This window comes from Rutilus rutilus (assembly GCF_951802725.1).
Source record: "Rutilus rutilus genome assembly, chromosome: 9".
Taxonomy (NCBI): domain Eukaryota; kingdom Metazoa; phylum Chordata; class Actinopteri; order Cypriniformes; family Leuciscidae; genus Rutilus; species Rutilus rutilus.
The window spans coordinates 21,743,696-21,887,874 of record NC_140223.1 but is presented as its reverse complement, the minus strand read 5'-3'; the positions used below and the strand labels follow the sequence as shown (position 1 = coordinate 21,887,874).

General features: G+C 38.3%; 2 protein-coding genes and 1 long non-coding RNA gene across 11 annotated transcripts; 2 read left to right on the top strand and 1 right to left on the bottom strand.

Moving 5' to 3' along the window:
• The first annotated feature begins 2,494 nt into the window (after positions 1–2,494).
• lhx1a (LIM homeobox 1a) lies at positions 2,495–10,721 on the top strand. Of its 4 annotated transcripts, none has more exons than XM_084419051.1 (6): positions 2,495–3,039; positions 3,147–3,388; positions 4,667–4,890; positions 5,618–5,862; positions 7,621–7,786; positions 8,981–10,362. In XM_084419051.1, the coding sequence occupies exons 2-6, from the start codon at positions 3,219–3,221 to the stop codon at positions 9,358–9,360; spliced, it is 1,185 nt and encodes a 394-aa protein (XP_084275177.1). In that variant the 5' UTR covers positions 2,495–3,039; positions 3,147–3,218; the 3' UTR covers positions 9,361–10,362. The 4 variants fall into 4 exon arrangements, with proteins under 4 accessions (XP_084275177.1, XP_084275175.1, XP_084275174.1 ...); XM_084419049.1 differs by having other exon boundaries at positions 5,585–5,862; XM_084419048.1 differs by having other exon boundaries at positions 2,495–3,388; positions 5,585–5,862; positions 8,981–10,721.
• Positions 10,722–37,616: 26,895 nt separating this feature from the next.
• Positions 37,617–111,488, bottom strand: LOC311296996. 2 transcript variants are annotated; one of them, XR_014628728.1, is made up of 3 exons: positions 111,289–111,488; positions 109,875–110,005; positions 37,617–37,901 (listed from the first exon to the last, which is right to left on the bottom strand). It is a non-coding gene; the product is annotated as an uncharacterized lncRNA (long non-coding RNA). The 2 variants fall into 2 exon arrangements; XR_014628729.1 differs by lacking the exon at positions 37,617–37,901 and adding an exon at positions 59,263–59,399.
• A 516-nt stretch (positions 111,489–112,004) lies between these two features.
• On the top strand, positions 112,005–142,917 carry LOC311297024 (Fanconi anemia group J protein homolog). Of its 5 annotated transcripts, none has more exons than XM_084419089.1 (20): positions 112,005–112,073; positions 112,509–112,635; positions 112,815–112,926; positions 113,462–113,653; positions 115,929–116,071; positions 116,163–116,318; positions 120,591–120,893; positions 122,968–123,189; positions 124,347–124,546; positions 124,771–124,903; positions 124,988–125,142; positions 127,052–127,220; positions 127,337–127,477; positions 127,981–128,142; positions 134,918–135,089; positions 135,163–135,284; positions 139,799–139,911; positions 140,012–140,094; positions 140,392–140,670; positions 141,962–142,917. In XM_084419089.1, the coding sequence occupies exons 2-20, from the start codon at positions 112,543–112,545 to the stop codon at positions 142,738–142,740; spliced, it is 3,729 nt and encodes a 1,242-aa protein (XP_084275215.1). In that variant the 5' UTR covers positions 112,005–112,073; positions 112,509–112,542; the 3' UTR covers positions 142,741–142,917. The 5 variants fall into 5 exon arrangements, with proteins under 5 accessions (XP_084275215.1, XP_084275214.1, XP_084275216.1 ...); XM_084419088.1 differs by having other exon boundaries at positions 112,016–112,168; XM_084419090.1 differs by having other exon boundaries at positions 112,022–112,109.
• The last annotated feature ends 1,262 nt before the right edge of the window (positions 142,918–144,179 follow it).

Below are 144,179 nucleotides of genomic sequence, written 5' to 3'. Positions count from 1 at the left end.
AATCCCTCTCGATGAACGGGTGCAATTACTAAAATAGCAACATGATGAACGAATGAGGGTAAAATTTTAGGTTATTTTAAATCATACGAATTCCAAAGAATTTTTTTTTTTTTTTAGTTCAGTCAAATTATTTGCTAATGATTTTTAACTGTTAACATATAATGCCATAATGATAATCAGTGCTAGAAAAGTATTATTATTATTACCGTATTATTATTAGGCTATTATTATTATTAAGTTACAAGTTTTAGCCTCTCAGGGGTGGTGTGGCGCAATGGATAAGACAAATGCCTTTGGTGTGAGAGACCCGGGTTCGAATCCACTGTGAGACACCAATGTGTCCCTGAGCAAGACACTTAACCCCTAGTTGCTCCAGAGGCGTGCGACCTCTGACATATATATAGCAATTGTAAGTCGCTTTGGATAAAAGCGTCAGCTAAATGAATAAATGTAAATGTAAATGTAATAAAGTGATAATGTATTATACACTAAAATATAGCCGAAATAAAGTGAAATATGACGAAAAGAATATACGAAATTGTTTAAATGTTGTTGCACACATAGTAAATAGTTTTATTCCGTTTCTCTCTATATTCTATATTGAAGACGAAATAACCAGTGGATTGGCATGCCTTCGAAAGAGTGAGAAATGTTTAAATGAGACTAGTTCAAATGAGAGAAAGGGGAGGAGTGGTGGCCGCATAGGCGACTGCAAAAGATGGAGTGTGTTCATCTTTTATCTGTTATTCGTTGTGAAACAACACATGTCATCCAAGGGTCCCACAGTCAAAGAGGAGCACTCCCTAGACGCTCATCGGCAGCTGTTTTTGTGTGTTGTGTAAGGCCTTTTGCTGCCATAGAGTGGACCAGCTCCACTATTCCGTTTTACATGAGAAATGGCCCATATGCACAAAGTTGCGTGGTATTGGTTCCAGATTCCAGACTGGAACGATTGCACAATATACGCGGAGAGAATGTAAATAGCTGAGATTGTGAGGTTGAGGGGCGTGATGTGTGTAAGCAGGAATGACAGAGCCTTTATATGGTGGTGAATTGTGTCAGTGTCACACATGAAGGCAAATATACCAGAGGTTCGAAATAAGATTAGGATTCGGAACGTGTGCTTTAATGATATTGAATTATTACATAGATACAAATGTTTGCTGTGAAAATTTCAGGTTAAGGTTAATGTGCATACAGCAAAAACTAAACATTTCATATTAGAAAATAATTCGTGTACAGAAAAAAATCGCCATAATTACATATTACACACTGAGCATATTTTAATGATTATAAAACACTAAAAAAATAACCTTCAAGGGTTATCGAGAGAATTATTGTCCATCAATAAGGAAACAAGCATGGAACCCATACAATCTGAAATGGTTCTAAATTCATTAGCCCTTTACCCTAATTGTTATTTACAATGAAATGTAACTATTAGCTAGGCTACATACACGGTGTATATTGCTTAAAATCAGAAGAACGGACTTAACAGATCCAACATAACACCATAAGGTGTTTGGGCCATTAGAGGCTGCTGAGGTGATCTAACATCCTGTAAAGTTTAGAGCCCTCACGTCTTTCACTTTCTCTCTTTTAACAAAGGACCAAAGGAGGATTAAGTGTCTTTTCGTTGATTGAATGACGTTGTCAAATTGTCTTCGTAAAATTCTTTAAACGGAGTAGGCTATAAAGAATAGCTTTAAAAAGCTGAGTATTATTCTATCTTACTGTCTTGGGATATATTATGGTTATAAATTTGATTTAGTGTCAGTGAATGGGGAAATGAACTCTTTTTGACATTATCACATAGTTCTCGCCCAAGACATATATGATTTTATAAAACAAAGTAGCCTACGTTATTATTTTATGGCATACTTCATGAAGGTTTCTGAAAACATTCTGTTGTCTTAATAGTTACATATTGGATACATTAAAAAAATACATATAAATCATTTCATGCTTGCGCTGTTATTCAATAGGCTATACAACGAAGAAAGAAAGAAACAATGCATATTCCAGAATAAGCATCCTTGCGCTACATTTCTTTTTAATAAATAAACAACGCAGTCACACTCAGTTACACAACAGTTTTCACAGCATGACGCATCTCCAATAACTTAACGCACTGACACATCTACATATGCTATACATCAACAATGCGTAAATTATCAGATATGTACCTTATCAAACGCTTCTCTTGTCCCTCGGCTCCACCAGAATAGACGATTATTGGAAAATGACGAGAAAAAGTCAAAAGACTTTCAAATAGCAAGGTCTGTTTTCTGACTCCCCACATTAACTAAGATATGACAGTTTCTGGGATTTTTGACAATTGGTGTCCTCTGTTCCCTATAAATAGCGCAGAGTGTGCCGGTAAAGCGGTGAGGGGATAGCTAATGGTTACTTGAACGGCAAGCCGCTGATTGGCCTCGGCCCGGAGTGACGTCAGGAGGCTGTGAATAAGGCTGGCTCGTGTGCTTTCAGGAACATGCAGAACACCGGAGGCTGTTCGGGGATCGTCATCAGTCCTGCAACGAGATGTCACGCGCATTCTGTTCACACTAGCATCTTTCACATCTCCTGTCTTACCGAGGAAAACAGCACACGTTACAGAGGGAGACGCACTTTTCAAACGCGTTTGGTCATTGCATCTTTCAGAGGGACGTATACAGTGGATACGTGGACATGGTAAAGTGCACTCTAGTGTCTCTGGGCTCGCGTGTCTCCTGTGCTGAAGACCGGTTGCATTAGATGCTTGCTTATGAAAGACTTGAATGAACATCATCACCAATGCTTCACCTTGTTGACAACGGCGACTTGCTTTTTCCGCAATGATGTCCATGTCTTTGTAGCCAACGAACAGTTGGTGTTTTGAAAGATTTCTCTATGCTGGCTTCATTTGTGCATCTCAGAATTTGGGAAGGAAGAGGATGAGAAATAATGACTGACAACTGAAGCACTACCTCATGAGAAGATCCTCTTTTATCATCTTGATTTTGGACCGCTACAGGTCCATCCCCATACACAAAAGTGGTGAATATATTTAAAACGTCTTGATCTTTTCCTTTCAAACCTGTTCGCCAAGACTGATTTGGAGCATCCTTCAGCGTTACACCCCTTTCCCTCCTCTCTTTTGAAAGGGGAAAACAGGAGCAGCAGACCCTCAGGTTGTGGACACCACGGCAGTAACTGTGGGAGCGCATCCAAAGACGATGGTCCACTGTGCGGGCTGCGAGAGGCCTATATTAGACAGGTTTCTCCTCAATGTTCTGGACAGAGCATGGCACATCAAGTGCGTTCAATGCTGCGAGTGCAAATGTAACCTAACAGAGAAATGCTTCTCTCGAGAAGGAAAACTCTATTGCAAAAACGACTTCTTTAGGTAAGTTCCTTGGCGTGAGTTCGACCTCATCAACAATTTTTTTTTTTTTTTTTTTTTTTTTTTTCTGCTGTGGATCTATGTCTGTGATACATGGGAATATAATAGTTTATTTAATACGATGAGCTTCAGGGACACTGGTATAATTGTCTACAAAGTTTTAACTCCAATATACATATATAAACGGTTGGTTTGCAGCTATGGTTAAAAATTTACCGTTTATGGGTTATACATAAATGAAACCAAAAGACAACCAAATATTTAAAATGGCACAGTTAAGTTTTAAAAGAGGTTTCACACATTTGGGAAGTAGCCTTTTCTCAATCACTCAAACATTTACAGTGCTACTTAAATTCGATGAAAACTGATCTGTAATAAACTTAAATTCAAAATGCTGTTAAAGCTATACACAATTTTGCATGATTTCATTAGAATTAGGACTTACATTCACACTAACATGAAGTGTGACCCTAAGTACTGTCAACAAGCCCGACTTGTTTGATTATTTGATTAGGACGTCCATTAATTAAATGCTTGTTAATTTGAATTGTTATGCAAAATGGCGAGCAGATACACTAATAGTCTGTGTACTCGTCCGCAGCAAGGGTTTTAAGGAAATCACACTTTGTTTACAACGAATGGCAGCCAGGGAAGCCGCAGGGATCAATGCTTTGCCAGGGTAGTTGAAAGTGTAACGCGGCCCAGTGGCCCCGCGTGTGTCTGCAGTGCTTCGAGTTAAGATGTGATAAGTGGATTTGAATAATAAACGACTTTGAGATGGAAACCCTCAGACAATGTAATCACAGACTCAGAATCAACAATCTGTACAGATAACCACAATACACATTATTGGTCACAACAATGAAGTGGTGAGTATTTACTGCAATGGTGTTTGTATTGGAAGAATGTACATGTCTTTGTTACGGGTGATTATTAATTATGTTTTAATGCACTTTAAAACACATGCAAAATAAATCTAAATTCAAAGTATATTTTTAGGTGTACTAATACATTTCTAAATATATATATTTTTTATTTTGCGTTAACATTGCATAAACAATAACAACTGAACAAATAATTATTGTGAAATGTATATTATTCCCAAAATAACAGTGATGCTAATAAGACATTTACGACCACACATTTTATATACACTCAAATATATACGATGCTATTACATGACCCTGCTCTGGACAAAGGCTATTATAACATCCTTTCATATTTATCTGCTATTTTACCGTGGTATAGTGACCGTTTTTTTCTTGGTCTGTCCATTTGCAGGCGCTTTGGAACAAAATGCGCGGGTTGTGCTCAGGGGATCTCGCCGAATGACTTGGTCCGGAGGGCACGGAGCAAAGTCTTTCATCTGAACTGCTTCACATGCATGATGTGTAACAAGCAGCTATCAACGGGGGAGGAATTGTATATCATAGACGAAAATAAATTTGTCTGTAAAGAAGATTATTTAAGCAGCTCGAACGGAAAAGACGCCAATCTCCTTTCAGGTGAGTAAAATTAATTAGGTAAAATGATAACTAGGAATATATACATATATACATATATATATATATATATATATATATATATATATCATTGTACGCGTCCGTGTTTTTTTGCCCCATATTATTTCGCTATATCAATAATACTGAACATTTAGATTAAAGATTAATAAGATATCTTTTGATGAAAACATGAACATTTTTACAGACTGAACTCTCTTGAAGTCCGTTCAATATGTCTCACAAAAGCGAATTATTGTATTTTTCTATATTCTTAAATAATAATAATAATAATAATAATAAAATCTTCAGACGGTGTCGTGCATAGCAAATTTTGAAAAGCATCGAATTTTTTTTCTTCCAATTTCAATGTGAAATGAAGTGCAGATTTTGCTGCATTAATTGTGTGGCCTATTGCAGAGGAACAGCTGGACAGTTTATTTTCTAATAATCTTTTACAGTAAACTAGTGCATTGTGACAGTTCTGTCAGCTCTAAATACCAGTATTTCTTTGTTCTTTCTTTTTTTATTCATTTCTTCTTTTGTTTTATTGAATTTTGCGTTTCTTTCTTTTTTTCTTTGGGTTTATTTATTTATTTTACATTCCATTATTTAGTGTATAACACTTCTCTGGTCTCCATGCCTAATTCTGAGGTTTTTATTTCGACTCCTTGTCTCCGACGTCCCTTTCCACATTCAGTTACAGCTTGCAGTGACCCTAGTTTATCGCCAGATTCGCAAGACCAGCTACAGGACGATGTCAAGGATGCGGAAAGCGCAAACTTATCGGACAAAGAAACGGGTAACAATGAAAATGATGACCAGAACCTCGGAGGCAAACGGAGAGGACCGCGTACCACGATTAAAGCAAAGCAGTTGGAGACACTGAAAGCGGCATTCGCGGCGACCCCCAAACCAACCAGACACATCAGGGAGCAACTGGCGCAGGAGACGGGGCTCAACATGCGAGTTATTCAGGTAAACTTAAACACCATTACATACACTAACAAACTGTGTTTATTGGTAGCATATAATTGCTACGCTTGCTGTTAGTAATTTTGACGACAAGCACGATTAGATAGGCCTACAAATACTGTTTCCTGACGAGAATTTATAGTGTGTGATTCTTAGGCATATTGTGGTACAAATGTCTCTTCCTGGATGAAATAGAGAAAAGCACACGCGAGCCTTCACTGTGCCTCCTTTCCAATCCTTGAGGCAAGACCATTTGAATTGAAATGAGGACACTTTTTTGCTGGCACCTGTAAATATTTGGAAGTAACATTTATATGGTTAGCCTTTTATACTTGACTCGAGAGATGGAGAGGCACGCCAGCTGGCATCAGACTGGTGAGAACGATGGGAGTCTTGGCAATGCAGCGCCATCACGTTTTGCGACCACATTTAGACATGCTGTGACGGTTCTCAGTCAAGTGGAAACGCAGAAATCTGTCTCTGTGTCTGTCAAAGTACCTCATACTAGGTGGTGTTCTGTGAGAAATTGAGAATCGATCTTTGCTTTTTTTTTTGTCGAGTGAACGGGCGGAACAATGAGAGTCGCGCAGTGCATTGGCGAATGTGCGCCCTCATTTACGCACGCTATATGGGATTTGTCAGCATCGTTTTAAAGATCCTCATCTTGGTCATTTTGTTCAGCGTGAGAGATCCGATAAGAACACAGATAAAGCATCATCATCGTTAAAAGCCCCGTAATAGATTGGTGCTGCGGGGATAATGCCTTAAAATGAGACTGAACATAAGATCAAGTGCAGGGAAGGGGTTGAGATTAATAGAGTAGCGAGGTTGGATATTTAAGACCGTCAGAGTAAACTATAATTAGCAAAAGGAATTCAAGGGTGGATATATAGATTACGAAATAATAACTGCATAGAGCCGGTTAATATATCGGTAACCACCCTCCTATTAAGTATTAATTAGAGATTTGAAGTCCCCGCTGCTGCCCCCTCAGTCGGAGTAAATGGAGGGTTAAAAGATCATTAAAGTGAGGTTAGATCCGACTCTCTAACAGTGACGATAATTACGAGTAATCTTGTCACTACAATACGAATGTATTCCGTCACTTCACAGGCCTACCTCAGTAGACTGTGAAAACGCTGCTCTGACCCAATAAAAATAGTAAACGTGACATGTAAACATTAGGCCATAGTGCCAGACTGTTAGGTTTGCACATCTTGTAGGGCATCTTGTGTTAGTTTGCATTGCACTCACAGTAAAATAATAATAATACAAATAAATACAAAAGTTTAAAAATGCTTTAAATGTTTAAGTCAAAACGGTGCCAAATGTACAGCCAGCAGGTATTTGCATTTAGACCACTTAGAATTAGGCCTACTTTACTAATAAAAAAAATCGAATTGACCCTCTGAAAGCTCGTAAAATCAACAAAAATAAATGTTGTTATAATGCTGACAGCATTTAAACAGTGCAGATCACAAAATGTATCAGTCGCACACATTTACGCAAATATGGTTAACCTATAATGTTTTTATTTTGGTAGGTGATAATATATTTTATTTTTCTTCATAGTTTATGTTTGCCCATGTATTTATATAACTAGGCGTACTGAACGTAATGAACTACTACACTAGTTCTGCAATTATTTCGTGAAGCTGCATACACATACAATGCACACCGTTGGTTTTTACCACTGCAATTAATTATTGTAACCGATTTTAGCACGTTTAGCACATTTTAAAAATATTTCCAATTTTCTAGGTATGGTTTCAGAACCGGCGGTCTAAAGAGCGGCGCATGAAACAGCTGAGCGCGCTCGGCGCGAGGAGACACGCGTTCTTCCGGAGTCCGAGAAGAATGCGAACGCTCGTGGACAGACTCGAGCCTGGAGAATTAATTCCAAACGGCCCGTTTTCATACTATGGAGGTAAGATATAATCTATATAAAACGTTTGTCTGAAATATGTATTTCTTTATCGCGTTGGTTTCGCATCAGAGGTGAAAATGGTAGAGTTACGCGACAATGACACGTGTTTTATCTATTAGTTTGTGTTTTCAGTTGAAATAGTCTGCAAATATTTTTTTTTAGTTTTGTAAGTAGACTGGGCTTCCTAAACATATATCTACTGGCAATTTTTTTCCTGTTGTCAATGTGTTTGAAATGCTTTGATATTGTGGAAAGAGTTGTTTGATATTTGTTGTGTTGCTTTTTACTTTACTTTTAATCCACAATGGCGTCTTTGTTCCAACGATATACATGTGTCGATTTTATTCAGTCTAGTTTATTTTTATATCACTTTATATTTGACCTAAGTTTAAGTGTGTTACTATATATATATATTTATTGCAAAAGTTCGATTACACAAATCTGTATTTTCAGTATCAGTGGTTTTGAATGTTGATTATAAAAAAAGTTTTTAAACACTTAAATTAGTATACATTTTTTTTTTTTGTTATTCCTACTAAAATCCTAATATATTTCTGCTGTAGCTGCTGTTGGGTAAACAAATAAAATCAAAATTTATGACAGTCAGTTTCTTTAAAGGCACATACACGATGACACTTTCCCTGAGAAACATAAACTGAAGTAGAAACTGTGATAACTATAGCCCCAGTTTCCCCCTATATATTTTTTTATTATAATTTACTGGGTTCTCCTCCATATCGTTAGCCTCATAGCATAATTGCCTAAGTCATATTTCAATGTTTTTGGAAAACAAGACAAGTTTTGCAGCAGTGGTAGGACAGTAAAGTTAGGCAGATATCACAATTTGGCCAAAAAATGACTTAGGCAATTATGCTATGAGGCTAACGATATGCATAAAACAAAGCAGTTATTGTTATATATACACACTATCATATCAATAACAGCTTGTTTTATAAGTTTTCAGCTGTTCAGAAAGGCGAAGCCTTCCTCATTGTAATTAGCAAAGCTTTGTTCTCCCCACCCAGCTACATTTGTGATTTCAGTGTAACATGTTCTGTGACTAATGTGGCGTATTGAGATTTATTCCAAAGAATGACACACTACATACTCTCAGAATTTTTAAACAAGGAGTTTCCGCCTGCTCTTTGTTTCCAAATCTAAAGCGAAATTCTTTTATCCTTCGTGTATCTACAGATTATCAGAGCGAGTACTACGGCCCGGGAGGGAATTACGACTTCTTTCCCCAAGGCCCTCCATCTTCACAGGCCCAGACTCCTGTAGACCTCCCCTTCGTTCCATCGTCAGGACCCACCGGTACCCCGCTAGGGGGCATGGACCATCCTATCCCCGGCCACCATCCGTCCAGTGAAGTACAGCGCTTTTCAGATATCATGTCTCACCACCCAGGGGACTCACCCAGTCCAGAGCCAGGGATACCTGGGCCCCTGCACAGCATGTCCTCAGATGTTTTTGGACCTAGTCCATCCTTTACATCCCTCTCCCTCAACGGCACCGGATACAGCAACCACCTCTCCCACCCTCCATCAGAAATGAACGAGGGCACGGTCTGGTAGCTCCTGTGAACGGACATTTCAGCAGAGAGAAATTATGATGAACAGAGGAGGGAGGGAGGGAACAGGGACACTGGCCGCACATTCTGGTTATCATTTTTGTCTTTTTCCCCCTTTTTTTCCATGTCATAAATGTGGTGGGACAGCTCACAGAGAGAGCAGCAGAGGGCAGCATGGGCATTGACATTTACCTTCTTGAACTCATTGTGTTGATGTTCCGTTTCCTTCTTTCTTTCTTTATCCCAAGTCCGAACTCAAGAAGAGAAAGAAAGTATACTGTTGACCAGGTCGCTGTATGAACTCCCAGCACAGCAGCGTCCCTCCAGAAGCTCAATACGTACCACCGGTTAAATCGCCGCTCTAAAACAGCGATAGCGACACATTAACAGCGTCAGCTACCGTCAAAGACTTGTCAGCTTTACAGAGAAACACCCAAGGCGGCTGATCTAACGCTAACCTGCAATGTTGACTCTAGGAAAGATCTAAGCCGTCAGACTAATTTATTTATTTGAAAACTCCTCAGACCTCCTTGCCTTCCAAGGCTCTGCCATACTGACACTTAAACAACCTTTTCGACACTAAATATGTTTCTGAAGGCCAGGGAGAAAAAGCTTTTTTTTTCTCTTTCCGGGCATATCCTGTTTTTGTTCCCCAAGAATTCCACCAAATCTGAAGAAGTTAGCCTTCAAAAGGCAAAATGTTAAAATGTGTATGGATGGTGAACCCTTTATTTAATGGAAGAGAACTTGAAATGTCGATAAATGAAGTCTACCTTCTAAAATTATTTTAACAAGGGTCTGAAAGGGACATAGAACAGTCAACTGTTTACGTAATATATTTAATTCAGGAGTTAAAAGTATCAACCATGATTTAGAACCTCTTGATCCAGAAAAAAATGTTCCAAGCAACCAACCAAACTTTTGTATTGATTTTATTTATATTGTATGATGGAAGTTTGCTGGGGTTGTGGTTCACTGTGCTAGTTTGTACAAAATGTTGTTTACAAAAAAAAAAAGAAAAAAACTGGAAAAAAAAAAAACAAGTAGACAGTTGCCAAATAAAAACATAGCACAAATACTGTAAAAGTGCTTTGCACCATTATCTGCAGTGTTGAAACAAAGTGTAAGTGTTTAAAAAACAATAAGAAGTATTGACTTCTTAATTTTTTTAGTCTGCTGAAAAAAACATTCATAAATTGTTAATATAACATACTTAGACCTACAAGTTTTATTTTTGTGTCTTTAAAGGAAAATCCAAACTATTGAAATTGATGGTCAAATGTGCAGCAAGCAGCTGCTACTTTCTTTAAATATCAAATTCTCATGGTATGTCTTTTATTGTTCTAATAAACCTAAGCTTACGTGACCTCCAGTGCATATTAGACCATTCACTGTATAAATACGACATGTTGACAAATTTGTGAGTTTTTAATAAAATTAGAAAATATGAAATTCGGATGATAGGTGCTTTTCCTTGGACTAGCTGAGATTATAAGCATCTAAACACAGGCGCTTTCTGCTTTCTGAGAAATATGGCTTCTGAAGAATATTCCCCAACTGTAATCTCTCAGGATGAACACGACATGGTGGAGGACATCACATAACCCTCACAAGGCTGTCTTGACTGCAATATGTAAAACAAATCCTCGTGTAAAGATGTCCTTTCATGATACGGCTTTTCACAATACTAACAAAGCATCATTTACTCAGCGATCAAATCAGCTAAATCAAATGTTTTAAAATGATGTCCTATGATTATGGGTGTTCTCCCCTTTTCACTTTGAGGTAAATGGAAAGTCAAAACTGTTTTATACAGTAGCACCTAATTCACATTGTCATACAAGTGAATTTTTGATACGATATTTTGTATATCTTCATCATAAATTCACCATCTCTTTCCTTTTTATCTTGGCTGTGCAAGAAAACCTTTTTTTTTAAACATTTTCAGTATCTACTATGGGGCCAGATGACAAAGAATCATAACTTTCACAGCGCATAAGAAGCGCAACTCTTTCTCTTCTAAAACGTTGTGAAAATCTTAAAAGATGACATAGACATTGCAACACCTTGGCATCCGAGACAATAGATATATGGAGAAACAAGTTGAGAAGAGACAACCTCATCACTGAACTCATCTCATTCCACATCTCAGTTCATAGATAGGGGAAAAACAAAAGAGTCAGATGAGATTCAGTTGATTTGACTCTCTGTGGGGAGCGTATGTGGGAGGAATCCTTCACAGGTACAGAGGCCAGGAAGACGGCATCAAATTGAGCTTGCTATCTGGGGGAAAAGCCTTTATCTCATTGCAGTGTGTGGTTTTAGTGTGAAGGAGCCCAGCGGTGCCCCTGCTGCACCCAGCACATAATCCACTATGAATTAATCATGGTCCTGAGAGTTAAACAGGCCTGCGGGCCCTCCTGAGCCCTGGGCTTAACCACACCGCTGACTCCATGCTCTGTCACCCGGGAGGCCAAAGCTCTTTAAATTCAAATCTCATATTGATTGAACATCGACTATTGGTCCGGCCTGACCTTGTCGACACATTAAATATAAATGTTTGAAACGCGTTTTTAAATGCCGTTTTTTAAATCTAGAGAGCACTGATTTGAATACAGACATGCATCCCACTAATGTCAAAGTTTTGATGTGGTGGTCAGTTGGAAGTGATGGGGTTTATGTAACTTAATACACACAGGATGTGTATTCCATGCATAGTTTATTAACTGAGGGATTTCTCTCTCTGTTGTTGTTATTGATCCCAAAGCTTATCAACACTTACACTGCATTTTAAACATGTCTTGTAAAAAGGAGAGATGTTTAAAAAAACAAAACATCTATTTCAATCATTCAGCTCTCTAATGTGCATAGCACAAATCCAATGACATACAATGGACATTTTAGCTGATTTTCATTCTGGCAAAGACATCTGAAGAAAAAACAGTGTGACCGTCCATCTGTAGCCACGATTTTTCGAATTGCATGTACCTATACATATATAATTCACTGCAGTTTCCATCCGATAGCACTAGTAGGAGTAAAGCGCCAACAATTTCTTAAATTTCTTTTTCACACAGATTACAGGGGCAGATTATCGATTGATTTCTCAGTACAGAGAATCGGTTCAAGAGACTAAAGGTATGTTTGGGGGTTTCTTTGGTTGAGTCCACTTTAAGATACAGTATATTGACTGATTTAATGATTTTGCTTTGTATCAGAAAGATAGATGTTATAGATGACATGTCAAGAATTCAAATGCTAGATTTCCAAATCTGGTCATACAGTTTAAGAATTTATGTTATTAAGTAATAATGAATAGTGAATATTTAAAACGCTATATGGACATATGAGTTCGCTATACAAAGAATTTAGAATCGATGTAGATGTTGTTATTCTACAATCAAACAAACAATGACATAATGTGTAAACCGTTTCGTTTAAAGTGTTTATTATTGCTTATCAGACAAAAACAAGACAGAATTTTAAAGATAGTAATCAAAATGCAGAATAAATCAGGCATCTTTTTGCCCTTTTGCGATATGATTTTTCCATATCAAATGAGTGAGGAAAGATAAACACTAATGAGATTACAAAGATTTTATAATTTGAGTGTGTCGTAGTGTGGCAAATCATATTTGTAAGGCTATACTATGCTGGTCCTGTTAAGTTATACTGCACACATAATTAATTATATTTTCTATTTAACCCTGAATCTATTTTCATGAGGAAAGTTTGTACATCCAATGCCGTCACTTTTACAGCGTGATTGGTCAGGCCTCACAATCAAGATCTCATTAAATCTAGCTATAAATCAAGTTTCAAAATAAATATTTTGATTTCAGTGTGACAACCCATTGGGTCTATAATATTACAAACTTAAATCCTGATGATATGGAGAGACAAAATCAGCAAACCTTACTATTCAATAATGACTAAGTCGCTACTTGATTTTTCGAACTGTTTTTGCATTACTCATCAAACGTGATGAGTTCAATTCTCGATAATGAGAAATTGCTCAGCTAATTGTTGATCAGCTCATTAATAGATCGATAAATGTTAATGATTACTTGTTTGATGGCTGATCACAATAACACCAAATTCCAGATATGCTCTAGTGCTGCATATGTAAATTTCTTTAAGCAGAATTAGTCAGATGTATGCAAAAAGTCATTGAAAGGGTCTTAGAAATGGGCAGAAGTCACCCTAAACAAATGTGTCCTTTTCTCTGGAAAACCACCAGCATGAATATTTTGTCACATTTTTAAACATTCATTCCAATTAAAGCGGCCTTGTGCGAGTGCAGCCATGCGGCGCTGTTATTCAATTCCATTAAAATGAATGAACCAGTGGCATGCAACCATGCAGTTAACAGGAATTAAAACTACAGGCAAGATGACAGATTACAGAGGAAATTGAGTGGTGTACGCAGAATGTGCGTGGCTTTGTTGTTGTATTTTACCTGTGTGTGGTAGGAAATGTGCATGCATGCATATCCGCTCAGATCCATACAGTCCAGTTGCACCTCATATAGACAAATGGCATTTTACGGCTGTTAATATATATGTGAAGGTAAAGTAAAACATGAATGTGTAAAATCACTTACAATGCTGAATATTTACAGTAGATGCATGTCCAAGCAATGCAGACTAAAAAGCCATCCACACGTTTCACCTCGGCTCTGACTGAACGTCCCGTAGACTGAGTAGCCATGCAATTAATTAAAAACAAAAGCTGGAAACAATTAATCAGCTTGGAATCCCCTCTTCTTTATAGACCTTATTATGAGGATGACTGGATAAGAGAGATCTATGAAATGTAATTTATGAACACTGAGGCTGCAGAAGTTTTACTCAAACGATCCCTTTTTTTTTTTTTGCAGAGCTATACTAAGGAAAACTCCCAAAGCAATGGGAGAAAGAGATTCGACAGCCATTGCTGAACTATTCATGCCTCAAGCTCTTCTGTCGGCGTGTGCTACCCAAGGTCACCACACAATGGCACTGTCCACACCTCTGTTCAGAGAACAATACACCGCTCGTAAACAAAGTACATTTTAAAATCTCAGCAACTGCATCTAGGAAAGATTGAATAAAACTGAGACAGTTTTCTACTGCATGTGTGATAATCATCACCCTGAATTTACAGGGAAATAGTGTTGTTTTGAATACCCGTGTTTGTTTATTTCAATTACAGACATTAGGCGAGAGATGGGCCACTCCAGCCTGTCATCATATAGACTCATGTGCCATTATTTGTGCTCTGATTAGCTCCAAGTGGCCGAGGAGAGCTCTGTGAGAAGCACTTGGATGCTTCTATTGGTCTGTAGGGGAACAACATGGTCTTGATTTGTGTTTCAAGCAGGGGAAAGGGCTGCGTTTAAAAGGATAATGTCAGGCAGGCTTTCATTTTACTGCCTTTTCACCTCTGTGTCAAAAACAAACACGTTTTTCTGTCTGCATGATGTGGTGCCATCACACAGCCATTCAGTCTTTGCCTCGTGTTAGATCCAGACCTTGACACGAGAGCAACTGTTTAAATGCTACTTCTGTTGCATTATTGTCCTCAGTCAGGCATTCTTCGTGCCTTTACTTCGTCAATATGGCAACTAGAGGAAAAAATGAAATGTCAGGCAAAGCAAATGGCGAGCTCAGAGACCACAGCGAAGACTGATACAAACATATCTGACAAACACATTTGAATTGTAACTATGTTCTGTGAGATAACAGTAATGGGCTTTCATGGCAATGTGTGTGGGGACTGTAATTTATAATCATCTAATGATATTTATACAAGATGTTTTTTGGTGTGGAGCAACAAAACGCTTTGTTTTACACTGAACAAAGCATAAATCAAAGTGCAGCTGAGAATCAACGGTTTGTCATCAACCTGGCTGTGGAAAGGCGCATATTCATTTTTGTGAAAGAAATTAATACTTTTATACAGCAAGGATGCATTAAATTGATCGAAAGTGACAGTAAAGGCATGCAACAAAATATTTTTATTTCAAATAAATGCTGTTCTTTTGAACTTTCTATTCATCAAAATAAAAACGTATTATGGTTTCCACAGAAATATTAAGAAGCTCAACTGTTATCAACATTGATAATAATAAGAAATGTTTCTTGAGAACAGAATCGGCATATTAGACTGACTTCTGAAGGATCATGTGACACTGAAGACTGAAGTAATTTGCCATCACAGGAATATATTACATTTTAAAATAGAAAATAGTTGTTTCAAATTCCACAATATTATTGTTGTTACCGTATTTTGATCAAATAAATGTAGCATTGATGAGCAATAAGAGACTTCTTTCAAACACATTTTCCCACACTTTTCCTTATATATGACCCTGGACCACAAAACCAGTCACATGGGTCACTTTTTTGAAATTGAGATTCATACATCAACTGAAAACTGAAAAAATAAGCTTTCCATTGATGTATGGTTTGTTAGGATAGGACAATATTTGGCCGAGATACAAATATTTGACCATCTGGAATCTGAGGGTGCAAAAAAATCTAAAGTTTGAGAAAATCGCCTTTACAGTTGTCCAATAATGTTTGCGACTGTGCTGCGTTCACTCACAAAAATGAATGTTTTATATATTTACGATAGGAAATTTACAAAATATTTTCATGGATCATGATTTACTTAATATTCTAATGATTTTTGGCATAAAAGAAAAATCGATAATTCTGACCCATACAATGTATTGTTGGCTATTGCCACAAATATACCATTGCGACTTATGACTGGTTTTGTGATCCAGGGTCACATATGACTTTTTGTTCTATAATACGTAGCTGAATAAATAAAAAATGGACAGAAAATAGGTTAGGTGTCACGGTCAAGATTTGAGTTAGCATTAGTTGTGGTAAAAATATATATCATGAATGGTTTATTATATGCTAAATGCAATTTATACCAAAAATTTTTTTTTTTATATATATATATATATCATAATGGCAAACAAATACCATAATGTCATTTTTTAATAGGATAGGATAGGATTTGGGATTTTATGCTCTGTTTGGTGTGGATGTAAATACAAAATACACCTTTACATAGGACATGTCTATGAAAGCATGGACAGCACATGCTCTTTCACCTCAGATAAATCATGATTGATTAGCATCTGGATTCTAGCAGATTTTACCACAGTCTCTCTCTCACTTTTGCATTAATAAAACACTGTTTTAGTATGTTGTGGCAGCAGAGGCTGTGTCCTAAAGCAGCCAGTTCTGGTTGATGATTTACAGCAAAATTGCTTGTAAATTGAAGAAGAAACTGTTTTGCAGACCTGGCAGCTTTCAAGCCCTGCTACCATTTGTCACCCAGCATTTCCTTTTGTGTATAGCACAGGAATTAATTAGCTGGTGCTGCCGGAAAAGTTTACGGCCATTATTTATGGGAGATGAAATGTCTTGGACAGAAGCCTCTCTCTGGCCCTCTATTTTTTTCCCCCTGCATTGTGGTTGTTTTTAAACTTTTGTCTCACAACATCAATTTAGATTTTGTCAGCTGTAGGTTTTCTCTGACAGGTTCATGCTGGTGTGTCCATAAAAGTGACTCAGTGATTACTGCTGCACGGTGACTTAAAATACTGACACACACCGGTATGTAATGCCGTACGCTGTAAACACACAAGCGGCAGCCCGTTCATCTGGACTCACACTGAATATGTTAGAGAATTTGGTTACACTTTATTTTAAGGTGTCATTGCTACAATGTAATTATACATTAAAGTACTGAGTAATAATAATTAACAACATATACTATAGGGTTAGGATTAGGATTTGGTTAAGAGTTAGTTGCATGTAATTATGCATAATTTACTGTTATTACTATGGTAAGTATGTAACAAGGACACTGTAAAATAAAGTGTTACCAAGAATTTCACTCTATTCTACACCATTTCATTTCCCAGCTATTTTCCTTATCAAAATCAGTTAGAAGCACATTAACTTTGTGTGTCGTATGTAAACTTCACATTTTTATCACATTTAGCAATATTCCCCAATATTAGGCATCTATAGGAAATATTTCATTTCCAGATGGCGTAATCTTACATTAGTTGAGCCAGTTGCGGATTCACTGAGCCCAGAACTTGAATGACAGTCAGGCAATGGGCACAGCGAATGTATACCCACATTTCCACATCTTTATGTCATTTATCACAAGACTAGTTTACAATTAAATCTCTATCCTAACTGTAGCATTCACGCGGGCCTTTCGTCTCATGCCAAGGAGCGTAATGTCAGGATTTCTATTGTGGCGGTGGATGTGATAATCTGCTCTTTTTTCTCCAAAGCGTCCCCCTTGTGGTGCGGCACGGAGCCCGCAGCATTCCCGATAATCACTCATGCCTCTTTGTAATCAATGCCCACAGAAATAGGATTCCTTTGGCCGATGGCAATTAATAAATTTGTGTCCTTTTTTAACACTAGTGAGCTGAGCTTGAAATTACCAGTGACTGGCTTCTTCTCATTTGCATATTTATTGCAGCGCGGAAAAAAATTCCGGGGAATGATTGATGTGGAGCCTGCCTACTGAATCCCAAACAGCATATTATTATGGGGAGGGGGGGGGGATGCCAGCGTACAGTTGATTAAAGTTGAAGACGGTGGGATCGCTTGCCGACACTTTTTTTCCCTTCCTTTTTGTTTCCCCTCCCATTTCTTCATATCTTCAGAGATGGCGGGCGTAAGAATTAAAAGCATATTTTAATGGATGTTGACAAGAAGTGAACTAACAAAAGCCCAAGCAAAGGATTTGCTTGAAAAGATTCAATCAAACATGTTTGCTGGGATTAATTGTGGGTGGAGGCGGAAGATGGTGGGCTCTGTGTTGGGCTTGAATGAGGTTGATTGTTTCTGGGGTCACCTGCGCCGAATTCCTCTGTCATTTTGAGTGATAATTTGGAAATGTCCTATGATTGTAGCTAAAGAGCTAAACCCCTTCGTCGCACCACCCCCTTTCTCATCTCCATCCTATTGAAAAAGCTCTGTTTGTGTGGAGGTGAATGGTAGAGTTAAAACAGGCCCTTCCTATTCTAATTGGACGACTGTATCTAAATGAATTCATACATCCAGGGCTTTTGTAAAAGGTTTCTTTGTATATGATAATTTGTGACCTGCTTCATCATTTTAAGTCGTTTTGACTCAGTTTTCTGCAATGAATAAAAGTCTCGTCTCCAAACCATTGTCGAGATAAATCATAGCCCACAATAAATGGAGGCTATTGTAAAAAGTTGAAAATGGTCTCTAAATAACAATATATTAAAGTTTCCAGCAATGTTCTTCTCCAAAGTTCTTATTTCTAGCAAACTAACCAGTTTTAGACACTGAATGAGGGATTAGACATTTACTGTTCTTTCAACATTACCATGATGTTCATTCATGTTTATTTCGTGCTATAACTAGCTAACGAACGAGTTACAGACACTGAATGACTTTCCTGAGGTAAATGAAAACGTCGGATGACAAGCTGTTTCACTGACGTCTTTCCACAGTTAAACACTGATTGTGTGATTACATGAAGGATTATACATTTCATTAAGTTGTACTGTGTCTTTCAACATACCTTCTAATGTTCATTTCGTGTTTATTTCATGCTATAACCAGCAGTAAAGCGGAACAGATGATCGACTATAGCGATCTGTCACACCACATTAAAAAGCACCAAAACGACATTCTTTCTTGATTTTCAAAACATTGACAATGTGGATTTTGATCATTTAAAAATTACACAAAACAAATTTTTTCTTTTTTTTCTCTTTGCAATAATCGACTCATTGCGGCATCCGTCTCGCAATGATAGCGCACGTCACATTTGTGTGGTAACTTGATGAAGTCTATTGTGAGTGCTCAGAGAATCAGGTCTGCTGGCCACGTGCTGAAGGAGCTCTCTTCACCCATAAAACTTCCTCAGAAGTGTGCAGCAAAGTCGGATTTGTGCCGGTGAGTGCGTGCACAGCAAATTGGCAGCTACATCAAATTATTCCCGCATTAAGACCCGCTCGCCGTAATCCACTGCAGGGCCCTGCCGCCCCTCCCCCAACTTGTAACTTTTGTCAACGTAAACTGCAGATTTCATGCTCTGCCATTAATCTGTCGGATTATGGGTGCAGTTCAGGAGGACTTATATTTTAATGAATTCCTTTCCTAGCTTAACTAGAGGGGGGTGGAGTTTGAGAGGGAAAGGGGCCCCGGTTGGACACAGGTTGGCTCCTCATCCTTCAAAAAAAACCCCAATCGCATGTGTATATGTGTGAGTGTGCTCACACATGTGTACGCCTGCATCTGTGTGAGTGCCCCCCACTGTCGGCCCCCTCTCAGCATCTGGAGTGCTGTCACGCAGGGAGACGGCGAAGCACTCCATGGTGCTGACACCTCCTCACACATAGACGACAATCCTCCGCGCCACAATAAATTGAATGTCTCGAGGAGCAGCATTTGTAAAACAAGACAAATAAAGAATTATTGTTACACGGACTCTTCACCCCCTTCCCTTCAGATGCGCCTGTGCATATCTGCACTCCATTTCTGTTTGTTGCCTCCTTGCTTTCGCCATCCATCTAAGTATCTCTCTATCTCTCTCCCCATACTGTGCCTCTCTATCTGCACGCTGTCACAGTTTGCTGTAGTCTCTGTCGCTGTCTGCCGCTATCTGTGCAGCAAGCCTGCCCTGCCCCATCCCTCCTCCCCTTCCCTAACTGCTGTCCTGGTCTGTCACTGTATGGCCAAAATGAATTAGGCACAAGCCTGAGAGATGCGTACGTGGGAAAACGGCCTATCTTGCTGCCTGTGGTTAAATCATTCATTATGCTGTTACCAAATTCTCATTTTCTTCTAGCCAAACACTGGGTTTTTGTTCACACATTAGTTACAGGAAATGGATCTACTGAATCCCAAACAGCACATTAAAGTGCAGTCACACTAGACTTTGAGGAAACACAAGCGCACATGCTTGTATCAAATCAAATATCTACGAATTTGTAAAGAAAAAGATGTTTGACAGAGATTTAACTCTTCACTCAATACAAACAATACAAACAGATTTTTATATTTTGCAGTGTTGCAGGAAACTGGTGAAAACTGTATGATTTGATTGATATAAGATATTATATGATATGATATGATATAACAAATTATAAAAAAAGAATATAAATTATAAAAGAAAAATCATTTTCAAAATTTCTATATTTTTGTTAATAACTTAATAATGTTAAACTACGCACATATATTATTAAGTAAGCACAAACTTTTATTTTGGATGCGATTAATCGTTGCCCAGCCTTAAAAAAAAAAAAAACATTCTGAACATTATTAATAGTAATTTGTTATGCATTAAAAACAGCAAAAAGCTTGACATCAAATCTTGTCAGCAATATTCTTTGAGGGCTTATTTCACATGCTTAATATCACAAGGACTACTGGAGAGAAAAGAAAAAAGAAAAAAGAAAAACCAAAAGGAATTTGCACAGTACATTTTTCCTTGGGATAATTTTGGAATTTATGTTGTTTTATGTTTCGGCTCTGATTCCAACATCAAAAACACCTAGACTCCTCCTGGATTAAAAAAGCTACAGTGGGCTCCAGTCTTAGACGAAATATACCCATTTTCTTCTCCGCCAAGCAACGCTGTGGAACTCCACTGCCCAAGCATTTGACACCCGCTGCTTGACGCCCAAATCAACACGGCAAGATATACGGCTGGAGGCCAGTGCAAATTTGCATGGAACATCTCTGACTACTTAATTCTGCTTTGATCTCCGTTTCCTGAAGAGGGGATTGTCTGCTCTACTGTGTGGAAACACTTTTGTGTGAGTCAGTGTGCTGTACATCATTCACCCTATGAAGAATCCCAGGCTTTGCCTCTTTTCAGTCACTCTGTTTCCTCCCTCTGTTGCTCTCTTTCACTCGCTTTTCTGCCTCTCACTTTCTCACTCTTTGACTCCAGCGAGCTTTAATGCCTTTTCTTCAAGGACAAGCATCTACTGCACATCATCTGAATAAGACTTTGAGTCAGCATGCCCTCCTGGGGCTTAAGTCCAGCCAAATGCCCCTGAGGCCTGTTTTAACACCAGGCTACTTTTGTCAATAAATATTAATATTGGAACCAAGTACATACAGTCCTCCAGCCACATTCATTGAGCTCCTTTCTCGCTGTGACTGTGGGAAAAGGCAGTGGCATGGCAATGTCATTTTGTGGCTGTGACAACAACATTCTCTGCATGACGTGTATGTAGAATATATTTAAAGTATTGCTAACATTAAAATGCCATCATTATAGACAGTAAAATGAAAAATAAATAAAAATACAACAGCATAGTCATAGTTTGTAGCATTGGAAAGTCTGGCTCATTTTGCTGAATCAATTCATGTGAATTGTTTGTTTCAAATAGTCAGAAAACGATTGAACAGTCATTGAAAAATTTTGCTAGAGGCGTTTTGCACGTTCTACTTTTTTAATTAAAAAGTTAAAATGTTTATATTTATCATAATGTTTCCAGTTCATAATATTATATTTATCATAATGTTTTCAGTTTTCATGTTTATATCAGTTAGGGGTTTTGATGTAATTTGTGTAAATTCACGTTTCCAATTTGGTTTGGCATCACATAGCTAACAATAAAAACTATGACTGTAGGAAATGTGTTAAAACCAATAACAACTGTGCACCTGCATTCACAGGTCCATACACTGTTAATTGACAGTAGAATTTATCATGATTGAATCAGCTGATTCTAATAAAAAGCTTGAGAGTTCGATTCAGTCCAATTTAAAAAACAGGTTCAAATCCATTAAGGAACCAATCCTTCACCAATGAGAAATTGCATTGCTCAAAAAGGCTTTAATGGATACAATGCACCCATTTAGATGATGGTTTTGATGCTGATACTGAGTAGGTTACTGAAGAACAAAAACTACTTTAAAAAGATTCAAAACGGATTATGGATAAATGGAAGATAGCACATACATATTTTGTATGTAATAATAATTTTGGAACAAGCTGGAATGGTGCCTGGAACATATGAAAATGCACACAGGCAGTGTAGGGCAAAGAAAAGCATCAGTGATAATGCAAAACACACAGAGCAGGCACAGATGACACATTACATGGAGAATCAGCAGCTAGCCAGTAAGCAAGTGCAGCCAGTTAGCGTCCCTCTCAACCGAGACACACCTGAGACAGAGATGCCTCACTGTTCAGCAAGCTGTGGCTGCTGTCCCGGGTCCTGTTTCAGTCTGCTCTCTGAGCCAGATTCATTACCACTTGCAGCCGGGGTATTAAGATATGGCTGCATTAACAAAGTTGTCCGGTATCTTAATTGAATCTATCCCTGCTGCACAGCATCTGGATTATGTTTACCTGAAATATAAGCAGCTCGGCACTGGAACATGTGCCTGCTGATAAAACACTGGGTTATTCGTTCCAATCCTAATCCTAACTATAATTTGGTCCCGCTAAATGTATCAGCTCGGCGTAAGCTGCCGATTCGTTTCAGACTGGAAGTATTTGCAGGTAGGTTAATATATTACAAGCTTTGATTTCTTCTTTCCATCCTGAGTATGGATGTAGATTATTTTCTTCCCACAGACAGAGCAGGTGCTAAAAGACTATATCCAAGGTCTACAAAGGCAGGTCTACAAGGTCTACAAAGGCAACATTGTACTGTCTAGGATGTGTAGGAGATACATTCTGAACACAAACACACTTAATAGTGTAAGCAATTTACAATTTATATAATGTCTTTGTGCACAGGGACAATTTTCAGCAATTCAACTCATCGAGCTGAGCTGTTACTGTTATGCTGCTTAGATCTGGATATAAGCACCTTGCTCAAGGGCATAGCCCCCCAGGATCTGTACCTATCACCCCTCAAACCAGACCTTTGAGCTGAAGCTGGACTGGGGTGAATGTTCAGGTGCTATTCAAGATGGGGAGGGGGTCTACATGAAAGATGACTTTGTGGTGGTTGGGTGTATGGGCTCAGGGCACTGCAATTTTGTCCTTCACGGGGTGACATACCCTCGCTCAAGATATCTTGTGGAGGGTGGTGCTTATTTCCTATCGGTTGAAGGCTGACGGCTAGTCATGTATTAGGGATTGAACCAAATATGCTATTGTGTGTGTGTGTGTGTGTGTGTGTGTGGGTCTACCTGCTGTGCCACCACTCTTGAGAACATTTCAGTCAGCAAGTCCTCATGTGTGTCATAAATCATTCCTCAGCAGCCAAGGACACAGTCCTCGTGTCACAAACACACACATATGCACCATTGGTTTCTTTCGTTTTGATATTGTGCTGGAATATTTTGATCCCCTAAAACCAATGGTTTTCAATAGTTGGAATATACTTCTAACTGTCGGTAGATAAAACAATATAAAATCCAATGATTAGAAACACCATATTTTAAAATCATGATGAAATATATATGAAAATATATATGAAAAAAATATATATGAAAAAAGAAAAAATGACCCACACATTATAACACATTTGATAACTCCTTGCTGTCACTCAATGCTCCCTCTCTGTCACTTCCTGTCCCTCTGCTTCTAAGCCAAGTTCAGACAGGCACAGGAATGTCTACGTGTGTGTATCTGTGTGATTGAGTGTGTGTGCGCGTGCGGAGTTGCTCAACGGACATGTTCGCTCGGTGCTAGCAGCCTTGCGGTTCTCTCTCTCTCCCTTTGCCCCGGTTCCCCGGGAACAGATGCCAGGAGTGTGGCATGCGTGTGTGCTGGGGGAGTGGGTTAATTGGGGTAGTAGTGGGGGTTAATTTCAATTAAAATTTCAACTAATGGAGGTCAGGCAAGTGTCTGCAAACACCTGATTAAAACAAATGGTCCTGCCAGTCAAAACTTTATCTTGGTCACCCCCCGGCGGAGCGTCCCAGCAAGGTGGATGCAGGAGGAAGAGATGACTAATGTCGAACGAACGGGGGGGGGGGGCACTTGTTAGCGTAGCATCTGCTGGAAGCAACTCCGAAAAAGAGAATGAGAGCGATAATGTGTGTGTGTGTAAGAGGAAGAGATGAGTTTGCAGGGGGGACATGCTTTCATCCCTATCTGATCGTAGGCTTGCTGTGCTGACTGCTGCCGCCATGCTTCTCCATGCGTGCCACAGCAGCTCCTAACATCTGGCAGGGCCCTGGAGGTGTGCACCCGGCCCGGCACCCCGCCGATGCTAAATATGGCGCAGGGTTAACACAGAGCTCCCTAATCACTTAGCCACTGTCTGCCATCTCTGCCACCACTGCTTCTTACTCAACTACAGACATCTGTGGCGCCGCCAGCCATTCTCTTACTCTCTTTTACTGCGTCTTCGTTCTGTACACTTGCACATTTGGCTGTGGTGGGTTAGACGTGTTGTGTTCAAAGTTTGGTGCAATGTCTGAAAAGTAAAACTATGCCCTTGGTTGTTAATACATAAGTTCATAATAAGAGTTAATTTATGCTTTTATTCAAAAATACATTTTAAAATGATTGATTTAAGCATGTTTTTCATTTCATTATTTTTGACTATTTTTTCTAAATATGTTAGGGTGATACAACTGTTCTAATACCGTAATGCCCCATTTAAAAAATTAAAGCCTTGAAAAGAAAATGTTATAATTGTAAAAAATGTTATATTGTAAACTGTATAATATTTAAATAATCTGTCAATATTAGTTAATAAAAATAATTAAATTGTTAATTCATGTTACTTTACAGCGCATTAACTAATGTTAGCAAATACAACTCTTAATTTTAAAAATGTTGAATTCAACTTTAAGACAAACAAATGCTGTAGAAAGCTTGTTCATTCATGTTAACTAATGGTTAACTATCCAAAGCAACTTTCAGATGTAAAAAAAAAAAAAGGTATATGCAATTGGTAACGTGTGGGAATGCAAAGGTTATCTGTGAACATCTAGACTTTTTTTGTGAATATGAAAACGTCTTGGGTTTCTTTTATGCAAATGTCACTTCAAAGGCTCCGTAGTCTGATGCGAGTCGGGTGGTAAATGCAATTAGCAAAAACACAGCCAAAAGAGATATGCGGCATTATTTCAGGCTGACGCATTAACTGCGAGTCGCTGCCATGTGCGTGTACATGTGTGCAGGTGTACTTCCACGTCCCTGCGCTCATGTGTGGCGTGAGCTGAGCTGTGGTCCCTGCAGAGAGCAGCGAGCCGGGCTCCGTGAGAAACCAGAGCTTTATTGTGCTTGGCCCCAGGCAACCCTGTTTACCAAGCCTGCCACACGTCAGCTTTACAATGGCGCAGATGTGTGTAGCAGCGGATTTGGAGCTTGTATTTAGCTGCCAGGAGTGACGGTGATGAAGTAGCAGTGATAAACTGATAGATTGGCTGCCACTGAAATTTTGGGAATGGGTCAGATAAACATGGCAGAGGAAAAGCTCTCTGTGTTCTGGTGATAATAAACTTGTCGTTCTACGGGTGCATTAGATTCCAGACCTGAAGAAATTACAAGGGAAAGAGAGGTAGAGGCTGAGAGACAGCAAGAAAAAAAAAAACAGTAGCCGTTGAAAAAGCAAGAGGGTGAGATAGAGAAAAAGAGAGAGAATGGAATATAGTCTCTGCTTGGAATTACAGCGGCCTGCCAACACTAGGTTTTAAGGGTAGCCCCGCAGACTGATGGGATTTCAGATTGTTGGCTCACAAATCATTAGCTGTTGTCACTGTATAGTGTAGATATGTTTGAGAAACTCTCTCACCTTCAAAATATACGGCAGGGTAGAGGAAGTCTGCGGTCCACAGTCGGCTATGAAACAGCTTCATGGTCTAAATTACCATTCCCTAAGAAAAAAGAAACACAAATATCTATTTCTCTGTTTTTCTTGGGTATTAGCCACATTGTATTCTCATTTCAGCATTATTTTGTCAAGATTGGATATTCATCACTGAATGAGTAGTAAACCGCTAATGCTTTAGACGAGAGCAAGAATCCTCCCTAATCTCCGTACGCCTGCATTTCCGATGGCGCGTTCGGTAAGAATAAACAGAAGTGTTTGTTCACACCTTCCTCTCCTCAGAGAACTCCCTAAACAAAAGTGAGAACAGAACCAGAGATATCGGCTTCACCCCCTCCGCCCACTTCCCGCCTCTACCCAGCTGCACCGCAGGCTAAACACCCAAAGATAGTAGAACTAATCCAGGCTGGAAGAGGTCGCGGAGCTGGTTATGCATTTGAGGAGAGAGAAAGGAGATGATTTGTTTGAAAGCAGCTCTATATTTGAAAAAAAAAAAGAACTGTGTTAACATCCTTATCTGCCCATCAGGCTGTTAATCTATGATATCAGGGCTCTGATAGGGAAGGGAAGTGCTTCCTGAATCTTTCCATTGGCTGTGTACGAGCAGATTTCTCTAATTCCAAGCTTTTGATTCTTCTCGATTCTGAATCATTTCAATTATAATGTTCATTTTAGAACATTACAAAAATATTTAAGGTATAGGTCACCATAACAATGAAAATTCAGTCATTATATACTCACTCTAGTGATGTTATAATGACGTATGACCTTTTTCAGGCCTCAAAAGGAGACTTTTTTTTTTTTTCTGCTCACGCTTGTCTATATGATGGCAGTGAATAGTGAATAGGTTTTGTACAAATAAACCAAAATTGAACTTATTTAGCGAAAAATCCTGACATTTACCGTTACCGTTCACTTCGGTTTGCCCAGGAAAAGCACATAAGCGCACCATTTCGAGAAATCAAGATTAATAAAATGCAACATGAAACAACGCCCAGAACTGCATAGTTGACAGCCAAAAACTGCTCTGTGAACATTAAATTGCATGTGAAAACTTTGCACTGTTGATTCACTAAAAATAATTTATTTAAAAGAATCATTTGTTCATATATCGGACTATATGGACTATTCACTAAAAAGAACTGGTTTAAAAGAGTAATTTGTTAGTGAATCAGGCTACACTGGTCATGTGCAGTTCGTGAGGACAACTCAATAGAAAGGTATTTTCTTGTAGGAAACACTACCACTAAGTAAAAAAATCGATATAGGGATTTTAAGAATATAGATTGTTCAAATGAATATCTTGATTAATTGGAAAGTCGACATTTACCTGACGAGTTGCATCCTATGCCCGAGTCTGAGACTGGCCACAAAGGCTTGACATTAATTTGACAAATACAAGCAATATTTCAGTTCAGTGTATTAAAATGCATTTCATTCAGCTCAACAGATTATAATCATCTAGGTAGGGGAATGACAGAATGGGAAAACAGTTTATTACAAACCACGCTGTACAGTCAGTCACACATGCGATGGAGAGAAAATGAAGTTGTTCATTTATTAGGAGCACCAGATAAACACGAGCCGCTAACACTTTATGTACGTTTAATTAAAGGGTAAGCATTGCCACTCAAGGTGAGAAAGAACATTTAAATTCTTTTCCCACAAGCAAGAATTGCTCTTTTAATTTCCCCATCTGAAAGGTCACAGGCAGTGTTCTTGTTTTCCTCCTTAATTGATTCTTAGAATGCATCGCAGTGAATGATGAAGAGTTCAGCAGCTGTGAATCAGGCCCCTTTACCACAAAGGTAAAAGTTGAACGAATCACTAATTGCTGTTACGCAGTTGGCTACCTTATGAATAATGTCATTTTGTGGGGGCTCTGTGACGTTCCATTTGTATGGGAACACGCTTTTATCTTATTTAAGGCTTGGTCACATAAATATCTCTACCTAGCCTTTTAGCAACACTGTTTGTGCTGTTAGCAACACTGTTTGTGCACATTGCATCCGCAATCAAGGGCTGCTATTTTGCCACAAAGTCTGCAATTATTTGTCATTAATTTCTTGATCACACACAGATATGACGTGATGACACAACGATTATGTAAAAAATTATTGGCTTCTATTACTAAGTTTTAAGGCTAACTTAGGCACAATTAGAAGTTAACAGAACATGTATCCTACAACACAGTGGCATTTCTGAAATAATCATTGTTTTGAATGAATAGGTTAAGCAAATCATTCAATCAATCGGGTGAGCAAAGGAAAGATGCAAGGAAAGAAAATAAGGACGGAGGAATCGTAGTAAATCATTTGTATCTTGGAATATTCTTGATCCCTCAAGAGACACTTAAAATTGTCATCTGCGTTCAAGGGATCTGTCTTTATGTTGTTGAACTTATTTAAGAAATTCATAATAAATATAATTAAGCAAGATGTTGAAATATGGGAGATATTTATGGTTTATTTAAACTGCAAAGGTAAAACAAATAAAAATTATTGCGACATGTAGGGGGAGGAGAATTCATATGTGCATCGGGTTTTTCGATAAGAAAGACTTCTGCATAGGATCCACCTGTATATCCTCGCTCACAGCTCCTCTGGAAGCTTCCTCACTCCATGTTCCTCGCCTCCTCGCGGTGCAGTTAAAGGATTGAGATGTCCTTCAAGATAGCTAACTTTGATTGGTTTCCGATTCACAGGCTGGAGGATGGAGGAACGAGGAAGCCTAAATTTAAATATTGAGAAGCACCCTGTTATTTCCCTAAATGAATCAATGGCTGCGTCTGAAAACTGAAAAATGCTGCCTCCGCAGGCAGGATACGGAGGTAGGAAGGTAACAAGGCACGTTCGAATCCAATGATCGTGTCACATCCTGTCTCCTGAGATACCTTCATCTGAGCTGATCATAGATGGATCCTTCGCTGCCTTTGATATCCCACAATCTTGTGCGTTCCATTCCCTGACTGTTGAGCTAAAAAATAAAGATGGCGTCTGAAATTTGAGGTTGGTGGTCAGTTTGTGTGTAAAGTGTACATTTTGAACAACCCATTTTTTTATGACATTTCTAGCGAGAAGTTAGTATTGTAGTAATTAAATATTCAACTGGTTGTCACCAAAGCTCTCTCTGTTTTGTTATCGATCATTAAATTGTTACGCTGCCTCAGAAATCTGTCTGAAATCAGTTTCATGAGGTATCTTCATGCATAAACGCTGCCTGCTGAGTCACTGCCTAACAGGGCAACGAGGCAACAAGTCAGCTGCCTAGGTTTTCGGAAGCAGCCAGTGTGTTTGAACAAATAGTGTAAGTGAATGAATTAATGAATTAAGGACTCACTTGTTGCCACCTACTGGTGTAACCATGTAACTGGCAGAAAGAGTCACTGAAAACTTTTCTTTTTTTTTAAAGTAAAGACAAGTGGATTGAGTAAAAACAGTAAAAAATTCCAGTGCTGAACTGTATATCAGCATTGCCAATCAAATTCAAGAACCATGGGAACGCCATGGGGACGAGCCCTCATGGAATCCGGTGTATGCACGTGTACAAACACGCCATTCAATGGCCGATGATAACATTGCAAGGTGTGCCCCAGCATATAAGAATGGCGTCATCAGGCCGTGCAATGTAGCTTCTTGTTCCCTTCTCAGGAAACCGGGGTTACATATGTAACCGGTCCTACTCAACCCACTCCGAGCGGGATTTGAACCTTAGTCTCCAGCATGGAAGGCGGGCACGCTAACAAAGCCGCTACAGACCACAGCTGCTAGCATCAGTTGCCAGAGCGCCTCTTGAGAGTCAGCTGGGAGCGGATTTAGTCATCGCAATGAATGCACCCTGCAGCCCCCTTGAGGGCTGACTGTGCATGCTCCGCTCCCAGACAGATAACACAGCTCGTGACCATCACCAGGCGTTAAAGAAACAAGGCCATGGAGGAACACAGTATTTGAACTGTCTGCTCACCATATTCTGCTTAGCTTCTATCCTTTCTTTACACACACAGCAAACAAACAAGTGGCTTCCTGAAGACAAAGAAGCTGATGATGTGTTCTCAGGTGCCCTTCTTATACACTGGGGAGCACCTTGCAACGTCATCACACTGCGTCAGCCATTGAATGGCGGGTTTGTACATGTGCCTCAGCCACTGGGTTCCGCAAGGGCGCGTCCCCATAGCGTCAGCAGCTGAAACAGCAAAGAAGTTCCCTCTAAAGGGAACCGAAAGTGTCCTTGAAGTTTTCCAATACAACTTCACTGACCCAGTTAACAATGTTACTATATGCATTTAAGTGTAATATAGCACAGAAAAAAGTCAATTGTTTTCTGTCAAGAATGAATACTGTCCATAATTCCCTTTTTTTAAATCTCAACCAGAAACTTCTACGGCAGCTACAGTGTAAACTCCCCCTACACTCAAGACTGAATTCGGCTGCACTTCCTGACCAGAGCTGCATGAAGGATAACGGCCGGCGAGAAAGGGATTAATACCGTTCATCAGGCGTTCCACCTGCCCCTCTCTTCCATTGACCCATTCCTCAGCCTTCCATCACTTATCAGATCACCATTCCTCAGTGCTGTCAGTGCTCTGTCACCACCTCGGTCCACAGTAATTTTTTATACCACAAAAGATGTCTCTCTATATACTGTACGCTCATTGCTCTAACCCCTCCCTTCCCAGAGTGGACATGCATGTTGATATCTAGCCATTAACTCAGTGCGCAACTTAGTGGACTCCACAAAATCACCTTAGCGGCAAATGGATTGTTTTTGTTCTTGAGGATTTCTGCCACTGTTATACCTTCCAGGTGAATAATACTTATATGTAATAAAAATAAATATGAGATAATGACCTATCACAACCAGTGCATGTTTCCTATTCACTTATTTTGTTTATTTCTGGGTATGAAAAAGTTCTACAAGAGAGGAAATAATCCAAATCAAAACAGACCTTGTATATAGACGATCTGATTTCGCCAAGAGCCACTGCATTTAGATGAACCTACAAGAACACTGTAAGTGGAGTGCAGAGAGGGAACGGTGTCTCTTCATCTGTTACAAAGGGGTTTTGTCTAGATGAGTCTCTTGTGGTATGTCTCTATTTCTTCACTTTGGCATCTTATCTAATGAAAAAATAAATACAACAACTTGTACAAGCCTAAAATCAATGTTGTTGTTAATGAAACCTATCACAATTGTTTTGTTAACTGAAATAAAGTTGAAAAAAAATAAAATATTAGAATGTTAGAAAACTTTTTATTAGATAAATATGAAATATTGCCTTGGCAACTAACTGAAATAAAATAAGTATTATATTTGAAAACACACATAAAGCACATACAGTAACAAAATGACTAAACAAAAAGCTCATTTAAAATATCAACAAATACTAGTATATAAATAATACTAAAATAACACTACTTGGTTTGCTTCTTAGACCCGCTATACCAGCTAAACCAGTTTGGCCATGCTGTGAGATCATAGACCAATTTATACCAGCTATAAGAATAGCAAATTGTGCAAATAGAGCAATTGAGCATATAGTGTTTGTGTTTTTCATTAGAGTTACCAGGGCCATAGCATCTATAGATATTGAAGAGTTTTCATTTATCGATTCTTTGAATTTTATGCATTTGTTTCAAAGGGCTCTTAATTAGATGAGTCTCTTTCCTTTTGGAATCTGTTTCTTTAACCTGGCATTTTCCCTAAAAGGTTTGTTAGTCTTATACTGGTTAGGTTGAGCTGGTTTTTCAGGTTTAAGACACATTTTGCACAATACCACTGGAGACTAGCTAACTAGCTGAAGACCAGCCTGTTCGGGCTACGAAACTACTTGGACCAGCTCAAATGAGCAAAGTCCAGAACAACATCTTAGGCTGTTTCAAAACATGCTTTTTGTCAGCATGGCTATCACAGTTGTACCCAAGAAACAGAAAGGAAGTGCTCAGATTAGTGGTCAAACATTATGGTATTTTCAGTGACAGATTCTTAAAATGTTCTCACTTGTGGTTCTATAGTTACCATACTTGAAGCATTAGCTGTCCACGGGGATGTTTTATAACAAACATGATCTACAGAATTCCAATTAGCCCTGTAATATATTCATAAATCATAGCTGTTGGCATGGCTTTTAATTCACTTTGATTAATAATGACATGTGGTGGAGATAGGCAGCAGTGTTTTGAGGTCTCCTTTTGTCTTGGGTGGCTCAGATGATTTCCAGGGAAATCATACAGGAGGATATGAGGGTATCACGCTAATGGATATGGTTCTCTGAGCATACTTAAAGACAAACACATGCACCTGCACACACATGCACTGCTTTGCTGAACACCTGGACCTCCTCACAAGACAGTCACTTGCTCCACATTCCTCCTTCAGCTATGATACTCTAAAGCTACTAAATTTGTATTTCATGCTATTCAACCAAACAACAGATACATATTTGCTGCTTTAATGGAGGCTTTTGAGTGGACGGCTCCACAAAACAGGAAATTCTTTTGTTCAAACAAGCACCACTCATCAGTCTTTTAGAAAACAGTGCCAGATGTGGTATCATCCCACTCTATCATATAAAGGATCCGTCACGAGCAGTGTGCATTTATGAAGAGAAAACGGGGAAATGCAGTGAGTGTTTTTCACAGAGTGAAGCATAAAGCTTGCTAGTGGTGACAACATAAAACGGACATAAATATTTTTCTCCACCTGATAATCCAACAAGATAATAGTCCATTTCATGCATTGACGTCAATCCACTTAGTTGGAGGTTTATTGATGGAGCTGCACAAGTTTTCTTCCACCACAAAAGTGGACAACTTGACGAGTCACCTTAAACAGAATGATATGATTAGACTCGATCATTGATGTTATATTCACTAGTTCACACTTACAAATAAGTCAGATAGAATAAATGCGTATTTGGCGTGCTGTCCGAGGAGAGGGCTCCGGGCTCGGTATTCGTCCCGAACCCAGAGTACTCCCCCCGTATTCCTGGCTGTAAAGATTGAGCCAAGAGTGAGGAGTCGGGGTGGTGGAGGGATGCTGGAAAACTGTCAAGGAATATTAGGTGAGTTGACAGAGTGGATATATATATACTTCTTGTCATGCTGATTAGGGTAGACATAATTGTTTGATGACGAGTAGATTGGATTGATTATTTGAACGTGCTCCTCCCGAACTTTGTTTATAAAACATCATTTGTAGGGACAAATCTTTTGCACTCTGTGTGAATGCTGATGGCTGATGCTTAAAAAAATTATACCTGATACAGATTGCATATTTATTCTAACATGAATGATGATGAGTCCATCCTACATCCTACAGTCACATCAAACTTTCATTGTTTTATTTTTTATGTCCACTGAACATTTGATGAACGATGCATTTTCAATGTTTCATCCTCTGAAAGATTGACAGGTGCACAACAGTACAACATTTTAAACAGCCTGTACTTACTTTTATCTAGTGTTTCTCAAATGTTCTATTCGTTCCATTTACAGATCAGTAAGGCTCAGGTACCCTTTCATTGACACCCAACTGGATAATTAACTGTATACTGGATTTAAAATAGTATTATCATTAATCAAGCAAACTGTTGCAGGAATCAACCTCTTTCCAGTTTATATAAAGTATATGCACATATATTTTGCTATGAATGTTATCCATATAAATTGATACAGCTGTTTTGCCTTAAAAACAGATTATATTAAATAAACTTTTACATTATTTGGGCTATCAATACATTAAAAAAATGTTTTTTGTAGCATTAAAACAAACAATGACATTTATTATGATTAATTATTTTAATGTACTGCCAGCCCAAATCTTTTTAATTTTTACAATTTGTTAAGTACCCCTTGATGTAAATACAGAATGATGTACACATGGGAAACCTTTCAAATCCATGGATATTTCCCTTTGCATGAAATGTTCTTCTAGGAAAAAGGCTATGTGGACAATAAAAAGGTCAGTTTTCTCATTCAATGTCCCTTATTGTACTAAAATTTTTATTTTATTTTTAATACCTTTCACTGTAAGGTTCTTTTGAAGTTCCACAATGACTCTTCTATAGCTTTTCTGTGAAAACCTTATAGAAACACTGCCTTATAGCCTTGATTTTGTTCTTGTCAAATGAAATACGTAATCTATTCTGACTAAGGTCTATAGTGCAACTACAGCTAAAATAGAAATCATTTTTGCAAGCTTCCTGACAGTGGAAGCAGTTAAGAGAGTCTGTTACATCTATGCTTTGAACAGAGGACAATGAAGCAGAGGTCTAGGACAGAAAAGTCTTGACTTCAAGATGGTGGGCCACACAAAACAAAGGGGAATGGTTTCAAATGGCTGAGTGATTGATTGAAGTGGGCAAGGGACATTGGTGGCACACAGTGCCCAGTGCCATGGCAGTAGAGATGGAGTATTGCTCCCACTGCCTGTGCCCTCTCAGCCAGGCATCTGCTGAGAACAGCACTGACAGGAAATCAACTTCTCTCACACTGCCAGAGCCACTGTGACTTACCACAGTGCCTCTTAGAGCCAAAAGATATTTTACACTAGTGGGAAAAAAAGAAGTAGTAGTAGTAGTAAAAAAAGGTAACATCGTATTTTTTTGGATAAGATTCACATTTGATATATAAAAAAGTAAAACAACCAAGAATTAAAAAAAGTTATATATTTTATGTTTATAAAATAAAAAGTCAAATCTTTAAAGTCACCATGAAATCAAAATTGACAATTCCAATTTTTTTTATGGAATATTGCAGTATTGCAATAGGCCTATTTCTATTTATTATGTGTAGCCTACATCTTTTTTTTTTTTTTTTTTTTTTCTCTCTTGTCATCTTTGATCAAAATAACTGAATGACTTGCAGTTCAGTAAGTGAATCAGATGACTTAAAGGTGCATTGCGCGAGAGTCTGAGTTTTCGCAGAACTACGCCCCCTCTGGCGGCAAGCGAAACTGCAACCAGAGGTGTGCACGCTCACGGACCACACGCACACGCACGCTTGCACGAGCTCGAGCTGGTCATAACCCAAGGAGCATCAGCCGCACAAATCTTTTGTTTACAATCATAATGTCTTCAGAGGTAATAAAGTTTTAAATCTGCAAGTAATTTAAAATATGTGAAAGGAAAGGCAATTGAGTAAATAACACACTTATGTGTGAGGGAAAAAATGGGGGTAGTAGAAAACTTCGTTTTTTATTCCCATCTATCTCCATGTTGAACTGTGTTATGTGTTTACTGTATCCACTTATGACTATTATTATGGAAACACGTTCATGAACAATATAAGTTATAACTTTGTAAAAGCTCAAAATTGTAATCATGATACCATACCATACACAGTCGGTCAACAAAGTACACCCAAATGTCTCAAGGTAATAAACAATCAAGTGGCACTATGACGTTACCATAAAAGCCAAACAGGCTAATCCGCCGAAGATTTGCGGGGGTTTAGCCTGTTTTATTGATCAGCTAAGTAGCATATTCCAATAGCAATACATCGTAATTAAGCAGTAATTTGCTCAAAATTTGTGTCTAAGTATCTAACTTATATATCAGCATTTTATATCACAATCATTCTGAACCTGATCACTGACAATGGTAAGTTAGTAAAACCTATTCCGATTGTACATTTATCTAGCTTACGCTAAAGCATTACACATTTTATGGATCGTCATTTATTGTCATTATTGGCCGTATCAGACATTAGAGAATGGGATATATCTTACCTTTTTATCAAGAAAAAAGCCAACTGAGGATCCCGTTTGAGCCCTAGAGCAGACCGGAGATCTCTCCATTTGTTGAAAGCCTTCCCTATGTTTACTCTCGTCTTACCCCGACGCCTGTCTGACTCCAATTTGGACCTTTTGGTTGCACTAGACAAAAGTTCTCTTTTTTTTTTTATCTTACGTGGAGTTTGCGTTGGTGTTTGAAATGAACTACAAGCCGGTCTCTTAGAATCCATTTTCTACGGAGAATGGCGGCGTCGGCGCATACACAATCACAAACCTGCCAGACATATGAGCGTGCCGTGAACGCGCATGACGTCACGCCCAGTCTCAGATTCCGACCCGAATCCCTCTTATTTATTTTACTGTACAGGATTATAGAGGCAATCGCAGTGATCAGAGAAGGGCTCAGTCAGCCCATCAGGCAATTGTTTAAGCATGTATGGGTTAGAAAACGGGTATTTTTAACATGAAAAGTTGCGCAATGCACCTTTAAGAAACTGCTCAAACGGATTAAAAGTGTTTGTGATTCTCTAAAAAGAACTGGCTCGCGAGAGACTTTGGCCAGGGAACTGGACTTTACTGGTCACATGGCATGCTTTTGATTCAGTAATACAAAAACTGGTTCATTTAAGTAATTAGCTTGATAATTAGACTTCACAGGTTGCATGGCATTATTCTGAATTTTGATACACAAACAAAAAAAACGTGTTTATTTGAGTCTTTAGCTTAAGAGTCTGGATTTACTGGTTGTCCTGTATACAGTTGATTAACTAAAAAAACGGCTTATATGAATCATAATAGCTCAAGAATCAGTTTTCACTAGTTGCTCTGTATTCGATTCACTAAAAAGAACTGGCTCATAAGAGTCATTTGCTGATAAATCAGACATCATTAGTCGTGCTGTATGTTTCACACTAAATAGTAATATTTTATTCAGAATATTTTATTCAGAATATTTTAGAACGCATATGCGTGAAAAGTTACAGGAAATTAATGTCATGAAAATTATTTATGTGGCTGCAACCCAACATAATTATCCAGTATCATTATATATCAATCTACTATTATTACAATCACTGTAACATGGTACTGCCACCTCTAATGCAAAAGTTGTTAAAGGCAAAGTTTGGAAGTACGCTAGACAAAAAACAGAAACACACACACACACACACACACACACACACAAAAAGAGCAACAGACGCATGCACTGATAACAATCTCCCTCTATTATGATCTAAGAGATACCGAGCAATATAAATATGAAGCAGAAACAATGCGCCCTGACCTAAAAGATCTTAATCACTGTTTGCGTGAACAAATGTGAGATTTCAGCGTCAATGTGTTTGAAGAGCTAAACTGGAAGGCGATAACCCACGTTCAGCATGCAGGGAGGGTGCGAAGTGCTCGCTAACCTCCCTCACTGATCCATGCACAAGGTTAACCTCATCTGCATACGATCAATACACTACAGTAATAATTGTGATCTATTGCGTAAATATTGCAGCGGTCATTGAACTGTCTGAGTAAGAGCCGGAGCGGGTGACCTGCGGGGTAGCAGCTGGAACCTCTCAGCACATCTCAATGGGAGGCGGCATGGAGAATGACACGGCCTACTGGCTCTATGAATGCTAATGTCCAGCCAGGGGACAGGGGACGAGGACACCCAGAGGAGCCTGTGGGATTGCACGGCGAGGAGGTGATGTTCCACCTGGTTGCCACATGCATACACAAACACGCACACACATAGATGCTCATGCATGAAATACCTCTATCATAGCTCCTCTTTTCTGAACGTGTCAGATATTTGACAGATAGCACTCTCCGTGTTGTGTGCCTCTAGTTGCTCTGGGATCTGAGGACAAGATACAGGAAGAGATTGGGGATGTGAGGATGCCAGTGCTGTGGCCCGAAGGAACATGTCAGTGGGAAAGAAGCCCTAAGTCTATCCGTTTGTCTCTCTTCTTCCTTCACTCTTTCTCTCTCCTCTTTGATGTGGCCCTCCCCGTCTCCTTCCTCCAGCTCTGTATTCAGGGGTGGCGGTATGGGGCACTCTGTTGGAATAAGAATGCATGAATTATTTGATAATCAGAGTTTATTGTAATCCTTGACCCTGGCCCTGCATTTCAAACAGGGATTGAGGATTAGACGCATGCTGGCTGGTCCTGACAGCCTGACTCCTGTCTCCTCAGGGCAGCTCTCCTGTGTGTGTGTGTGTGTGTGTGTGTGTGTGTGTGTGTGTGTGTGTGTGTGTGTGTGTGTGTGTGTGTGTGTGTGTGTGTGTGTGTGTGTGTGTGTGTTGGCAGGTCTCTTCTACTTTGAAGTAGCTGACCATAGCACACTCTGTATTAAAGAGGAAAAACACTGGGCGTCATGAGCTTTTTCATGTCACATATCATATACTGTATGTCTTTCAAATGTTCACATATGAAAGACATATATGCAACCCCAGGGGGGTAACCCCGTTTTCCTGGAGAAATTCCCTCCATTGGCCTTTATCAATCATTACCTTCTAATAATAATCCCCATGCTTTCACATGCTCCTCACCAATAGCTGGTGTTGTGAGCGCACTGGTGCTCTGTGGCTGCTGTCACATCATACAAGTGGATGTTGCTCACGGGTGATGGGTGAGGAGAGACCCCCTGATATGATTGTAAAGGTGTACAGTACAGTAAAGCGCTATATAAATGCCTCATTTCATTTCATATACTGAACACACTGTTTCCATGTGATTTTACAGCCTTCTCAACGTGCATGAATAATCCAAGTTCAAAGCTACTTTTATGGATAAAACAGGATTCTTGAGGTAAATGTCATGACACTAGAGAACTGCATCACTGAATTTAAGACAGTGGCCATAACCTTAAGACGTAACCTTAGGATATATTTAATAAATTAATAGTTAAAAAATATAAGATGAGGAGGTGATCTGTGCTTTATTTTATTATACAATCAATTCTAAGGTGATTATTTTATACATACATATACAGATAAAGTGTAATGCTGGATTATTATCTCCCTGTAAAATAAATAAATAAATACAAACATACAAAAAAATCCCAAAACCACAAATATCATCAATAATATGTTATATTATATATGTATTATAAAGAGTATTATGACATTAATTAAAAAAAAAACACATAACCTTAAGATATATTTCTTATATCTACTGTATCTTCTCATCTTGTGAACCAGTTTAGCTAGCAGTAGCTATACAGTATGTCATATAACAAGGAACAAAACTTTGTTGATAAACCACATTAAACCATAAGCTGTTTTTCTGGTTTTATTTGGTGTCCTAGTCTGGTCTGTTAGTTGTTTTAGAGGGATTTGTGGCCAGTCCCCCAGCTAAATTAGCTGTGCAGAGACATGTCCAGGCTAAGCAAACAAGCTTAGGCTGGTTTAAGTGTTGTTGTTTTTCCTCCTGCAGAGTAACTCACCATCATGTTGCTAGGATGCTGTGGGTGGTTGCCAGAGTGTTGCTATGCAGTTGCTAAGGTGCTTGAGTGATTTCTATGGCACTGATATGGGATTTAGGTGTGTTTTAGGGGCTGGATAAATGTCCTATAGGAAAATATATGGGATTTTTTCTTACCAAAGTTTTATCGCCGCTAAGCTAAAAAGTGAGTTTGATTGTGTAGGGGTAAAAATAGCACACTTCACCTCAAGACATGGGATAAGGTGAAAAAAGCACTGTTTTCGTGCATGTGTGTAAAGATGGAAAAAAAAAGAAAGAAAAAAAAGAGAGAGAGAGACGAGAACCTACTATAGAAGTGAAAAGTGGCAGTGAAAGAGGGCTGAAGAGGGTTTGTACTTGTATTGGAGAATTACAGAGAGCTGTACTAGCCATCGGCAGCTGAGCTGCAGTCTGTGCAGGGTCACTGGGCTCTGGGTGTTATTTAAACCTCAGGCCTGAGAAAGCTGAATAGGCCTGAAAGCCCTTCATCTGACCTCTACTGTGCACACTGTGAGCCAGAGACAACAGAGCAAAAAACAAAGACAGAGGGATGGAGAGAAAGAGAGAGAGATCAAGGGAGACATGCAAGGGAGAGGAAAGCAAAGGCACCTAGAAGAATACCAAGGTCTTGGGAGTTAGCATGCTATTGTAGTTCAAACATCTATGTATTTGATTCAAACCTAAAAATGTGGGCCACAAAACCTGAGCAGTGCAGCTATATCAGTGTAACACTACCAAATAAATAAATAAATAAATAGACGATAAAAGTAATTTTATTAGTTCATGTTATTTCAATAAAAGAAGTGTTTAAGAACAGCATTAGAGAATAATTTGTCTCTCTCCTCCTTTCTCTCTCTGTCCATTTGTCTGACATTAATGACTTAAATTATGAAATTCCAGTGACTGTTTTCATTTCCTATAACAACGTCACAGCAGGAGTTTAGTGAAACTCACTCATAAAAACAAATGAGTGTGAAAAGAGCCTTTAAGGCACGCTGGTGTTAATGAGAGCGGCTGAAATATACTCTAACACGTAGAATGAATGTTATATCTATTAACACAAACCATTTACAGGTTCTTTTATTTTTTGAGAACCCCATGGCCATGCGGTATAGGATACTCACATACCCACAAAAGGACCAGGGTTTACAATGCATCAAAAGATTCAGGCGATGACAAAAGCTAAATATTTTCAGTGTTTCTCATTGTCAGTGCATTCATTTGTATGGACAAAATCAATAATTCGAAATTAAAAGATAAGGAGGTGATTTGTGTGCTCTTTTATAAGGCAATCATTTCCAAGAAGCCGTTTTCTAAACATAAGTAAAAAGATAGATAATAATCCTAAACAAACCAAACAAAACAAACAAAGAAAAGAAGAAACACAAATGTCATCAATAATAATCTCTGCTTTATGAAGGGCATTAACGACACTGTCAGCTAATTCATGCAACTATATAGAAAAAGTCTTTGTTTTAATGTTTTAGATTGTCCTTCCAAATGCATCAATAACTTAAATACACAAAAATGCAAAAAACTCTGTTACAAAAAATCTATATATTATAATATTATTTAATGCATGTATGCATACATGCATGTAAATAATAATAAATTATTAAGACATAAAAATTATATATATATATATATATATATAGTGTGTGTGTGTGTGTGTGTGTGTGTGTGTGTGTGTCTAATATATGCATCTTATATTTGCCTGATATTCACAAACATTTGTTTACATTTACAATATGACAGTAATGGTGGAGTTGTGAGAGCACATGTGTGCAACACTGCCATCTAGTGTCCTAATAACAGAGCATTTTTGTTCAAATGCACTTCAATGAGCCTTAACAACCCTTGCACTTTTAATTAGCCATACAATACACGTCACAGAGAAAGTTTGAGTCTGAGTTTGTTCACAAACATGACTAAATGTGTAGATACTGTAAGTGCAAGCAGTCTCATTTTAGTGTGACATTCATAAGGACAGGTGGTTACCTCTACACAACTATACCATATAAAGAACTGATATGGTGGCCATTTAGTTTAAAATTTCCATGGGCAAACTGCAGGTGAGGGATGTCAAGCCCACTGAGACGACTGAGGTCCAGTGGATTAAAGCAGTGCCACAACATGAACCACTGACCCGGGCTCAGACGGCCAAATGAAGCCGCCTCTGGAATCTGTGAAGCTGCGGCCATTAGGCAGAATGCTCAGAAAGTTTTAATTAAATGCTCTGTGGACTTTCAACTGACCCAACATCCCAGCACTTTGCTGCTACCTGCGGTGTGTGTGTGTACGAGCGAGTGTGTGTATGCTGGGTTAATTAGAGAGAATGGCCAGGCTGCTGATCTTTGACTTGTGACTAATACTGAGCAAAGAGAGAGAGAGTTAATGGGATTTGGTGGAGGGTCCAGAACGAGGATGTGTCAGCGTGAACCCACAGTCTCGAGACAGCCAAACTATGAACATGGACCTTTTTTTTTTACAATCAGAGTGTACATGTCCACTATGAATCAAGGCTTCAAATGATTTGTTAAGAGTAAAACTGACTGAAGACACAATGTCGGTAGTATATGTAAATTAACAATGTTTACTCTCTCTTTTTACCTAGACTAATAAATTTGAGCTTCTTTGTCAGAAAACCTTTTGACAGATCCAGGCTTAGCCTGAAAACTACAGATTCTACTTCCCCACCCAGTGGCAGTCAGATCGACAGAGGGTTATCAACAGAACTGTTATTGTAAGGGTAGGTTTATCATTGAAAATTGTTGTCCTATGTCTACTCTTTACTCCCAATATTATATTCCTGCAATACCAGAGGCTGTGGCTTCAGGACCCTAGTTTTTGCGACAGCGCCACCTAGCTAATTCTACGCCAACAGAGGAGACTTGATGCAAAGACTAGACCCATGGAAATGATTCATTTTTATTATCTTTCAACCTTATTTTTAACGTAAGAACAAGGCTTTCAGTGTCAGCAGTTTCCAGTTAGTATATATGGCTCTGGAAAAAATTAAGAGACCACTGCAAAATTATCAGTTCTCTTGTTTTACTATTTATAGGTATGTGTTCGGGTAAAATGAACCTTTTTGTTTTATTCTATAAACTACTGACAACATTTCTCATTTGTTGTCTCATTTTCTCATTGTCATTTAGAGCATTTATTTGCAGAAAACGACAACTGGTCAAAATAACAAACAAAATGCAGTATTGTCAGACCTCGAATAATGGAAAGAAAATAAGTTCATATTCATTTTTAAACACCACAAAACTAATGCTTAAACTTAGGAAGAGTTCAGAAATCAATATTTGGTGGAATAACCCTGATTTTCAATCACAGCTTTCATGCGTCTTGGCATGCTCTCCACCAGTCTTTCACATTGATGTTGGGTGACTATGCCACTCCTGGTGCAAAAATTCAAGCAGCTCGGCTTTGTTTGATGGCTTGTGACCATCCATCTTCCTCTTGATCACATTCCAGAGGTTTTCAATGGGGTTCAGGTCTGGAGATTGAGCTGGCCATGACAGGGTCTTGATCTGGTGGTCCTTCATCCACACCTTGATTGACCTGGCTGTGTGGCATGGAGCGCTGTCCTGCTGGAAAAAAAACAATCCTCAGAGTTGGGGAACATTGTCAGAGCAGAAGGAAGCAAGTGTTCTTCCAGGACAACCTTGTACGTGGCTTGATTCATGCGTCCTTCACAATGACAAATCTGCCCGATTCCAGCCTTGCTGAAGCACTCCCAGATCATCACCGACCCTCCACCAAATTTCACAGTGGGTGCGAGACACTGTGGCTTGTAGGCCTCTCCATGTCTCCTTCTAACCATTAGACAACCAGGTGTTGGACAAAGCAAAAAATTGGACTCATCAGAGAAGATGACCTTTCTCCAGTTCTCTACAGTCTCTACGGTCTTTTGCAAACCTCAGCCTGGCTCTTCTTTGTCTCTCATTGATGAAGGGCTTTTTTCTAGCTTTGCACGACTTCAGCCCTGCCCCAAGGAGCCTGTTTCAAACCGTCCTCGCCGTGCACTTCACCCCAGCTGCCGTTTGCCATTCTTTTTGTAGGTCACTTGATGTCATCCTACGGTTGTTAAGTGACATTCGAATGAGTTTGCGGTCATCCCGGTCAGTGGAGAGTCGTTTTCGCCCTCTGCCCGTCTGTAGCTTTGTTGTCCCCAATGTTTGCTGCTTGACCTTGTTCTTATGAACCGCCATCTTTGAAATTTTAAGGATGGAAGCAACCCAATGCTCACTGTATCCCTCTGCCAGTAAAACCAGAATTGAACCCTTCTTTTCCTCACTCAAAACTTTCTCTTTCAACTCTTTTGGCATGGTCAATAGTTATTTTTGGATTCCAATTACTTTTGAGATACTACTAGCACTGTTTTTGCCATCCAGCTGGTCCTATTGCAAGAGGATAGTGCTGAACACAGCAGTGGTTTTTATACTTTTCCTCATTAAATAAGATTTGGTTCAGGTGATCACTTAATGCCTGTGTTGGAATTCAACAGACACTGGAATGGAATTTCTGCCATACATGTAGAGAAGCTGATTTAAGAAAAATTTGCAGTGGTCTCTTAATTTTTTCCAGGGCTGAAAACAGTTCATTTTGCTGCTGGATGTTGTAAACTGGTATTTGTTTTCAAATGATCTTAATCTATTAATGTACTAATAAACACACCAGTTTGGTTAATTTACCATTTACCGCACTTTGTTAAGTGCATCACATCAGACGTGAAGAGTCACGCTGTGCTCCGGCTAATAAATTGAAGTCTAGCACATACACAGAAAATAGTCTTTCTTTCTTTCTAAAAAACAAAAAACAAACCAGAATCAAGTTGCTCATTTGAAACAAATAAGGATAAATATTTGAGGTTACCAAAGAGGATGTTTAGGGGTAGGTTATGACAATATAAATGTGTACAATTAAACAACTAAATCATTCCTGAAAAAGAATAATAAAAATACAGAAATGAATAGTAAGTGCTTTAAAATAGTATAAATGCTAATACATACAAAAAACTAGGGTCCTAAAAATGCAGTCCTGAGGCCTCTGGGATTGCAGGAATACCCTACTCCGTTAAACAGCATTATGGTAAAAAATGGAACGCTAACTCACTCCCGCTAAATGTTTACTCTTTGAATTCTTGCACCCGGGAACAATACAAGTCGACATAATGGCTAAAATTTAGCTAAGAAGTATTTCCTACTAAGGAAATGCGGTATTTGAATCTGGTAAGCGTATCGATAGCAGACTGGGTGGGAGTGGCCTTGGACTGCAACTTGCCCAGTGCACTGAAGTTTTCCTATACCTATTTGGCAAAAGGGAAGACAACAGCATTTTTTTCTCTGTTTTCTACTGTATAGGCAGTCAAGTTTTATTGAAAGCCGATATTGCCAGCGGTGAAGTACCCATTTAATGATTTTTCTGCAGTCACTATAGTTGAGGATAGCTTTAACAATAGGCCAGCATGCATGTTCTGCCATAAATTAAAGCTACTGATATTATGAATAGTCATCAACAGTGGAAGACATGAGGAAAGCGAAATCAAGCTGTTCTTTACAGTTTTCAGTGTATTATCTTAAATACAGACACAATCACACAGAACACTGTTTCTGTGTAAGAGACAACAATCAGATCGTAGACGAAAAAGAAATGCTATGATTTACACCATAATATAGTGTATTCTTATACCGTATGTATCTTCCCTGATGATCACAGACATCTTAATGTACTGCTACTCCAAAAATGCTCCATGTTCAATTCATTTTTATTTTAAATTAGCCAATTCAACACAATTCTTGAACATTCTGTTACAATTTCAGCAAATGTTGAGAGTAAATGTTACATTTGGCATGTTTTTGAAAAAGGCGACTGTTTTTTCATGTTGGGATTTCGAAGGTTGTCTCTTTCTTCCATTCAGTATCAAAATAACGATATTTTGTGTTCTGCAGAAGAGAGAAAGTCATACAGGTTTGGAACAAAATGAGGGCGATTAAACGATGACAGAATTTTAATTTTCTTTAAGAAACCACAAAATTCACCCCTGAATGCTGATTAAAATAACTTTCTGTATGGCAGGAAGAGTAGAAGTATTTAGAAACAAACATGACTCCCTGTGAAATGATGTGCTGCCGGGTCCTGACGATGCCCTATCTGAATCCCTATTTCCCCGCTTTTATCATGGCCTGACACTTGTGCAGCTTGGGTAATCAGAGAGCCCGTCCGCCATAAAGGAAGCCTGCATTCTAATCTCAACTGTTGCATATCTAATACTAATTAGAATCCTGCAACTGGGTCACTGCCATTGTTTTTCAAGTACTGTCAAGTCGAGGGAAACATATGAAACTGAAATGATACCCTGCATGGCGGAGGCGCATGATTGAATCCTCTCTCCACCACTGATGTGCTCTCATCCATCCTATTAAAATATTCAATCTGCTGTCCCTCATTCTGAAGGGTTGAGCTGGGAAGGGCAGCTGCCAAAAAGCCCTCTCTCTCTCTCTCTCTCAATAGTTCACAACTGCACCAGTGTTCATGGCAGAACCCCACTCTAAAAATCAGGGTGCTTTTCCTGTCATCTCGGGTCTGATTTTAATTAACGATTCAATCCGTACACAGACAGATTTGATTCCTCATGTTTGTTTATGCACTTTTGCAGCCTATCTCTCCCAGGGCAATCAGATTACAGATTAAGGGGGGGATAGTTTTTTTCTTCCCAGGTCCTATCAGCAAACATGCACGCAAATATACAAAAAAAGTTAAAGTTAGTTTTGAGAAAAGCATTTTTTCTTTGCAAATGCCATGCACTTAGTTTGATATTTTGTATCTAGTGCAGTTTCAGAAATCTTGAAGTGTGATTTAACTGTCTAAATACTTTTTTGAGGCCACTGTATGCCTCTGTTGCCATGATATATAAAAGTATAGGCCTATAAGCTGCGGATTACGTAGTGACAAGCCAATATGATATTAATGTTTGTTCAATCAGAGTGCACTGATCTGATGTTGGCGATTTAAAGCTGACTGCAAAACTCTTTAATAAGGTCTCTGATGAGCAGGAGTTATGATGGGACTTCTTGGCCAATTTGCCCACAAATTGAGGGGGACCAGCAGCCAGTGACTGTAATGACATATAATGTGATGTCTCCCTAAAATGTCAGATTTATATAAGAGCATTATATATCAAGATCACGCTTGGTTTAAGTGAGGCATTCTCAGATATTTTCCATTTGTTTACTATATTTTAGTTTTGGGGTCAGTGAGATTATTTAATGTTTTTGAGAGAGGTTTCTTATACTCACCAAGGCTGTATTTATTTGATAAAAAATACAGTGACAGCAGTAACATTTTGAAACTGTTTCATATTTTAATATGGAAATATTTGTATTCCTGTGATGCAAAACTGAATTTTCAGCATCATTACTTCAGTCTTCAGTGTCACATGATCCTTCAGAAATCATTCTGCTGATTTGCCTCTCAAGAAACATGTCTTATTATAATAAATATGTAATATTTTGTTATATTTTATACATCCTTTGATTAATAGAAAGTTCAAAAGAACAGCATTTTATAATAGAAATATAATTTTTTTAAATATTATTAACGTCTTTACTGTCGCTTTTGATCACTTCCATCCTAGCTGAATAAAAGCATCTTACAAATAAATCTTACTGACCCCAAACTTTTGAGCAGTATTACAATTTTGCACAATGCTTTAACTGTTTACACACATAATAATTTGCTTCATTACTTTTTACTTAAGTAAATTATTAATAATAATAATAATAATAAATTAATTATAAAGTATTATTAAAGTAAAATAAATAAAGTACAGCATATTACTACGAAAAATAGAAATGATAATAAAATGGTCAGCACTTTGTAACAACATGTCTGATATAAACAAATGAAAAAGATGGATCTAAATGTCCACTTTCAAACCATCATTACTATTATTGAATTTCTTTTAAACTACAATAACAAACAAGAAATTGCACAAAAGACACCGTGACCACACACACTTTTTTTTAAGTCTATCTCAGCATGGCCTCTGTTCTTCTCAACACTGAAAATGGTATTTGGAGACAAACAACTTCATTCTGCTGTGCGTCTGTAATTAGCTGTGGAATTAGCGGCACTGACGTGCCTCCGTAGATCAGCAGGGCCCTCCAGGGAGGCTGCCGGGACCGAGCAAGCCGCATTTCCAATTATTGTGTTGAATTGCTAATTTAGTTATTGTGCCTCCCGTAATTGTGATGGGTATTGGGTGTGCGATTCAATTTGTTTTAAATATTTGTGGGCTGGCGGATTGGTAATAGAGCTGACCTATCTAGCAGCCCAGTATAAAAGTAAGAGAGGAAAAACAAAGGGAAGAGACTACAAAGATATTCTCCCTCTCCCCTTCTCGCTCTCATTCTCTCTTTTTCCCCTCTCTCATCGTCTTAGTTTGATCTGCCTCATCCCTCTTAAGACCGTTGAAGTTAAAAAGCTTGAAATTTAGAAAATAGTACTTTGATCAGCTGTAGGAGGGAAGCATCAGGCATTAGAGGACAGAACATTGAGGGCTCTGGTTTGAAGATAAGCAGGGAATGCCTGGCTCCCTAAATATTGCGGCATGCAGGAGCTTTTTGTGTGAAGCGTGTGGAGGTACAGGCAGTGCCCAGGCAGGATTAGGCGAGAGGTTTATGCAGCTCTCGGGATGCGAGCTCCTGATATACCATGTCACTGCCATGCTCTCATTTCAGAGTCTTTGCCACAACCTGTATGGCATATTAAATTACAGGGTGAAAAAAATCTGCCATAGCACTCAGATAATGATAATGATGCTAAAGTGACAACAAATGCAAATTCGGAGATATAATTATTATTTACATATAATGACAAAACTCCACTAAATTAGTGACAGAGATACAGGTTGATGAAAAGAAAAATATAGAAGTGCCCATGCATTAAATATCACAGCAGTCTATCCACTTTACACTGTTTACTTTCAACTGGATTCTCTCTAATAAGCACACAGAACCAAATCAGTGACTTACTTATATTTAAAAAAATGGGAAAACAACGCACATACCAACACATCTTTACTGATATTCCATAGACTCCATACACATAGACTATTTTTTATATACAGCAGTAACTTACACCCTAACCATAACAGAAAACTCTCTAAACTTTATTCACTTTTTTAATACACTTTTTTATCAATAAGCACATCCCCAAAAGGATGTCACACACACAGTCCACATTATGTTAAATATATCTTCAAAGACTGTGATTTTCTTCCTAAAATAAACCATGTAAATCTGACAAGTTTGTTTTGAAATAGTTTTGAAAAATAGCTTACACGAGTCTCATTGATTATTTAATGCATTATATGTTACAGAAAATATATGCAAGTTGTCATCTATGTCATTCAATGTCTAGATAAAGATAAACTGTCAATAACGGTTTTAGGTTAACATTTTTATATATGCACGAGGGAAATTGTATTTTTTTTAAAGTTGCTGTTCCATAGTCTCAAAATTAATTTGAGGTCAGAAAGGCTGATACATATTTACACATGACAATTAAAAAAAGTTTTAGATAGCAAAGTTTAGTATGCCACACTGCAGGTGCAGATTGACTTGGTCATGTAACCCACCCATGAACGCATAATACAAGTAAAAAGCACAATGGATTCTTATACCTTAATAAACTAATCCCAGTTAATACATACTAACTATACAAATAAAGCCACACACAAGAACAAGACACTACAAACAAGAAACTATAAAATGATAAAAACATGACTGATAGCATTAATATAGTATGCATAACAGCAGAAGCAAACTAATGCATGCCAGACAGTACTTCACAGCACCTCATTTGGAGGGCAAAAAAGAAGGTCTTCTTGACCTCGCACTGAATTAGCATTATCTGATTCAGTTATGTTACAGCACTATAGCAGATTTAACCATCTGTGAAATATCTGTAAGCAGATTAGTGAACAAGTGTACTACATCTCAGGTGAGTGTGCTAAGATTCCAGTGACCAGCATCAATAATAATGTTCTCAGCTACAGTCGACATGAAGCGGAAGTTGAAATCGTGTTTTTTTCCCCCTATTGTAAAGTATATATGAGTAAAATTGAAAAAGAAAAAAAATGTGGGGCGGGATTTGATTTTGTCCATCGGGAATTAATTGGATCATTGTGGTTTCCTATTGGTCAAAGTAAACATGTCATCAGAGAAGAGATGTTGCTGCACGAGGGAGGGGAAATTATTTTGATTAAAGATTACGAGGCATATGAATAAAAAATAAAATAAAAAAAGATAAATACTACAATATTCTATTTAAAAAAAGATTTGTCAATAGATTTCGTTTTGATTTAAGAGTTTGTTTAAGAGACACGGCATAATTAAAGCACAAAAAAGACAACAAAGATAAAGGGATACAAAGATAAAGGGATACAAAAAACTGCAGTGTGACTGACTGCAAAATTGATAAACTGATCATAGCTGCAAGTTGAAGTTCTAGGTTGATTCTTGTTTCGTGGTTAATATTTGTGATATTGTCAGTTTTGGTTAAATAATGTGTCAAATTATGACGTAAACATTGTTTGCGTGCACCATTTCTGACACTGTATTCAATGGTTAAACAGAAAAATACACATTTGGAGGTGAAACTGAAGTACAAAACATTATGTAAAATTGGTCCAGCACAGCACATCCAATGCATTTAATTCGGCCGCTATTTTCTTTTATTGTGATGTGCACATTTAAACAAACCACAAAATGTGTTTGTGGAAGGGCAATTTTGTCTCATCTGGGTCCACCAATTGGTATATTTGAACATGTGCAAATGTGTTTTGTGTGCATGTTTATTGAATGAGGGTGAGTGGGGAGGTGAGAGGGGTCTGTGTGTGTGATTTCAGCCTTTCATGTCTGTTTTGCAGGATGTGTGTACAGTTGTCCAGTTTTGACCCCAGGGTCATTTTGAAAGGCTTTGCCCTGAATGAGGCCTCTTAAGTTCCTCTCTTTGCTTTGATAGCTCTCATCACTGCTCACACGCGTACGCAAACACTCAGGCTCGCTCTGAAGCGCGCATGCAACAGCTATTTACACCTGCCGCGTTTGATCATCAATTAAGTACTCCTTCTGAAGATGTTTGAATCCTCCCGAACGCTTCAACCCCCAGTCCACAACCCCTGATCAATCTACTGCACTTATTGATGTCTAGATTGCTAACGGCACTCTGAAAGCTGAGCACTTTCTGATAGATGTGAAATCCAATCGTTTCTATCTCGTCCATCTGCACAGTTTGGTCAGCGGAGCAAGTTGATGATAAACTTTCTAGTCCATGATATTCCTTCAACACTGCTAGCCAAAGTTACTCATGAATGTCAGACTGATAATGAGGTTCTATGTGAAATGCTTTGTATTATTTGTATCAGTTATAACACAACTGTAATTGTTAAAGAAACAGTTCACCCAAATATTCTGTCATAATATACTTTCCCTCATGTCGACATACATTTACAGTATGTCTGTTCCTCAGATAAAGCTATCATAAGGCTTTAGAATACTTAGAAAATACAGTTGTGAATCACTCATGTGGAATTTTATGATACCTTATTGTGCTTTGTATCCATTTTAAGGGTCGAAAAGCTTTTTTTTTCCACAGAAGAAAAGTTCCACAGTTTTTCCTACTGTTTGGAAAAACATGATGAAGATAAAAGGATAAGTTAATGTCCATTTAACTTTTTAACTAAACTTTTAAATCTTGTATTACTTTAAAAATGGGTATGATTGTTATTTGGTTGTCAAACTAAATTGGATTCAATACAATTAACAAAAAATCATGATATAAACAATAACAAATTAATCTGGTAAAAACAGTAAACCTTTAATACTATGTGGCCATAGGATTTTGTCCATGAGAAGCTGGAAGGTAGCGGGAGCCCCAAATAACCTGAACGGAAGAGTAATAAATTGGTGTAATCCAAACTGCATTGTGAATTTTCTTTGGATATTGGTGATAAGGGGATCAAGTCAATAACCATTTTTCAAATCCAGTGTCGAATAAAAGTGAGCCGAACCTAACCGAACAAGCAGCTCGTCAACTCGAGGCGTTGGATAAACAGCATTCACCTTCTTGTAATCTACACAGAATCGGAATGAGCCATCTGTTTTGGGTACATCCGGATTATAAGGTACGGCGAACAGACAGGGGAGGTGCATGTCAACTTTATCACCTCAACCTCCTAAAACGCTGGAATGAAGTGACACCGGTTGAGACAGTGATGGCTGTTTCGGTAGAGGATGATCTCAGAGCCGCTATCCCAGTCAGTTCGCTCGCGCTGGTACCCGAGGGAGATCACCTCTCCAGCGCAGCTCATCGATGTAGCCAAGTTGCGAACAGATTTTGCAGATGTGTTCTTGTCCCATATCGAAATGGTCCCAGGGGTGGTGGCAGGTAGCTAAAGGATAATCCACCACATCACCATCCACACACCGCCCCTTAACCTTGTGGCTTGTATCCAATGCCCCTTGTTGCATCATGCTTTGATGAATGGAGGTTTGGTTATAGCCTGAATCCACCAAAGCCTAATATGTACCCTCCTTAATACGCAGAGGTATTTGATCCTGCCAGGCTTGATCGAGGGCAGCCCCTGGGGAATCGGGGACCCGGATCAAAGTTTCCATCTCCATGACTGGACACCTGTCCTGGAAATGACCTGGGTACTCGGATCTTCGGCGCCCTCCACCACTTCGTGTCCCATGTCTGGGCCACAGGGCTGGAGAGAGAGACATTAGGAAGGGGCTAGGGGCCAGCAGGATGGCCAGTTTCAGCTACGTTGGGTGGTGGCACTTGACCCACTCGGCCATCCAGCACTGCAGCTGTACGATGAACTGCTCCAGCACCACCAGGTTGATCACTTTTCCTTGAAGTTGTAGGTCTGTGTTTATCAGCGCTGTGTAAGATGGTGGGGACTGCGTCTGGGGGCGACCTCCAGGCCAAGCAAGCTCAGAATAACCCGCCGGTCCCCCTCCTGCGCCTGGACCAACAGACGGAAACGACCCTCCTGTTCCAGTCTGAAGTCCATGAGCGCTTGGTGTTGTGTTTGATGAAGACCGGCAAGTGACTTGACCAGCTCCGCAAGTGGCGTTGGTTGTGCGGGCTGCACGGCGGCGTGCCAACTCTACATCGCGGGTTTCGGGAACCACTGTAAGCAGGTTCAAAATAAAAGGACAAGGAAGTCAGGTCAGCGAGTTACTTTCAGCTCTTTATTTCTCTCTCCAGAAATCATATACAGGCACTTCAGCGAACTTCACAACAAAACGGTAAATCATATCATCCCAGGTCTGCGGGCCACTTACACTTACACTTGTCTCTTCGCGAGTTACTGGAATTAGAGACAGGTGCTAGTCATCATGCACTTGACCTACTTCTCAGCGCTCATCTCCGTGCTCGCCCTACCGTTGTAGACTCTGCTTTACCACGCCCCTCTCGCCACAATATGACAATCAAAACTGTATTTAACTTTTTTTTTATTTTACTTTTTTTTATTCAGAAACTGTGAATATTATATTATTTTAATAATTTTATATTATTTGTAAAAAAAATGTAAACATTTTAAAATGAAGTGTGGAAAAACACTTTTTCTGCATGTTTTCCTTAAGCACAAACAGTAGAGCATGGCGCTTTTTTGGATAAAAGCATCTGCCAAATGCATAAATGTAATACCCTCAGAAGGTAGTTGAGAAAATGACAAAATATATGAATTTTTTTTTTTTTTTTGGTATGCAGCTGCCTTTAACCATGAAAGTATGCAGGCCAAATTTACCCACAAACATCATAATCTTATTAGAAATTTTGTATGTGCATTCCATCAGTGTTGACATTTTCTAGGCATTATCATCACCCTAAAATGAGAAAAATTCACAAAATTTGAAGGAGAACAGGGACCTTCATATAGCCTGGCTCCGCCCTCCTACGTACTTCCACTCAATTTCATTTTCCTTCAGTAACTCCGTCTGGGATTGTGGTGTATTCTTTGGTTTTCTCCGATCAATTTTTAACCGGTCCAATCAGCGAACAGAGGGAGTGGCTGAGAACGATGACGTTGAGATTGTGCACTAGTTTGAGTTGACATACGTCACGACCAAACGTTAGCAATTGGTTATGGCAGATCCAGAGTGACTCTGGTCAGATCCTATAGTTTTAAACCCTAACAGAGTACCCGCCTACAAGGAAGTTAACGCTTGTCAATGGAGAGAGGCCAGACTCTCTGTACAAATGAAATATACGAGAGTCTGGTAGAACCAGGCTAACCTTCATATGGAAGTTGTCTTTATTTTTATTTTGTGTTTTTTGTCAAATTTGACGGCAGTTGACCATGTAGAGGCTCACATGCAATAAAGCTCCACAGAATCGGAAAACCACCTATACACAAATTATAGACATCTTTCCACTTGTTTATTAAATATTTTGGCCAATTTTATTGAGCTTTCAGGTACTTTTGTTCATCTTCGGAACACAAATGAAGATCTTTTTGATGAAATCTGAGAGCTTTCTGTACTCTCCATTGACAGCTACGCAACTACCACTTTGATCCTTTTTATAAAGAGATCGTAAAACTAATCCTTAAGAATTGAGCAGTTTAGTCAAAATTTCTGAAGAGACACAATCGCTTTATATGATGAACAGATTGAATTTAGGCTTTTATTCACATAAAAACATTCATCAGCTCACACATCATTTGTGGTAAACGGAAGGTCAAGCATGTTTGCTTGACGTGTGAGAACCAATGAGGTTCATTCTCGTGTTACGCAGCACAATTGAGCTTCCGCATAAGGTTTGTTCTTGCGTCCAGCAGATTCCGTTGAGCTTCTGTTAATATCTGATCAGTGTTTAAATGTGAATAAAAGCCTAAATTTAATCTGTCCATCATATAAAGTGACCAAGTCTCTTGAGAAAATTTGGACTAAACCACTCAATTCATATTGATTAGTTTACAATCTCTTTATAAACTTTTTGAAGCGTCAAACTGGTAGTTGAGTGGCTGTCTACGGAGAGTACAGAAAGCTCTCAGATTTCATCAAAAAGATCGTCATCTGTGTTCCGCAAATTAACGAAAGTCTTACGGGTTTGGAACGACATAAGGGTAAGTAATTAATTTCAGAATTGTCATTTTTGAAATTTGCACAAGGGTAAACTATCCCTTTAAAGAGGCAGATGATAAAACTACAACCATGTGTTTATTATAAACAGAATGATATTGTGCATTGGTGTGGACGGTAATATAGCTATCATTATAATTATATTCATAGTTATCGTTCTGGTGTGAACAGGCCTTATTAATTCCATGAGAATAAATTAGGAGAGTCTCTACCAACTCCTGACCTGAAGTTCTTCCTTACCCCTGAGCATAAAAAAAAATAAAAAAAAAGTTCAATGTGTGAGATGCAAAGCGAGATGGAAACCAAAATTAGATGAAGATTTGAGTCTGGGAAGCACCTGACCAGACAGAAACTATTGAATACACATAGACAGTAATATCTCCAAAACTCCATCCTTACTGGACCTGAAATTTTTTCTCCAGATCCACACTGGACATGCTTGGGCATGCTACCCTTCAGCTCCAGCCAGGCCACGCATGAAACTGCTTTCATTAAGAACCCCTCTGTCTCTTCACACACACATATTCACACACACGTCTGAACACGCCTCTCAGCCGCAGCCCACCCCCCCTCCCCCTGTGTGTCCATCATTAATCTACAGATGATTGATGACTGGCATTGAAGAGAGAACAAGCTGTGAAGGAGTGAACGCATGAACGCCTCCTTCTCTCCCCGCCCCCCTCCTTTATGATTTCAAACTTCCTTATAATTCATCGCCTCCTCTTTTTTTTTCTTTTTCTCACCTTTACTTTCCTTACAAACTAAATTGCGGTTGATAGGAACGCAGCTGCTTAGATGAGGAATCCTGAGGGACACCAAGAGGGAAAGAGAGGCTGGAACGGACGGCCGCCGCAGCACACGGGTGACACAAAATGAAATCAATTTGAAAAGCACTCGGGTAATTGGTTTCTAAACAGAATTCTGTCATGACCGTCTGCTACCTGTTTCTATTTGGCACCCAAGTGAAAATAACTCCCGGTACAGAGATGACAATAAAATCACCTTGTTCATAATTCCTCGGTCCTTTCCCCAATCAGCCGTCTCATACAACCGCACCGGGGGGGGGGGCTGTGATTTGCATGTCTACATACGCACCCACATACACACTGACATCCACAGAAACAAACAAACACTCATGTGCTTACTTGCTTACAATCAAAAGGATCAAAACACATAAGCCCTCATGTTCTGTAGAAATCAATTTTCTTGGGGTCACAGAAAACAAAAACAAACTAATATTTTGCCCATATCTTAATGTTCCTTTGACTTCAAAATAAAAACAAAATCTAGTATGCAGATAAAATAACTGAAAAACAAACTAAATGATTTTTTTTACTGCAAAACCATTTTTTTTTTAAATAAATAACAATGGCCACAAATTATATGGTATATATTATAATACTTGAAATCTTTACAACCCGCCTATATTAAACATGAAATAAACATGATAATTCCACTAAATAGTAATAATATTAGACTGTGCTAAGAAATGCAATTCTGTTAAACACCTTTAAATGGTACTAGTTAGCATATTAAGCCATAAAAAACTAAATGTAAAACTAAAATTTGAAATTTGAAAAATAAGCTAAAACTAACAAACATTGAGTGATCAAAAGATCAATTTAGTCAAATAAATCAACATAAAACTATAAAATAAAAACTATAACTATAACTATAACAATACTGGTTTGGACTCACAAATTAAAAATATTGATTTATTGTATTTAATAATAACCACTGGGACTGTACTTCCAGTGTGTTCAGCATTTTTTTTAAATTCACACTTCAAATTTTTAAAACACGATGTAACATTTTTAAATGGTAAATTTATGAATCGTGCTATCAAGAAAAAAATAGGTTTATAGTCATTTCTCATACAATTAAGAAACATCAAGTATCAATAGTACATTTTTTTTTATTCTTTAAAGCGATGTGGGTTCTCTCAGACCTCAAACTAGTCACATACAAACTGAAAGGTGTATCAGACCCGGTTTGGGATTTTTAACAGCCCAGCAGTGAAAGGGTGCAAAAAGTGTGAAATCATTAAATTTTCATAATTTTGTGGATTTCCTATGAGTCATAAGAATTTATTAATATTCAGTTTGCAGTTATTATATTTTTTTCAAAGCCCATTTTCAGTGGTCCAATTTCATTAAACACATTTTTGAAAGCCTATCACTGATACACAGTATATGCTTGATGTCTGTGTCATTTTATTAAACCCAATCTGCAGAACGCTACATCTTTGTGTACGGCAACATTCGCTGACACACACCAACACACAGACACATGTGAACGTGTGACAACGCAGACACGCACAGATACACACATCCCTCCCGCGCCTCCCGCTGGCGCACGGGGCACCTGGTGAGGAGCAGGTTAATGAAGCAGACGGGTTATAGAAGAAATGCAAAAAAAAAAAATGTCCATATCAAAAAGTCAACAAGTTCCACAGCCACCAAACGCCACACCGATGCCTTTTTGACTCGCTGTGATAGAGAAATGCATATGCATGAGGTAAGCAACTTTTGATCCCAAACAAAGTAAAGCTCTGGCTTATGAAGATTGTGAGAGCGTTAATGACTTCTTCGTTTTAAGCCCGTATAAGAAAGGCAGATTCCCCATGCTTGTAGTCCATGAGAATATTTAATACCGTTATTAATCATTTTTAATCCGTTTGCTTTTAATTAAGAAACAGCATGTTGCTGTCCTATCAGCGCGTGCCAGGGTGCAGATTAATTGTAGCTTAAGATAGCTTGCCGTGATTGGTGTAATGTATTAGCTAACAAGACGCCGGCTTCTAAAGATACTTGTACACTACCTTGGGAACTTGGCTCCACTCCAGGGCTTCTCTCTCTCTCTCTCTCTCTCTCCCTTTTTCCCCATTCTCCCCTCCTCCCCTCATATCTCCTTTCTAGCGCGGCTCCCATTTGAGGCGAGTCTGGAGTGCTGGGGACGCTTCTATCATCTCAGCATGCTGCTTTATTTGTGCTTTCATTACCACGCTGCCAGTCACCGCTCCCAAAGTGAGAGCTGGTACCAAGGAAAAGGAGATTTTTTGCTGACAGAAATGTGGGGTGGACCTGGTCAGGTTGGGTTCTGCCCTACAGGGGCCCCCGGGGTGGGACACCAAGGGGGATGAGCAGTCGGAGTTCATCTGAGGTGTCAAATCCATCAGTCATTCATCTACACCTCCATAGGGGGTGGGGCTACAGATCTGCAGCCTTAGGGCATGGTGTTAGGGGCAGGCGGGCATCAGCATCTGAAGCCTGCTGGAGTTGTGATGCTCCAAGACAGATGGGATAAGGTGCCTTGGGCAGAGCAGACTCTCAGGGAGAAGAGAAGTGTATTTATATGGGGCTAAGAGGCAACTGCTTACTCTTAGTGTAATTTGAAAGTGATGGTTTAATGCACACATTAATTAATCAAGAGCTTTTAAGGAATGTCATTTACACTTATGAGAATGTTTTACATTTCCGGGAGGAATTTACAGTATACTGCAGGTATGGTATACTGTAAAGACAGTAAAGGATGGTATAATTATTCCACAATACCAAAATATAGCAATATTTAGAATATGATATTGCTTTCATAACAGTTCAATAAACAAGAAGTAAATACTGAGTAACTAACATTTTACATACAACATTGCTATTGAGTTTGCCTGCTTTTGCTACATCAAACAAAATCAAAGTAGGATCAAATGTTGTACGTCTCCGAGCAACAAACAGTAGTGTTCCTGGATGAATCTGCGTTTTTAAACGAATCACTTAAGTAAAGGATTCAATGACTCACTATTAAAGACTTTTCTCATTTCAAAGACTGTGCCCTTGGAGGTCACATTTGTTGGCTGTCATTGAGGTTGTCTCATTAAAAGAAGCCATTATAAAATGTATTCCTCACGAGCCGTAAATTTATATTTACATTTTATATTTATGCATTTGACAGACGCTTTTACCCAAAGCGACTTACATTGCATTTCAAAGCATTACAGTTCTTGCTTGCCCTGGGAATCGAACCCATGACCTTGGCGTTGCAAGCGCCAACGCTCTACTGTTTGAGACAGGAAAGCTGATGAAATTATTGTACTTTCTTTCTTACTTCTGGAATGTAATGGATACTTTTCTGAAATGAGGCAGACTCAATGACATATGCATCTGACAACTGTAATCTCCAGAAGATGCATTAAAATGAGACAGCATTCTTTAAATATAAAATCATGTTTGTTGATATTGTGATTTTTGTTTGATATCTGTACATGCCTTGTTGATAACACATACTAAAAAGTAAGAGCAATAGCAATCACTCAGTTTGCCACACTAGCATTGCAAAAATCCCACCTCTAATAATTTAAAGATTATATATTTTATATACTATCATGTACAATATTGTCACAAGGTAGATTGCAAGTTATGTTCAAACGTAAGAGTCAAGCTTAGATTATTTTCCCCATGTAATAAAGTGACCCAGTTGTGTTTTGTAACACTTAAACACTGGTTGGAAGAAAATGAATTAAAAGTATATAAAAGTCTAAGGTCCCAATTAAAGGAAACACTGATCATTCTAATGTTGAGATGAGATGCACAATAATCCCACAATGCAGCACAAAGTTTTGTTTTTACAGTCATTTGTTATGATAGAAAATGTATCTAGCATGCTTTGACCTTAAGATAAAATTCTAAGCTGTAAGCTACTATTAATTGCTGGCAGTATTTTACAGTGAATACAGTTGGTATCTATAAGCAAGTCTGTTTATGTAACACTTGCATCGTCCTCATTCCCACCTCCTTGCAGTTCAGCAATGGTGTTTTCATGCCAACCTCTTCTCTGGAACGTATTCAGGTCAATCTGTGTCGCTCCTACTTCTTACTCCTCCAAAAAAAGACGAGTGCAAAGCAGATTTAATGCTCCTTTAAGATGACTGAGGGAGCAAAGAAGAAAAAAAAAAAAACCATCAGAGCAGTTTCTTCCTGCATGCAGACACAGAAAACCATAACCAGATGAACATAACACACTTGGATATCCAAAAGCTAAAGTTTGAGTCCAGTCAGGTTCAAGCCTCTCTGATAAACAGCAGTACAACAACCTTGCTTGCCCAGACGTCCATTTACATTCAAAATTACCCATCTATAGGCCGGTCTCTAGCGAGATCTCTATTGCTTTGGGCAGGCGATGTATCCTTATCACTCTGATCAATCAGAGAGTAAAAGGGCTCGATGAGCGCAGACAGAAGGGGGGTCTGTAATTTGGTATATGAATGAATAAATAGATGGATATTTCCAGCGCTAATCTCTCAGATGACTAAAATACTTCTCTCGTCTGAAGAAGCCCATTGTGTGTGATGAGAGTTTGATTGGATGTCTCCCCTGGGGTGCGCTCTCCATTAGCTAAGGTGATATAACAGGTAATCAGGAGATAATTAAAAGGCTTCACTAGTGTGCACGCGGTTGGGAGGTTCAGAGTTTGCCGGGGAGCAAGAATTGCATGATGCGCTCTCAGTGACAGGTCCTGAACCATGGTCTAGAGAGAAAAAAACACCCCTTACAGGCTATTTACCAGCTTCTTAAGTTTTTAACTGAGAATTTTAAGCTATATGCTTCATGCATACAATCTCAGATAAATACACCCACTAAAGGTACTGAACTTAGTGAGCTAAAGTCATGATCAACTAATAGTATGTGATATTCCTTCCTAGCACAGGAGAGTGGAGAGAAGACCAGGGTTGGGCAAAATTTAAAACTAAACTTGATTTGAATGGAATGACATCATCCATTCAACTATCCATCTATTTAAACCTTCGAACTTCAAAGCCTTTTCCCCCCAAAAAATGTAAACAAGGATTAAAGGCAACATTCAAAAACGTTGTTTTTCTAGTTAAAAAATTGTTAGATAAATTGATTCATTTTATTCTATTCCCTTACATTCAAATTGCAATTCTGCATTAAATTGCAATTTAACCTGAAATCAAATTCAGAAATTGAATTGGAATTTAAGTTATTCTCAAACAATTCTAAATCGAGAACACATCATGAAAGCGTCAAGGGATCACAGTCAGACAGAAACAGGCACAATTATCATATCTGATGCACAGGACATAAGCTAAGAGGCTGTTCGATATGACGAGAGATTTATACAGACATGGGCATACAGTGTGTGATCATGACCTGATCACTCCAATGATGGTTCATCAGATGAGTCTGAACCGAACGAGCTCGTCTGCCTGCTCAGTAAGCGATCAAGAAGATTTTTACAAATATGTCAATGTCTATTTTCTGCTCAGTTTACAACGTCTCAGCTGTAAAGATTGCCTGCGCTTCTCAAGAGGCACAAGAACACACACTTAATGAGAGCGAGAAGGAGCAGGAAACGCAGGGTGAACATTTGTATTTTTGTGTGTAGGGTCAGGTTTTACATATATTGTGTTGACCAAATGTCCCCAAAAAGAAAGTAAAACCTAAATTCCCCTACTGTACAGTGTGGAGAGCAGTAAAACGTTATCATAAGGAAAATATCTTAAACAAAGTAAAAAAAAAAAAAATCTAATTGCAATCTAAAAATGTGAACAGGATTCTGGATTAGGGAACAGAAAATATTTGTATTGCAGTATACAAAAAATTGTTCAATAAAAACAAGTAAATGAAAAGTCCCCATGATGTATAGTCAGGGGAAACAAGATACATTTGGGAACATATCTAAATAAATATATATAAAAATGATTTGATACAAAATCAGTGTATTGTTAAGAACCCTAAAGGTGTTGAGATGCCTCGTCAGCACTGCTATGTAGGCTAACCCATGTTCGTCCAACCAAACACTCCCCTTGGGTTTGTGGCATGTTAGATACTTAAATGCCCTTTAAGTATCTAATCGGCTCAGTAATTACTTAAATGACCTCAGGCCTGAGGATCACTTGAAATAATTATGAATTAGGAGGCAGGAAGAGGGCCCTTCATTGGGGAGATCTTCTAGTTAGAGGCAGTCCTTCACGTGGCCCCACTGGGGCTCAGAGGAGCAGCCATACTGTCACACAAAACTCTGCTCTCTCTCTCTCTTTCTGTGGGTTAGTTTGGTTAAGATACAGTGTCTATGAGCTGTGATTTAAGGTATGGACTAGGGCTGCACAATATATCGAAATTATCGAAATATCGAAAATGTATATATCGCGATATGCATATCGGAACAGCTTGCAATGACTGGGGTCATGAATAAAAGACGAAGAGAAAATCACTCACTGCTCTTGGCTGAATAACTTTTGTAGCTTTAATAAGAATCAGTATATATTTATTTCATACAATGAAGACTAAGCAGTGTTTGATTTTTACATTTGATTATTCAGTTTCTGTTGTTAAATAAACCTAATGTAGGCCTTCCTGAATGCCTACACTGATGTTAAAATAACACTTCTTATGTTACATTAAAACACTGCTGTTCACTTTCAGAAGTTGTAGGGATGTTTTCTTGTCACAAAAAGAATGTGAAACATGTAGGTTTATATAATTTAAAATATATTTTATTTTACACACTTTAAGCATTATCATATCGCGTATCAAATATCGCATTATTTAATGAGTTATCGCATATATCGCATTTTTCTTCAATGTCGTGCAGCCCTAATATGGACACTACACACATGATTCAGACAGTGTGCATACTGAAATCAGGCATTAGTGAGATAGGGGGTGAGGAAAAAGAAGGGGAAAGAGAAAAAGTGTACTATCAGTAACAGCGTGCGTGTATGTTTGCTATCAGCACTGGTGTCGATGAGGCCGTCTCGCTGTTATGCGAAGCAGGCTGTCAGCTCCCAGAATCCCTGGCCCATCAGCTGTGAGATTGATCTCTGTCAAAAGCAATCCGTCAGCCCGCACACAGTCCGTCGTACACACAGGCCTGACAGCAGATGCCTATTTTCAGCAGAGAATAAAATCAATTGCTGGAGAATGAAGAGCATAATCAGCCGCTGATTGATCTGCGGACGACGAGATTGACACGTTTCCCCAGGGAAGGACCTCTAAAGGGTTACAGACACCACATGGAGGAGATGAGCCAGTTCAAGCCATATACACACACATACACAAAGATTCTCACACACTATACTCAGAGACGCACACACAAATATATATATATATATATATATATATATGAACAGATAACTAAGTCAAATTACTGTTTTGAAGACAATTTAAAATAAATAAAAACTACTTCTAGTGGTTTACTTCTACATGACATTTATTCAAATTGTATTAAATTTTAAAAAGTAATAAAATAAATAAAAAGTTTATTTTCAGAAGTTTTATTTTTTTTTACTTTCAAAATAAAAGTTCCTGGTATAGTTGATTATAATACATCAGCACCTGCTATAGTTTATATAACAATTTCCATAATCTTTTCTTTAAAATTCTGCTTTCAGTTCTACGATATTGCATTTGACCTCCACAACTACCACCGTTTGGGTCCCTGATCCAATCAAATCCAGATGTTTCACTCAGAAATATTACATTACAGATGTTAAATGTGTAACTATAAGATCTCAGTTGTTAACATTAGCTAACATGAACTACTAGCAATAAGCAATTTTACAGCATTTATTAATCTTTGTTAATTATTGTTGGTAAAAAAATACAATTGTTCATGTTTGTTCACAGTGCATTAACTTGTTAACAGATGCATCTTTTGATTTTAAAAATTGATCAGTAAATGTTGCAATTAACATTAAGATTAATAGATGCTGCAGAAATACTGTGTATTGTATAAACTAGTTAACTAATGGTAACAAATGAAACCTTATTGTAAAGTATTACAAATGCAACCTTTGCAAATATATTCAGAACATTCCTTATAAAAAAAAAATAATACTTCAGTTTTTTTTGCAATTACAGAATACAAAAGCAAACTATTGTTATTTACCGAGGACAAAAACACACAGTGAAAAAATGACCTGCCATTAACACAAAAAACTGGTATCCTCACCAGCACTTCTCGGTTTGGCTCTCAGTGGCATGCGGAGCATCGCTAAACTAATCTAAATAAGTCGTGGCGTGTCCATTTAAAGACCTTTGCTTGCCTCTGGGTGTGTGGTTACCGGTGGACTGTTTGTGTGCATCCATGTGTGTATGTGTCTTTGCAATGATAGGGTTTGTTGGGGTAGATGCTAGCGGGATGCTGTTGGAGATGGGAGGGTTAACCTGGTGAGGCCCTCTCTAATGAGTAAGCATTCAGCGGCCGGGGCAAGATAAATGGAGCCGAGGCTCTTCTGCAGCAGTCAGCAGGAACCAGGCCCTGCGGCTTGTTTGTAGCAAATGGAGTGCGCAAAATATCAAAGGCCAGCGATCCAGAAGACGCCCTGGTTTGACAAATTTTAAATTAGCCAGAAAGAGTTGGGGAGGGTTGTAAGAGAGAGAAAACGAGGGAGAAAGGAGAGATGGAGGTAAATGGAGAGAGGAAGAAAAGGGTCCAAATTATGCAATCCTTTGTGTTGCACGACACAAGTGAAATCTATACTCTCTCTGCCTCCCCCCATCCCAACCCCGTGTTTTTCCTCTTCTATCTTTTGTAATTGTCTGCTATTATCGCCATTATGAAAACTGTTATTATTCCGACTGCCTAGATACAAGAATTGCTGTGGGTGGCGACGGGACTCTGGGATCACTGGATGTTTACTCCTTCAACTGCTCGGGAAAACATGAACCCTTTTCAGCAGTCCGACAACACGGCCCTTTAGAAAGTGGAAGAAAATGGCAAAGGGAGGGAGTTTTGACCATCCTCGCTGCTGGTGCCTTCTTCTTTCACTGCGAGAAGCCTCGGCCTCACGTAGTCTGTCATAGCATTCATTACCAGAGTTGCTGCTGGCGTAGTCGCTTTCAAGAGATTAAAGCAAACAGAAATTTTCAGTAACGACGGAGCCCAGTGTGGAAACGGTAATGACTGTAGCAAAGTGTCTGCCCTGGAGCCTCTCTCTTCCTCACACACATGCAGCTCAAATCTTGAACATTTTACACACAATTTCTCTCGCAGTCCAACCGCTCGAACCACTCACATTAACCCTTTCAAAACCGTATTTTTCCTCTACCAGGAATGGCCTGACGGACATCTTGAAATTCTAGACCAGGGTTGTTGTTTTTTTACTTTTTGATGCCAAGGATGCCCAAATACTTGCATGGGACCTTAATAAATGTTTCCATGTATACAGACTAATTTATACCTGTGTTAGAAAAAATAAAGTGTGAAGACAAAATATTGTTTCTAAAATCAAATAATTACAATTTAAATTGACATTACATAAAGGCGAACAAAGTTCAAATGATATCTGGAAAGTATACTCACAAGTCATGATTAATCTCATGACCAGTCTAGAAATTATGATGATACAATAATAAATATATAGCTTTGTTTCATAATTGTTGATTATAAACAGCTGAGAGCCTATATATATGTATCATTCGACATTGAATAGTATTAATAAAAAAGTCAGTGTAATGATTTCAAGCAAATTAATCTATAATTATGTTTTTATAATAAATGTTTTTTTAACTTTAGATTCTTGAGTCCTGAAAAAAAATATATCACAGTTTCCAAACCAATATTTAGCAGCACAATAGACTTCATTCTTCATAATAATAAGAAATGTTTCTTGAGTACCAAATCAGCATATTAGAATGATTTCTGAAGGATCATGTGAAGACTGGAGTAATCGTAATGAAAATTAATCTTTGCTGAATATGTTAAAATAGAAAACAATTATTTTAAGTTGTATTAACATTTCACAATATTAGTTTTACTGTATTCTTGATCTTACTGTGTAATGACTTAAACGTGAATTATTATACTTGTAATATTTATCTAGTTATGCTTACTAGAGTATTATAATGTTAGCTTAGCAACATTCTAATGCCAAACTTCTCTGCTCCTGTGTGTGCTTGGCGTGATTTAAACGATTTACTGATGTAGAGTGTTCCAAATCAGTCACTTACGAGGTTAAAAATGAGCAATGCTGCTTGTGTAGGTTTTGGAACAGAGCTTACTCTTTCTATAAATACTTTTAGTCAGACAATGGGAGAGGAAGTCAATGCACCATGACGCTGTGAGCAGAGCACCTGTGCAGCGGTTGAGCAGGAACGCTCACTTTAAAGCACTTGCAGCGGCGCCATGCAGGGACCCGGGTGTTCATTTCCACTGCATTTCATGCATGACTTCTCCTCTGTTTGGGTCACAGGCCGAGGCAACCCTCACAAATAACACCATGCCAAAACAACACAGCAATCTGCTCCTCTACACGGCTAATCTGATTCTGCATTCTGCCAAATAACGTAATAAGATGGAAGTAAAGTCAACACAAGACAGGACACATTGCATCTAAATTGCACACTCTTTTTTTTGCGTGTTTGTTTTTCCCCTTATTTTCTTTTTTTAAGGCTTATTTCCTTTTACCCTCTCTTCTTATGGACTAAATTAGCGCTCCGAGCCAGCCTGGTAAAGAGTTTTCTTTTACTAATGTCAATTTACAGGCTAGCAAGAGCTGCGTCTAATCTTTTCCTACTCATTACACACAATTTCCAAGTCGTTTGGCCGACACAGCGATTGGCTCCTCATGGTGTGTGCAGTGAGGGGTGCTGTGATTGTTTATTATTTATTTACCCCACACCTCCCCTCCCCACTTTCACAAGCCCCCCAATACAATTTTCTATGAATAATCAAACAGCGCCAGAGAAACCAGATCTTGTAGTCTGTTCTGTCTTCATGCAAATACCCACACAGCGCACAAAACACACACACAAACAGAATGCAGCGTGGCTTTGGTACACTTGCAAGCGCACACACACACACACACACACACACACACAAAGTGCACCTGCATTCACAGAGCGCAAACATGCTACAACCAAACACAAACAATTCAGCGCTGCATCATAAAGCACAAATACGCACTTTAGGATGCAGGTCATGCGTGCTTGCACTCATAAAATAACACTGCAAAACACGTGCACACATACAGTGGCATGAAAAATATTGCGATATAAAAATAAATCAAAAATAAAATATATCAAAACGAGTGGCATCTGCAAACAAATTATGCCTTTTCATACTCATTTTAAGGAATAAAATGTATTATTTATGATGTATTTGAGACAGTTCCATGACATGAACTCTCACTCTGCTGGTTATTTGCACTGCACTACGAGGGCCGTGACCCTGCAGACAGCCACATTCCCAGTATGCAACAGTTCCTACCTTCATTCTGTCTTTTCTACACAACGGGGAGACCCGGCAGCCCGTGACTATCAAAAGCCGCACAGGACAAACAAAATTAATTAAACAGTGGCATGTTTGACACCTAGCTGTCTCCGTTTAAAAAGCCATTAAAGCGTGATCTGACACGCTGTCTCAAAAAACACGCACTCACACACAATTTCTTTCTCTTCCCGTGCGGTCGTCACACGACTGTCCAAAACACATAAGAAGTAAAGGGGAGAGAAAAAGAAAACAGGAGCGAGAAATATTTCCATGAATATGGTTCACAGTTTTTTGCACATTTTATGTGGTGTGGTATAATTTTTATTTTATTTGTTATTTTATTAATGTTTTATATTGATGGTTTTTGTACATTTCATTTTTGATGTTTAATTTAATTTTTATTTAATTTTGAGTGACAGCTTCATTTAGGACAAATCTACAATAATGTTGCTTGCAACACTGTTTAGCTAATTGTTATGTTTTATGCTAGAAAATGACAAGCCTAATGTGAAGTAGAAAATAAAATCACTTGCATAATATTTACCGTGACACACACACACTTTTAGACACTTTTAGGCCTTATTTTGACCATATCATGGAAAGCGTAATTTATGTATAACGTTTAACAAACAAAGACTGCTGGAGATGGTCTAAGTTCCTGTTTACACCTGGTATTAAGATGTGTTTTAGTAGATTGGATCACAAGTAGACGAGGGAGACACATTCCCATTTTGTGGCTGTTCGAACCACATGAGCATCTACACTACAAAAGCAATCCAGTCAAATGCGTTTTCGACTACCTATGGAAGTGGTTGATAATGGACAAGCTCAAAACGTTTTAGACCCTGTTTACACCTGTATTTAGGGTGAGCCACTTGTGATCGGATTGAAGAAAACGCTTCTTAATACCAGGTGTAAACAGGACCTAAGACTGCTAAAGTCCTTTGAGTGTGATCATTACAGTGATGCAAAGTGGCAGTGCATTACAAAGGGTTGGGTTAAGGTTAGCGTGGCCCCAACAAGTGGCAACCTCCCTGTCTCTCTCTTGAAACCAACACAGAAGTGAATTAAACGGCAATTCATCAACTGGCCACTTGAGGCTGGCTGCAAAAGTGAGTCAAATCCGCATCTCCCCCATGTTGAAATGCCCAACTTTACAGCAGAAAAAAACATGTTTACAGCCTGGTGCAAAAAGTGGCTTTGGTCTATATAGTTAATTTTGCCCTTCATGTCAACTGTGAGGGGGGTGAATTTTTTTATAACTCATCCGTTTAAATTATATTAAGCCTTAAATTTCCACATAATTAAGGGTGTGTCCACTTTTGAGTGACAGGTGGATTCCCGCTGCTGTGGTCATTAGTCATCATTAGCCGTTTGTCTGCTGTCTGTTAGCCATCACGTTACCTCAGCTCATTGTCTAACTGTAAAAATAAATAAATTCGGGAGTGACGCGCTGCCAAGATGGCGACGGTCGGCTACGCCCACTTTAGGCTTCAAAAACGGTCTTCAGAAACCTACGGGTGACGTCACAGACACTACGTCCATATTTTTTCACAGTCTATGGGCCCCAGCAGCCAGGTTAGCCGGGTCAGCTGAGACTGATGACAGAGGCGTCAACAGATCTGGTCTCCATGGCAACCGCATCATGGAGAATTTCAGCAAACCTTAAGATGATGAACAAATGACAGTATGATTAGCTCCATTCCAAAATCCAATGAGCTGCCTGCATAGGAAACACTTCAAGGCGCCATTAGGTGCAGTTCTTATGCAGAGGGTGTTCATAATTATACCACATTTGGGCCAGATTCACAGGTAGCATTGCGTTTATCTTTCACAGAAAAGGTTATCCCAAAATGCACAACAACAAGTGAGAGAAATGTTGATTATGAATCTGAAATTATTCACTACCATTCAAAAGTTTGGGGTATGCACTTTCAGAAACTGAAACTGAAACCATTTTAAATGAAACAACAAATACTTTTGTCTATGACTTCTAAGTTGAAATACAATTGTCTTTGTTTTTCTGTTCTCACAAAAAAAAAGAGACAGAGTCCACCTGTTATAGGTTGGCTACCTTACACCAACCCCCCCCCCCCCCCCCCCCCCCCCCCCCCCCCCCCCCCCCCCCCAAAAAAAAACCTTCATTACCTCAACCAATTCTGAGGGCTATTCAGAGCATTGGAGTAATTGTTGTTTTTTTCATTAAAAGGAAATGAGTATCCGGAGATTAAATGAAATTGGCTCATCAAGACCAGTGAAGTGTTTGTGCTGAGCCAGGACAGTGTCTATGTATGTGTACATGACACACACACACACACACACACCCAAACACACATATCCCATACAGGACTAAATTGTCCCTGTTGCTATAACTGCAGGCTTTCCCTTCTGCTATTATGGCAGAACATTGGAAAAGAAACTGTCTGGGAGAGAAAGAAATAGATTATGGGATAAAGGGGAAAAAATGGATAGACAGGAGATGAAGAAAATGAAAGAGAGGAAAATTCTAAAACGAGGGTTATGATGAGTCTGCAATCCATTCAGCTGGACTGCGGGTAAAAAAAATAGAAGTGTGGGACGAGTAGAAAATACATAGAGAGAAAGAGGAAGAGAGGCGAGGGGACATGAGGACATTGAGGGCCTAGTTTGTGCAGTCCAGGCCAGCGGTCTGAAACAGCAGAGGGGAGGAAGGTCACTGGTGTCCAAGTGAGGGGTTCTGGGGCAGATGAGGTGGTGTCAGGGGACAGTGTTATGGCGCTGGAGTGGGAGACCCAGCTTTACAGGGTCATTTCAGCTGTGGCTGTAAGTGTTTGGTGTTTAGGCTAAAGAAAGTGAAGAGAGAAGTATATAGCCTTGATTGCCTTCATCACGAGTCTTTTAATGAGTGCAGCCATTCATCTCTGTAAAAGAGAAATATATTTTTAGTCCTTTATATTATTCATTTTTAGTAACTATGATCATACTCTATCCACCCTAGACAATTTCCAATTGTTTGTTGATGAACTATGTGTGAAATATACAGACTGTGAATTTCAGACTATACAAATACATTTGGGTTTTGGGTTGGCACGATTTGTTAAGCTTTTGAAAGAAGTCTCTTAAGCTCACCAAGGCTGCATTTATTTGATCAAAATACAGCAATGTGTTAAAAACTGTTGTGGAAACCATGATCCGTTTTTTTCTGGGTTCTTTGATGAATGAAAACAACTGCATTTATTTGAAATAGAAATATTTTGTAACATTATGTATTTGCTGTCATTTTTAATCAATTTAATTTGTCCTTGCTGAATAATAGTATTTTTTTTTTTTTACCTCAAACTTTTTAACTGACTTTTTCTATTCTTGTCCCAATGTATTGTGGGATATTATTTTGTCCAAGGGAAGCATTGCCTTAGAATTGGACCAGAATGAGATATCAGCAGCATCAGTGTTGGGGGTAAAGCATTACAAGTACGCGAGCAATCAAGTAACGAGTAAAGTAACACATTACTTTTAAATTTACAACAAAATATCTGTTACTTTGTTTTCCCAATTATTGACTGACAACATGTCCCCGTGTTGAGAGAAATCGGGAGTAAATGCAGAAGCTTTGTGTACGCTGTATAAACATGATGGTTATTGTTGTTCTGGGCTAAATGTGAGCACTTACACAAAAACAGATTCAGTATTCCTCAAAATGAATAAAAACAGTGAAACACAAACTCAGAATATTACACAAACCAGCAATAATTAAATATGTTAAATACAAATATACTTCATGCATTTAATCTCACTGTATTAACTAATGCATTTGCTGCAGACATTCAATGATCCAATTCAACCCTACTAATAAGCAAAAATGACTTCACATGACCAAACACGTGGTCAGCCCAGCTGACAAAAAGTAACGCAAAAGTAATGTAATGCATTACTTTCAATAAAAAGTAACACAATTTGTTACTTTTTAGGGAGTAACACAATATTGTAATACGGTATACTTTTAAAAGTAACTTTCCTCAACACTGAGCAGCATAATGTACAGTATATCTTAAATTTATGTAGTTGTTACTGTTTTTTAGATGCTGTATAATTAAAGTATTATATATTATCACATGTTGCATTTCAAGATGTAAATCACTGAAAGTAATACTTTGCAATTCAGTAAGTGAGTCAAATGTGAGTGAGTCAAGTTAATTCAGTGAGAGATTCATCAGACCAACTCAAACCGGTAACTCCTGAGTTTACAAGTTTTTTTGGCCAATTTATTTGAAGAACCTACTCATGAGAATTGTTTGTTTGTGAATCTACTTATTGTGCTGTTTCTTTTTGATTCACCAAACAAAACCAGCTTATAAGAGTTTAGTTTGTGAATCACACTACATCAGTTACGCTGTATGTTTCTGATTCACTACACTGTGTAAAGAACTGGCTCATAAGAAAAGAAAATCTGAATCAGATTACACTGTTTGCACAGTGTTTTTGTTTGTGCGCGTAGCCCACAAGGAGAACTCAACAGATATACATGCCTTTTGCCTTTACTATCTTTTTATTGCATCAAGTTCAAGACTGCAAATTCACATTTACAGCTTGGGTGATACTTCTTTGCACTTAGGATTCAATAGCATCACTAGCAATGTTTCCCTTACCCTGTTTTTATGCGCATTTTGAAGTATCGCATCATAAGCGAGTGATGGAAATGGCAAATTTCTAAAGAAAATAGAGTTTTTACACTCCCTTGAGGTGGTTTTTGACTTGTGTGAAAAAGAGTTAATGCGAATAACGGGAGATGGAAATGCATTTGCCGAATAAATTCTGACATATAGCGAACATTAAACCCATGTGACTAATCGGCTGTTTCCACTGATGTGTTTTATTTACTGTTGGTTACTAGGTTACCAATACCACCGTCATCCGCTCAAACAACTTGATGAAAACGCACATAATTTGCATTTGTTTTTTTTAAAGATTCGCTTCACGTTTGGATGGAAACCCAGATACTGGTAACGTAGTGCAAGAAGCAAAAACTCATAACAAAGACATACGTATGTCTAAATAATATACAATTTTCAAGATGGCAGGGTAAATCAATTTTAATATTGATTTAATTTATGATCTGTTTCAATGTTTTATATTTTCGATATTATTTTAATTAGAACTACAATATGTCAGCAAACACCTAATCCGTGTATAAACAGGCAAGTTTCATGTGTCTTGTGCATGCACTGTTGATGTGCAGACCAGGCCCGTGCTTTATCAGACACACGGGCAGCACAAGACAAGCAAACAGACGAGTGAACACCCTCAAAAGCCATAGTCAGCACTTCCCATCTCACTCTCTCGCTCTTTCTCTCATGGCTGCGTTAGCACAACACTTCCAGAGGTTACCATTCAATTAAGCTGCCTGCTTGTCTAAGGCCAGACAAAGACCTTTCATTCCCCTCCCCACACCTCTCTTCACATCTCTCCCCTCCACCAAACTTGTAATTACAATGTTCAACACTCTGCTCTGCCATGACCCACTGTAAAATATGACCATCAATTCTGCCATTATCTCTGCATCCGGATTCCAGGCCGATGGCCATGATTGGGCGGCTCGTGCCGGGCGTCAGAATGAAGAATATCACACCACTATCTGCCGTAATGAATTACTTTAACTTTTAACCTTGTGGATCTGTGCTTGAACTTATCGCCACAAATCATCACCTTTTTACTCCCCCCCCCCCCCACTTCTTCTAACTCTCTCCCTCATGCACACTTTTAACAGCAAACACTAAATTAAAATATGAAGTCACTCCATTTAGGAAGATGCTGCTGCAGCATTTGTCTGATAGGTGATATGGATGATGTAAAATTGGGGAGAAATAATAAAAATGATGATTTAAAGAAAAAAAGAAAGAAAAAAAGAAAGAAAAAAAGAGGGGCTATATCCTTGAAACCACAGAAAACTCATCTGAGCTAGGAGATTTTAGGGTGTTTAATGCAGCCTGCGAAGAGCACATACATCAAGATTGTGTGTGTATGAGGTCCATTGTGAAAGAATGTGCATGCAAGTCTGAAATCCTTGACCACGACTGATTTTTTTCCCCCTCATCATAAAACAATATGAAGGCATGCTGAAAGGACTGACCATTACTGAAGGTCATTCAGATGGACGTGCAGTATTGTTCAACACACATTCTCCAGCGCCCATGTCCTTGGATCTACACTGCATCCCTAAGAGCTTTAGATTCATGCATTTAGTGGCAGGAATGCTCACAGATCCCAGGAGCGAGTTGGTCTGAAGCCGCACTTTTTTCTCCCTGTGTAAGCCGAATTCTGGATCCTTTTGTTTGCAACAATTTTCTATCCTTGAATGAGCTGACAAGCATTTTAATGGCATGGTAAAAATGCAAGGGCCAGGAGGGTGGCGAGGCCCCGAATGGAGAGTGATGAATGGGCAGTGGGGCCGGTTGAGCTGCTGGACAGCATCATGACCAGGGCGCTCTGCCAGAATCTGCCGTAAGTTGTAAGGTACCTTAGTAGGCACAAATTCCAGCAGACACTTATTAGGGTCTTTGGCATGAGCAATTGGCAGTGTTATATGCATTTGCACAATGGTGACTTGGACTTGGGCTTTATACTGAAACCTTAAAAGATCATTTAAAGGGATAGTTCACCCAAAAATGAAAATTATTCTGTCATCATTTTACTGTCGTTCTAAACATGCAGGACTTTCAGACTGTAAATACTACAGTAAAAACCTGTTAATTGGTTAATGTTAAGTTTTATTACTCTATGGTGAAATTTTTTTATGGATTTAATGGGACATTTAAAGTAATTTTACGGTAAAATATTGTTAAATATACAGGTTTTTGGAACTCACATTTGATAATTTTTCATTGAATAGCTATTTCTTAGATTTTCTTTTCAGTTATAAGCATTATGGTTTTATGTTGTTCAATTAATGTTTATTGCATTATTTTAATGTTGTGTGTTACCATGATGTAGTTATGTATTTGTTTATGACACCATGCACACACAAAGATCCCAGATATGATCAATTTGGTATATTTACATTATTTCAGTTTATAAAAAACATGTTGCAACCTTATTTTTATGGTTAAGTTCTGGAAACCACAGCTGCCATATTTTTTCCATCAATTTCACTGATTTTCTTTTTTACAGTGTAAAATGAAAGCCAGTGAGATCGAAAACAAAACTGGAGCATATACTGACTTTCACAGTATGGACAAAAATTAACTCAAAAAACACGAAAGGAAGTTATACAGGTTTGAAATGACATGAGCGTGAACAAATTATGACAGTTTTCATTTTTGAAAGTGTCAGTCAAAGTTATTTATTCTTTCTTTGTGGCACTGAGATTATTGATGGAAGTTGTGAGAAGCAGAGAAGCCACACAGGCTTCAAAGTGGAAGGGTGCCGCTCTCCGGTGGGGTCATTGGGGCGGTGGTGTGTGATGGTGGTGTTAGTGCCCCAGTGCCCTCTCAGTGCCGCCCTGAGAGCACAGCTGCTCGGACATGCAGCCTCCATATGCCTGCAGCGGTGGGGAGCCACACACCATCAGCACAGCCAATCAATCACACCCAGAGTCAAGTCCAAACTTTCCAGCTCAACTCGTGCCCTGAGAGCATAAGAGTTGATGCCATGCCAATCCAAGCCAATGCATTTATAAGATAAGGAAACGGCACGGTTTCAAAGATGGCTGCTTTAAATGACAGCAGATTAACACCACATTAAAATAATAAATAACTTTATCCTCAAAATGGTACTACTTTATTGTTGTAATGTTACAACTTCCCTCAGTTTTTTTTTTGTTTTGTTTTTTTGTCATAATAACATTATGAGACGACTTGAGTAATCATTTGAAAATAAAATCTGAATTAGAGATTTTTTTTTTAGCATTATGAGATTAAAGTAATATTTTAAGTAAAAAGTTGCAACATTGAAATTAAATAAAATCAAAATTATGAGAATAATGTAGCATTTCGAGATTGAAGTTGTAGTGTTACAATATGTAAAATAATATTTGTAATATTTATAGAATTTAGAAACATTATGATAATAAAATAGTAATATTTTGATGATAAAAGGAAAGTAACATTAAAGGGGACATTCTTGTAAAACATTTAAAGTGAAAAACAAATAAAGGCCTATGAGATTATTCTCAAAACATTACAAGTTTATTCTCGAAATCTTTTATTTCTCTACTTATTTTAAAATAGCATTAAAACACTGTCATAGCTTATCAAGGCTTGTGTCAAGTTTAAAACTGCAATCCTCTCTTTCTTCCATTAACTCAGCGAGTTATTTTGGATCACATAAACCTGACCAAAGACCCAAACCTTCGGGAGCTCACATCAACATTCTACATACTGTAGACGTGCATCAGGTAATTAGAGATCTTGGATGCTGAGTGCAACCAGATGTGTTGGTGCTTGAAATTGAACAAATAGTATGTGGTATGGAGGCAGACCTCTAGAGACAGATTTATAAGTCACCAACCCATCTACAGTAGCACAATAAAGAAACTCTCTGTCCCCGAATATCCCAACTTCCTATATAGCATCTGAACATTTTTAAAACAGCAAGCTTAAAATATTCGTCGTTTTCTGTTGGCTTAGATATACACTTCCGTTCAAGAGTCTGGGATCCGTAAGATTTTAATATTTTTAAAAGAAGTCTCATATGCTCACCAAGGCTGCATTTATTTGATTAAAAATACACACACAAAAATCTGTAATATTGTTAAATATTATGACACTTTAAAATAACTGTTTTCCATTGAATATACACTCACCTAAAGGATTATTAGGAACACTATACTAATACTGTGTTTGACCCCCTTTCGCCTTCAGAACTGCCTTAATTCTACGTGGCATTGATTCAACAAGGTGCTGAAAGCATTCTTTAGAAATGTTGGCCCATATTGATAGGATAGCATCTTGCAGTTGATGGAGATTTGTGGGATGCACATTCAGGGCACGAAGCTCCCGTTCCACCACATCCCAAAGATGCTCTATTAGGTTGAGATCTGGTGACTGTGGGGGCCATTTTAGTACAGTGAACTCATTGTCATGTTCAAGAAACCAATTTGAAATGATTTGAACTTTGTGACATGGTGCATTATCCTGCTGGAAGTAGCCATCAGAGGATGGGTACATGGTGGTCATAAAGGGATGGACATGGTCAGAAACGATGCTCAGGTAGGCCGTGGCATTTAAACGATGCCCAATTGGCACTAAGGGGCCTAAAGTGTGCCAAGAAAACATCCATTACACCATTACACCACCACCACCAGCCTGCACAATGGTAACAAGGCATGATGGATCCATGTTCTCATTCTGTTTACGCCAAATTCTGACTCTACCATCTGAATGTCTCAACAGAAATCGAGACTCATCAGACCAGGCAACATTTTTCCAGTCTTCAACTGTCCAATTTTGGTGAGCTCGTGCAAATTGTAGCCTCTTTTTCCTATTTGTAGTGGAGATGAGTGGTACCCGGTGGGGTCTTCTGCTGTTGTAGCCCATCCGCCTCAAGGTTGTGCGTGTTGTGGCTTCACAAATGCTTTGCTGCATACCTCGGTTGTAACGAGTGGTTATTTCAGTCAAAGTTGCTCTTCTAACAGCTTGAATCAGTCGGCCCATTCTCCTCTGACCTCTAGCATCAACAAGGCATTTTCGCCCACAGGACTGCCGCATACTGGATGTTTTTCCTTTTTCACACCATTCTTTGTAAACCCTAGAAATGGTTGTGCGTGAAAATCCCAGTAACCGAGCAGATTGTGAAATACTCAGACCGGCCCGTCTGGCACCAACAACCATGCCACGCTCAAAATTGCTTAAATCACCTTTCTTTCCCATTCTGACATTCAGTTTGGAGTTCAGGAGATTGTCTTGACCAGGACCACACCCCTACATGCATTGAAGCAACTGCCATATGATTGGTTGATTAGATAATTGCATTAATGAGAAATTGAACAGGTGTTCCTAATAATCCTTTAGGTGAGTGTATTTTATATCCAAATATTTTATATATATATATAATTTATGCCTGTGATGCAAAGCTGAATTTTCAGCATCATTACAGTATCACATTATCCTTCAGAGTCACGTCAAAGAGTATAGAAGCCCAAGAGGCGAAACTCTGTTGTGTTATGGGTAACAGTCTGTAGATGGCGCTGCGGAGGCGAATCCGCCATTATGGACTGAAAGCTGCTGGAATCGTTAGCGCCAGTCAATGGCAAAATCCATTTTAGTATGTGTTAATAGTTCATGTGTGCACTGCTAGATTGCACATCTTTTTTGTACCTTTCCGCCTGTAATAGGACATTCATAGTTTTTTTTTTCTTGCCATTGAAACGTTCACTGTGTAAAATATTAACTGTCTTTAGAAATGTTCATTTATAAAAAAAATTTTCCAAATCATATATATGGTGATGTTTACTAATTTCAAAATCAACATTTGAATAAATATCTTATTACTTATATCTAATTACTGTGTATCTGCCTATAGACAAGCGAACATATATTATTTCATGAATTTCTGTTAGTCATATAACAAGGAAAATGCATAATAGAACATAAATATTGATAGATTAAAGTTTTGCAGTAATTTTATAATTGTATCTTTGCAAACCGTAAGTGGTAGGCTAATAAAGCCGATTCGGTGGGGATACCCTTACTAAAAAGTACTAAGGAATCTTATAGTATTTTGGGACAAAATAAATGTTTTTTATTATTATTGTTTTCATATTTATAGTATTTTGGGACAAAATATTATAGTAATCTTATAGGAATACTATAGTAATTTGGGACATACTACATAAGTACGATAAGACTACTATAGCAGCTTATAATATAATAGTAATAATACAAATATTATAGAGAGGCTATACAGAACATCACAGAAGTATGTTATGTTCTGTAATACCTCTATAATATCCTAGAGCCGCTATAGTATTTCTATAGTAGTCTTATAGTACTTCTATAGTAATATTTTGTCCCAAAATACTATTTTCCTAACCAACACATATAGGTATATTTTCTGTCATTTAACGTCATTTAACGTCGGTCATCCTCAATAATGTATTTTAAATTGTTTTCATATTTAGATATGACGGCCAGAAAAAATTAAGCTATGTTAAGTTTTTGTTATTTTAAGTTTTTCAGTGCCATTGACTCCCTTTATTTTTCGGCGTTTTCCTTCAGTTTTCAGTCCATAATGGCGGCCGCGCCGTCAAGTCATGGGGGCAACTGTTGCTATGGGGCGTTCTATTGAGTTTCGCCTCTTGGGCTTCTATACTCTTTGGTCACGTGATCTTTCAGAAATCGTTCTAATATGCTGATTTGATGCTCAAAAAACATTAATTATTATCAATGTTGAAAGTTCCATTTCATTTTTTTGAAATAGAATCTTGTGTAACATTATACATGTCTTTACTGTAACTTTTGATCAATTTAACACATCCTTGCTGAATAAAAGTATTGATTTCAATGTTACTATTTTTTGAGTATTTTTAATCAAATAAATGCAGCCTTGGTGAGCATAAGAGACTTCTTTTAAAAACATAAAAAATCTTACCGATCCCAAGTAAAGCCATGACACTTTGGTTACATTGAGTAAGCTAGTGCTCACGTAGATGACGCAGGTTCGACTGTGACGCCTCACTCTCCCTAGACTGTCTGATCAATAAATCAAAACCCCCAAAATAACATTACAAAGAAGACTTCTAAACAAACATAAAGTCATGCTTGCAGGACGATCACAATATCACATGTTCATCTGCTCATCAGATGAGGTTGTGCGTTGCCCTGCTGGGCCCGCTATCTGCCCCCTGTGTTGTAATCCCCTTCTTAATCTGTCCATTATGGAGCAGTGAAACTGTGCATGTCAACAGGGCCTGGGTCTCAGGGCTCTGGATCAATAAAATCATACACAGTGGGTGGTTCCGCAAGCTCTGTGGGCCTTGTGTCGGGGGGAGACATCGATACTGTCGATTGGGTATTAAAGAGCACTCTGTCAGCCGGCGGTCACAGAGGGCCCCAGTACACAAGGCCCCGGGGGGGTGCTGGGTAACCTCCAGTGTATATTAATACAGGGACCCTTCCCAGCTTGACACACCATCCCTCCTGAGTATCGACAGGTAGGGTGACAAAGAACCTGCAGAGAAGCTGTGCTAAAGGAAAATGAGAAAAGGAGACACAAAGAGGGAGATTTCCTACACCAAACTCTACTTCTAAAGCTCTGATATGAAGTTGTATTTTGACTGACCTTTGTGTCTATAAACTGGCCTAATTACAGCAGTTTAACTAGGCTGTCAGATAGACAATTTCTTGATAGAGACACTATGCCTTGCATCTATGAAACATCATGGATGGCCTTCATCTACTTGAAGTTGAAATTGTTTGACTAGATGAAGAAAAATATATCATAATAGCCAACAACTAGTGCATTCAATTAAAAACTTTTGTCAAAAATGGAAACCAAAAATTCTGGACATCAGGCAATATTCTGGACATTAATAATAATGTTATGTGCCTCAATAACAATAAGCGTCATTGTTATTATTATTGAAGTTACTACACTTGTTCTTACTTCAGGTTGCATTACTACCATAACATCTAGACTCCAATAATAATACAAAATAATAAAACAAGTTAAAAAAAAAAAAAAAAAAAAAAATTGTAGTAGTTTAACTTTGTAGTATAATCAGTTTTTGCAAAAAAAAAATACATTATGGTGAAATATGGACAGAAAACTACAGATGGACAGATCAAAATCTAAATTGACCCCATTTACTTTCTAAATAAAATATCCTTGGTCTAGTTTAAAAAAAAAAAATTTTTTTAAATAAATACATTTAAATACTACAAAACTCTATAGATACAACAAAGGACAAATGCACATTTGACAAATTAAGAAGTCAGAATCTTCACTCATTGACATCCAATATGGCATCTCTGCTCACATATCGCATGAGATGTTGCGCTAAACAGTCTCTGCACAAGCACTATATTATGGCTACTTACAATCTGGAAACAGACATTCCAACATTAGCTTCGAAGACTGTCTAAAATCACTATGGCTCTGTTAATGAAGTTGCTGGGTATGTGTCAGTTGAGGGATGTAAGTAAATGCTAGTGAGTTTGTGTGTGCAAGTGAGGTGAGAAAGGTTTGTGAATGATAGCTCTGAGCATGGCTAACTCATTTCCACTCCTGCGTTGACCCCATGGCCTCCAGGGCTCATTAACCCTCTCTTCCCATCATGCCATGCAGCAGAGGCCAAAGGCAGAGTGGCTGGAGGGGGGTGTGGGATGTTGAATGAGGGGAATCTGTGTGGTAAAAGCAGCGGAGGTGACCATCTCACCCCTTGTTTTAACCTCTTCAACCATCATTTATTCTTTTATTACCTCCATTGGTTATGTGCATGGCTACAAATCTCCGACACGCTCCTAAAGCTGTCAGGGCAGCCCCGGGCCTGTGGCAGCCAGCACGGTCACCTTGACACTAGAGAGCTAGGGCCAGAAGAGACAACACACATTCTGTCACACACAAGGATGCAGATGCACAGGCATATATATATATATATATATATATATATATATATATATATATATATATATATATATACATATATACATATATACACTGACATACACACACACACACACACACAGGAAACGCATTAATATTCTGTCACAGAGAGGAGGGGAAGTGAACCCCTTCATTCTCTTTTGCCTTTAGGACATCTTGTTCTGCTAATCATAAAGTGATTGTACTGTATGATTAGCTACTGTCATTTCTACAAGCGGATGAAGTCTACCACCCCGGCAGGCTCCCTTATTTCCGGGCACTACCATGCTAGTGTATCTGAGAGATGCTGTGATGCTCGTGGGCACAGCAGGAAGAACCTTTGTGTGAGGAGGCAAGGAAGGGGGTATCTTTTCTGCTCCAAGACAGCCTGATGGAGGTGAGAGAGAGGAGGACAGCCCTCTGGTCCATTAGTTCAATGAGTCTGATACAAGGTAATGGACACATTTCCTAATGCAGAGGTGTGTGAAGCATTTCAGAAAACTTGTAATGTTAATGTTTAATAAAAAAAAAAAAAAAAAACAGAGACTATGTATAGTAATACAACTCAATCTGGTGGCTGAAGTAAAAAAAAAAAAAAAAAAAAAGTCAAGACTTTTTTGATAGAAGTTTTCAATAGTGCAACGTTCAATAGAGTGTAACAATATACTTATTCAGGCTCCTTGGTTCTGGAAGTGTTCTTCCCATTCATTTTTTTTTTCCCATAGTAAAAAAAAAAAAAAAGTATTTGTTTCAGTCAGTCCCATGACCATCAGGCATTTACACTAAAAATTAAAAAACACAACGTTATAATAGTCCAATGTTGAGATTGATAAATTCGTTGATCTTGTTTGTGTTTAAAGGGGACCTTTAAAAATTCACTTTTACATGATGTTTGAACATAAATGTGTGTCAGCAGTGTGTGTACACAATGACCCTATAATGGTAAAAATCCACCCACTCCACTTTTTTTAATCAGCATAAATCATAATCAGTGTCTCAGAACAAGCTGTTTGCAGATTCTAGCAGTGTGACATCACACACATGCGATTTCTTTCCCTGATGTTTACGTTCAGACATAACCGACTGCGTTTATGTGAACTTTTTATGTGCTTTTTACATAACCTTGTGTGCATTTGACAGTTCAAGCGCAATAAGACGTGAAAGAGAATACTCAAAATGGGAAGCAGCAGCTCATTTGCATTTAAAGATACATGCACAAAAACAGCATGTTTTTCCTTCCACTCAAAAATGGCATTTACAACATGGTACACTGATAAAAGTGATTTTGTTGTGAAGTAAATACTACAAGAAAAACCATGTAATTTCTACATGAAAAAGTTAGTGCAGGCAAGAATTCAAAAAACGAAGTAAATTCTATATTAGTACTCAATTCAAACGTGTAGAAATTAAAGCGTAAATATCAACTTATAAAATTAAGTAAAATTACTTTTGGTGTTCCCATCATGCACTGGGCCTTGAATAATTAAAGAGGTTGATTTTTCACTGTTTTCCAGCTGTATTTACACTGTTGTATTATTGCTTTTGTTATTAGGATTAGTAACTTGCCATTTTGTAACATTTGGAGTTCATTTTCTACTCAAAATGACACATTCAAAGTCAAACACAAAAACGATCCATCAAATGTTTCTGTCATTGTGTATTGTCTACCAAGTATTGAGGTCTCTACGTTCACATGATATGTAACTTCTGAAATGTAGATATGGTGCCTCACACAATATCTATTGTATTAATTACTTAGATGTTTCTAAGTAAAGCATATAATTTAAAAGTGTGGTTTTATTCAATGTTACATTGTTTGAGTGAAATGTATTGCAAAGGAACCTTCAACTAAATAGATATTACTCAACCTTTTACTAACCAAGTTAAAATTACTTTTTTCTTTGTTACTTTCACTTAACTTAGCCAAAGAAAAATTAAGTAAATTTTACTTATTGTTTTTTTCAGTGCATAATAAATGATCTGTGGGGTATTTTGAGCAGAAAATTCACAGACACATTCAGGGGACACATGAGATATTACATCTTGTAAAAATGGCAGGTCCCCTTTAAATGCCTGATGAAGGCCATGGCAGCAGTCCCCTCCCACTCCAATACTGGCTAAAAGCCTGTGTCCCACCCCGTACATGGCGTATAGGACGCCTCAATCTCAGGATGACCCGCGTTTGTGTCAAGGCCCTGGTCCCCTGGAAATCACCCCATCTGTACCAGTCGCCCTGTGCAACGGCAGGCCCAACGTTTGGCTCGTGGACGGGACCGATCTTGAACTGGCACATTAACTGCCTAGACATGATGGCATGGCTTTCAAAGCCTTCCAGCCAGAGCTGAAGGGGCACCACGTCCTGGTCCGATTGGACAACACGACAGTGGTGGCCTTCATAAATCAACAAGGGAGACTCGTGTTCCCTGAGATAATGGGAATGAGCATTGCGTAGCTTGCTGTGCTACTACGCTCATGCACAAGTCAACGCTTGCTGCTCCTTAGTTGAAAGATACTGACAATATGGCATCCAGCACTGACTTATAAAGGCAGTTGGCCCTGTCCATTTTGGCGATGTGAAATGCCTTTTGTCTGTGAAGGTGCACAAACGTGATCCAATCAGGCTTCAGTATTCAGAGAAACAGAGTTTCCCTATAGTGTCAGCAACTGACGCAATGCTCATCTTAGGGAACCAAAGTTATGATAGTAACCAAAACGTTTTTCACCAGGAATTCCACTGTGAAACATGATTTAAGAATTTTTTTAAAATAAATAAAAGTTAAAATAATGCAAATAATGCAAATATGCTTTAAAAGTAAAAATAATGCAAAAGTTTAAATAATGCAAAGTTAAAATAAGTGCTTTGGTTGATGGCTTCAACCAAAGCACATTCCACCGAATAACAACCTCGTAGATTACAGTATGTCTCTCTTTAATGATTTATACGTTATTGTTAAAAATCAATACCCTTATGGACAAAATGAATGGGATTTTTACTTCAAGAACCCAATTATTGTACCCTAAGGCATTGGCAAAAATAGAAGCCCTGCCTTACAGTGAAAAAAGAACCAATTGCTTGTTTGTTTACTCTAGAGCGTGTGCACACATTATTTTGTGTGTGTGTGTGTGTGTGTGTGTGTGTGTGTGTGTGTGTGTGTGTGTGTGTGTGTGTGTGTGTGTGTGCACGCGCGCGTTTAGTTTTTTTTTTTTTTTTTTTTTGCATGATTTGAGCTTAATGTTGTGCTGAAACGGAAATAGCAGCAGGTCAATTCTTCTGTATTTTGACATTCATCCAAGTGTAACGGATTAAACAAAATATGAAAATTTGATGAAAAGTTTGATATGTGCCAAAGGAGTCTCTCTCCTTCTTGTCTTTGTTTCTATCTCACTCTTACTGTTATTGTCCTCTCTACATAATGGTGCAGGACAGAGCTTGCTGTTGGGTCCCGCTGCGTACAGTGGGGTGTTAGCAGGCTGGATGGCACAAGCGTGCTGATCAAGTGCCAGCAGGTCAGAGGTAGACACTGGCATTGTCTTGGCAGAGCGCCCCATGCCCTGTCTAACCATATCAGCCACGCCACTGCTCAAATGCCCAGCATCAGCCCTGCTGGCACAGGAGGAGAAAGTCACACAATGCCAAGGGCACTCTGAGAGAGAGGAGCCACAGCCCAACATCATAGGCAAAAACAATCATACTGATAGAGAAATACTCTTAAAACATTGTAATGTTTATCAGTTAAAAAAGGTTATAGATCTTATAGGTTAAAGAGTCACAAGTGCACAAGGCATACTTAATTTATCGCCGTAAGGCATGGTCTCTATACAGTATATACAGTCAATATGTTCATATGATAATGTTAATATATAAAACAGAACATTTTCTGAATCAGTATTTTTGTTCTTTTCTGGCAAAAAATATCTAAACATCCAAGATAAGTTCCTTTGAGTCCTTTAAGTAAAATCATAAGACATGTTTTCAGAGAACATATTTATATAAAATTTGTATGCAGATTTTTTTTTTTTACTTTATTCTTAAATATTTAGTTTTCTTTCTTTCTTTAATATCTATATATATTTAAATAACATCTCGCTTTACTCCTAAGCAAAAAAAAACACATTGATTTTCAACCCGCATCACTCAGCGGGCGTTTGACAGCTCCAGGGCTACAAGTACCCTTTTAAATCTATTTATTTATTTTGATGTTTAAATATTTCCACTGGAAAACAAGAGACAGAAATATTAAGATTTTTTTCTTAAAAAATTCTGTTCCTCAACTGTCAGTCTCATTTTCATTCACAATAAAAGCTAAAATGTTTTAAGTAGATAATAAAAAATAGAATGGGTGCAACCCTCTGCACTTCTTTGATCCTCTGCTCTTTAAAGTAAACTTTCAAAACCGTAAAGTAAAGTTTCAAGAATACACAATAAGCCTGTGACCCCAGAGCAGCCGCTGGGTTATTTGGGTTATGTCGTATTTGTGCGTGCGTCTGCATACCAAGCTCCACACACACAGTTTTCCTTTCCACAGATCTGTCCTCATTCTGAACCCATGCTGGGCTGGTCGAATAGCCACCCAAATAAAAGCTCCGGCGTAAGATGAAGTCTCCGGCCATCCTGGGCTTTGTCAAGCACACAATGGGGAGAAGACTGCACATCCCATCCCACCGCAGCAGCCTCGCCATTCAGCACGGCCACCACACGCACTTCTATTAGAGCCCGCAAATTGAAATTTACATGTTATTGCATCCTGGCATGCAGCGATTTGCGATGTGTCATCTAATTTTAAATCGAGCCGCCTTAATTCACCATGGGGGAAAGAGAAGACGGGAGGTGGCAGCGGGGTGTAGTGAAAACTGTATGGGGGGGGGGGGGGGGGGGGTTAGACTGAAGAGAAAGAAGAAAAAAAAAATCTCTGCCTCAGCAAAAGTTTTCATTAAAATTTTAGACAAATGATCTCTGTGTCCTTCTCCCAAGCTGCCTGGGGCGTCATGCTATTTCTATGCAAATAACAACCTCACGCCTTCCTCCTATCATTTCTACTGGTGTTGCTGTAACGTGACCTGAGAGAGAGAGAGAGAGAGAGAGAGAGAGAGAGAGAGAGACTGCACAGTAGAGGAAAGCGAGCAAGACGGAGGGAGAGATATGTTGCAAGCAGAAGCGAGCGAGACAGAGTGAGACAGAACAGGAGAAAAGGAGTGACAGAGAACGGGCGTAGCAGGGCACATGAGAGAAATGAAGAGAGAGAGAGAGAGAGAGAGAGAGAGCAAGCATGGGGAGGATTCACTGAGGTGTGAAAATATATAACACTAAGAGTGTGAGAGAGAGACAAGAACAACACAAAGACACTGGGATAATTTGTTTCTCTCTGCCTCCCCTTTAATATATTACAGCCCTCCTCCAGCAGGCTGGTTCAGAGACTACCGCTGTTTAACCACTCACACTTTCAACCCCATCAGCCTTCATCTCCCCCACTGCAGTAATTACACTCATACACACATATACGCACAAATCAAACAAATTTGTTTCCTCCTCGTTGTTATTAAAGGCAACTAAAGACTGAGTATTGCGCATTCTACTCAGCCAAATGGAAACTCTTAGGCTAGCCATACCAATAAAACAGCGGACATTTTTACAGAAAACAAGACCTAGATCTTCAATGGCACTTTTCAGAGGAAAGTTTACGATTTCACAAAAGCATGATGACATTTATACAGCATATTGAGAGAAATTTTCAACAAACAATTTGATTCTGAGTTGGAGCTGATAGCCTCATGAGAAGCTCTCCAATGTGTAGCGCAATTGCGCTTTGGAAAAGCCGAGTTCGAATCCCGGCTCATGGTCCTTACCCGCTCCCTCCCAGTTTGCTTCCTGTTCTCTCTCCAACTGTATATTATCTAGATAAAATATCTATATTTAGAGCGATAAAAGGGGCTATTCAGTATTTTTCTTCTACTGTATTAACTTGCCTTATTGTAATGCAATAAGTTGACAAATGCTAACATGTGTCATTGGCACTTAGCATACAAGACTGTATCATGGTAATGAGTTTAGAACAATTTTAACTCCACTTAATGAAAAAAAATTAAATATATGCAAGGCACATTATTCATAAAACATAAGACCATTCCTGATGTGAATGATAAGATAATTATTAAAAAAGGATTAAAGTCACGTTAAATAATTATAGGTCCCACTTACACTTTTGCTTTAAACACATATTATTCGTATATTATTTATAAAAAGTTAGACAGTTGTCCAGACAATAAAAGTTAATGGTGTCCAACGCTGTTCCACAGAAGAAAGTCACAGAATGTTGGAACTACATAAGGGTAAGTAAATAATGACAGAATTACAAATTTTGGATGAACTATTAAAAACATTTAAATATAAGCTAATTACAATTACTACTCCTGTAGTAAAAATAAACATTTGGACATGTTTGCAATAAAAAATAAGACATGATTTCGTGCCTTTATGAAGCTTTTAAAATTTTTATATTTAGTATGTTCATTAACCATTTTTCTTGCAGTCCCAACAATGTAGGGGATTTTAGGTTTCTTGAGGGGACATTTGGTCCTTCCACACACTCTACAACAGGGGTGCCCAATCCTGCTCCTGCCGATCGACTGTCCTGCACAGTTCATCTCCAACCCGAATCGAAGCAACCAATTAAGGTCTTCAGGATCACTTGAAAATTAAAGGCAGGTGTGTTTGATCAGGGTTGGAGATGAACTGTGCAGGACAGTCGATCGGCAGGAGCAGGAACCCCTGCTCTACAATGTTAAAAGCAAACCGTAAACCAGCAAGTCAAAACAGTAGCCTGACTAGCGGCTAATTGCAGCAGGCTCCATATGGAGGAAAAGGAGCACAGATAACATATTTGGGACTTGCACAGACAGGGTCAAGTCCAAAAACACTACAGCGCCGAAGACAGCTCATGACACAAATTTAGTTATCATCAATCTGTGTGCAAGGCGTAAACAGAAGACCTGCAAATACCCCATAGCCAGTACCCTGTCACCTGTCTCGCACACACACAGTCACATCCAGCCCCTCCTTTAAGATTCATTGGGGCCAAGGCGACGGCACTCAATCCATCTGCTCCACATTGTCATTTGCATTTCATGCCTCCCGGCTTTTTTTGAAGTGGCAATACTTTGATGCAGTCAGAGGGACACATTATCATTATTTCAATTTCCGTGGCGACACAACGCAGCATTGTGGAAAGCAGCAGAGGGTCGGTGTGACACGGTTGCTGGTGTTTACAGATGCATTGAATGGCAATGGAATCTACACACACGCTATACTTGCACAGTCCACAAATCTGTGTGCCACAATTCTGTACAAAACTCTGTGTGTGTGTCTGCAGGCCAGTGTGAGCAAATATGCAGAATTTGAAGAACAAAATAATAAATAAAAATAAATATTGCTCAGGTATTTGTTTAATGCGGTAATATAATCCACTCAACACACTCTCATGGCAATTGTTTGAAAAACTCTCATTTTATGTTTTGGCGAATTCGTTACTAATTCAAACAATCTAATTTATGCGTCTTCGTATGATCTGCTTATTACCCACCAACGGTTAGGTTTATAGGGGTACCTTAATACTTTTTTTTTTCTTTTTTTTTTTTCTGAATGTTTTCTTATGAGATCAGGTTGATCCACCACTAATGAGAAACCATTTTCAGCAGCATGTTTGACATTCTCCTTCCTCAGCACCTTGTCAAAATGTAGTGCTATCATCCCAACTTGAAAATAATAATAATAATAAACCAAGCAAAACTGATTTGCTGATGTTATGTGTTCAGGCTGGTCTGCTGGCTGGTTTTAAAAAGGGTTATGGGTACTTTTCCAGCATGTCAGGATGGGAGCCCAGCTAAACCAGCTTGGACTGGGAGACAATTTTAAACCAGTTTTTTTTTTTTTTGAAGGGAATATTCTCTAGCTAATTAAAATAACTTTTTTATGATTTAGTGCTATGCTAAATTAGTAAACTAAGTTTGTAACTTTCTAACCGAAGGCTAACTGAAACCACAAAGAAAGGGATAGTTGGTTTAATATAATGTGATCATCAAAGTTTGAAATTAACACCCGACAAACCTCCAAATGTGGGTAAAACTATGAGTAATAAATTAAGTACTTCAACCATGTGCCTCCAGCATTAGCAAAACAAAGCGTAAAGAGGTTCGCACACTGGACGAGAAGAGTCATGTCTTTGACATTTGAATACATTGTTTTCTATGGGAGTGTACACATACCACTGGCTCCACATCTATTGGTGGCACCAAATTATGCCTCCGGAGGCTGTTCAAAATCCAGAATCACATGTTTGGTGTGAGATATCTGAGAGATGCCCGAGAAACACAAGAAAGGGAAATATTTGGATGTACCACTTTAAATCACTAATATGTCGTAATTTAAAAGACGTTAATTTACTGATCAACTTTCATGATTAGGAATAAATGCAAAATGATTTTTCGATTAGGCACAGAATAGAGTGCCCGTATAAAGTTGTCTCAATGGGTTTCAAAAGGGATATGTCTTGGTATGAGGATATGATCTTGCTTGACACAAGCACAAGTCACTATTGGCACCATAGCAGGTACCTATCCCATTTTCTTGTAGGATCTCCTCAGCAAGAGCCTTCTACACATCTGTACCATCTTAAACCTGCTCCAGTGCCAAGGAGAGAAAGGAGCTGTCAAAGTGATTAAAAGGTTTCTTAGGGCTGATTAGCAGAAAAGATAGCAAGAACATTGGGATCTGCTGATATCTCTCACCCGGTCTGCTCCTCACCTTCTACACTGAGTTTGGTGCTGACACCCTTAAAAGGAGACACAGGTACTTGAATTCTGAAGGAGAGACTGCAGGAGGGAACAGGCATAATAAGACAGATGAGGAGCTTCTTGCCAAAGCAATGCATCAGGAGCACTCAGAGCACTTCCCCCCTGCATAAATCCACTCTTCTGAGATAAGCCTGGGCAACCTGCTGCACTCCGCCCACCCTATGTGAAGGCTTTGCCACCTTGCCAGGGTTCAGAGGGCATCTGGGCAGCTTCCAGGAGCAAAGCAGCTGACTGGCTGCAGGACAGAATCTGCCACCCGTGTCCACCTTTGTAATTTGAAAACTGAACAATAGCAGCGCTACTGTAAGTACTACTGCAGGAGAAGAGGATGCTGAACTAATTCTTACTCACCTCAGGAAGGAAAGATCCAGGAGAAGTCCAGAAACACAGCAGATTCTTTATTGAGTCTCACCTCTTTAAAAGAGTTGGAACACACACAAAAAAAAAAAAAACGTCTCAGTGTCTTTTTTTATCCACAATGTTGTTTTTGACATTATTGACTTTTATTACATGGACCATAACAGTTGACATTATTCAAAATATCTTATTTTGTGTTCTGCAAAAAAAAAAAACGAAAAAAAAAGAGGGAAAGACAATAGTCTAATTTGTCAAATTTGGGGATTTTGACAAGCTAAAGTAGCCTGTCAATCAGCATGTCATGGAGAAAGAGGACAGGAAATGATGGTGCAGAGGAGAGTGAAATCAAAGAATGTTGTCAGTTTCGAACTTGTGTTGCCCACAAGAGCACCAAGGCTCAGTGCGTCAGGTCATGTTTCACACTGGCAGTTTAGTTTGGAACTGGGCACGGTTCGCATGAAAAATCTCTAATGTGAACTCTGTCATGCGGACCTGGGTGCGCACTGGGGTACCAAACCCGAGACTACCTGGAGGAGGTGGTCTGAGTTCGGTTGCACTCGAACCGTGCCGCGGTTCACGTGAATGTGAAAGCAACACGGACTCAGGTGCACACTTGTTCAGGAAGTAAAGTAACCTGTGCATGCATTTTAGCTGATTATGATGTATTTAGTTAAATAAAACACATGTAAGGGATGATAGTGTTGATGATTTACCTTGGATACGAGCGAGAGTGGGCCTGCAGAGTATTTGCGCAGTGGAATCAGGGCAACAAATGAATGGAAATCCACTGTATCCTCAAAAGAGTCCGTTTGCAAGCAGCAGAGAGCCACCGCATGCGACACACACAGTAAACCTGTGTTGTTCACTCAGCTGCGCATAATAGCACCAAATTAATTAAAAAAACACAGCATATTGACCTGCTATCATACGCCGTGCACGTTTGCGATGACGTAAGATGCACGCAAACGCACCAGGGTTCAACAGAAACCCTGTTTCTGTGCGGGAACAATCGCACTTGGGCTCGGACCGCAGCAAATGAGCCCAGTGTGAAAGCACCCTAACTGTAAGACTATGGCTCTAACTTTCACACACTGGGTTGATTTGATTATCCACAACAATGAGGCTTGACGCAGATGACCGAAGAAATAACATTTAATAAACACAAGGAACCAAACAGAGATGCATACCAGCACGAAACATTAACACAAGACAAAGAACAGAAGGCAACTGAGGGTTTAAATACACAGTGACAATGAGGGACAGGTGAGACTCTAATCAATTATAACAACCAAGGAAACAGGAATTTAAACAAGGAAAAGGGAAACTAGGCAAAACGGAACAGGAAGAACTTCAAACTGAGTCCCAAAATACATGGACCAAAACAGTGACACTAAAACAAATTTTAATATATATTAAATCTTCAATGCAAAAATAAAGACAGCATGTGCATGAATTAAGGTTGAAGCACAAACCAATAATACAAAATAACATTTTATGCCAACAAGTTTCCTATAATATTGGCCTGGGCATCAATCAACTGAGATCCAGAGGTAAGCTGTTATTTATTATAACTGTCTCGATCCATTAAAGTGCACAGGATTAACCTTCTGCCTTCCCCTCTCACTTTCTGGGGTTAATGTTAATGATGGCCATAAAGAGACGTCCTCTGTTCAATTCTACATAACTTTGCTCTGGGTCTGCAGAATACATTATAGTAAATACAGCTGTGTGTGTCCAGACATAGTGGCAACAGCAATCACCATCAGAGAGAGAAGATGCACTGCTAAACATTAACATACGCTTGTAACATCCTCCAAATTTCAGCTCTCCGCCCAGACGTTGTATTACACCTGTACAGCCTCGCAATTTACCAGAAAATGAGAGCCGCTCGCATCAGTGGACCGACGTGTGCGAGAACGTGCAAGATTGCTCTCATGCACAAGGGACATTATTATGGCCGCCTGTATTTAGTCCAAAGGGTCTGTGTACTGAATGACTATAGAGATGGGCTCTGTGCTTTGTAAGATACAGGCTTCTATTTTCAGAGGAAAAGTGCAGAGGGAGTGATACAGTGCAGCACTAGGGAAGAAAAAGAGAGACACCTGTGGGTCAGTCTGCAGCACTGCATGCGTCTCCTTCAGACCTGTTCATCCTTCCTCAGGTGAAGGATATAAACGGAATCCACAATTAATTATCAAATGCATTCACTATTATATTTGGATAAAGCAACATATTGCAGGTAAAAGTTTACACTTCATTTAACAGCCAAGATGTTTTACCTGAATGTAATGTTCAATTTTTGTTATTAAACATGTTTATTACAGTTAAAAATATATATATTTTATTTTAGCATGCCAAGGTAAAGACACCTGGTCAGGTGAGTGAAATCAAAAGGAGCAGAAAAATTATATTAAATACAAATATTCACACAATTCTCACCAAAGAAGGACAATTTCCTTGAACAACTGAAAGAGCTTATCTCATATAGACTTAATAAATTATTTAATTGCATTTAACTATATTTCTTATTTTATTAAAATAAATGTATTTAAATAAAATGAAGAATACTTAATAATCTATTAAATATACAGTATATTTATTAAAAAAGCTGTTTTAAGCTGTTGTAATTGACTCAAGCCAGCCTGAGACGCAGCACAATCCTGACATAAACTTCTGAAATCCCTGGATTCTCCCCCAAAAATCAAGACTCGCACAAGTTACGTAAAAAGAAAGCGTAAAAAATACTTTTTTACTGGGGAAAAAGGCACTATTGTCCATAAATCCAGCATCCGTAATGGTTCTATTATACAGAGGCAAGAATGAGCTTGCCTTATATCTACTGTGGTAAGTGTTAATTAAGGAGGGTGAATAAAGTGCATTGCAACTCCATCCTTATTTAATGCTGTCTGGCAACTCTAAATAGAAGAAAATGAAATCCTCCCTCTCCTCCCCACCTCCCGCTACAGCCACTTTTCTCTTTATAGAACCAGAATTACAAAATCACATTCATTTTTTCCAAATGCAAATGTATTATTTTGTAAATGTGATGGCTGCCTAAAATTACACGTGATAACTATATATATATATATGTATATATATATATATATATATATATATATAAATATATATGAACTACAAGAGAAAAGCTTAAAAATAAATGTTGATATCCTTAAATGTCTTTGTCATAAAACCTGCATGTAGCTCATACTGAGAACTATTACCTTGAGTATTATTTAGCCTGAAAAAAAAAAAAAAAAAAAAGACCGAATCACCAAGCATCATTAGCACGATTTCAAAAGTTGGTTCTGGTGAAGGTTTGACTAACCACAGGATAAATAACAGCAGATAAAAAGAGAGACCCAAACTATCACTTCAGGAGAGTGTCTCTTCCTTCTGATTCAAGAAGGATATTGACTGTTTGAAGGATAAGGAGTTTATTGAGATGGAAAATGGCCACAAGTGGGGCGCCCAGGCCAAGTAAATGAAATAAAGGCCAATCACATCTTATTAAATGGGACTCATTCCTCTTAGCAAGGCAAAGTAATTATAAAGTTCATTACAGTAATGAGTTAGGCTATTCTGGAGGAGCAAACGAAGGCCAAGAAGGAGAGAAAAGCTGCCATTGATCAAAACATCAGGCCACTCAAACTCGCTAAGGCCAAGAAAAGCCTTGGGCAGGATAGTTGAAAGAATGATATTAGGAAGGGAATGACATCACCTGCCACTTTATTTGCATTTTAACACCAGAATTCTCTATTTATGAGTGCTACCTACAGTTTGTCCTTGTTGGATACAAGTACAGTTTTGGTGCACTGCTTTCATAATGAAAAGCAATTTAGATCTGCCTGAAAAGTATAAGATGTGTCATGTATAAATTTCTGGTCACAGTTTATACAACTTTCATCAGAAAGAACAAATTCAGAAAACTAGCTGATGATATTGGAACAGAGAAATGAATACAAATTTTAAAATAACTGACACACTTTCTCTCTTCTATTTATTTTTTTAACTCTAACACTAATAGACACTTTAAAAAGAAAGTCGAGGAGAAAGACAGAGGGAGCGAGAATGAGAGAAGGAATGAGTGTACCAGGGCAAGTGGGCCCCGCTGGGCAATAATCTGATCAGCGTTATGGAAACAATCACAATAATTCCCTTAAATTAGCCCAATGCGGCACCCCGCCAACCAGGAGATTGGAAAGTGATCGCAGAGAGACTCATCCTAATATGAGCGCTAACTACCCAGCTAGGGCAGAAAATTGGGTGTCTAACAGTGGTGAGTTCCTAATTGGCAAACATACAGAGCACAAATAAAGCACTGTAAATACAAGAGGTGATCTAGCGGAGACCCCCGAAAGAGTCTGTGTGGTTCATCACGTTTGTGTGTGTGTGTATCTTATTTGGCCTAATATGCATTGCAGTGAAGATAATTTTATATAAATGTGACACTTTGTTAATTCATTACCCATGACAAGAAAACTGCAACTTGTCTATTTCAGAAAATTGCAACAAAGCTTTTTTTGAAAGCACTCAAATTAAAAAAATAAAAATAAATTAAAAATAAAGTGAATAATAATAAATCATACATGACAATAAACATATTATTATTATTATTATTATTAAAATTGTATAAATTATAAAAAATCCAAAGTATCTAAATTCAGATTAGCATAAAATGTTTGAAATTAAAATGAATATTAATAAATGAAATTAACAATATTATTGTTAATATTAAAGAAAATTCATTCATCATATTTTTAAATAATGTCTTTTTTTATGAAATATTTTTTCAAGTTATATATACTTGAAAATTTTGATAAATTTGATGAATTTTCTTATTGTTAAATATATATATATATATATATATATATATATATATATATATATATATATATACACATTATATATATATATATACACATTATATATATATATATATATATACATATATATATATATATATATTTAACATTGTGTTTGACAAATGACTGAGAATTGTTCCATAACTTTAGCTTTTTTTTTTTTTAAGTATATATATATATATATATATATTTACTCTTGACTGATGGGAGAGAGAAAAGCAGGTGATGCATGGGGAACATTTCTCAGTAACTGGAAGCACAACTCCTCCCATTTTCTGCAGTGATACCAGATCAACTGTGCCGACTAACAGGCGAGATTCATGTTTCTTGTCAGAACGGCAGCAATTGAGCTTAAATATGTGGGGTATCCCTGGCACTTTAGGGTCTGTGGCTTTAGGGTCTTGATTTGACAGCACTACAGCAATAACACACTGCAATTTTCATTAGCATGACAAATTCTCTGTAACAAACCCTGTGTATGGACGCCAGCCAATCAACACTTAAAATCCTGCCAAATGTGCGAGGTGTACGAACCCTTTTATTTCTGGCTGGCAACAAAATGTGGAGGAGGGGAGGAAAACATAATCCACTTTTCACTCATGGAGGAGGCACATACAGCTAGAATCTTTACACAAGCCAAACAAAAACAACTGCATGGGAGAGTGAAGGCTAATTTAACAGGATTTAATTCAGAGAGAGAGGTGGCTAGGGGAGGGAGGCGAGGGGCAATTGAAGACTGCACATTTTCTGTGTGCGGAAGGAAGACCTTACAATTGCAGAAGGAGGGACACAATGATGCTGGTGATTACCTTTGAGAGCCACAGAACAAATCTGCCTTTTCGCAATCAAGGCCCTGGGTTGTCTAATCAAATGAAGGTGAAAGGCAGTAATCCTACCATTAAAGAGGAAAAATGAGCCAGTATTGTCATCCATCCAGATCCATACGGGACAGCATGAGTAGCACATACACTCAATGGCCCTCCAACAAACACACACACACAAATACAGTACAAGTACCTGCACATGTACTGGCTGAAGCTTACAAACACCTATTTCTCTGTCATATATATTTATATGCATGATTCATATGTGCATGTTGTTCCTTATTCCAATGAATTCATAATATTTCCAAAAAATATTTTAAACAACTTTCTTTTTGGTGTTACATCACCTAGCTCTAGTTAATGTTAAACAATAGGGGAAGAAAGTTGTTGAGTATTGTTAAAGGTTGCAGATGAAAACAGCCTATTTTAAATAAAAAATGCCGATTCATTCATTTAAATAAAGTTTACAGCAAACATATCAGCAACAGGTTTGAAAAGAAAACATTGGGATCGTTTGAAATGCTCTCGAGGGTGAACTTGACTTTCAGCCTCCAAGTCCCAGTCAATAAGCCTTTCTAAGTGGGTGATGCCAGTGTTTTAGGAGGGGAGACTCTTTTTAGTCTTTTTATCCTGGAACAAAATGGGTTAAAAATGTGGTTTCATTTCATGAGGGCAACTAAACGATGGCAGGATTTACATTAAATGACAATTGCTTTGGCCATGTTGTGGATTGTGGCAGGAACAGCCTTTGGAAAAAATGTCTCTTACCATGAGAGGTGTCACCATGAAAAGTGGATGTGTAAGGGAAAAATAATAAAGGTAAAATGAATTTGCCCTAAAAGTGCTTCAACACTGTGTAGAGGAGCGTTGCAAAGTGGACCACATACGAAGACAAATGCACTGTGAGCAGTGACAGGGCCTGCTGTGTTCTTCTAGAGATAATATGGTTCATATAACTGTGAGTGACTCCCTTAGTGCCGTACAGTCGGATGGGATGGCAACACTGCAGGTAGCTGATGACCTAATCTGGCCCTCAAAACCTGGCCTCTGCCTTCTGAATCAGACACAGATGATAACAACAGGAGAAAACAACCACACACCCTTTATTATCTGACACGCAAGCCCTGATTGTGCCTCCATGAGCCAGTGACAAAGAGGCCTTTTTGAAGCATCTGTATATGTAACTGTGCATGTGTTTCTGATGAATGCATAGAAACCGATCAATACATATGTAAACACAATAAATTATTGGAATGATAGCTGCATAATCATCAGCCTATTATTATTATTGTCTATGCTAACTACAGCTGCATGTGTAAACTATTTCAATTAATCCGTTTCTGCATTTTCAAAAGCGCAGTAGTCAAAATGTGACTCAAAAGGAGAGAAATTCGCGTTTTCATTATTTGAAATTTATTATAAATCTCTGAACTGTCACTTTTTATCAATTTAATGCGTCCATGCTGAATAAGAGTATTCATTTATTTTTATTTTTTAAATCTTACTAAACCCAAACTTTTGAATGGTAGTGTATATAAAAAAAAAAGGCCATATTCATGTTTAAACTAGTGTGCAGCAAACCCTGACATGCCGAAGATTCGACAGAGGCAGCCAGATCACAGCTGAAAAATACGAGCTAAAGGCATGATTAAAATTCCCAAATGTGTAAATGTGTTTAAGAGGCTGAGACTCTATGATAAAGCGTGATGTGTGCTTCTGGAGGAGACATGGAAGAGAAAAACACACACAGACTTTGTCAAATTTGGTCCCTTCAGGATGTTCTGGGCAGGGATATACCTTCAGTTTGACTGTTTTCCTTTTTCAGCTGCTGGTAAGCCTTCAATTAAATGACGGCTACCTTTTTCATGTTAGTAATCCTCTTAACATAGAGCCTACCCTTTGCCATGTGCAGTTTCAGCTCCTCGCAGGACGACATAAACTCTGAGAGCCGAATCATCCTTCTCTGCCTCCTACAGGGTCAAAGCAGGGCCACACATCCATGCAACTGCAGACTCAGCACCCAACACACGGACACTAACGCTGAACATAATGACTTAAGGAAACATAGAAACATATCTACAGTAAAAAATAAATAAATAAACAAACAAAAAAGCTTCTCGAACCACATTCTCGTACATTACAGATGTAAAGGACATTTACAGAGCAAAACATCACATATATATTCTGATGCAAAGCCGCAAAGACATTGAAATGAAAAGAGCGTGTGGGTTATGACTGAAGGGTTTGATGATTGTAAGACAAGTTCACTTGACCATGTTCGGCTTGTGTCATTCTTTTCCTCTTAAAACCATTTCAGTGCCCATCTGCCTCCACTTGAAAGCAGAAAAAGGCCAACTTAAGACTAAATCTCAGCATGTCTGATTGGGAGAGCTCCTGTTCTCTGCCTCCCCATAAAATTGCTCCTCCAGCTCCTCTACAATTTAGCAAATTTGAGTAAGGAAAATTACCATTGTTAAATATTTCATTTCCTTCAGCGTTCCAGTCCAAATTTGGTTCCATTTCCATCTCAAATTCAATTCACAATGGGAAATGGGTGGGCCACAGAAATTACATCAAAACTATACACATGCATTTTGATGTTGTTGAAAATAATGGGGTTTTATCTATGCTGGTCAGGGGCAATCAAGTGGACTTTAGAAATTAAGGAGATAGAATGAGGTTGGGTGGAAGAAAAAAAAAAAACTTATTTTAACCCCCTGTAGTCCAAGAAAGATGGCGGTGAATCGGGAAGCCCAAGTGAAAAATAAATACTAAAATATATTTAAAATGCATGTATTCGTACTGTACTTCGCATGAAGTAAATACCCTGCAATTGTACTTTTTGGTATACTAAATTGATATACTGTCTGCTAAAGGCTGCTAAATTTGAACTAATTTTGTACTTAATACACTTTAGTTATTCGGAAATAGTGCTGAGGTCCAGCTAAAATACAGGTATACTTAAGTATATTTGATTGTGCTAAAGTGGAACTATTGCAAGTATACTTCAGGTACACTTTTATATTGCATTTAAAGACTGATATTATACATACAGAGATCATATCCTTACTAATAATGATATTGAAACACATTTTAGGCTTAATATTAAGAAATGTGCATTGTGCAATGAAGAAGTACTCCAAAAAAAAGTTTAATTATAATTTGTATATCAATAAGTCTCAAGCGATATGTCAGTAAATATGTTAATGGCTTTGTAGTATACATAGTATGAAATAAATGTATTTTAAATGTATTTTGGTATAGGTTTTTTTTTACTAGCATGGACAACCTCATAATTGTTCCCTCTAAAAAGGATTTTCAAATTGGAGCTTGCGAACTCCTGGGGGTTCATGAGGGAACTGCAGAAAAATTCGTAAATTTATGAAAAGCTAATAATTAAATCATAAACATAAATAAAAATCATAAAATTACAAGAAAAAAACATTTTAAAATAAAAATATGGTGACACTTCAGATTAGGGTCTAATTCTCAATATTAACTATGACTTTTGCCTCAAACTCCTAATTACTGCTTATTATTAGTTAGTAAGGTAATGTTAGTTAAGTTTCGGTATTGGGAAGGATTAAGGGACATAGCGGCTAAATTTAGGTAGGACAGATTCTGGGTCTTAGCGCTAGTTTATGATAAACATTTTGTAAGCTTTATATCATAATAGCTGAACACATCAGATACACGTTTGGCAGAATTCTAATGTCGTTGCGTTATTCAGCCTTAGGGTGGCACTCTAATGATGATTGACATACTTTAGTACACACGACAAACACATATGTCGAATGTCGAACTGCCTTAATGTAGTTATTACCTCTGAATGTAGTGTTTTTTAGAATATTGCAAGTTAGGAATTCCAGTGAGGAATCTGTATTCTCAGAACAAACATAAAACAAACACAACAGAACTACTGTATGCAAAACCAGAAATGCAAGTTTGAGAGGTGGCACCCCGCCAAATCTCGCGAGAATCACGACTTGCTTTACGGCACGACATGTCATTCATCAACAACATATGAAGCAGCCTCTATGGAAGACACATTTCAGACGTGAATCATGGCAGAGTCGGCGAAGAAAACGAAGAAAGCGCGGTCGGAAGAGTGCAGAGACGGCTCTGCGTGAGTGGTATTTACGACAGTAACGTTAAATACAAGGACTCCACAGCGACTCTAGGGGTCACTGTTTGAGAAAAACAGAAACTGCATAGTGTGCCTTTAAATAATATTAAACTAATTATAACAATTATGAAAAAAAATGTTGGAGAGTGCTTAACACATGTATAATTCATTATTAATTCAGTCTATGTTTGGATGAATGTTTTGGTGGGGCTCTCTCATGATAAAAACACAGATACAGATTTATAAATAAATACATTTACAGTTTTAAAGTGTTTCATGACAGAAGTTACATGCCTACTTTGGTCAAGACTGATATATATGGATGTACAGATGGATGGAGAAGATGGAACGACAGACAGACAGACAGATCTTGCGAACCTTCATATAACCAGCAAAGTGTTTCTGGATTTACATGACCACAGAAAGCTCTTCTGCCAACTGTAAAAAGTCTGTCACTAAGTATTGATGTCTGACCAACAGAAGCACCATAGCATCTACAGTCTTCTCAAAAATGACTTTTCAAATAAGTTCTGATTGCTACCTTGTCCTGTTTTTGTCAGAAAAATGGACACCACTATCTTTACCTTCAGACATGTCACTATTGTCCTAGCATCCTGCCAAACTGAGAACGAGGAGAGCATCTGGAGGCTAAATCACTGCAATATTGGCATTGCGAAATGGGCCAAACCACAGAGCCGGAGTGAAGGGGGTGGGATGGGTTAGAGCAAGAGCAACTGATGTACACTATAATCAAAACATGTATGCCTTTAGACAGTCACCCCAAACTCTGTGACAGGCAAGTAGACAATTAAAATCAAATATACTTAAATACTTGTGTCCTTTCCATAACAGTGATGGACAGAGTGAAAAGAAGGATGTGGGGAGGTAAAGGAAGTGTGAAAGAGTGTAAATAACAGTAACCAGTGACCTGTGCACATGTGGGAGTGGAGGAACTAGAGATGAAGATCTGGTGCAGTGACACCTTCCCAGAACTCCCATTTCCCTCTCAGTGAAAGACACACAGACAGACTAATGCTGTGCTATGACATTTCCCATGGCAAAAAAAAACAAAACAAAAAACACACAAGACTATTTAGTGATAAAGGTGTATAGAAACACATCTTCTTGAAAAATAAACCAGCAAATCGTGAATAATGGAAAGGGGATTAGAGAAAATAAAGCAATTATTTCATAAAACACACTTTACTGCATAGATGACAATGGATATTGGAGAATTATAAAAAATAAAGGCTCTGAACGAACCAATCAAGAGAGAAGAAAGCCATTATCTGTCAATTTTACTCTCCCTCATGTGCCAGAGCAAATTTCTCAGACTTCTCTAAATCACTTTCCATTTTCCACGTTCCACATACATATCATTTGAACATACAGTACATGATTAGCACACAACTGCTGTTGCAATTGTTTGCAGTTCACGCATCAGAATCAGCAAAGGACATAACCGCAGACAGATTATGTATACAACTCATTCCCAGCTGTCCACTTTTAATCAAAATCTTATAATAGGGTTGAGATGAGCGTCTCCTTATTTGTTGTGCTAAATCACCTCTTGCCGATACAAATTTAAGTCATAACTCTGGTTTGACTATAAAGCAAATACCACCGAAAAAATTACACACATCCATCAAAATAATCAAATGGAAATAGGCCAGTATTGATTGAATTTAGGCAAGAAATTTGTTGCAAAAAATGTTTTAAAAAAGCCTCACCTTCTACATAATGTAACTGAAAGGGACTCAAAGGCAGTCAACGAAGCATATTTCCATTTTACCTGTTGATTCAGGAAGATGTAACATGCCATTTAAGTCCATGGCTATACTTAATTTACACTTGCATTTAGAAATTATTATAGGAAATTATTCATGTAGTCCCAATGCAAATGGAAAAAGCAAACTTAAATTGGTCAAATCTAAAAGAATTGAATGCAATGAAATTGTTACAAAATGCACACTATTGTTACATTACCATTACTTTAAAAACTTATTTTTAGAGTGTTACCCCCTTCCACCTCTCAAGTATCTGTAATAGTTGTCCTTAAACGTGAAAAAATGGCTAAAAGCACCAAGCCAATGACAGGTATGACTATGAGTCAATATACAATCAGTGCCAAAAATTGTGCAAACATTGAATCGACTTCAGACACCCTAACTGAAACTTTAACACACTGCTGCACTAAAACACCCAGACACAACAAGGTCCTCTTATTTACTATTTATGCACTGCTGCATCAATTAGCAGCAATTGACACCAGCTACAGAGCACCTGCATCCCGTTTCTCACTGAGAGTTGGGCCAGAGCATTTGGGGCTGATAGTGAGAAAGCTCCTCAAACAACCCCCACCTCAAACACCATATCTGTCCATGCGTTGCATGCTGGGTACAAGGCAGCCAGGGAGCAGAGGCTAGCCGTGTTTATGTGTTTAGCGTGTTTATCAGTAAACTGATGATCACTCTGGTCTTTGTCAGTAAATGCCACTGCAGTTGCAAAAGGGCAGGCAGCTAGGTGGAGACTGGGGAGAGTAGGATGGCACATGTTGGGGTGGGGGGCTACAAGAGAGAGGGAGGAGGACCAGATGAAAGAAACAGCTGTATACAAATGACAAGCGTGCATCGCTCACCGCCTCCCACTGAGAGACGGCCTTGTGCGGTCATTGAGCAGCTTCAAAGCACCAGAGCCAGCCGCAATGCACAAAGAAACTCAAAAAAGCTTTCTCTCTCACACACACACACATTCATGAGCGTTGGTGCCAGTCTGCTGCCTCACACTGGAGACACTGTGTGTTTGTATGCCTGCCTGAGCATGTCAACCTGGCATGATTTTGGGGAGCAAGTGTGGTGGGTCAGAGGACTTGTGGGAACTACCTGGTGATCACAGAAGGACATTCCAAAATGGGCAGTTTGTGTCAGTCTAATCAGCTTGTTTTGTATTACAGAGTGTCATTTCATTTCCCTCTGCGGACAAAACCAGTAATAATAATTAAAGATGCAATTTTCCCTTAATAAAAAGCTTTACATATAAATAAACTAGTACGCAGGTATAAACTGATTACATGTAATCTGGATTATGTAATCTGATTCCAGAAATTAAGTACTTGTAATTAGATTATATTACATATTAAAATACATGTAATCACACTACAATTACTTTTATTGATTGCACACACACACAATTATCTTTACTATAACTGTTTTCTATTTAAATATATTTTAAAATGTATTCCTGTGATGAAAAAACTCCAGTCTTCAGATGATCCTTCAGATGTCATTCTATTATGCTGATTGTTTGCTTAAGAAACATTTCTTATTATTATCAATGTTGAAAACGGTTGTGCTACTTAATTTTTTTTTTTTTTTTTTGGAAACCATGATACATTTTTTCAGGATTACTTGATTAGAAAGTGTAAAAGTAATTATTCAAAAAAAAAAAAAAAAAAGTATAACAATGTCATTTTTTTTAGCTTTCTCTTTTGATCAATTTAAAATGTGTTCTTGCAGAATAAAAGTTTAATTGTTTTTTTATTTAAAAAATGGTATTGCCTCCAAACTTTTGAACGGTACTGTATATGTGTTTAAACTGATTTATCACATAAGATGAAGATTTTTTGTTGCATTGTTTTATTTTACATACATACATTGAGGCACGAGTCTCAACATCCACACCACTAGGTGTCATAAGTTCAAAACAAGTGTCAAATCAGCTATTGCTGGTAGCTAGCTAATATTTGTTTGAAACCAACCAAATTCATTTATATTATGTACCAAGAATAAAACAGAATAATAAATCTAAAATAGAATTTATGACAATGGAAAAATGTAACTATCAACAACCTCAGAGCGGCACAATTCAACGGTACAGTAGCTATTCCACCTGAAGATGGGAAATCACTTATTGCTTGATGCAAAGTTTAGACATCTTGTAACCACAAACAGCCACACAGAAAACTGGCAAATTGTGACAAATAAACAAAGTGAAAGTGGACTGCTAACCAGCTGGAGGGGGGCCGTGCTGCCATGGCATACGGAGAGGGTTTGCTTTGGGATGTCTATTTAAGCACCAGACATATTTGGATCTAGTGCCCTCACCTGGGGCAGAAATGAGATGGGGGTGTTACTGGGGGTGAGTGCAGGGGACGTGGGGAGCTGAGAGCCATTGGGGGGGGACAAGAAGGGGGGTGAGTGTTACAAGGAGAAGGAATCGCACCTTCATGACACCCCATAGTAATTACACACTTGAGTGGCTGGACTGTGGAGGAAATTGAAGGCCTGAGCGGGAACCCAGCTGCCTCCTTCTCCCTCCCCATCAGCGTGGTCGTGATTGAGCCTGGCCATTCGCCCCGCTCGCCCCCTCCCTTCCTCCCTTCTTCACTCCCTCACTCAATCCTCAGAGGAAATGCCGCTTTGTGTCCTGGTAATGAGATTCTCACACACCCAACCTTATTTACCATCCCAGACAGAAGGAGAGGAGAGCAGATGAGAGGAGAGGAACCCAAACACAACCCAACTTTCTCTCATCTACAGAAGTCCTCATCCAAACAGATCCGAGACTCTGGCTCAGGTGCTTGGGAGTGGAAAAAGATCAACAGATCATATGATGTTACAAATCGAGCCGAAGCATATTTAAATGGACATTTTCCACAAATAACTATGCCTCAAGCCGTTCTTATGGTCATTCTAATATGCTGATTTGGTGCTCAAGAAGTATTTCTTATTATTATCAATATTGAAAACTGTTGTGCCGCTTAATATTTTTGTAGGAAACCATGATACATTATTTCTGAAATATAAAAGAACAGCATTTATTTGAAATTGCTTTTTTTTATAACAATGTAAAAGTCTTTACTGTCACGTTTGATCAATTTAAATGCATCCTCTTACTGATCCCAAACATTTGAACGGTAGTTTATACGTGTTCAAAATGATTCAGAATCATGAGATGAATAATTGATATATCAGAGGCCTAAAATAAACATAGATTTTACATTGTTTTATTTTACATACAGTGAGTTGCTGCATCCACACCACTAGGCTAGATGTCATAAGTCTAAAACAATCCGCCTGTTAAGTCATGAGGTTAAGAATATTGTCTTTGAGTCAAAGCCTCTACTTGTTTCCATTGAGAACTCAACAGCTGTTTATAAGCACTATTTATTTACATCACACATTTAAAGGCACAGTATGCAAGTTTCGCCACTAGATGTCGCTTATTCAAAACAATGACAAAAGCCCTATTCGCACGGGATTAGTATTACCTAGGGACCTCCGGTAATTTGTAATAATCGCAGAGGTCGTCTGTGATTTTTATCCCGTGCGAATCTGCCATGTCTGTAAAATTAAAATGTCTGTAAAAATTCCCCCGAAAATCACCTACCGTATTTCGGCCAACACAGGGGTCCTCTGATAATACCAGTCCCGTGCGAATCCCCATGTCTGTGATTTGGGCTGTTTTTCTGTGAGCCTATCGTTTCCTAAAGAACGTAATGACCATTATGGGCCGTTTAACAGTCCATTTTACGTCTGTATTAAAACTATATTAACAATAAAATCTCTCGATATGCTCTACTCCAATCCGATTATAGTTTTTCTCCAATAAAAACTATGAAGTGCTGCAAAAGAGAAAACAAACTACAGTAAAGACGTGATCCGGAAGCTCAACTCGGACCGTTGTCAAGGAAACGTCAAATTAAGCATTTTGGCGCAACATGGAAGCTCTTTTGGAAAGTTTGGACGCTTTTTGTGGTAGTGTCACTTAGTAGTCTGTATCGTGGAGCATTTCTTTGTCTCACACGGCCTCTAAAGACGTCCATCCTGTAAGTATCTCAAGAAATCAAAGTGTGAAAGAGTAAAAATGATATAAAATGAAATAAACCAAATAAAATGAATAGAAAAACAAGCCTATCGCGACGTTTCGGTATTTATAATACCTTCTTCAGGCAGGCTTGTTGTAAATATGGACAAAGATTAAAAGAAAAAGAAGATATATTATATATTTATACAATAATATGATATTCTATAATATATATAATATATTTCTCTAATAAATTGGTTTTAAATAAGTTCTTTTTTTGAATTGCAATACTGCAGCGCGATCTTCGTTTCAGCACGTTCAGCAAGTGAAGTGTGAATGGGTGGGCGCACGCTGTAAAGTCCGTAAACTCGAGGGAATTACGAACATTTATTTGCCTGTGTGAATGAGCCACCAAAAACACAGACGTCAGGGGGTAATTTCTTAATTACAGAGGTCCAGGGGTAATACTAATCCCGTGCAAATAGGGCTAAAGACATACAGTAGTTCGATGACGGCGTGAATGAGCGAGAAATCATGGGAGTTGTCATCTCCACAGCCGAATAAAAGCAATCCGACAGAAATCATGTTTCAAATCACTTTTTTTTTTTTATTAACATCACTGTGGTATGAAGCAGGGTGGGGCCGAGAGACATGGAATGCTAATGAGAGACACCTGCGCGACACACCGGCCTCGAGTCCCATGAAATGATGACAGTGAAGGGTGAGAGAGGACCAGGCCAGGGGCGTTTTACGTTGCTGTTTTTATTATGCTCATATGCCGTAGCTGGGCTCTGCCACTTCTTTCGTTGTGTTGTCAATGTCTATTACAATTAAAGTAACGTTTGCCGGTTCCTACCCTGAACTTGAACTTTGTTACAGTTACGTTTGATCACATAGGCTACATTCACATTATTTTATTTTATTGTAATGAAACAGTCACGAGTGCTGAATTACTACTCATAGAGGTCACTTTATTTGAAGAATTTAAATTGTGGGGTAATGCAGTGCTGTTTAATCGGTCAAAATAATCATATTAAAAATACGTTTTAGTGTGTTGAAAGTTACGTTGTAACGTTACTCTGTGAGTTCGCTCGGTGGCTGGTATGAGACTCTTATTGCACACTAGTAAGATAGATGGATATTAGAATATCATATTTATAAAAGCTGGATGACTTTTGTTGCTAAATGACATGCAAATATAGAAATGAGCTATATAACAATGATTTTTTGTCGATGAAGGTGTCCAAACAGTTGCTCAACTGTCTAATAAAACATAATAGATTAAAGCGTCTTTGGTGTATCCATGGTTTCTATGGAAGTAAAACCAAATCAAGGAAATCAAGGGTAGCACGGGTATGACGTCATTGACAGGCGACGCAATGACACGGACTGTTACACTGATTATAATTCCAACATTGTTGGAAACATTTGGGATACTGTAAGAACACAAGTCAACAAAATATATGACACTGTGTAAGTGGTATTTGGATATTTTAAGCTAATTGTGCCTTTAAGCCAAGCTTTTAAAAACTCATGGTTTACACAATTCCTAAAAGACAAAGCACTGTCTGGCCATCTGAGATTTTTATTATGGAGATAAAGGTTAGGATCATGATTTTTGGTAGTATTACAGCACACCGTGAGTGTATAATACCACCATTTATTGTCTGCTTTTGGCAGACTTGAATCTGATTTGAACAAAATGTTTGGACCCGCAAACAGTAACATGTGAAGTCCGACTTAACAAGCGGCATAACCTGCTTAGGCCTTTAGTCATATCATTTTTTTCTTCAAGAGTGATCATATCTTTTTAAAGTCAGTTACATAAAAAGATGGACTGGTCTAATTTTAATCTGAAGATAAAGACTGTAGTAGGACTGATTATCCCTTGGTTAACTGCTAGTTAGCAAACTAGTTCTTAAGACTCAGTCTAACATAATGGCTATTTAGACCCATAAAAACATAGAAACTAATCAAATTAATTTTTAGTTATACATTATATAGTAAAAATAATAAAATAAAAAATTGGAATGTGGAAACCATATCAACAACGTTCTCTCATCCAAACAGATCAGAGACTCTGGTGCTCAGGAATGGAAAAATAATGAGATTTGATGTTACATAATATCAAGCTGAAGCATATTTATTTGGTTCAAATAACTATATGACTCAAGCCATTCCTTTGATATGGTCAGTTGTGCCTGGTTCTTTCTGACCACCTATTCATGTGACAGAACATAGTGGCACACGTTGGCGAGTCTGCCCTTGTTCTCTTGGCACAATGCGAACACGTACTTGTCATAGCGGACTGGGAACGCACACAATTAAACACGTCAGCATGGGGTACCTGCCCTGGGCCGGCAGGGACACAGCACTCGCTGTCACCAAAAGCAGCGCCTCAGATACACACACTGCCACAAGACGGCTGTGAATGTGTGTGTGCGTGTGTGTGTGTGTTTGTGTGAAAGAGGGGGGCAGATGATTAAGAAGTTAGTCTGAGCAGCATACAAAACAAAGCGTGACTGTGACCTCAATTTACACCATGCCGCTGTAGTGTCAGTAGATGAGGATATTCAGAGAGAGTGAAGAGAGAAAGCCTTGCTGTATGGCTCGAATACGCTATTCTTAACAGCCTGACTGGGTCGCAGGAAAATGTGTGTGCATGAGTGCCAACTACCTACTTCCTATTTCTCTAGGAAATACATTTATTTGCAAAACGATATCATTATGATAAAATAAGTGCCACATTTAGGCCACAAAACTGCAGTTTGTCTGACAAACTCACTGACAGCGTAGACGTCTGTTTGGCAACCATTTGCACTGTTATTCTTGTTTGTGACGGAGGCAGAGACAGAATTACCTCGGTTATGTGCAAAAAGTCAATTAAATTAACTGTGAAAGGCTATTTATTTTAACCCGAGGATACATTTTTTGTTCTTAGTAATTATAGAAAAACAGCACAACATGTGTTGGCAAGAGAACAAAGAAAGAAGCTGTAGGACTAGTCCTGGCATCATACTGCCATCCTGTGGTCAAAGAGAGATGTTTCACAGCAAGTGGACAAGACAAACACCTTTGCAGCACTGTGTACCAGCATCTGCAGTTATAGTACCATTCAAAAGTTTGGGTTCATGAATAATTAATACTTTTATTCAACATTGAATTGATGAAAAGTTACAGTAAATACACTTATAATGTCGCAGAGGATTCCTGTTTTAAATAAATGCTGTTCTTTTGAACATTCTCTTCATCAAAGAATCCTGAAAAAAAAAGCATTATAATGCAAATATTAAGTTTAATGAAAGCTGCTAAAAATTAACCTTTTCCACCAAATGAATAAATTACATTTTAAAATATATTAAAATAGAACACAGTTATTTTAATTATTTTGCAATATTACTATTTTAACTGTATTTTGAACAGTAGTGTATTTAATATATAGAAGTGTGAGAGATTGACTATGTATTGTGTATAGTGCAATAAGCAGCACCTGTAAGTTGAGAATGTGTGGGATAGAAACTGTATTGAGACAAAATTGTATGTACACCCATTTGGCTGGTCTCTACAGAATAGCATCCAAAAAACACCACCATTACACCACAGTGTGTGTAACAGGAAACAGTGGTGTGCATAAGTAAATTCATTTAAAATTGTAATATGTTATTTCCATAAAAGATTTGACTTAACATCCACTCATGCTTAAGTGAAATGTAAATAGAAATGCATGACATGTAGTATTACCCTGTAAGCTAAATTATTCATTAAAATATTTATAATGCATACATGTTCATTGTAATCCATTATTAATTGAGTTATCATTGTATCAGAAACAAAACAGTAATTAAACTCTCTGCATATCAGCTATCAAACACATAAAAACAATCTGCACAGTATCAGTTGCAGAGTGCAACAGTCAGGTTCCGGAAGTAAAAACTCCTTTAATTTTCTCCATAGGAAGATTGATTTTTAACAACAACTTATCAATATTTAAAGACAGACCTACTGTGAGCAATGAGGTAATCAATGATATTTGCTTCTGTTGAAGCCGTCAGCCTGCGTTTTTCCAACTTATTTTTTCAATAATTGTGTTGAACAGCGGAATTTGTGATGAAAAACTACATTACCCATGATGCTGTACAGAAATTTACACCAAATCAGTGAGTCGAAAAAAGCAATACATGGCAAATGATTTCTTTAGATCTGCCTAACTCCCATCAAGCACCGCAAATGATCTAGAAGATCTAGCCTACCTAGTACAGTCTCAAAATACTTCACTATTTGTATATGTGAATATTTTGCAATAAACTAAAAATATATGCATGTATAAATGAGCAAAACGAAAAACACAAAAGTTCCGTTTTCTCATTTTTCTAATTTCAATATTAAATCGAAAAATGAATGACCACATGAATGGCACATGGACAGGTACATGGATCTATAATCTATTTCTGCTCTATTGGTTTTGTCATTAACTCTGAATAAACTAAGCAGCTTTTTGCTGTTCTCCTTTTAAAATTACAAGTGAAAAGAAATAATATGCCATAGCAAAAACAGTGAGCAGACTTTAAAGAACGCCACAGATCATTTCTTTCTGCAGAGCTAAAGTGCAAGCACACACTCACACACACTTGCAAATGCAATCTAGAGACAGACACAGTCACCTTTGCCATCAACATAAGTTGCACAACTGCACTGCTCTGTTAACAAATAAAGCAAATTATCTGCAAGATTAATATGCATCTTAGGTGATACCACAACATCAACTGGTGTACCCTTTAGTCATGTAGGCCTACCTGCTGGCAGAGGATGTAGGTGATAATGCTGAGCTGGTTATGAATGTACTGTAGATCATGAGGTCCCACCGGTCCAGCTGGTGAAGATATCATCACTAGGCTCCCATCAGCCTCTTCTCTCAAATACACACCTGCATATACAAATAAGTTTGAGTGTTATTTGTTATATCAATTATATTATATCTGAAGTAGGAACTTATTACATCTCAAGCTCAAAGTGAGGGTTATGGCAGGTGTTATGTCCTTAGGTCTAGAGTTTCTAGTGATTTTCATTGTTATAACTGTTAGGATTTGCACAATGCTGCTTTTCTATGTAACATCACCTCGGCCCAAAATGCTATTGTTTTGTCTTAGCTTGGAGCACTTGAGTCAAATATAGCTGAATACTGTCAAACATCCACAAAATAAGTCTCGAGAATTAAACCTCTCCTTTTCTCTGAGCATTTCTGAACACCAAACCTGCAGAAATATCACATCTGAAATGCTGAGTGATATGGAAATGAGGTTTACGGCACTCTGAGCATGTTAATAATGCTAATCCTGGGATTACGGGCACATTTTCAAGGTGCAATTACATCACCAAGCATCTTGGGATCACCATAATCACAGATTGTGCATGACGCTTCAGCATAATCCTGCCTCATCCTTATTAACTAGTTGGTGCCATCCAGACTCCTGTTGAATAACAGTTTTACAAGACTTTGTTTTTTCCTGATTCCAACTGACCTCAGATCAAAATTGTATATATATATATATATATATATATATATATATAGTTAATATATATATTAAACATAAGAAAATCTCATCAACACTGTCAAACATTTTATAAATCGGGCAAAATCAAAATTGGGCTTCATCCCAAAGGTCCACTTTCCATATTTCACCTTCTATGAGTTTAACCATGGCCGAAAGGTTTGATTTTTATTTATTTATTATTATTAAAAATATATATAACTATTAGTGTTTTTTTGTGTGTGTGTGTTTTTTCTGAGTCACCATCACCTTGATATGTAACACTTTGTCACACTTTTAGATTCATTTAAATTTCAAGTTATTCATATTAATAGCTAGCAACACCAGAGAAACAAAAATGGCTGCTGCTTATTTTGGTGACACTATAGTGTTGAACATCACCCTGTATCAATTTGTTCCTTCATTGAAATGAAGCTAGATTTGCCAATAAATACAATACAATTGACGAATTATTATTATTATTTTTCTAATGACGCGGACCCGATATAATTGATAGGCAAGGGGATGTATATTGTGAGAAAATAAATGACGCACTACAATGAACCCCCAAGTCGAAAATGTCGAAAAGATGAATTCAAAGTCTTTCTTGCCCCAGTACTACATTATCAGATCTCTTTGTGATATCTCAAATTCAGTGGTAACAATTACGTTAACTTACCTGGATAAACTTTCTCAAAATAATCTCACCTGCCCTGTATGTGTATCAGTGCCACCTGTTGTAGTCACGAATTACTTTCATGATTAATTCAGTTATACTTATCGTCACACTAAGTAAAGTTGGGTTAGTTTTAAGTGCGCAAGAATATGCGGATCTTAACTGAAACGCTTGTGTCCTCTAACGTTAGCTGGACTGACTTCATTTAATTAGAATTACTTTTATTTTGAAAAATAAATATAGTTCTACAAAAATAAAAAAAGAAGGTAACGTTATGAAGACAGTTCATTTTATTTTATTTATGGAACGTTTCTAGTTATATTGCTAATATAATAATAATCCCATTGTATCACTTCCAACAAAGTGTAAAACTTTACACTCTGCGTAGTTTCCCTTTTATAAAATGTTCTATTTCAGGTCGAATCATCTTTGCATATTTACAATAGAAAAAATAATTACAATATTTTCCATGCCATTATAACATAAATCGCATGAGTAATCTGTGAGTTTTAAAAAGCTCCAGTATGTTTCACAGGATTAGATCATGTTGTTAATACATTTTTATCAGTTTTTTTCAGCTGTTCAGAAGAATCTTAGAATTATTTAATTTCTTTAAACATTTAAGATATAAAAACTCACTGGGAAATATGTGATATTATGTATCATTTTTGAAAGAGAAAAAAAAATAAAGGAGAGTGTCTTTTATTTTGACTGCGGACGTCACGTTGACGACGTAGGGACGTCTTGTTTTGTGTGCTGCAGCGCGGGAGTTTCATTTTCCTTGCTCGGTTTGTTTACACAGCTAATTTTATCCAGTCAAAAATGTAGGTTTTCGTTTCGACGTAATTCATTTGCTATTCCTCTAATTTACATTACTCCTGAGGTAAACCAAGTAATTTACGGGTGTTATTTTCATGCTAATAGCAGCAAGTATGACAAACTATCTTGCTACGCAGACAGTTCTGTAGTAACGTTAAAACGTTAAAACACTCGTTTATTATTTTGTAGTCGATTGAATCATGTCTTATGTTAGATATGTTATTAGTTAGGTCAAGTGTCGGTTCAAATATTACTCGTGTAATTAAGATAGATGATGTCAGGCTAATTTAGTTTAAATTAAGTGTTTACCCACAACACACTTTGATAGGTGGAGCTAAACTGTCAAAAGTGTCAGTTGAAGAGAGTTTTCCAGTCTCGTAAAGCTCTAATGTTTGTGTCCTCAGACACGGACTTCCACTGGACACAGAGACACACAGAATGGCTGCGGCTCCAGTGGACTACACCATAGGAGGGGTGAAAATAAACTTCCCCTGCAAAGCTTATCCCTCTCAGCTGGCCATGATGAATTCAGTAAGATCTGTTGTCTTGAGCCTGGTGGCAGACTTGTTGATGTGTTTTACAGTGAATTAGCTTTGTCATCAGTAACATCTTTATACAAAACATTTAAAATAGCCTCTTTACTTTTGTAGGTTGATATGTCTGTAATTGTCATTTTTGGAAACGTGTTTTTTTCCCCCCATTTCTCTTAGATCATTCGTGGACTTAACCATGGAAAGCACTGTCTTTTGGAGAGTCCTACTGGCAGTGGGAAGAGTCTTGCTTTGCTTTGTTCGGCCCTTGCATGGCAGCAAGCACAGTTTGGTATGTCTAGAATTCTTTTCAATGAGCTGCCTGTAATGTTTTTAACTTTTCTGTCAATCGTTCTGGCATCTACGCTGACTAAGGTATAGAGAGCAACAGATAAACGATCATTTTAATCAGACTGTACTTTGCTGTTTGGTGATCGCGCAACATCAAACCACATTTACATTACGAAACTGATGTGTCAGAGGTGAATATGCAGGTTATAAAGCGTTTTAGGTTCATCGTGTAGCCAAAGCACATGTTATCACTTTGAGAAAACCAATATAAAAGACAGAAAATTATTCATTTTTATAGATGACTATACTATACACCAAATATAATGCTGGAAATAATGCTGTATAGACCATTTATGTTAAATATGGTTTGAAAAAATTTGAGGGTTTTATGGAATTTATGGAATTTGAAATGAAAAATGTGTAGGAAGATGGAACCTGTATGAATGATCTATGTGATACTAAACTCTTGTTAACTCTTTTTCTCTATAAAACAATGCACAATGCTTCGTATTTTGTTAATTTTATCATGTATTAAGGTAAGGAACAGCCGAATCCAGGCACCAGTTCGGCCCACTGTAAGAAACCAGAAGTGGTTACTCCATGTCAATGTGTGTGCCACAGCCAAAATGCACATCCCACTTTCAACCGCACAGCATCTAAACCACCTCTGGTGGATCTTGCTGGTGAAGGTACTTCTGCTGAAGCTACAACCCCTCTGTCAAAAGGAGGTGAGCATTTTCTGAAACATTTTTATGGTGTCGTAAGTCAAATTAATTTGGTAACCTTGGGATGGATTCAGTGATTAATTTATGTTGATTCAAACCAATAACTCAGTTGTGAGTCTTTTGAACAATACATTAAAATAACTGGATCAAAGGAGTAGCCTAATTTGTGTCGTGAATCAGTTCAGATGGTGGTTGAGCTTTGTTAGACTGTGTGTGTGTAGCAAGTAAAAAACAGTGCAATAAAAAGACATCTTGTAACATTTAGATGATTCTACAAACTCATTACTTACTGTAGATGAAATACAATTTCTTAAAGTCTGTGATGCCATTTTAAAGGCTTTTAATTTTGTTTTGTGGTTCTCCTACAACATTACTTTAAGCACACTTTACTTACTCTGATAGTGCAGCAAAAAGTACTTGCCCAACTAATAAAGTTCAAACATTATTAAAGGCAAGTGAACAGTCTAAAATTAATAACAAATACACAATCACAGATAAATACACTATAACAAAGTTACAAATAAAGTAAGGTCTAACTAGTATTAATTTCAGATACAGAAATGTAATAATTAAATGTAAAATGACACTATAGTGTTCAATATAATGTTGTATACATTTAATATAGCTTTATATCTTTGTTAAAGCAGTGTTTTGTTGTTTGATTAACATTAATGACTTAGACAGAAACAGGCTTTTGTGCACGGATCCAATAAGATACACATCTGATTTCTTTCTCAACTGTTTACGTTCTTAGAGAGCAGGGTGGCTGATATACTGTATATCATTTATACTTGTATACTTTATTTTTTGTTGAATTAATAATTCATAAATTACTTAATATTTTACTTAATTGAAAATGTATAAAAAAAATTGATCTCTAAATTAAACTGACTTACTGTAGATGGCAACGTCTTGATTATGTAATCGTATTACAGTATTTTTCACAAATAAAGAAATTGTTTGAAAAAATATGAATACAAGGAAAGTAAACACTGTAACCAGGGCACTCAGTAGTCTGGTAAGGTTGTGTGCACTGGGAATCCTTTTTTTTTTTTTTTTTTTTTTTTTTTTAATAAAGGCAAGGTAACAATCATTTTACTTACAGCACAGAGAAAATGACATGAATATAACAGTGGGCAACTGAATATAGTGCTGCATAGTTTGTCGATCGTGCGTCTCCAGTGAGGCTGAGCTGACCGTCACACACAAATGCGCACTTCAGAATATCTGACAGCTGGAGTTGAACCATTCCTGCACAAAACAAGAAAAGTTATCGGCCAATGCTAGTCGGCCTTGGCGATATATCGGTTAACCACTGCTTTAGACTTAACGGACTGTGTTTACGACAATACTTGCCGAGAGTGTGTATGTGTCCATCCAAGTGCAAGGAGACGTGAAAGAGGAATCAATTCGGAGTTCGCACACTATCTGAAATGCGCCTCTCTCTCTGTGTGCACGCTTTGGGTGTGTGCGGCTGTGGCCGTGGATAACAGCACACGAGTACTGAATTAAATTCTCTAGCACTGGAATGGTTTAAAATCTATTGAATATGTAAACTGGCAAGACAAAACACTAGCAAATTATAAACTTTCACTCTATGGTGATTAAACTTGCAATTAATCCACAAATCACATGCATGCCGAACAGCGTTGCCTGGTACGTATGGAACGCAGATCAACTATGATCCGTTTAACCACTAGTTTTAGTCTATGAAAACGTAGTCACATTTTCGTCATGCTGCATAATGGTTAAATTGATTATCCTGATTATTTTGCTCAATATTATAACCACATCTAATGTTGTCATTTAAAAAATTAATGCACTTTCACGCAAGCACAACTCAAGAGAACATCAACCCATATGCATGGTTTATTTTACCTCATCTAGTTTCCTGATTTGTTATGTTTATCATATAAATGAACACTCACTACTTTATGAAAACTGGTAAAACAAGAAAAATATCAAAATATCAAATGCTTAATATTAATTCCAAATTATGTTAAGGTTTTTCTATTAAAACAACAACAAAAGACTTTGTACTGTCACACAGAGCTTGTGTGTGTAAGTGCATTTATTAATCAACCACAAGGCCTTAATCTTTGAAACTTTGCAAACCTTTTACATTTACGAACAGCTATATTACACACTACATGAAAGGTAGATCTGAAAAAGCATTATAGGAGCACTTTAAATGTGGATTCAGCACTGTTAAGGAAACACTTTGATATATTACTTAAGTGTAATCCATTTTCTCATAAAGTATGTTTCTTTGTTTCAGCAGTCAAAAGTGACCAGCCTAAAAAGTCGACTTTGTCTTCCCGTCTCTCTGAGAAACTTCAAGCCTCTCTCTCCAGTGGAGAACAAGATGATGATTTTAAGATGGACAGGAAGCGCATTCGTACACCAGGCATAGAGCAAAAGGTACCGCTACCAATAGCTTCTATTCCTGTGACATTATTGATTGGCTTGTTGAGTCTTGTCGTCACACTCAGGTTTTTTTTTCTTTCCACAGAACAGCAAGCGAAGATGTCTCGAACGAGGAGTGATTTACATTGATGATGAAGAGGAGGATGATCTGGGGAGACCGGTGCCTGGGGCTCAGAGTTGGACCATGGAATTGAACAGTGGTGCCAAAGCTGACAGCTGCCAGTCGCAGCCACAGTGTTGTGTAAGTGCACCTCAGACTCATTTTCTACTCATATCTCTAATTTGGAGAATATGATGTAATGGTGTCAAAAATAGCTATAAAGAGTACTGTTTGATATTTCTCTACATTTCATCATCCAGTATCCATTAAAGGGATAGTTCACCAATTTTTTTTAAATTCTGTGATCATTTACTCATCCTCATGTTGTTCCAAACCTGCATGAATTTCTCGATTGTGTGGAACACAAAAAAGAAGATATTTTGAAGAATGTTGTTGTTGCCCTAACAGTTTCTCAGTACAAGTAACTCATACAAGAAACCCATATAGGTTTGGAACAACATGAGGGCTGTAAATGATGACATAAATTATAATTTTTGGGCGAACTATGGCTTTAAGACTTTTGCTGTTTTGCTAAGGATGCCACTGGAATAGTGTTTATTATTAAATAAACAATATTATAATTATATATTTAATTGTAACTATATTTTATTTATATATATATATATATATATATTTATTTATTTATTATTATTATTAATACTATATTATCAATATAATATTATGGATTGTGTTGTATTATACATTGACCACAGGGTGGCAGCAGAGGATGGGTCAAAACAGGTTCTTGGTGATATTATTGGATTCATTGCAGGTTGTTTTTTTCATAAAGCTGTGTCCTTAAGCAGGCATTATCTCGGTTTAATTATTGTAATTTGACTAGTGCTGTGTCACAAAAAGCCATATGACTCCGATTTAATGTACACACACATAGTCGCTTAGGCTACATTCTATATATGTAGGATGGCACTAAAACAATGCTCACTACAGTGTGAATGCAAAATGGGGTTTTTGTTGAGGTTTGGGGATGCTAGATTCACTAGATCACAAACTGTATGGTACGTTATCCAATCTTTCGGATTGAACATTTTATCTGTAATTTGATAACCTTAAACAGACTGTTTGTACTTCTTGTAGCAGCAATCCTCCTAATTGTGGGGTTACCATTCATTTGGCTTGTTGAGAGAGGCTCACATGTAGGGCTATAAAATGCAGCTCAGCATCTCCATGTACTGCATGAGGAAAATCTGATACAGTGTAACAAACACTGCAGGTATTCACATGACCAGTGGTGAAAGGAATCTGTGTCAGTGTGAACGCCCCGTCACACTGTAGGACATATTGCTTACAACAGGCACAATGGAAAAGGGAGTGACTTGTCTGACGTGTTCCTCGAGATTGGTGGATGGTCACCGAAGAGGACGGCCTGGGCTTGATGGGCGGGCCTATGGGTGTGTTTGGTAGGGGGAAGAAGAGAAAGCAGGCCTTAGGTTTCACTCTCTCACCTGACACCGTTCTCGGCCCCTGCCAGCGCTGACTGACATCTTCAATGGGCCCTTTGAAGCGAGCTCCAGTTTAATTAAGAGGTTTGCCTTGCTTGGCAGTGATCTGTGAAAGCCTGGGATAAATATTGAATGGGGTTCACCCGCTGGTTACGGTGCTCCGGGGATAAACAGGTGCTTTGTAAGATTGGGGATTTGCCGGGTGGGGGCACTCCGGGGCAGCTATCAGGAGGGCTATATGGAGTAAAGACCTCACTGAAATGCTTCACTCGCTGTCTCTGTCTCTCACCCGCTATCTCCTTTTCTCTCTGTCCATCTGTATGGTAAGGGTGCAGTGGCCCAGGCAGGCGGACAGTGTGAGATTTCAGTCTCTCAGGTGTCAGGCTCTCAGAGCCAGCCTGTTGAAATGCAGTCTCCATTGTTCGCGCTCACACTTGGGCCTGCATCTTCCACCACAGGGCCATTGTAGAGCACAGACAATCTAGCCTCACCATCTCAAACACAGGAGCTGCTCTCTCCACACCTCACCTGGCAAACAGAAATGGCACTGTCTAGTAGAACAAACCCAGCCCTTATAATGTTTTTTTTAGTGAATCAGTCGTCAGCTATGTATGTTTTTTTTTTTTTTTTTTTTTTATTCTTAAAAGAGAACAGTTCATAAAAGGCATTAACTTGGGAATCTTTTGACTTCATATTGAGGTTCTGTTTTTGATTTGCTTGCGAATCAGGCTTCACTAGTAGTGCTGTATGTATTTGTTTCTTAAAAAAGATGGGTTCATAAAAATTGTTCACTTGGGAAACTCATTGGTCATTCTGTATTTTTTGTTTTATTCGATAGAAAGGAGTATTGCACATAGAAGTATTTCATTTTAGAATCAGACTTCACAGGTCGTGCTGTGTATTTTACACTGACATTGAACACTTTCCAAATCACTTTCATTTTAGTGCGGTGTTCCATCCACATCAGCGGAATAATGCTCATGTGGGAACCATTGACGGTACCAACTGTCACGGTTCTGGTTTGTAAAAATAAAATAAATAAAAAATCCAGCAAAAATAAAGTTCTTTCTCTACTGGTCATGTATTCATTACCCCTAAAACACATCACATAGTGACTTGCAGCTTATTTTTTGTATTTGTAGTATGTGTGCTGGCCCTGAACTGTAACTAGCTGTTAGGTCCCACAGGAGCTGTGAAATGCTTTCATTGTACACCAGTGCTGCAACAAATCCCTGAAGACGCTTTCCCAATATCCTTGCTCATTTTTTGGTTCCAGAACAATGGCCACATTTTATTAGCAGAGCAATGAGCTGCTAGATGCATCTGCAGGTGTCTGCCCCTGACTGGAACAGCATGCTTGGGTTAACGCTCTCACACAATGCCACGCACTGTTTTATTAGGAGCCGCTGTTGAGGTCTGGAGTGGCCTGAGGTGTAGCTCTCTGCTCTGCTGATATCAGGGCCTCGCCGGAAAGAATGCGCCAGTCCGCCTGAATGTGTCTATGGCGGCAGGTCTGGCCAATGGAGGCTGTTATCTGCATTCCAGGGGTGTCTTATTTGCTGTGCGGTAGCGAGAGGGGCCGAAACTGTGGCAGGCTGCATGTAATGGATACCCTTGTGTCAGCTGTTTCCTGCACGGCTACTGACAAGGCCTCCCATTCACAATCGGCCCTTTCTCTCCCCCCTGCGATGAATAAGTAATTATTCAGTATAGGAGGCAGGATACTTGGACTGGCCTATTGAATGTGGCAGCAGCAGGTAAGGTGATCGGCAGGGCCGTAACTCTTCCTGCGAAGCCGTAACCTTAGCTGCTGCCAGCTCTCTGTTTATTTAGCACGTCGGACCTGGTCTTTGTCCCACCGGGGGACGGTTTGCAAGACAGGCTCACGTTCGCTTCCATTCTATCACTTACTGTAATATTTAATGACAAACAAGGTTTGAGAAGCAACTCAGGTAACTGGAGCTCCACCTCTTCAGTGGAGTGCAGGCTAAAGGACAGCTTGATCCCTGATGTGAAGGTGTAACACACGCCGTGACTTAGCATTTGCTTATGAGGGATAATCTTACTGTCACTTTTAGGAAAAGAAAAGAAGCCACTGTTATTTTGAAGGACTGAAGGAAGACTGAAAATAGAGATTTTATTTGACAAAATCTTATAATATTTATTAAATTATGCATGCTCATTTAGATTGAGTGTTAAATGCCAGGAAAGGTAAAGTTAAAAACACAAATAATTTAATAACAGTTAAATGTAATCTTTAGAAAATTTCAACAAAATATCATTCTGTACATTATAATGGCATGATGCCTAAATTCACTTTTAGCATTTAAAGTGTTTTTTATTTTTATTTATTTATTTATTTATACAAAATAGTAACTGTAATATCAACCAATTATCAGTCATGCCTGGACAAAATCATGTTGTTGAAAGGAAAAAAACAAAAGTAGTGTAGATTAAAACACTTCACAAGCTTTTCTTGTTTTATGCATGCAATATTTCAGTACTCGGACAATAACACTGTCTCCCACAGAATGAAGCAGTGACTCTGTTTGACACCAACTGTGTAACACATGAGTTGTGTCATTCCCATGAATGGAGGGGAAAGTGGGACACTTAAAATGCTCATACCATCCTCAAGATCGGTTTCACCACTAGAGCTGGCTGCAGGCAAGCATGGCCCTTTGTGTGAAAGCTGCAATTAAAGAGATCCAATCAGGGGGCCAGTAGCATGAACAATGGCACGGTCTAAAATTACAGTCTTGCTTGGGGTCATTCTGTCTTGACTTATAGCTTTTGCCTGTTATTTGAATGATTATCTATACGACTGCTAATACAAAAGCCTTTTCATGAGCTGGACAAACAAGGGCTGTAGAATTGCTTCAAGTAGGTTGTTTCTCTTTGTAATGTTTACGCTTGACTTGTTTTTCTCTCTCTCTGTCTTTGTGTTCGACAGTCTCCTGTGTCTTGTTCTCTCTGTCCTTGCGCCAACCTCAAAGCAGGACAGAAACTGGTTGAAAAGTCCAAGGACAATGAGAAAGACAAAGAGGGAAGCGAGAGGAAAAAAATCCCAAAGATCTTCTTCGGCACTCGTACTCATAAGCAGATCACACAGATCGCACGGGAGCTGAAACGGACGCTTTACTCCACCGTGCCCATGACAATACTGTCCAGCCGAGACCACACCTGTGTCCACCCTGAAGTGGTACCTCATGCCAACCGCAACGAGCGCTGCAGGGAGCTGCTGGAGGCCAAGAACGTGAGTCACCCCTTCCCAGGTTACACCGTGACATCGCAACCACCTTTAAGCACAGGTTCTTCATTCATCTGTCATCATTACTGCCTCTGAGAGGGATAAAAGAGAGTAGATTTAGGTTCACTGAGTTCAAGGCCTTTTATGAGACTGAACTCTGAACTCGATATTGGTGTTGTGAGAGAAACCTAAAGATCAACAATGAATCTTTTTCTCTGTAGTGATGCACCAAAATGAAAATTATTTGCTGAAACAAAAATTCTGGAATCTTGTAATGGATAATTAAAAATGCTCATTTTAAATTCAGCCTTTATTTGGAATAACTCAACAAATTGTATTAATATTTTTCTGATGTTTATTTAGAAAATATTCTATGAATATAAGAATATTTTTAAAATATAAATATTAAATCTATCATTTTTATAACCAAAATATTCTAGTATTATTTTTATATTGATATATTTGTAATAGGTAAAAAAAATCTGTTGCGATTTGTACTTTAAAAAAAAGCCATTGCCAACAACTTTAAAAAAATACTGTGCAGTTGTATAGATGTAAAAACAGTGCAATTATGCACATGTTGTTCAGTGCAATCTTTAAGTAGTAAAGATGCAAAAGGTCACATTATGATGTGATCAACCATTGCGAAATCTGCATGGGGAAATTCCTGATCGTGTGGATTTCTATTGAAATGACTGGATTTCACCTGCAAAAATTCACAGAACAACAGTAAATGTGGCCGCACCTTAACAGATTCTGTCTGCGTTTTTGACATTTGACTGAAGAATCATATTTTCGGTGGTCGAAATTGTGGTGCATCCTTATTAGAATGGTGTCAGTTTAGATTTATTATTTTGATAACAGTGTTTTTTCCTCCTCTCTGTGTGTGTAGCAAAAGATCACCCCTTTACACACTATTTCCACTGACCACCTAAGTGTACAGGTCATGGCCTTTGCCCTGTTTCATCATTGAGTGTTGGGCCTAAGTAGTGATCAGCTCATCATGAATTTGTTTGCCTTTGAAAGTCTTAAATTGGATCTTGTGAACGGAGATTGACCCACTCTTTACTGTGGAACTAAACACCTCATTTCCTGATCTTCACATTGGCCTGCAGGCCAAACAGCAAGTGTGGCCACTTATTCTGTGAACCCTTTTCTCCTTTCACTGTAATACTGTCGTAAGAAAAGAAGACGAGCTGCCCACACTGAAATGCAAACCCTTGCTTTAAGGTTTCACAAACTTAATCTCCGTCACCAAAGTTGTGGAAAACAGTTACAGGCGATAATATCCCCAATCAGTCATACAGACCTTTTTTGTTGTGCAGCCTTGTCAAAGGCTTCAAACACACTTTGTTCCAGTGGGAGATTCGGTATTGTCCGTGTTACTTAGTCTCTGACCATCGGGCAGCCCATATAATGATACCTATTATGCTGTCACCACAGGTGTCCACTCACCTCTCGACTGTGTCGCACCCCTGCACATGAAAGCGGGGAATGCCGTGCCGACAACCCTGCTCAGAGAGAGGAGGGAATGAGCTGTCATTTTCCTCATCCTCCCTGAGGCCCCATCTCTTGTGTCCTCTTATGAGCCCCACTCCGAGTCTTTATTCTGCTCTCCTGGCCCTACTGAATGGCTGAAGTGCGTAGGCCTTTCAGACACTTGTCGTTAGGTTGCACACCCCTCAGTGATGCCATCATCACCTTCATAAGGGTTGGAGGACAGGGGGATCAAAACGGCACGATCAGGTTGACGTTTATCCCATGCTCTCATTGACGACTAATCCCTCTTTGAGTATGTATACTGGAAGCTGCTATCAGCCTTTCAGCAGCATGGTACAGTTTCCAGTGAAATGCAAAACAATGCACAGATGCTTCCCTTTTCTGCACTGAGGCAGCTGCCTAAATAATCATATAAAAGCGCATTAACAGTTCATTGTATCAGTTCATGCATTCCCTGGGATTCAAACCCACAACCTTTGTTTTGCTGGCACTGCGCTTTACCACTTATACACTTAAATCTTTTTCAAGAATACCTCTTTTCATAAAGCGATGTTATCTGTCTGCGTTTGTGTCATTTCAGGGTCTGTCATGCCGGTACTACCACAATGTGCATAAAATGCGTGATCAGAGCTCTTTACAGTTGGTTCATGGGCTACACCAGGCCTGGGACATTGAGGATCTGGTGCGTCTTGGTGGCAAGCTGCGGTCCTGTGCTTACTACGCAGCTCGGGAGCTCATGCAAGAGGCCTGCATTGTGTTCTGTCCTTACAACTACCTGCTGGACCCCCTTATTCGTGAGAGTGTGAGCATCAGTCCATAAGCTACCATATAATCTAAGTTTCAGTATACACAGTATGTAATTAACTATATTTTTATTTATAGATATAATTGTTGCTTTATAGATTATTTACATTTCTACGTTTTACTTTTTTGAGTGTTTTGTGCTGATACCACACTTATCAGTTTAATACATTTACATTTACATTTATGCATTTGGCAGACGCTTTTATCCAAAGCGACTTACATTGCATTCAAGGTACACATTTTACATTTTGTCAGTTCTTCCTTTCCCTGGGAATCGAACCCATGACCTTAGCGTTGCTAGCACCAACGCTCTACTGTTTGAGCTACAGGATAATATATTATATAATAATATATTTTTGTGTAAGAGACTAAAAACTAGGGTTGTCAAGCGAATACAGTTTTCAATCTAATTAATTACATGATGTGCATGAATCGCACATCAAATTTGGTTCAGAAATTAGCCCCAAAATATAATTTAAAGTTATTAAAGTCATTATTGTGTTAAATGAGAACAGCATTAAATAGACATTATGAAAAGTAACTTTTGAAAAACATATTTTATATGATTTAACATGGAATTTACTACACATAAACTTTTAGGGTACAAGGGTGATGAAAACAGACAATATTGTGTCTAAAATATACCGCAATATTAACGTATTATTTATTGAACAGTTGTAAATCAATATCACATTTGCACTCGAGCTATTCGTAACAAAAACCGCACTCATGTGATATTGCAGTCGTTGCTCGTGTTAACTATATCATTTGATTTAAATATGAGACGACAACTGCATTTTGCCCCAATATCTTGAATTTTAGGGGCAGTCTCACTGAATTCTATAGGCTACATCACGCAGTGAGATGTTGCCCTGCTTCATGTTGTCACCAATGAACTGAATGAAATGTAAGATGATCTACGTAGGTCTGGGGCAGGCTGGGTGTGTTAATTGCATTAAATCATTTTAATCATGTTATTTTTCCATAGCTAATTAGTTAAATGAATGTGATTTAAAAAGTTACATAAAAAAAAAAAAAAAAATGTCCATCCCTAGTTTAAAGAAGTCAATGAAAGTCTTCAGATAAGATTGATAACACATGTGTTTGGATATTTTAAGGATTTTTATTTGTATCGATCTTTGCTCCTCTTTCCAGATGGAAATCAATCTGAAGGAGCAGATTGTGGTGCTGGACGAGGCTCATAACATAGAGGATTGTGCCCGTGAAAGTGCCAGTTTCACCCTGAATCAAACTCAGCTGTTGCTGGCACGTGATGAGATCGACGGAATGGTGACACATAACATTCGGCGTGATCAACACAAGCCACTGCTAGCATTCTGCTGCAGCCTTGCCAAGTATGGCCCCTCTTTTCTTCAATAGTTTCACATCATAGGTGGTGGGACATCCATATTTGGCTTCATCATGAGTTGTAGTCTGCTGATATCTGCTTTCTGAAGATTCTTAATATTTCTTTATGTGGACCAGTGTGTAATTGTGTAAATTGGGAGCTAAATAGTCCAACTCTTTGAAAGAATTGAAATAAAATTTATTCTATATTTGTGTCCATACTTTTATGTAGCTGGGTGCAGGAAAGCTGCGATGGCTTGGAGGAGCGTGAATATGAGTCTTCATGTAAGGTCTGGACAGGGACGGAGGTTCTTGGCATCTTCCGTGGCCTTGGCATCACAGCAGACACCTTCTCTTTGCTACAGGTATTCTTCCTCTGTGTACCTTCCTCCCCTTTTACCAGGAGTATACTAACAGTCTCCCCTCCTTTTTGTATCTGATTTGTGTAGAAAAACCTGGCAGCAGTGCTAGAGAAGGAGGAGCGAATCGGGCTAGTGAACGGGAGAGAAGACACGGTGCAGGTTCCCACCATCAGCTCCAACACTCAGTCAATGCTCAAAAGCCTCTTTATGGTGCTGGAATTTCTTTTCAGACAAAATTGCAGGTCATTATCACAAACTACCCATCATTCTTCTTACCTTACTATCTCTAAAAAGGTTTTTGGCAGTGATTTTTAAAGACCCCTTGAAATCACAATTGGAGTTTTATGGCTTTTAGTCCATGTCTTTTTTCTTTATGGGTATCTTTATGCTAGTCTACTCCTAAGAGTTGGCAAGATTTAAGTGTAAAAGAGAACTTTAAGTGTAAAATTAAGAGAGGAATCATAAATTCAAAATAAGCTGCTATAAGTAATTAAATTTAAATAAATAATTAGTTGTAGGGCTGGGCGATATGGAGCAAAAAATATATCTCGATATATTTTGCTATATCTCGATATACGATATATATCTCGATATCTTTACAGGAAAAATAACCCCCCAAAAACTACTGCAAAAACAAATATGCCAAATACCACAAAGTCTTTTTTTTATTGACGTGCAAATAGGTAGGCTGTTCATGTAGGAACAAAGTGCTTCTGCAACATTTAAAAAAAAAAAATCCCTGTATACAAAAATAATAATTTAACTGTAAAATAAAGGAAGAAATAATACATATTGCACTATTTTTAATAAACCTGTATAGAAATATCATTACTAATTTTGGCAAAAAAAAAAAAAAAAAAAAGCCATATATGCTGCACAACTGTAGAGTAAAACATTAATAATAAAAAAAAGTGATAAAAATGCATCTAAAAATTGACATGATTGTCACAAAATCACACTGTCTGGGGCCTCTGGGGAACTCAGAACAACTGCTAGCATAAAGTTTAAGGTAAAAATAACTGCCATTAAATTACAGTATCTTACTACTATACAATTAGATAAACTGTTCATTCATTACACCACTTTACCTCTGTCTTTATCCACCTTTATCCTCTTCTCTTCTTTTTGGCACTGTATAGCAGAATAGGTAACTTAGGCTAATGCTAATTTATAATGTGTCATGTAAATTCAGCCATCCGTCACAATCAGGAAACTTTCACCGTTTCTAGACCTTGCGCGAGCTGCCAGGCCCGTTTCTACAGGGGAGCATGTTAAGTGTGAGTGCGCCCTCAAACAAAAGCAATGCGGCGAGAGGCGACGCTACACAAAAAATTACCAACAACAACTGATCGCGCGCGCGCTGTTTCTGACGCACTTCAAGCACTCGCTGGGCGGGGAAAAATGTATGTGCCTGACCGGACTCGGGGCACTTGGTTGAATGAGACAACACGCGAGGGCAGGGGGAACAAAAGCAAGGAGGCGGAGGAGGGCGGGGGCGAGCGCGAGCACAGCACAGAGAAGGCAAACAAGCAAATTGCCGAAATCAGAATTAAATATAAACAATATATCGATATATACGATATGTCAAAATCCATATCGAGTTTAAAAAATATCTCGATATATCGTAAATATCGAGATATCGCCCACCCCTAATTAGTTGTATCAATTTGAAATGAATTTTAGTTGTAAATAATCAATGCTTGTTTCCCATTCACGTTTCCACATTTTTCACTTAATTGCTCCAATATTACCTACATTTTATTTGTAAAAAATGTTTTCATTGCATAAAAAATGCCACAAAAATGTATACAATTGAATTGCTGAATCAATAATACATTTAAAAGATTATTTTGAATGGAAAACCATTATTTGCTTCTGATATGTAAATTCACAGGACACAATATAAAAATGATTTTGTCACAAATCATCACAAATGTATCTTCAAATAATTGGCATATAACCCAGCCCTAGTTTAATGCACGAAAATAAGTCCCAATGTATTTTAGTGTATTTGATAATCCTTGTATTTTTAAAAGCTTTGAACAAACTTTCTACTACATGCTCTAGTAAGCCACTTAATACCACAAAATCCAGTTATTTCACATTTATCTATTGTTTTTACTTAATTTCTCTGTTTGTGGATATGTACAGGTTTGCAGATGATTACCGTGTGGCTCTCCAGCAGAGCTACATGTGGACAACCCAGCAGGAGCTGCCCGACGCTCAGGGCTTTTTTGCACGACCCCAGCGCCGCCGACAGAGCACCCGCACCAAAACTCTGGTGCACACCCTGAGCTTTTGGTGCCTCAACCCTGCTGTGGTGAGAACAACTTTGCTTGTTGCAGAAATAAAAAAAAAAATCAAATTTAAATGTTGTTAGAATGATTATGAACTGCAAGCTGTTACTGTAGTGGTTGGTGGTTTGTGTCTTGGCAGGCATTTTCAGATCTGAGCGATTCAGTGCGGACTATCGTGCTAACTTCGGGCACCCTCTCTCCCATGGGCTCCTTTTCCTCTGAACTTGGCATCAAATTCTCCATCCAGCTGGAGGCCAATCACGTTATCAGCAAGTCCCAGGTCATTGCTACATAGTATTTATCAGGATGTGGATCTACCAAAAATACAGTTATATTGTTAAAGGTTATTACAAATGAAAAATTAAAAATTGTTCTCTATTTTAATATATTTTTAAATAGCTGTGATGGCAAAGCTGAATTTTCAGCAGCCATTTACTCTAGCCTTTAATGTCACATGATCCTTCAGAAAATATTCTAATATGTTGATTTGGTGCTCAAGAATGAATATTATCATAATATTTTTGTGTAAACCGCAATACATTTTTTCTTTCAGGATTGTTTTTTAAACAAAGTTCAAAAACATTAATTTGAGAGAAATTTATTTTGTAAAATTATAAATGTCTTTTTGATCAATTTAATGTCTCCTTGCTAATAAAGCATAATTTAAAGCAATAAATAAATAAAATTATTAATTTGTTTAAAGAAAATCTAAATAACCCTAGACTTTTTATTGGTAGTGTAACTTAAATTCTGAGTTGTATAATAGGTGTGTGTTTGTTGCAGGTCTGGGTCGGTACAGTTGGTGCAGGGCCTCAGGGTCGTAAACTTTGCGCCACATTTCAGCATGCAGAGACATTTGCCTTCCAAGATGAAGTAGGGGCCCTGCTTTTGAAAGTGTGCCACATAGTGAGTCGAGGGGTTCTCTGCTTCCTGCCATCCTACAAGGTGTGTAGAGTCAATATTCCCTGCAATTAATGGCACTGGCTAACTCAAGCATCACTTTTGCTCATACATATGGTTAGGGATTTGAACAAACCTCTGACTCAAAGTGTTCAATTTAGTAGCACCATTTGTGCTAAGGATATGAATGATAAGCAAGTGATAAAATGGCCAATTTAATTTGAAGGGGGGCACCTGAGCCATATTTATAGACTATAGAGACTTGGGAATGGTCTCTTTTGATTGTTTAGTACCTGCTGAACTACCAATGGGCTAGCAGCCAACCTAAACATCTTAGCAACTGCATAGCAATACACTGGCAACCTCCCACTTCAATCTAGTACTTTAGCAAGTAGCAACAGAAAATATAAAAATCCAGTTAACCTTTTAATCTCATCCATACCTCTTTTCTTATAAAGAATCTAACAAAATCTAAGATTCTGAAACATGAGTTGGTTTTGTCAATTTGATACTGCAGCACTATACAGCTGCCACTGGGAGGCCTTAGAGACCACAATTTTGCATTTCTGTAAACAAGCTAATGTTTTCCTCAGAACTGCCATAAAAATATCGTCTGCATGCTGTGTAAGACTGTGGTTGCTGTTTGACATTCCGGTAGAGGATCCTCAAAGTCATAACACTAGAAGCATCTGTTTCAAAATTCAATAGCAGTGGTCAGACAATGACCACATGCAATAATACGTGGCTATAATGTATTATGGATAATGAACAAACCTTTGAGTGCTGGCTCACGGTTTTTCTGTATCCCTTTTCAGGTAACAGGCTCAATTATTGAAAACCATTGAAAAATACTTTGTTCCTCATTGTTTGTTACGTTTAGTTAATGAATAATTCAGCCCTATTCAAGCTGCCTGTCATGATGTACCCTCAGAGGGGATGATTAACATTCTCAAATGTCTGTGTGTGTGTGCATGTACATCTTCGTGCTGATGTACACTTAGTGCACATTTCCAATATATATCATCCAATATATTTCATCCAATATATTTAGCCTACCAGAATCATAGTATGCTACCCCAACTTTAACACAAGAACCAGTTTCTTTATAAATTGACCACATAAATTCCCTATTGTATATCATGTCCATGTATGAATGCTCCATGTGGATTAATATTTAATCTGGAAATTGAGCAGTTTAGGGACTCATTGGAGACTGTGGAAATTCTGGAGCCTGAGAATCCCGTCTGAGGAGCAGACCAGAACATCTGTAGTCTCCAGAGACCTCTCAACTCCTGCTTGATCACTATCTCTCCATTCTGCAAGGGACCATGTGTATGATGTGTGTCTGTTCTGGCCATTTGTCCCCATGGCACCAAATGTGCTATACCTCCCCCAGGCCCCCCAACATTATTATTCATAACTCACACAGATAGACACGCAAGCCCTGTACTGTTCTCAAGATGTGGTCTTTCAGCTTCCAACCTGTCTCAGTTGGACCCCTGTTAACCACAGCGGCCCATGTTTTCTGGCATGACCTCATGACAAGAAGGGCTAAACAGTTAGAAGGGCCTGCTTATTAAATGTGGGCTCGGAAAGGTGAAAAGATCTTGTGGAAATGCAGGATGCTTTTAAAGCAGATTAAGATAAGGGCCATTAGAACTGACGTCGCCAAGCTGTCTGTGTGAAGATGCATCTAAGCTGGCGCCTAGCGAGGTGGGGTGGAAAGGAGGGGTTGGTGGATGTATCTATATAACTTGCATCCTCTCAAAGTCAAAGTGCTCTGCAGGGGTTCTGAGCACAGGCTATGAGCCCCCAAGGCCTCTCAGCATACTGTCTGCAGTCTCCTAGGCGTAGCTATAAGTGCAGTCTCAACAGTATCAGTAGAGATACTGTAGCACATGTGATCCAAGGTAATTGTATTACATACTTGCTTGATTTATTTGTTTATGTGTTTATCAGTGCTTTTGCTCTATATATTTTTGTGTATTTTATATATAATTTTATAATATTATTACTGTTGTAAATACATGTAAATACGTGATGTTACACACAGACACTTACAGTATATATAGTATAATTATATCATATATCTTTTCATTTTGTTATTTTTGTGTACGTTTACATTGACACATAAAATATACATAGTTATATACTATTTTATATATAAAATAAAGCAGATATATATATAGATAATCTTATTTTATTTTAAAAATATTTTCATTATTATGTACATTTACAACATATAATTGTATATAATACAGTATATAACATGGCATAACATATAACATTTATTATTAATAATTAGTGAGGCAACCCCTTTATTCCAGCTATTGCTCTGGCAGGGGCGCCACACCACTCTGTCCTTGGCGTGATCATCACTGAGATATTTGCAGCTGAATTATTTACAGCAGCTACACGTCTTCTCCTGCAGCCACCAGGGCACTATGTTTCATTTATGCCACCCTACAACCAAGTTTGTCCATTATTTAGAGGCCTTTTGCAAAGAAAAAACAGCAATGTGTTGTCACAAGACAGAATGGCATCAAGGTTGGAGAAAAGTTGATAAAGAGTAGTGTAGGTGGCAGAGGAAATAAGAGCGTGAGAGAGAATGCACACAGTTGTGCCTCGCAGTGCCACCTCGCCTCCATGTCCCCTAGGAGAACTGCATCCGGTCTACTTAATCTAGCATGGTGACACAAGCTGAGTGATGCATATATTTAGTCGACTAACCACAATGAATTATTCAGCTTTTGTTGTGCCTGCGGGTGTTCGCTAGATAGTCTTCACTCTGCTTTGTTTTATCAACAGCTTCTCTGAACGCTTTTACCCGTTCTTGTGTAGACATCTGAGATGTGAGTTTTTCTCTTTACTGTCAAAGACAACGGCAGCCACATTTACATGTACACCAACAGTAGTGAATATAGCATTTTCAAGATTGTTCTTCTAAAAGATATTTGTTCAGCTGAATATTCCTAGATTCATATACGTAATTATTTATATATTTATTAATTAATTAATTTACCATCATTTTTGAAAAAAATTACCACATATCTGAGAGGATTAAAGCAATGGGAGTTGTCCAAATGCAGAACATTTTAGAATAAATATATTTCACAATTTAACCCTTTAGAACCTGAAGCTAAAATAGGTGTTTTTCACATATTTTGATTTTTTTTTTTGACTACAATTCTAAAACAATGTGCTATCTTAATGTGCAAGGTGTCATTTCTTTTCAGAAATTAGCTTTCAACAAATTACAGTTATTGAACATGATTGTGTGTGGTGAGTTTGTAGATTTAAATAGACAAAAATAAAAAACCAAGAATAAAGTTACTGATTTTTATTTTGAAAAAATCATGAACGAAAGAAACTAACACTTTAAAGTTGAAAAATGAACTATAATACATTTATACAAGTCTTTTTTGTGACAATGGGTTGCACAGTTTTCATTTAGGACACTTTTTTTCATACACGCACACATACAAATGCACGCATTCATAGGCACGCACACATACACATGTACACACTACATGCTTCGATGCGTGAAAGAGAAACGGCCATCCGCTTCCCAAGTTTAATTAAAAATCATTCCAATCCCCTCTTCTGCTGTCTAACACTTCTTTTGCCATGTATTTGTTCGTTTCTTTTATTATTTTATGCAATCCAAAACACTCTAACCTGCCGCGCTTCGTATCTCTCTGTTCAAATCCTTCCTTCCTGCGCTGCTGTCATTTGCAGATGGAAAGCATGAAATTACTGTAATAAGACGTATATTGCCGAAAAGTGCATGTTGTCTACTGTCAGGGGCAATTTGAATGGTTTTGATAGTGCAAACGGTTGAAGAGTTACGGTAAAATGAATACAGCTTGCTGGTATGTGTCGGCGACGACACAACCGGTTCTAAAGTAGTGGATTGTGAAGTTACCTAATTATACAGACATTTGATTGGCTTCTGCCTCCTGTTTTGTGTCCAGGATCATTTGTCACCTCTTAAATACAACTGACTGTGGGAACAATGTGTCCGTTGTGGTCTATTGCTGATAATGTTAGTCTGCTGCAGAGTTCTGAAGATGTGAGATTAAGGTCTACTGTAAGAGGACCTTAAATAAGGCATGAGACTGGGTCACTGCTGACTTGAGCTCCCAGCCCTCGGGAGCAGTGTAAGAGACGAGGTGTCAGAACTGGGGCTGCACACACCTTGTATACTTATACTGATGGTTAAATGTAGCCTAGTGCTGTGTTGTCAGACATTCTCACACTTTACTGTATTTTGGAAATCCTTTTTTTTTAGTTCTTAAACCTTTTTTTATCTAAAGTTAGGCAGTGATTGTTATTCTCCAGACATGCACAGTAGAATGAGGATGTGAGGTTAAATGCCTCTTATCATTTGTCGGAGCTTGTTTGGTACTAGTGCGTTCATGTCGTCTTTGAGCACGCCATCTGTTTGATGGCACTGTCACTGACCTCAGAAAGGGATGGTGTAGGGTCACTTCTGCAATGTTTGTGCACCTGAGCCTCAGCCAAGTGTGCAGATTGACATTTTCATTCTGCTGTGTCCTGGTCTAGGCCCTGTGGAAACAGCGCTGCTCTTGTCAGATAATGCCCATGAATTAGGCATGAAGGCCATGTGCTCATCCCATCACCACCACCCCCACAATCTCCCATTCCTTGTCCAAACATCTTAAAACAGAAGTGCACACTTGCAGATCCTAATTTTCACTGGCAACATTGGATGCTGTCCGTTTATTCTATCACTGTTGATGTTTTTAATGTTAGGTTAAATTCTTCAAATTACATTTTTTTTGATTGATAGACTGAATGTGGTGTTATCCGTTGTTTTGCTTACTTGCATGAGTGTTTTTTTATTATTATTATTTGTTCAGTACAAATTGATGGATGATGGATGGAGACAGAGAGACTGATTTTTGAAAAATATGTAGTTTTGAGTCTATAGAATCTTGAGAGAATCTTGAGTTTCTTCCTCATTGCTAACTGGCTTCTCTTTTGGGTTTTCAAACTATGGCTCTAGTCTGTCAAAATGAGGGATGTGGAAAATGTGCCTGTAATGAAATGACTGAATGGAAGCAGACATAGAGTGATGTTTACTCACAGTGTCTGTGAGATAAAAGCATTAGGACCATTACCCTTTGAGCCAAGGGACTCCTGGAGTGGCACTGTATTGTATTTCGCCCGCTTTTATAAGGCTTTACAAATTACAGCTCTGGGAATATAAACAACAAGCTTATACAAGGAGTCTTTGTGCTTGCATGTGTCCCTGTCTTTTAAGGGGCTGCATTTTATTATCCTGTTATGCTCAGGTCATCATCGGGTTACACTTCAGGCCAAGCACAAATTAATAACATTGACCCTTAAGGTGAATTTAAGATGCCGAATACAGCATCCAAACCCATCAGTTGTATTCATCTAAATGAGTCATGTTTTTTGTTTCAGCTTCTTTTTTCTCTTGTCCTCCACCTCCTCTTGTCATGAACTCTTCCGCAGAAATCTGAATTTCCTCCAAGTACAGTGTGTATAATGGCTGTTTTGTTCCTTGGGCAGTCTGCTGAGAGAATGCTTTAATAATTCACCTTTTATTCATATTCGGATTTGCAGCAGTTGTTAGTCTTTGAAACAGTGACATTTATGAGTTTGTTGCAGCTTCAGCACAAGTGTCATGTTTTATTGAAGACAAGTTGCTTGTTTGTTCCTATAAGCACAAACCTGATGAAATTGGTGCTTGCTTCACTTCACAGTCACATCCATGTGTAAAATAGTTTTCACAGTGCAGAAGTCTCAGCCACCTCAGATGGGATTTAATATTTAGAAGTTGTGAATTTATGTCGTCTTTGGTAAAGTGGTGTGGGCATGCATAGTTTTTCTGTCCTTTAAGCAACAAAAGTGTAATGGTCCTAATACTGAGCCCTGGGGTGCTTCTCCATTCTTTGTTTTTGTTTACCTGAATAAAGCCACAAATTCCTGCAGTCATGAAGTTTTTTTTCTTTTTTTTCTGATCACAAGAAGAACTTTTGCTTGACCCTTCTAACACATTTCCAAGCCAGTGAAGATCCGCTTGGATTGTAAAGGCATGCCTATTCAAGAGGAAAATGCGTACAGCCGAGACAAGTATTGCTCCCTGTGAGGGAGAGCTTTTAGATCAGTGTTCCTCCCTTGGGAGTTACTGACTTTTTTGCACTAACAATAGCACTGTAACAGTGATTTTTATTATGAAGAGTTTATACTTGCAATTTATTGTTTTTTAGTAACAGGAACTAGAGAGAAGACTGAAGAGAAAATGTCCTGTCTTGCTGTGAGCTTTCGTTCTCAGGCTTTTAGTGTGCAATGTACATTATTTGTTAATGTAAAAAGAAGGTCCAAACCAGCTAATTGTTTACAATGCAAACAGGAGGTCTGCATTTATTAAACTATGAATTACTGGGCAACCCCGGGTTCAGGCATTCCTCTTCAACTGAGTCTTGTTTTTTATTTTAATGGGGGCCACATGGATGCTGCAGTTTTGAATCAAACTTTTGTGTTCGAAAATATGGTTTTCATTATGTTTCTTATTAAAGGCATCCCTTTTTACCATTCTAACTCATTCCTATTATTAATCTACACTAATTACAAATGTGTTGCACCAGAAGAGAAAAAAATAAATAAAAATTATTGTACCCCTGTGAACTTGCATATTATTATGGACTGAATATTATATCCTAATGTAACTACTGAATATTATATTACATGCTAAAAGTATTGGATTGTCTTGTTTTGGGGGGGATGCACTGCAAATAATATATTATTCTTGGTAAATTTTTGTGTTAAGATGTTGGATAAACTGAGGGACCGCTGGATGAACACAGGTCTTTGGGACAAGCTTGAGGAGCGAAAGACTGTGATCACTGAGCCACGTGGTGGTGGCAAGGGTGATTTTGATGAGCTGCTGCAGACCTACTATAAGGCCATCAGAGGAACAGCAGGCAACTGTGAAAACAGAGGTTAGTGTTGATTTACTCCAAATGCCTAGTTTAAATGTGTTGCCTGTGTGTTGATTATGATTTCTTTTCCCAGATGGAGCACTACTGGTAGCTGTTTGCAGAGGGAAGGTGAGCGAGGGCTTAGACTTCACCGATGACAATGCCAGAGCAGTGGTTACTATTGGTATCCCATTCCCTAATATCAAGGATTTGCAGGTAACGGTCTAAAAAAAAACATATCACAATTAAAATGTATTTGACTATATTTGACTGTATTATACGCACGTATTTGACATGTCTGTGAAGTTTTTCAATTTTTTCAGGTCATCTTAGTATCATCTGGATAACGCTATGATCTGATGATGACTGGATTTCATGTATGATCTTTCAGAAAATAGCAGATGTAATTAACATAATTCTGTAAAAACATAACTTATAAAATGATTCCATCCAATATTCGTGGTAAAATCGCTGTAATGCCTGACCTCAATGTTATTGGTTTAGTAGTTGTTCTAGACAACTGGATACAATTTTTGTTGGTCAATATTTGACACATTACAAGTGGCTTAATCCGCTGTGAACTGATGGTAAATTTCTCCCTTAGAGATTATCTTTGCTAGGCTATTGTAGTCTTTTTATAATCTGATTAAAAACTTTTTCACTTTTCTTCGTCCTCTGTTCAACCCTGAAGTATCATATGTCCTCTCATATGTATTCATATCTTATAGTTACATTGTAGGCAGAACAACAGTCCCCCCCTTGCTGTGATCCGTAAATGAATTCAGTAGTGATTGTGCTGTGGTTTGCCTGTCCTTAGCAGATAGACCTGACCTTTAAGCTTCCCCCTCTGTCTACCTTGCTGTCAGAGTATGTTGAAGCTTTCCTAACTGGGTCTGTCACCAGAGGGATATGTACAGATGATTGACACTTCCGAGCCCTTCACCTTAACGGAAGCTGTTGGCGTGGTTGTACCCTTACCTCTGGGAAGGCCTTTGATTTTTTTTTAACTTCTGCTCCAGTGGAGGTCGATTGAGTTTGCCATTTTGGATGAGTTTGAGGGTTCTGAGGTAGGTTTTAATCATGTGGCTTGTTGCGGACAAGCACAGAGTTTATGTGCCAGAGGGGGTGAGGAGCAAAGAAACGGGGGTTTCTAGTGCACCTGGCCAACCGTAATGCTTCTTCTGGTCTCAAATGCCACATGAAGTGGTTGACAGCACTCAAATGTGTTTGTTTACTGCCCTCGATTTCTTTTCAATACCTCCCCCTTTGACACGGGTAATGCTTTGTCTCATTTTCCTAGTGCAGGTTAAAAAGATGAAGGATGGTTAAGGAGTTTTAGTGTACTCTTTCTTACCTTAAAAAGATTCAAACTTGTTTCTTGAGCTAATGCTATTTATTAAAAGAGAACTATTTTTGCAATTGGGAGAGAAGTCTGTCCACAAAATTTCCTTTTTCAGGGTTCCCATGGAGATGATTTCAAGTAATTGAAATGTCTATTGTGAATATACACTTACGTTTTATGTTTCTGAAAGATGTCAGAAATCTGCATTTATTTGTTTAAATATACAGTGTATATATATTTTAAATGACTGTTTTTTATTTTAATATATTTTAAAATGTAATTTATTCCTGTGATAGGAAAGCTGTTCTTTTGAGACATTTTCTTTTTTGTATTGGGCAAATCAGTTCACAAAATGATAAATTATTTTGATAGCAAATCAGTCTGAATCTAAATGTTTTTTTTTTTTTCGAAATCTTTGTTCTGTAATCACAAACGACTGGAAAGTTAATGGAAATCCATTTACTAAGAAGTGGAAACTATTTTATACAAGCATTTTTTTAATACGTCCATCTTATTCTATTCTGTCTGTTTACATAGACTAACAGCCTGCAATCAAGCTTTTTGAGCTTTGCTACAAGATGATGCATCTCTTTTGGTCGAGTGCATGGGGGGTGGAGATGACCCCTGGGGATACCTAGGATATGACCCTATTAATGCAAAGTAAAGAGAGGACACTGATACTATTTACTGTCAGAGTGCAATGGTTACTCTATCTAAAGCAAATTAATGCTTTCATTGACACTCACAGGGCCATTAAACAGCCACATAGAACATCTTAGCAACAACGCACAAAAACTGCTTAATTCATGATGGTGATTTTTTTTTTTTTTAAATGCTAGTGCAATTTTCTTCAGAAAATATAGACCTCTAGATTGTTTTTTTTTTTTTTACTTTTTTTTTTTTTACTTTTAGGACTGTACACACATAAATTAATTGTGACTTGTGACTTCACTTTCTACTTTCCAGTCAGAGTAGAGGTCCTGTTGAGTGGATGCCTGCACAGTCTTCCCAGATAGACAGAAAAGCTATTAAAGTGCCTCTAAAATGAGAGTATTGCTTTTATTAGTCCGCTATTGGGAACAAGATCAAAGGTGAACTTTAAACAGTCTAAGGCATTGTAAGCTGATGGTGCACACATAAAAATAGCCTCTGGTGAACATAAAAACTGGAGGGAACATGTTTTGTTTCACTAAGAAAAATAATCTCCGATTTAAAAGGCAGTAAAAGGGCTATTCCAGCTGATGCTGTGTCTCGATGCCTAATGAACAGCTTGAACATGGAAAGTGTGTTAAAATGTAAAGGTTTGTGTGGAATGTTGTATCTTGTTTCTCTTTGATTTTCCTTTTAATTGAGGAGCTGAGAACTCTTAGTGTGACCTAACACAGACAGACAGTGGGCTACGAGATCTCAGTGACGGGCACAACGGCGGCTGTGTTCCGCTCTGCTGCAATGCATGCCTCTTGGTCAAATGTCTGTTTTTAAGGATGAACAGGTAAAGAGGTTGAAGCTGATGAGAGAGTGGGTTATCTCCTGACATTTTACGTAATCCCTTCCAGCTTGTGGTTTCTTGCACATTGAGGAGATTTGGCTAGCAGCAAGAATTGGCTTTTTCACATATGCAAGCTGTCATGTCGGATTGAGTGTTGATGTGGTTCTGGGAGGTGAAGGCCTTGATAGTGAAATAGACTCTGATTGGATTTAGATGACAGTCCGCCTTGGGGTAACGGCCTTTAGTTGACAACAGGATCTCTATCCAGATGCTTTTAACCCTTCCAGTGAGTTAGAGATTGAGATGTGCATCAAATTGCAGATTCACTCATGCTTAAGTGTTTGCTCTTCTATTCAGCCCCATGTGTATATCAACATGTCCATGTCTTTCTAAATATTCCTGATTAAAGCGTGTGACAACATCACAGATGACGCAGAGCTGATGTATACAAGAGACAGGTCTTACCTGCGACGGTCATGCCCTTGTTCAGGTTTTGGCATCTGAAACACAGTTGCTGTCATAAATAGTTAAAGGCTTTTGCCATCCTGTCCCATCAGACGGGATTTGAACTTTTCACTTGTCAATTCAAAAAGGTTAGCGTTAAAACCGTGAGGGCAGTGGGTGAAAATTGATGGATGCCTCCCTGGCATTTTTATGGCAAAGCAGATGCCTATTGTCTGGTGGCCCCTTTTCTCTTTCTTTGGAATGGATCAGCGGGTGTGGGCAGGCAAGTATGAAAGCACTATAGGCCCAGGGTGTCATCTTCAGGGGAGCCTTGCCCTCTCCAGATCACCCCTCACCAATCCTACCTCCTGCCAGTGTTAATCTAATTAGTTCTGTATGGGTGGTACAATGATGACACAGCTGCCTGATTCCCAGGTGTGGCCTGTCAGGCCTTCTGATATATGTGAAGTTGGTGAAGAAAAATGTATATGTATACTGTCTACTGTCTAAGTTTAGAATAGAATCATTGTTTGTACATGACAAAAATTCTGCCATAATTTACTGTCATTTTAAACCTGTATGACTTTCTTTTTTCTGTGACACACAAAAGGCGAAGTTAAGCAGAATGTTTAAGGAATATTTGGCTCTTGGATTTCTCCTGGAGAGTAAACCAGCAACCTTCCAGTTACAAAACATGAAAATGTACCACTAAACAGCACTCAACTAATTAAATGCTGTTTGTTTATTTTGCTCAGCATGGAATCTGTTCATCAGGAGTTTCACAGGGTTTTCACGGTCCTGGAAAACTCTGCAATTATAAACCTGGAACTTTAAAATCATATTTTCCAGGCCTCTAAATTAATTAATTGGGGGGGAAATCATAGAAAAGTCATGGAAATTTCTAGGCTATGGTTCAAAGATTTGGGGTCAGCAAGATTTTATAATGTATTTTATGCTCACCAAGGCTGCATTTATTTTAATAAAAATGCTATGAAAGTAATATTGTGAAATATTATTACAATTCAAAATGATTGTTTTCTGTTTCAATATATTTTAAAATGCACTTTATTCCTGTGTTAGCAAAGACGAGTATTCAGCATCATTACTCCAGTATTCAGTGTCACATGATCCTTCAGAAATCATTCTAATATGCTGATTTTGTGATCATGAAACATTTATTCTTATCAATGTTGAAAACAGTTTTGTAGCACTATAAATGCTTTACTATCACTTTTAATCAATAGATTACACCCCAGCAGAAAAAAGTATTAATACCTCAAAAAAATCTTGCTGCCCCCCAAACTTTTGAATACATTTGAAATGTATCTTTCTGCTTTATGTTCATGCAGCAATTACAAAAAGACTTCTGTCTTGTATCCTGACCATCACCTGAAATTCTGTTTAGTGTTTTTAGAGACTACTTTAGTCCGAGTCATTGTTTATTTTGCATTGCAGGTTGAACTAAAGATGAAATATAATGACAAGCATGCCAAGTCACGAGGACTTCTGCCTGGTGGGCGCTGGTACGAGATTCAAGCATATCGAGCACTAAACCAGGCACTCGGAAGGTAAAAGCCATTTCAGGGTTGATGTTTATGCAGTTAGTCTACCATGATACAAATCTTTTAAGATCAATTTGGTGTAACGATATGTTTGCTGATGTCCTAGGTGTATTCGACATCGAAATGACTGGGGGGCACTTATACTGGTAGACGACCGGTTTAAGACGAACCCAAACAAATACATCACAGGTGGTGTAGAATCTCTAAAAATTATTTTGCCATTATATCACCCAACTGTAGTTACATTTCGGCATCACTAGATGGAGATAATGACCTAGCTCAGGGGCTTTGAAATGTTAGACTGTGGGCTGCGGCCAGATAATGTGTACATAAGGTCTTGCTCTTTTACATGTAACAGTGATGGGTTGAAACATTCATTACTTGAAAATCTACACGGATTGACAGCACTGTGGTAGAGTGTTATGAAAATAGTGGTAATGTAGAGTGGTTAAATGCTTATCAAACACTGCTGTCCTCTTCTCTCAGGCCTGTCAAAATGGGTGCGTCAGCTAGTGAGGCACCATGACACCTTCACTGGCGCCATGCAGTCCCTGGAGTCCTTTTCTCAAGGCCAGCGGGGGGCAGTAGAGACCTTCGAAGAGACACAATCTCAGGCTGTCCCTCAATACCCCAGCCCTTCCAATGCTACCTCTCCCCCTCCTGAGATAATCACCCCCAACAAGCCATTGGACCCTCAGCCTGCACCGCCAAACCTACACACCGAGGTGCAGGCAGCCAACTCTGAGAGCAGGTCTTCTGAATCAGGTATATTGCTTGGGTGGAAACTTAACGATAATGCTTAATAGTCATTTGTTTAACAATCTCATTAGTGCTCTAAAGGAAGTCACTGTATTTGGTGATGATGAATAACTGTTGGGCCAACGGTTTCCTGCCTCACTCCATTACAGGCCCACTACCATGAAGTACTTTTATTTCTCTCTTTTATAATGAGGCCTACTTATTTACTACTTGCTCTTTGTGTTGTTTAAAGGAGTAGTTCACCTAATTTAAAATAATTTACTTACCCTGATCACATTGTAAACAAACATGGTCTTCCTTTTGTGGAACCAAAATGGAGAAATGAGATTGTATGGCTTCGGATGATCTTGAATATAGCACAAGACATGTTTTCATTTATTTTTTTGTTTTTTTTAAATCTCACATTCACTATATACATTACCATATTTTCCACAAAAATATGCAACACAGCTGTTTTCAACATTGATAATAATGAGAAATGTTTCTTGGACACCACATTAGAATGATTTCTGAAGGATTATGTGGCACTGAAGACTGGAGCAATGGCTGATGGAATTCAGTTTTGTCATCACATGACTATATACATTATACATCATACATTTTAAAATAGTATCAAATAAGTGCAGCTTTGGTGAGGATAAGAGACTTCTTTCAAAAATATTACAATTAAAAAACTGACCCAAACGTTTGAAAGCTAGTGGATGCAAACATTCTTCAGCATTTCTCCTTTAGTTTTCCACAGAAAAAAAAAAGTCTCTATAAGAAAGTATTTAGAATGACATGAGGGTGAGTAAACATTGACCAAATTTATGTTAGGGTCAACTATTCCTTTAACATTGTGGGTATTTTTAGGTAAAACCATCTTGTAAGTGATCGTGCGTTTCTGTGGTAAGTACATGTATGCGTGTGTACTGTACATGCTCTTCACTCCTCATTGCCCCTGTCAGACTCTGCGACCCCCGACTGACTGAACATCATTGGGATGAGCAGATGTCTTGACTGTTGCTTTTAATGAAATCCCTTTGACCTTTGTTTGTGGTAGATTGAGCGTGAGTATTTGCGTACACTTGAGAATAAATCAGGGACTCCACTCATTCAGACACACAAACCATTTTGAAGACTCAAAACTAAAGCCCACACAATTATCCCTGTGAGAGACCCTGTGCTCCACCACCCCATCAAACAAGTTTTGTCTGTGGGACAATGCTGGCTGTAGTGTTTTAACTAAAGATTCTGCTTTGAGGTGTACCCAAGAGTTTTGTATAATTGTCACTGATGTATCTGTCTGTTTCAACAGGTGACCAAAAGTGTATTCAGCATCCATCTGAACCAATCACATTGCCAAGCAGAGAACGTAATGTCCACAGAACGGCATGGCCTACAGGCCATCTCTTCACCTCCTCTCCAGTCAGTAGCCAATTCAAGACTTCTATTTTTCAATCCGAGCAGGATGCAAGTTCAGTGAATAACAAGCAAGTTCAGCAGGGACTTATTCCTGTGCTTTCTGTGACACCAAAGAACCAAATAAATGGTGCTCCTGACCTAAATGACAGCTCATTTGAACCTCAACTTGAGCAGCTCTCTGTGATCCCTAACTCTACCTTGAAGCAGAACACCAGTGGAATTGACCTTGATGACACTGAAGAGGGTGAACAAAGTATCTTCTACAGCCCTGAGCTGTTTGAAGGAGACGGGGAAGAGAAGGAAGAGTCTACTGAGGTGGAAAGATCTCCTGCAGAAGTCAGCCATCCTGCTAACAGCACAGCCAGCATTCTTTTGGAGGATCTGTTTGGTTTAGAGCAGGGAAAGAGGACATTGTCCGAAGACGTTGTGAGAAGCACTGTCCCAGACAACACATTATTAAAGGGTAGTGCAGAGCAGACAGAATTATACTGTAGTACAGACTTTGAGAATGTGCCTGCCTCACAAAATGGCGCCAGCAGTAGTCGGTCATGTAGACTCTCCAGATCTAGGCAGAAAAGACCAAGCACATCAGCAGCATCAGGTAAACTCACCGACTATTTTCAAATTGTGCCCCCAACCAGCCAACCATGCATCATCACAATTGATGACTGATAATGTTCAACTTTGTGTTTCTTTTTTTAATTAATAAGTCTATTGTCTTATTTGGTGTACTAATGTGTATTTTATCCAAACCCCAAAAACAAAACACATGGCTGCTGATTTGTCTTTAATATGCTCCCAAACACGTGTATCTTTTATAAGAATTATTAAAAATAAGTGACAAGCGCATCCTCGACTCTGTGACGTGATGTCTTGACCGGGTTGATTTTAATGAGATGTACTGTGCTATGGCAGCTAAAAGCTGGAAGGAGGTGCAGGGAGGGGTTTACATGGCCGATTTCACTCGGCTGAGAAGTTCTGCATTTTTACTCAGAAATTACAGGCCAGTAAAATTTTATTTGTGTGAACTTTGGATGTAAACGGGGGGCAGCTGTGTAGTGCCGGGTGTCCGGGGCGCCAAGGGCAAACGAGTCTGTAAACAGGCACAGGAAGCTGCTTCTTTCTGTCTCCCTCTCCCTAACAGCTTGAAGAAATGATAACGTGAATAATTGTCACATAAGCACACAATTAACAATGAATCAAACAATTTCTACAGTTAAATATTTTTTAATAAAAATTGTTAATATTAATAGTAATCATATTGGCCGTAATACTAGTAGAATCAAATTTTCGTAATCAATTAAATCGTTTATTTTGCTTAATGTTTCTCTTCTTCTGTTTCCATAACCTCAAACAACAATGAATAAGTTATTATTATTGTTAATATTTTTGCTATTATTATTATTATTAAACATTTTATATTGTATATTTATTTAAATTTTCCACACACATTTTTTTGTTTATTTATTTTAAAATCTAATGGAACATTTTTTTGAATATTTGACAGTAACCAATTGGACAAGCATTAATTTATAATACAATTAGTATCATAATTCTGTCTGTTAGAGCTAGAAAATTGTTTCTTAGCATTTCAATTAATTTCGTATTGAATTAATTTCACTTATTTCGTAAGTAGGACTGTATGTGGTTAGTATTTGTTCCACATACATTCACAACAGAAGAATAATGCATTTATTGATGTTGTTTTTGAAAGGTGTTGTTACTGGCTGGAATATTCCAGTACTCTTACTGTGATAAACTTACATTGAACACTGGAATATGTTATCCCTCACATTACGTTCCAAGGAACGTATTAAATTAGATTTTTTTTCTGAGACTTTGCGCAGTTAGGAATTGGGATTGGGGGATGTGGGGGCAAATTAACCCCCATCAGCCTGACAAGATTTGTCTCGTTAGAGGGGCTTAAACAGCAACACCGTTAATGTGGGGGCCGTAGAAGAAATTTTATTAAAGCTCATCCCTCTTCATCTGGCCTGTGCGGAGGCAGCCAGTTCGTTATTGTAATTGCATGGCGGGCTGAGACCGACCCATTAGTATCAATCTGAATAAGGATGCTAAAGGCTAAGGAGTGAGAATGTGTGTAGATCAAG

What these genes read in the sequence shown, in the direction of transcription:
- lhx1a (XM_084419048.1), top strand. Translation starts at nt 3,219, where the DNA reads ATGGTCCACTGTGCGGGCTGCGAGAGGCCTATATTAGACAGGTTTCTC. An exon ending in AGACGCCAATCTCCTTTCAG is followed by an intron (nt 4,891 to 5,584) that starts GTGAGTAAAATT and finishes TTCCACATTCAG; the next exon opens with TTACAGCTTGCAGTGACCCT. An exon ending in CCCGTTTTCATACTATGGAG is followed by an intron (nt 7,787 to 8,980) that starts GTAAGATATAAT and finishes GTGTATCTACAG; the next exon opens with ATTATCAGAGCGAGTACTAC.
- LOC311297024 (XM_084419089.1), top strand. Translation starts at nt 112,543, where the DNA reads ATGGCTGCGGCTCCAGTGGACTACACCATAGGAGGGGTGAAAATAAAC. An exon ending in ACACCTTCTCTTTGCTACAG is followed by an intron (nt 124,904 to 124,987) that starts GTATTCTTCCTC and finishes TGATTTGTGTAG; the next exon opens with AAAAACCTGGCAGCAGTGCT. An exon ending in ACGTTATCAGCAAGTCCCAG is followed by an intron (nt 127,478 to 127,980) that starts GTCATTGCTACA and finishes TGTTTGTTGCAG; the next exon opens with GTCTGGGTCGGTACAGTTGG.